This window comes from Benincasa hispida, chromosome 6 (genome assembly GCF_009727055.1).
Source record: "Benincasa hispida cultivar B227 chromosome 6, ASM972705v1, whole genome shotgun sequence".
NCBI lineage: Eukaryota > Viridiplantae > Streptophyta > Magnoliopsida > Cucurbitales > Cucurbitaceae > Benincasa > Benincasa hispida.
In genome coordinates this window covers 30838904-30977641 of record NC_052354.1, presented here as the reverse complement: position 1 = coordinate 30977641, position 138738 = coordinate 30838904, and the positions used below count along the sequence as shown (strand labels likewise).

The 138738-nt window shown below is 33.9% G+C and overlaps 3 protein-coding genes across 8 annotated transcripts; 1 reads left to right on the top strand and 2 right to left on the bottom strand.

Annotated features, from left to right (window-relative positions):
* The first annotated feature begins 38805 nt into the window (after positions 1–38805).
* LOC120080564 (putative lysine-specific demethylase JMJ16) lies at positions 38806–50990 on the top strand. 6 transcript variants are annotated; one of them, XM_039035262.1, is made up of 14 exons: positions 38916–39513; positions 39941–40068; positions 40500–40557; positions 40663–40973; positions 41082–41153; positions 41554–41631; positions 41751–42278; positions 42847–43074; positions 44107–44268; positions 44518–44886; positions 45253–46600; positions 46715–46818; positions 49729–49926; positions 50310–50990. In XM_039035262.1, the coding sequence occupies exons 4-14, from the start codon at positions 40665–40667 to the stop codon at positions 50622–50624; spliced, it is 3711 nt and encodes a 1236-aa protein (XP_038891190.1). In that variant the 5' UTR covers positions 38916–39513; positions 39941–40068; positions 40500–40557; positions 40663–40664; the 3' UTR covers positions 50625–50990. The 6 variants fall into 6 exon arrangements, 5 of the variants coding, with proteins under 5 accessions (XP_038891192.1, XP_038891190.1, XP_038891193.1 ...); XM_039035263.1 differs by lacking the exon at positions 38916–39513 and adding an exon at positions 39520–39853; XM_039035264.1 differs by lacking the exons at positions 38916–39513; positions 39941–40068 and adding an exon at positions 38806–38897.
* A 3592-nt stretch (positions 50991–54582) lies between these two features.
* LOC120079201 (zinc finger BED domain-containing protein RICESLEEPER 2-like) lies at positions 54583–55566 on the bottom strand. The gene has a single exon (XM_039033366.1). The coding sequence runs from the start codon at positions 55564–55566 to the stop codon at positions 54583–54585; it is 984 nt and encodes a 327-aa protein (XP_038889294.1).
* A 21499-nt stretch (positions 55567–77065) lies between these two features.
* On the bottom strand, positions 77066–82980 carry LOC120080181 (isopentenyl-diphosphate Delta-isomerase I-like). The gene is made up of 6 exons (XM_039034754.1): positions 82680–82980; positions 81460–81515; positions 80905–80996; positions 79311–79413; positions 79099–79236; positions 77066–77564 (listed from the first exon to the last, which is right to left on the bottom strand). The coding sequence occupies exons 1-6, from the start codon at positions 82895–82897 to the stop codon at positions 77311–77313; spliced, it is 861 nt and encodes a 286-aa protein (XP_038890682.1). The 5' UTR covers positions 82898–82980; the 3' UTR covers positions 77066–77310.
* Between the last annotated feature and the right edge of the window lie 55758 nt (positions 82981–138738).

Sequence of the window (138738 nt, the reverse complement as noted above, 5' to 3'; positions counted from 1 at the left end):
ATTCTCTTAAGTTACTGTTTCTAGTTTTGAATAATGCCCCTCCACCGCCCCCCCCCCCTCTCCTCTTCCTCCTGGTTGAAAGGGATATGGTTAATTAGTTGGACTATAAACCAATTGTTCAAACAGAGGATTAGCATGAGCTTAAGGAGCAAGATGTATTTTTATAGGGGTAAAATGGTAATTTTTGACCTTGCTATAAATACGAACAACCTGTGAAGGATCAACTTACAGATTATGGTTAAAACGGACAAAAGTATATCTACAGTGAGAAGAGTGCAATATCGAGCTATAGTGGTGTATCTCGACAACGATACTGATTGATTCGGTCTAAAGAGTTTAGCCAATTAATTTCAAATCATTAGAGTTCAGATTTGTAGGTCCATAAGGTCTCTATACTAGCTCATAAAATTATCTTGTTAGTGAGTTGAGTAGTTTTGTGAAACATTCAAGATTGAAATTAGGTTTTTGAATTTGAAGTGTTTAAATTCAATTTAGGGTTTGATTAATTGTATTTTGATACAATTAAAATGTTTAATTTGGTTGAAATTGAACGTAATTGGAGAGATTAAAATATTGTTTTACATGAATAGGATTCATGTATAAATTAGGTGTTTGATTAATTTTATATTTGATATTAAATTATTTATTTTTATTTAATTAAAATTATTTAATTATTTATTTAAATAAAATAATTATTTTCCAATTTCAATTTAAAATTAGTTTTTTAATTTTGAATTAATAATTAATTTTTGGTGAAAATTAGATTAAATAGAAAATGAAAATTGGAAAATTATAGTTAGTGGATTAATCCAAACATTTGTTGGATTAATCCATAGATCAACACCAATCCCACTAACCTCGTGCTGATTAAAGTGTCAATCAGCATTGCAAATCAGTGTTGTTGTTAGAGTTAAACAACATGCAGCAAAAGTATCAAGAATCCATAAGCATTCTAATTCACTAATTTGGTAAAAACTAAAGCATGTTGTTCATAAAAATGGGTTTTTCAGAACATACCTTTGAAGAATTCTTCAAGAAAATCGTCTATTCAGCTACTGTCTTCACTTAATATCAACGTGAACCACCTAAAAAACTTTCCCTACTATGCTCTTGGAACTTTAGACAGAGTTGTGGGACTCAAGAACAGCTTGTAGATGTGGAGAAACAAGGAAAGCTCACAGCAGCAAGTTGAAAAAGACAACTTCTTCTTCACCATGATTTTTCTCTTAAAATTTTGTATTCTTCTCCTTCTCCAACAACTCCAATATTCTTCATATATCAAGATGAAGATGCAAAGAGATGGAGTGCATGGCTTGCAGCTCATGCTTGGAGAATTAAGGTAGAGAAAATCATGGTTTGTATGTGAGCATAAAGATGATGATAATGGAAAAAACTCTTTTTCCATTATTGGCAACCATGCAAATGAATTTTCATTTTATTTTTTAAAATACAAAAAAAATGACTTTTAAATTATTTAATTTAAAAATGGATTTTTTTAAATTATTTAAAAAATCAATTAATTAATTTAATATCAAATATTAAATTAATTTTTGCACAATAATCATCTTTATATATTAAATCATATTTAAATATTTATTCTCTTGTTCCATTTTATTTGAACGTTTCAAATTAATTTTCTCAAGCTACCCTAAAGTGTACCCATTTACGAGCTAGTAGGGGGACCTCGCGGACCTACAGATCATGGGCTCTAACGATCCGAGATTAATCGGCTAAACTCATTAGATATATGTAACCTCATTTGTTAACAAATGCGTGATTCCACTAAAGCCCATAGCTGAACTTCCCTCACTGTAGATATATTATGTCCACTCGATATAACCATGATTAGTAAGTTAACCCTTCACAGGTTGCTCGTAATAACGGTGGGTCGAATCCTCTGTTTTTACTCCAGAAATTACCTCTTGTTCCTTAAGTTCCACTGATCTTCTAATAAACAATTGATTTGTGATACCTATCTGCTAACCCTAAATCGGGTAGGAGTGAATTCCATCTTGCAAGACTATGTCTCCAGCTATCTATTCGGTCTTATCCCCAAAATGGGAGGCTTATTGAGCAATGCTGTTCAACTACTCTCACCTATGCAAATTAAAGGATAATCCTGAATAAACAGAAGTTCCTAGTTAGCTTAGGATTAAGATCGAATTATCATAGGCCATCGAATTTAAATAGTCAGTTTTAACAGTAAATAGTCGTTATAAAGAAAAGTGACTATTCCGTGGTCCGATCTTATGCAAACATCTTTTGCATAGGATGCCCCCATTCACATGTCTGCACATTAATGATTATGGGATCACATCATTTGTATTAGTATACAAAGTGGGTCGCATCCAATAGTGTCACTAGTAGGGGTGTTCAAAAAACCCAGTAACCCAACTAACCTGGACTACTCGACCCAAATCGCAAGGGTTGGGTTGGGTTAGATTTTATTTTGGGTTGGGTTGGGTTAAAAATGTTAAAAAAATATTAAATTCGGTTGGGTCTCGGGTTACCTCATTTCAGGCTCGGGTCAACCCTACCCGACCCGAATATATATATATATATATAAAGTTAAAAAAACAGTCAAATTAAAAAAAAAGAACCGGTGACACAACCCGGCCTAACCCAGAAATTTTGGGTTGGATTGGGTTGGGTTGACTCTCCAAAAAAGAACTAATAGGGTTCATTATTAGCCAACCCGAATTTTTGGGTTGGTCCACAAAAATCTTCTAACCCGGCCCAACCTGGACTATGTACACCTCTAGTCACTAGGACGAGGTATCCCATCTCATCCATATACTTATAGATCATTTTGGCTATATACTAAAACTTGATCCACTTTTATGTCTCCACATAAAGTTAAAGTATTCATACTTATTGAATGAACAACTCAATAATACTTTTATTGATGAATAGAATATGTTTCCAGTATTTGAACTGCGAGTTTTAGGGCATTTTCGACGAATAAAATTATGTATTATATAGGATATAATATATAATTTCAATTTAATTATATTATATTAATAATTAATATAGTTACATTTGAATTTGAAATTGAAATTGAAATTCAAATTAAATAACTCTTAGGAGTTATTTTCTCAAAATTGGAGGTTATTTTCTTCTTTCTCATAGATCTAATAATCAGTTAGAGGGAAGTGGAGGATTAGGTTGTTCAACATGATTTTGATAGAAGATAGAGATCTTCATCTTTCTTTTCTTCTTCTTTGTAGTTTTTCTCTCTATCCAAAAGGCTCTCTCACCTTACCAAAAAGGCAAGCCCACACAACTCCGCCTTTGATTATCTCCTTGAGGATAACAAGGAAGATTTGTTCATGGTGGTGTCCAAAGGAGTAAAAGGTTTATAATGTGTTCGTTGTTTTTGTTCGGATTCGAGAGGTGCAAATTCACGTTCGTGATCAAACTAGATAAGAAACTTGAAGATTGGGTCTTCAAGGGTATGTATTACTTTATCCCTTTTTATTCTTTGTATTATATAGATTTATCTTGTAGCTTCCATACTCTAGTTTATTATATGTTCCGTAAAATGAAATTGAGACTCAATCGCATTCTCATGCTTCTGCTGTGGGTATTTGAAACCCTTCAACTATCCCTTGTAATATTGGTAGTTTAGAGGTTAAACATGCATTATGTGATTTAGACATTTTAATTAACCTTATGTTAGAGTATATTAATATGCAGCGGAAGAAAAATAGAATTAATAAGCATTTTAATCATACTTAATTTGAGTTTAAAACACATTTCAAAGTAACTTTTACAGAAGAAGATTTGTTGAACACAATACCTTTGAAGTATCCTCTTCAAGTCCAGTTGAGTTCCACGTGAAAGAGCTTCAGCCTTCAAGTAGACAACAACCAATATCTTCTCTACTATTCTCTTGCAAGGATTGTGTGGTGGAAACACTAAATTGAGCTGGAAGTATATAAGATATGAAGAGGGTTTGGTGATTTTTGTAGAGCTTCTTTTGAAGTTCTTAGTAAGCATGAATCATAATTCAGCTGAGCACTCCAATTTATAGAGCTTTCACCATGCATCATGGCTTGCATGAAGGGCAGCTCTTACTTCATGGAGAAAATGGAGACGTGAATAAGGAAGTTTAGTACATAGTGGAGATTTCCAACATTTTGGAAATCTCCACTTTGAAAAAATGGTTTTCAAAAAAGATTTTCCAAAAAATGATTTCTAAAACCATTTTAATTTAAACTTATTTAATTAGTTTTATAAAAATTAATTCAATTAGTTAATTTTTAAATAAAACTAATTAATTAAACCTTTTAATTAAATTTATTAATTTAATATCTAATATTAAATTAATAAAAACAATTCCATCAAAATGAAATTAATTTAATACAATTAATATTTAAATCATATTTAAACATTAATCGTTTCTCTAATTTCGTTTAGTTTCGATAAGCCTAAACATTTTAATTGTATCGAATGTAATACATAGAAACCCTAAATGAATTTGAACATTTCAAATTCTAAACCCTAATTTCAAATCTTATCAAGATTACTCAATTTACTAGTCCAAATTACGAGCTAGTAGATGGACCTTATGGATCTACAAATCATGAGCTTCAACGACTTGTAATTAATCGGTTAAAATTTTTAAACCAAATTAATCACTATTCGTTAACTATCAAGAAATTCCACTATAACTCGATAGTTGTACTCTCCTCACTGTAGATGTATTTCTGTCCATTTTACCATAGTCGGTAAGTCAATTCTTCACAAGTCGTTCATATTTAAAGTTGGGTCAAAGATTACCATTTTATCCCTGTAAATACATCTTGCTCCTTAAGCTCCCATCGATCTGTTAGGATTGATGCCCTAAAGTCTCCCCTAGGTAGTTTGGACAAAGTCGAGAATCAGTTTTTAGGTCAGTTTGAAATGTTCAAATTGACAAGAGGGAGTTCGATTATATATGATATAATTGAACTGGTTAATTATATATAATATAATTAGCTAAATGTATGAGATACATTATTTTGGAGGAAATTAGATATAAATATGATTTATATCAAGTGGAGAAGAAATTACTATAGTAGATATGTGATATCAAACTATAGGGTAAGAATACAATATGATTATATTCATTTATTATTAAATTGGTTAATTATGAGATAATTGGCCGAAATATTCTCCTCAATCGTGCGTTAGTGGGAGAAGCCGTATTCGATTATTATAACCGAAGAATGAAATGAAAATTTGTTTCATTTGGCAAAAAGTTTGAAAAAATCGCAATCGGTGTGAAAACGTCTTGATCGCTTAGCCGAGAGCCTATACGATAGAGCTTCATCGCTTAAACGATCGCACACCCGCGTCTAAATAATCGCACACCTTTCTCTACACGATCGCTTAGCTTTCCTAAACGATCGCCTAGCGTGCCGCGTTTTCTAAACGATCGTTTACCTATTACTAGACGATTGCTTAGTAAAATCTACACGATCATGTAGCTTTATCTAAACGATAAGCATCCCCGCTATACGATATCATTCTCTCTCACTTACTTATCGTCTATACGACCAGCCCGTTCCTCCGACTTCTACCAAATTCACCAAAGACCACACTTTGGATTCTCACTCCGAGAATACCAAGGGATCCAAGCGGTGGTGTTGTCCCCGCTTCTGCTTGTTCTTGCTTGTTCGTGTTGCTGCCGTTCGTGTAGACAATCGTGCTATCATAGCCAACTGTTTTGTTGGGCGATTGATAACTTGTAGAAATACAAGTTATTACAGCTCAAATAACTAAAACAATGAGAGAATGCGATGGTGAAATAGGCAATGTTATGGAATTGTGATCGCAAGTGTTCATCACATAAAAGCAGTTAATTTACCTATTTTGTGCAGGAACAATGCGATGATGCATATGAAATTGCGATCCAAGGGCACAATGCGTCAGCGTGGTTGAAGATTGCGATCGTAAATCATGCGATCATGAGAAGTTTCTAAAAGAGGCGACCGCATAAATACCTCGCATCAAGGCGACAACATAATAAATCATGATGGGACGGAAAGCTGATAACGGTTAATTCCGAATTTACTTGACAAGCCATTAAAAACCACACTATAGCAAGTACACTCAACTTTCGGTGACCATTAAACGACGCATTAGAGTAGGGGAATTAATGTCGCCCATCATTGCAACCATTAGCAAGAAAGGCTGTTTCACCTTGAAATCTATAAATACCGAAGGCCACGAGTGTAAAAGGAGTCTTTTGTTAGTTCGCCAGTTAGTCCATTCTCGTGTACACTTATACATAGAGGATAGAGAGAGCAAGGAGGCTAGAAAGCCGAGAGATCATTCCTGGACAGATCGAGAGACTGTTGGAAAGCAATACAAAGGAGAGAGGGCCAACACTTGCGAGAGAAAAAATCCACATTGAGAACAAAGTTAAAATGATAAAAGAGCAGTGTAAAAGGCCACGGAAAGCAAGACATTGCTTACCGGGCTTGTTATCTCTCACATCCATTTGTTATTTTGTATTCAGTACTTTATTTACAGAAAATGGAAATCTCATTTCAATCTATGTTCAATCTCTCCATACCACACATGAGTAGCTAAATTTCTGAATGGGTTGAGAAGTACTTAGCTAGCATGATTTAAGATTTACATTTTATACGATCATCTTGTCTTATGTATGCATCATTCACCCTTTGAACATACTTGAGAGAGTAGTCTAAAGATAGAATCTAGGCTTGAGAGAGTCGGATTAGAATCGCATAAGCAAGAAATAGAAACTTAGACATAAGTTCTATTGCTATTTATACATCGCATGTGCCCTAAAAATAGGAATTATTGTATGTGGTCACCTTGTTTTATGTGTGCATCATTCATCATTGCATAAGTAATAGTAGAGGCTTAGAAATAAGTCCTATTGACTGTTTCGCATACACTTCGCATGGTCCTAGAAATAGGAATTATGGCATTCTGCATTGAGAAATGAAGTGTTGTTATTTGTGTTGCATGATCGCATAACTTGTGCACAATCTTAGGAAATGTTAGCTAAACCCCTTCTCAACCCCTTCATCGCATACTTATTGTAGCTCTACACTTTCATCATTCTGCGTTCAATTCCGTCGAATAGGGAAAATCTTACTCAAACACTACCCATTTCATTTATTTACCACCGCAATAGAATTGAAGAGTTTGTCGCATATTTACTTAGTAGTCCCTGTGTTCGACCCTAGATTTACCAGGAAACCTAAGAAGACTTATACTTGGGCCTTGTTAGGAAAACACAGTTCGTAGAAGTTCTTCCGCTGCTTTGAGTTCGAGATTGAAGAGTGTTTTCAACTGGTATGTGAACTCAATCCCTTTGTAATTTATTTATCAAAACATGTCGTTAATTAGTGTAAATTTCATAATTGTTTGATACAATGTGTGTGTTTTATTTCAGTCACAATTAAATCAAAAAGATCCGAACGCGCTCATAGATGCTTTTCATTGCATAGCTGTGTCCCTTGCTATTTATTCGGTCTTATAAATGGGAGGCTTATTGAGTAGTGCTTTTGAACTATTCTCACCTACGAAGATCAAAGGATAATCCCGAATTAACAAGAGTTCATAGTTAGCTAAGGATTAAGATCGAGTTACCATAGTAATTAAGTTTGAGATAGTCAATTTTAACAGTAAACGGTTGTTAGAAAGAAAAATGACTATTTCGAGGTCCGGTCTTATGCAAACTCATTGCATAGGATGCCTCCACTCACATGTCTCTATATGAATTAGTTTTGGATCATATCATTTGTATCAGTATACAAAATGAGCCACATCCAATAGTGTCACTAGGATGAGGTACCCAATCCCATCCGTATACATAGACCATTTTGGCTACATACTAAAACTTGATCCATTTATGTCACCACATAAAGTTAAAGTATTCATGTTAAAGCCATGGATCCGTTTATTGGATTTTCATAGAAGGATGCAATATCAATAAAAAAAAAACTCAACAACATTTACGAACTGCGAGTTTAGGTCATTCCCAATACATTATGCCTTTGTCAGTATACAAGAAACTTGGGCTTGGAGAAGTGCAGTGGAACATCATATCGCTGTAGTTGGTTGATCGGTCCCTCACATACCATCGTAGTATTGTTGAGGACGAATTGGTCAAGATCGACAAGTTTATATTTCCTGCAGACTTTATGGTGCTCGACATGGAGGAGAATGTTGAAATACCAATCATCTTAGGGAGACAATTCCTAGCTACCAATAAAGCCCTTATTGACGTGCAGGACGATGAGTTGACTTTAGAGTCAATGACGAGTAGGTAATGTTCAATATTTATAAGTCTCTAGAACCCCATGATGAGGTAGTTTAGTGTTATAGGATACAGAATATTGATGAGTATGATGCATGTGATGATATATATATATATATATCTCCATTGAACCTTCTAATTGAAGGAAATCGAACAAGAGGATTTCCATGAGCAGCAGAAAGATCATTCCAAATTACAATCGTATATGAATTTTACAACTACAATTATAAATAGAAATATATGGTTATGCAAAAATACATAAACTACAGCATGCTATACAAATGATCAAGGACAAGAGCAACACACTTTAGTCGACTCATCACAAAGCTCCTTGATCACGAACACTCGATCAAAGCAACATAGCAACACATAAACGCTCGTCCAACACGACCGCTACACTGCACGATCACCTCACACTCAAACTCAGTGATCGCCTAGGTCACAAACACCTCGAACAACATGAACGACCTCCACAGAACCTCGATAGTGTCGAGTTGAGTAAAACACCACCAAGAAGACTACCCTTGTATTCTCAGTGTGAGAATCCAGAGGGTGGGCTCTGTGTTGACTTGGTTTGAGGTAGAAGACCAAAGGAAACACAATCATGTAAACGATTGAGCAAGTGGGAGATAGAAGAACCTATCATATAGGTCGATGCTCAATTGTTTAGGAAAAACTAAGCGATCGTCTAGCAAAAGCTATGTGATTGTTTAGCTCATCGCTTAGCTGAGTGTCTACCGCTTAATAACACTCCACGATCATTTACCTTACTCCAAGTTGTCGCTTAGTAAATCCAATTTACTTGACAACTTCCCGTGAGTATTTTTTCCGAAATTGAAAATCTCAAATTAACAAGTTACTAAAATTAGGAAAACATTTTTCCTTTTATCTCACGGTTACCATGAAACAACCAATAACCTTCCACTCAATTGGTTATTAGAGAAAAAGAGATAATTATCCAATAATTAATATTACTATGAATATAAATGATAACTAACTTATCATACTATATTTATAACCTATAGTTTTAATATTTCATCTCATGGAACATACAAACTATAGTTCTTTTTCTATTTCATGGAACTTAATGTAAATCTCATTTATATTAATCCTCCACTTGATGTATCTCATACACCATTCCGATTATATCATATATAATCGAATTACCTCTTGTCAATTTGAACATTTAAATCAACACCAAGAAATGATCCTCAACTTGAATCCATTGAGCTAGCAAGGGGACTTTATGGACCTGTAGCTCGAAGCTCAAACGGTATGTGGATAACTGACTAAACTCTTTAGTCACGGGATCCACCAACCGTTAACTGCCAGGCACTCCACTAAAGATCGACAGCTGAACTCTCCTTACCATAGATATATTATGTGTCCATCTTAACCAATCAGCAGTGCGACAACCCTTCACAGATCGCTCGTAAGTACAACTCGGCCAATAACCGTTATGCCCCTGTAGTTACATCTAACTCCTTAAATACCACTAATCCCTATAATGAACATAAGTCAAAGTCCTACTATGACTGAGTCCACTCTTTCAAATAGAAGTTGTGGCCACTATGTTCAAGCCTTGGAATCAGCCTTTAAGGGAACAATCTCTCTACTTACCCCTATTTCGTGGAAGGAGTGAATTTCATCTTGTGTATTGAGTTCTCAGCTCCCAAATCAAACAAGTCCCCAAAAAAGGTAGGCATGTTGAGTTGGCAATCGGCCACTCTCACCCATACTAATCAAAGAACCACCCTCAAAAGCAGGAATTCCTAAAACACTCAGGATTGAGATCGTGTCACCTATGGTCGTTTAGGTGAGATGTAAGTCTCTAGTATCAATGGCATTATATACATAGTCTAGTCATCTTGTAGTCATCTCGTGGTCCGGTCTTAGTATCATGGCGTTATAGACAGAGCATAAGACACCCTCGCTCGCTTGTCTCCACATGAATGGTTAGGATCTACCATTTATAGTAGTTTATAACACTTGCAAACCTCTATAAAGTGGGTCGTATCTATAGTGTTACCAAGATCAGGTATCCTACCTTAATCCTTATACTACAGACCTATTTAGGTTATCACTTAAGTCATGATCCACTTGTATATCACATATACATGCTTAAGTTTACATAAGATAACCATGGAGCTTTGTTTATTGGATATGAGTAAATGTCAAAATGAAATAACAAAACTAAAGGATCTCATACCGAGAGTTCCATGAGTGTGTTCAAATCGCTCCGATATCACAGTGACCGAAATATAAATGATATACATTCAACACATACAGTTATGAACATAAGTCACATTATCGGCATGCTCAGAACAAGATAAAATCGTAAGGGATAGAATTTCATACCAGTTGAAGACTATCTTCAAACTCCGGAATTCCAACGTAGCAGATCTCTCCAACAGATCTACCAACGCCTAGTGGGAACGTCGACTGCAACAGCACGATCAACATGAACACGAATGCTGCAGCGGGGACGACACCACCACTAATGTGCCCTGGGTATTCTCAGAGTGAAAACCCAAAGGGTAGGCTTTGGTGAATTTGGTAAAGGACGGAGGATAACAAGTCGTGTAGACGATAAGCAAGTGGGAGAGAAAACAGTGCTATCGTATAGCAGAAGTGCTTATCGCATAGGGGAGCTACACGATCGTGTATGAAAAACTGAACAATCGTTTAGGAAAAACGTATACGATCGTTTAGATAAATCGTGAGGTAGACGATCGTTTAGACGGAGAAGCAACTATCTTATAGGCTCTCGGGCGATCGTTTCACAAATTCTTTTTGGGCGGTCAAAGCAATATTGAATGCGCATTCAAAATGAAAAACTCTTTTCATTTTTAACTCGTCGGTTACCATAACCAACGCTGCCCACTACCCACGTCCGAACGTGGAAAAATGGATTAATTATCATATAATTAATCAATCAATTAATTAATAAATATAATCATATTATATTTATATCCTATAGTTTGATATCATATATCTACTATAGTATTTTCTCCTCTACTTGATATAAATATCTAATTTCCTCTAAAATAATGATCTCATACATTTAGCCAATTATATCATATATAATTAACCAATCCAATTATATCATATATAATTGAACTTCCTCTTGTCAATTTGAACATATCAAATTATCCAAACACTGGTTCTCGACTTTATCCAAACTACCCAGGGGGCCTAATAGACCTGTGGCTCGAAGCTCCAACGGTACGTGAATAGCTGACTAAACTCTTTAGCCACGAGATCCACCATCTGTTAACTATCAGTGATTCCACTAAAGACCAACAACTGAATTCTTCTTACCACAGATATATTTATGTGTCTATTGGATATAACCAATCATGAATACGATGACCCTTCACAGATGCTCGTAAGTACAACTGGACCAATTTACTGTTTTGTCCCTATAGTTACATCTCACTTCTTAAGTACCACTGATTCCTCTAATGAACAATACAACATAGTCCAACTATGTGTGAACACCTCTCGGGCCAAGAGAAGGTATGTGGCGCCACATCGTTTAAGCCCCGAAATTAGCCCTTAAGGGAGCTATCTATCTACTTACCCTACCTCGGGGAAGAAGTGAATTTCATCTTGTGTAGCTGAGTTTCCAGCTTCCAAATCAAAAGAATCCCCAAAATGGTAGATTTGAATCGACGACCTGGTCACTTGCACTCATACAAATCAAAGGACCACCCTCAATGGTAGGAGTTCCCAACTCACTCAGGATTGAGGTCATGTTGCCTATGGTCATCCTAGTGAAGTGAAGTTTCTGTCATGAACGGTGTTATATAACGAGACGTTAACACTTAGTGGTCAGGTCTTATACAAACTCTTTGTATAGGATGCCCCTGCTCACATGTCCCCAGCACGAATGATCAGGATCAAACCATCTATGACAAGTCACAACATTTGTGACCATTCCACAAAGCGGGTCGCGTCTGTAGTGTTACTAGGATAAGGTTTCCTTCTTTTATCCATATACTACAGACCATTTTGGTTATCACTCAAGACATGATTCACTTGTATGTCACTACATACATGCTTGAGTCACATACAAATAACCAGGGATTTTATGTTTATTGGTTTGTGGTAAAGCAAATAAAACATTTTCCGAGCAAAAAACAAGATGTGAAGTAAATATCATATATTAACAACACAAGATGTGAAGTAAATATCATATATTAACAACACAAGATGTGAAGTAAATATCATATATTAACAACACAAGATGTGAAGTAAATATCATAGTTTCTGTTGATAGAAATTATGTCTTTGAACCTGGTTTTATTTCTGTAAAAATAATCCTAAAGATGTCTTTTATGGAAATTTTGAATGATATGAGTGTTGGCAATGTTAATATTGTTAACTATTTATGTAAGTGCCAGTATGGTCGAGAATTGTTGATTGGGTGGTTCGAAGCATGGAATAGTGAAACCACCTTGGGATCCTGCTTGACATGTGAGCCCCGTCTAGCTAATAAACATTAAACTTAGTGTTTCTTAGGAGGCAACCCAAGCTTTTCATTTTTTTTTTTTTTATTAGATAGTAGCCACTATGACAAGTTCTTACTTGTGTGCCTTGAGTGTTTCATTTTAGAGGTGATCGCTCTACACAAAATTCTTGTTCGCAGGCCTAATACATGTGGTCCACCACATTGTCTAGGCAAGTACCATTCACTCCTTCTGTGCTTTAGTTCTTTTTATTATATTGAGGACAATGCTAGATTCAAAGTTTAGGGTGGGGGAATTACTGCCCTTCTGTGTCTTTGTGTGGTTTGATCCTACTATGCATCTTAATTTGAAATATATGAATTATGCATGTTAATGAAGTTGAGAGGTTGAGTGGCTGAAATGAAATTTTTTTTATTTGAGTATGAAATATAATTTGATGTATGCTTTAATGTGAGAAATTCTTTAAGTGTGTTGATACCTATGATTGTCTATGAGTCTTTTTGAATTGCATGTTAGATGATCTGTTATGGAAATAGGGTAGCATAGTCTTGAGTTAAGCTATATTTAAGTCCCTTTTTGATTCCCTTGAATTTTTTAACACGTAGCCATGTTTGTTTAAGTTTCAAACATGAATTTACTTGAATTAATCAGGTCGTCACCTCGAAAGCCCTAGAATAAGTTAGAAAATTATATTTATTATGTAGTTTTGCTATTAGATTGAGTGGAAAAGAAAAGTATGTTGAAAAGAAAGAAAAAAAACAAAAGAAAACTATTTTTGAAAAAGGTTACTCCTCCTTCATTTTTATGCTAGGCTAGCTTAGGAAGTGAATAAGCTTAGGTACTTCGATTGAGATACTGCTCATAGCTGGATGTCATTTGTGAAGCCATGTGGACAAGCCATAACGAAGGTAATGTGTCATGAGAAGTTTTTATTTAGTCTAAAAAAAGAGAAAAAAATAAATGTCAACCTAGTGGACTTTAATGATAAAGAAATTCTAATAAGTTTCACTGAACCAGAGTATGAGAAAACTAAAAAGGTTCATTTAAAATCATGAGAAATTATTAGGACTTGAATAAAAATTCTTTCATGCACATACATGAGGAATGATTAGATTTTGCCTTAAAATTTCTTTAACAACATATGTATTGTAATTGTTTCTACTTATGATTCTAACATGTATTTTGGAATGAGGAGGTTTGAGTCATATGCATGCTTGTTTTGAGTTTCTCTATAGTCTTGTTTTTCTTTGCTCGAGACTAACAAATTTCTAAGTTTAGGGTGCTGAAAATCACTTGAAAAATGCTTTCTTAGGTTTAGATTTTTTTTAGTTTTATTGCATAAATGAGTTCTTTGATGTTTATTTATTTATTTTGTAGGAAATGAGAAATTAAAGTGGAACGAGTCAAATGTGATCTAAAAATACCAAAATACCCCTTAGGAAGGTTAAACTTTGACCTAGGACAAAAGAATAGGTCAAAAGAGGGTTAAAAAGTGTGAATGGTGTTGTGCCCAACGTAAAGAACTTGAGGTTGCATAGTAGAGTAGCATCGTGGCACTCCAAAGTCTGACAAGCGCAATTTTTAAAGAACATCACGGTGTTGTGGCATTTCCAACCCTATTTAAGTTCTTTTTGCCGTCTTTTGAAAGGAATCCGACTTGGGATCACTTAGAGTTTTTCCACAAAGGCTGAGAGGCTACCATTCAAAGAGATTATCAGAGCTTGATCATGGAGTTTATTAAAGTGGGATAAAGAAGAAGACATTGATGCATTATCGGCAATGGCTTAATTGACGACCAATTCTTTATTCCCTTTAATCTATTTCTTTATATCTCTATATAACACGTTAAGGGCTTGTATAATGGAATTTGAATCCGGGCGGAAGGGTAAGACACTTTCTTTGATTACTTGAACGAATTAAAAATTCAAAAATAAATAGAAGGTTAAGCACCATACTTGTCGATTCAAAATTGTACCAAAATCTTCTCCTCAAATTGATAGTTTTCTCCTCGAAATCATCCTTTCCACGAGATCTTCCTTGCTATGGTTCTGGCAAGGATCTCGTTTGTGAGAACCACTCTTGAAAGATAAGAGGGAATAAGGAAGAAGAATTTTAGAGCACTTCTCCAAAATTAGGAGAATTTTCTTGCGAGAGAATTCTCTACGAAATGATTATAGAGATTATGTTGTAAAGAGAAGAAGTGTAGAAGTGAGTTCCACGAGGGCTCCGTTGGGCCCTACTTATAGATCTTTACTAGATCACTCCTAATCTTATTAGGAGAATCCCTTTGCAAATATTTTAAATTAAATATTCAATAATATCTAAAAAATATCTTCTCATTTAATATCTCATATTAAAGGGTTTTAAATATTTAAATCATATTTAAATATTTATCTTCTCCATATTCACTTTAATTTGAATCTCATTCAAATTGATTAATTAATTATTTGAATCATATTCAAATAAATTAATTCTCCCAATATCTATTTAATTCGAATCTTATTCAAATTAAATAATTTATTTATTTAGGGGATCTCATCAAATAAATAATTAATTATTTGAATCATATTCAACTAAATTAAATTCTCCATATTTTAAGTTATAATTTGAATCTCATCCAAATAAACTTTATAATAAAATATGTATTTAATTGTATCCAATACAATTTATATTTCTCCTCATAAATTTGAATATTTCAAAATTTTCTTTCAACATATTTGATCCTCGTTGGTCTGTGGTAAGCTAGTAAGGGGACCTTATGGACCTACATATTATAAGCTCCAATGATCCACGATTGATTAATTAAGCTCTTTAATTAAATTAACATTCATTCATTAACTACAGGGCAAACTACTAGACTGATTAGATGGATTTTATTGTTGCAAGAATTTGACTTCACAATAAAGGATCAAAAAGGTTGTGAGAATGTGGTAACCGATCATCTATCCAGGATTGAGCATGAAAGTGGCCACCAATTGACTCCAATGGTTGAAGAATTTCCTGATGAGCGCCTGTACAAGGTAAAGGGGAGTATTCCTTGGTTCGCTGATTATGTGAACTATTTGGCAGGTGGAGTGATGTCCTCTGACTTGAACTATGAACAAAAGAAAAGGTTCCTCCACCAGGTCAAGTTTTTTTCTTTCGGACGACCCCTTTCTTTTTAAGATCTGTTCTGACAATGTTATTAGACGATATGTGCCATTAGAGGAGTATGCTAAAATTTTATTTGAATGCCATTCATCTCCATATGGTGGCCATTTTGGACTCGCACGAACTGCAGCAAAGGTGCTAGTGTACTGGTAATGTTTCGAGGAAAAGTGAGTTTTCCCTTACCCCAGTTTTAGAAGTAGAATTATATGATGTATGAGGTATTTATTTTATGGGTCCTTTCCCAACCTCTGAGGGGTATTCTTATATTCTGCTTGTGGTGGATTATGTCTCAAAGTGGGTAGAGGTGATTACTACTAGGACAATGATGCTCGTGTTGTTCTTAATTTTTTGCATAAAAATATTTTCACACGATTTGGTACCCCACGAGCATTGAATGATGAGGGATCTAACATTTGCAATAAGTTGCTTGACAGGATACTTTCTAAATATGAGGTTAAGCATAAGGTGAAAGACCTCTTAAACAAAAGAACCATTAAACGGAAGCAGATCGTTCCAAACCCATTGTGAAAGAACATAGCATTTACAAATAAACAACAACAGTTATGCACCATCGAGTAAATTACAGCATGTTTTTAAGTTAAATACAAAGAGAATCGAGTGACATACCTTTAAAGAACTCTTCTTCGAGTATTTCCTCGATCAACACCAGTTACGTGTCCTAGTAAACTCGATTAAATGCACGAACGCAACGAACAACCAGTGAAATCACGAACAGTCAAATCCTTGAACACAATCGAGCAAGACTTGATCCTCGACCCTCGAACAACAACTTGACACTTCCAAGAGGTTACCTTGGTATTCTCGGTGTGGAAATCCAGGAGGTGTGGGCTCTGTGTGGATTTGGTAGAGGAATGAGGCACTAAATGATCGAGTAAAATGATTGAGTAAGTGGGAGAATGTGAAACTTCTATTGTATAGAGTTGGATACTCGATCATATAGCAAACGAGGAGCTATCGTCTAGTAACGAAGAGTTTGATTGTTTACTCTCTCAAAGGCTATCGTATAGCTTTTCTTTTTCACCTGATCGTTATGTCTTGCCTTTTTTAAAAATGAAAACCATTTTCATTTTTATTCTTTAGTTATTAAAACTGATAATAACTCCTCACTCGGTTAAAGAAGAAATTGACCACCAACAATTATCTTATAATTATTTTATTATAAATAAATATGATAACTAATTTATCATATTATATTTATAACCTATAGTTTTAATATCACATCATATGTAATATTTAAACCATAGTTCCTTTTCTCCTTTATTGCATTTAATATAAATCATATTTATATCAATTCCTCTAATTAATGTATCTAATACATCAAATCAATTATATCACATATAATTGAATCAATTTAATTATATCATATAAATCAAATTTCCTCTTGTTAATTTGAACACTTCAAACTAACCCAAAAACTGATTCTCAACTTGAATCCATTGAGCTACCAAGGGGACCTTATGGACATGTAGCTTAAAGCTCCAATGGTACATGAATAACCTACTAAGCTCTTTAATCACGATATCTCTTGTTAACTAATCGGGAATTCCACTAAAGTCCGACAGCTGCACTCTTTCGCACTATAGATATATTTCTATGTCCATTGGATATAACCAATCAACAATACGATGACCCTTCACAATCGTAGTAAGTACTATTGGGCCAATTACGTTTTGCCCTTGTAGTTACATTCTAATCTTTCTTAAGTACCACTGATTCCTCTAATGAACAATACATCATTGTCCCACTATGAGTGAACTCTTCTCGGGCCATGAGAAGGTGTGGTGCCACATTGTTCAAGTCCCGGAATCAGCCCTTAAGGGAGCAATTTATCTACTTACCCCTGCTTCGGGAAAAGAGTGAATTCCGTCTTGTGTAACTGAGTTCCCAGCTCCCCAATCAGTTGAATCCCCAAAGTGGTAGGTTTGAGTCGGTAATCTGGCCACTCGCACCATGTAAATCAAAGGACCGCCCTTATAGGCAGGAGTTCACAACTCACTCAGGATTAAGGTCATGTTACCTATGGTCATCCTACTGAAATGAAAGTCTCTGTCATGAACGGCATTATATAACAAGACTAAACATTTCGTGGTCTGGTCTTATACAAACTCTTTATATAGAATACCCCCGCTCGCATGTCTCCACATGAATGACCAGGATTAGATCATTTGTAGCACTTTACAACACTTGTAACATCTACAAAGCAAGTCATATCCGTAGTGTCACCAGGGTAAGGTTTCCCTCTTTTATCCATATACTACAGACCATTTAGGTCATCACTTAAAGCACGATCTATTTGTATGTCTCCACATACATGCTTAAGTTACAACGATAACCAGGAATCTTAGTTTATTGGTTTGTGGTTAATGCAACTAAAATATCTCATATTTCATAGACAGTAGTGAATAAAAAATCTCATATTATTATATCATTAATGTTTGTTCATACACATATTTACAAACTACATGACCCTACGAGATTTAGGGCATCAGCCCCAATAATCTCCCACTTGTCCCAAGGCTAGTGGGGTGTACAAGATAAGTACAAGTATAAAACAATAAACTAGGGCATAAAGGCCCAGTACAACAATACTCCCACTTGCCCTAATCCAGCCACGGACAGTCCCGTAGATTCATGCTTTGTAGGTGACCCTCAAACACTGTAGCCGTGAGAGCCTTCGTAAACGAATCAGCAACGTTTTGCTACGAAGCTATCTTTGTGACTATCACGTCCCCTTGATGCACAATTTCGCGGATGAGATGGTATTTCTACTCTATATGCTTGTCGCGCTTGTGACTTCTATGCTCCCTGGAATTCTCCACAGTATCACTATTATCACAATAAAGGGTGATGGGCCTAGACATGTCTGGAACAAGTTTTAGATCAGTCAGGAACTTCTTGAGCCAAACGACCTCCTTAGCAGCTTCAGAAGCTTCTCGACCTCTATGGTGGAGTCAGCGATGCACCCTTACTTAGTGTTTCGCCAAAGTATAGCTCCTTTGTTAAGAGTAAACACTGATCTTGAAGTGGATTTTCGAGAATCCTTATCAGTCTGAAATTCAGAGTCTGTGTATCCTGTAAGGATCAAATCCTTAGATCTATACACAAGCATGTAATCTCTCGTTCTCCGAAGATATTTGAGGATGTTCTTGACAGCAGTCCAGTGAGCATGTCCTGTATTAGACTGACATCTACTGACTATCCCCATAGCGTAGCAGATGTCCAGTCTAGTACATAACATTACGTACATCAAACTGCCAACGACAGATGTATAGGGGACCTGTCTCATTTCCTCAACCTCTTGAAGTGTCTTAGGACACTGCTTCTTAGACAATGTAACTCCATGCCGAAAAGGTAAAAGGCCCCTTTTGGAGTTCTACATCGAGTACTTGATCAACATCTTGTCAATGTACGATACCTGAAACAGTGCTAGCACTTTGTTCTTTCGATCCCAAAAAATCTGAATCCCAAGAACAAACTAAGCCTCTCCCAAATCTTTCATTTGGAATTAGGTCGCTAGCTAGTTCTTAACTGAAGTCAGTAAACCTACATCATTCCTAATGAGTAGGATATCATCTACATATAACACTAGGAAAACTACTGAATTGTTGATGATTTTCTTGTAGACAAAGGGTTCATCAATGTTTTGGTCAAAGTCATAAGATTTGATCGCAGTATCAAACCTTATGTTCCAAGATTGAGATGCCTGTTTCAGTCCATAAATGGACCGATTCAGTTTGCAAAATTTTTGCTCTTGGCTTTGGGCTATGAACCCCTCGGGTTGCACAATATAAATGGTCTCCTCAAGATTACCTTTCAAAAAGGCAATCTTGACATCCATTTGTCATATCTCATAGTCATAATATGAGGCAATGGGCAGGAGGATGTGGATAGACTTAAGCATGACAATAGGCGAGAAAGTCTCCTCACAGTCAACTCCCTCCACCTGGGTATAACCCTTTGCGACAAGTCTAGCCTTGAAGGTTTGCACCTTCCCATCAGCACTCTATTTGATCCACCCTAATCAGATCGAAGTGTTTTAATCCTTTTATCTAATGCATTTTCAAATTCAGCCTTGAACTCTTTGAACTTTTCAAAGGATTCTGACTTATGTTGCATTAAATAAACATACCCATACCTCGAATAATCATCAGTAAAAGTGATGAAATACTCGTAGCCTCCCCTGGCTCATACATTCATCGAACCGCAAAGGTCTGAATGTACTAACTCTAGAGGCTATTTGGCTCGATAACCTTTTCCAATAAAAGGTCTTTTGGTCATCTTGCCTTCAAGGCATGACTGGCACACAGGTAAAGAATTTTCCTCTAACTCGTTTAGAAGTCCATTCTTCACCAACCTCTAAATCCTATTGAGATTGATGTGTCCTAATCGAAGGTGCCAAAGTTGAGCATTTTTTTTAGGAGAAACTTTGAGTCATTTATTTTGAGTTACAACAGTTTTAAACATCTTTATGTTATGGAGGGAATTTGTTGCTAACGACCTTAGCACATACAAATTGTTTTCTAGTTTAGCTGAACATATCTCAACATCAACTTTCAGAATAAACACTTTATTCACTGAAAAAGTTGAGAGTATATTTACATTCAAGCAAACACTTTACAAAAATTAAGTTTCTCTTTAACTCGGGAACAACATACACATCATTTAAAATGATAAATCTATTCTGTAAAGTCAACTGAAGGCTTCCCACTGCCACAACTGAGACGACGTGTCCGGCTAGAGAGGGGTTTAGTAGATAAATCGCTCCCTTAAGGGCTGATTTTGGGGCTTGAACAATGTGGCGCCACAACCTCTCCTGGCCCGAGAGGGGTGTAGTCATAATTGGACTATGATCTATTGTTCATTAGAAGGATCAGTGGTATTTAAGAAGTTAGATGTAACTACAGGGGGAAAACGGTAATTTGGCCTAGTTATACTTACGAGCAATTTGTGAAGGGTCATCGTATTGTTGATTGGTTATATCCAATGGACATAGAAATATATCTATAGTGCGAAGAGTGCAGCTGTCTGTCTTTAATGGGCCGTCCGACAGTTAACGGATGGTAGGTAATGTAATTAAAGAGTTTAATTAATTATTCATGTACCTTTAAAGTTTCAAGCTACAGGTCCATAAGGTCCCCTTGATAGCTCAAAATGATTTAGTTTAGAATCGATTTTTGGATTAATTTGTATTTTAATGTAAATGCATACCTAATTGTATGTTACTGTAAATTATGTTTTCAATAATTAATGAAATTTGGACGATCCGCTTCCGCTCAAGGATCTCTTCAATACAAGTTCCTTCAGATGAGTGACTCATGATGTATGCCATGCTTTGAATAGAAATTGGAGAACATAGTCCTATCTTAAGTGTCTTTGTTCTGAATCCCTCTTTGTATCCTCTGTTATCTTGAGCATGAACCACTTTAGTTTAGAACCTCTAACTGAACAAAGCATTAATTTAAGTCAAGTTGGTTGTCACCTCGAAAGGCCCACTGGTTAGAGAGTGTCTTGCATGATGGTTTGTAATGTTAGACTAAGAGGAAAGAAAAGAATATTATTGTTGCCTTTGAGAAAAAAATAGAGTGTGCACTCATGCGCTTGAAAGAAATATCTTTTTATTCTTTTAAACTTGTAATGTGTATGCATGGATGTGGGTAAAAAGAGCTGTCTTTTCTATGATCAGTTAGGACACTTGGGAATTGACTAGGTATGGTTCCCTACAGTAGATGTGTGAAAGCTAGTGCCCCTAGGTAAAATGATGCAAGTTGAGATCCTGTTAAAATAAATAATGCAGTCATCTTAGTGGACGTATTACTTCCTTGAGTGTGGTGATGCTTGATGATTGGTGCTTGAGCTAGATTAGGGGGAAAACTGATGAAGCTTAATTAAATCTTAAGTCAGTCGTTGAGTTTTGAATTAAAGGAGGAGTCATACACACAGGGGATAAAAAAATTTGGCTTTAGAAACTCTCAATGATTACGATGTGTGTGAATTTTTCTACGAAAGAGTGTTGTATATGATAAGAAGCTGATGAAACCAGAATAAGAGAATGCATGCTTAGAACTTTTTCATTATAGAATTCATTATTTCTCCTACTTTGTGTTTCGTTATTGTTTCGTCATGATGACTGATTATTTATTGATTATTGTTGTTGAAATCATGCGTGGCTAAACTCTGTTCTAGGGTGTTTATGGATTTTAGGGATGTTACTTTGAGTATTTGAATTTACAATTGATTGATTTTGCATAGATTTCTAAATTGTTTGTGCTTAATGCTTTTAATTAACTGATCACTAATTGAATGAACTTAAGTTAATTAGATGTCTCGAGAGAGAATTTAATTCGTTGGACCCAATAATTTAGATTGTTATTCGAAATTGCATGAGAATGAATTTAGATTAATAAGGGGTGCAATTGAAGGGTCTTAATGCTATAGTTAATCAAGCGATAGGAGAGATTTGGGTCGATGGTTAGTTATTAGGATGGTTTGAGCTCGAGAGAGGATTTCCTGATTTTGGAACTTCTGACCTCAGTCTATCAATTTCAATCATTTGCATGTCATAACTCATTGTACTTTCTAAATGAAACAACACTCTGCATTAGTTTCGCTCTGAATTGTATTTGCGTGTGATTGAATTTTTGTTCCTTGTAATCATTGATAAAAATCATCTTTCGGTTGCCTGAATAAAATTGATGATGAACTGTGATAGCTAAGCTTAGGAATAATTGCTCACGTCGGTCCTGAGGACGATACCCTATTTTTGGATTTATTACTTCGATACGTACGCTTGCGTTCACGCATCAGAAACCACCAGTTGGGATTCCTTACTGTTCTCTGGCAAGAAAAAATGAATTGTGAGATCCCTTTGTTTTGGGAGAGGGAAGAGAATTTAGAGAGAAACTTTGAGAGACATTTTGAGAGTATGCTTGATCTTCTTCTCTGTAGCTATTTTACAAAATACATACCCAACTCTCAACTCCTCTTCACTGAGTGCTCTACGTGATGATGATGAATGAATGAGAAAGATCTTACACCTCCCATATTTTTAATGTCTAATAACTCCCACTAGGAGTTATTTTAATTTAACTTATATATATATATATATATATAAAATTAATCTATAATTAAATATCATATATTTAATTTTATTTTAATCATATTTAAATGTCATCATCTCACATAACCTATAGTTTTAATACGGATTTTATTCATATTAATTTTAACCTATAGTATTTATATTAATCACATTCATATAATTAACATCTTAATCTTGTTCAAATGTATCATTCTCATATATTATATAATATTAATTATAAATCACATTCATAATGAATTATAATGTATCAATATATATTATATTAATTCTCTTATACAGTATTAATTATAAATCATATTCATATTTATAATCAATATACATTATACTTTATATTAATCACATTAATATAAATTTTCATTAAATCATTTGAACAATTCAAATTATTCTGAAACTATTTATTCCTTGTTTTATCCTTACTGAACTAACAAGAGGACCTAATGGACCTACAGATTAGAAGCTCTAGTGATACGGGATTAATTAATTAAACTCTTTAACTAATTAATCAACATTCCTTAAATACCGGTGACTACACTAAAGACCGATAATTGCACTCTTTACATAGTAGATATATTTTTGTGTCCGTGGATATAAACATCAGCATGAGTTGACCCATCACGAGCTCGTAACTATAATTGGATCAAAATTACCGTTTTACCCCTATAGTTACATTTAACTCCTTAAGTATCACTGATCCCTCTAATGAACAATTAGTTATAGTCCAACTATAAACTAGACCCGTCTCTGACTAGTGAGTGGGTGAGGTATCTCATCGTTCAAGACTCGAAATCAACTCTTAAGGGAACAATTCATCTACTTACCCTATGATCGGGAAGGAATGAATTTCATCTTGTGTAGTTGGTATTCCCAGTTCCCCACTCAGACAAATCCCCAAAATAGTAGGCATATTGAGTCAACAAATTAGGCCAATCTCACCCATACAAATCAAATGATTGCCCTAATATGCAGAAGTTCACAACTCACTCAGAATTGAGGTCAAATTACATATGATCATCCTAGTGAAATGTAAGTCTTTTCAAGAAACAACGTTATAAAGAAAGACTAGTAATTTCGCCGTCTAGTCTTATACAAACTTTTTGTATAGGATACACCCACTCACATGTCTCCACGATTAAGATCAAATCGTTTGTAACACTTTACAACTATTGTAACAATTACAAAGTGGGTCATATCTGCAGTGTTACCAGTATAAGGCACCTACTTTATCCATATATTATAGATCATTTAGGTTATTACTTAAACATGATCCACTTGTATGTCAGCCACATACATGTTTAAGTTACATTAAATAACCTCAAATCTTTTTTATTAGATTGAGTTCCACAATCCTAAATGTCAAACAAAATAACTCCTTATTTATTAAATAAATGAAACCATCAATTATACATTACAAACCATAAGATTTAGGGCATAATCCCCAACAGTATTGTTGCTGCTTCTTGTAAAAAAAAATGAATGTCTTCAAAGCCCTTCTCATGTTAAAATGGATGTTATAAGTCATGGTTTGGATATGACAATCACTCAAAATTTTTGGCACGCACTTATTGAATCAGACTCTCTTCTTGTAGTTAGGGCTCTTAATAGTTCTTCTTCTTATAGAAATGGAATTGGGGTCTTGTGTGATAATATTCAAGCTTCACTTCAACTACACTCTTCCTTTTCCATTCTTTGGCTTCTTTTGCATTAGCCTTGGATACCCCTTTGTTGTGGTCTGATTCCTTTCCTTCTTGGCATCTATCTATTGCTTAGAAAGAATTATGCTCCTCTGTATCTTTTTCTTCTTATTAATGAAGTTTCATATCATTTTTAAAAATAATAATAATAACAAGAATAATTTTTTTTTTTTTTTTTAAATATCTCCCCCAAATTTTTTTTATTGGTTTTAATAGATTACGTTAAAAGGGAAGAGTTTCATTATTTTCACATTCAAAACCACTTTCCCTAAATTTTAAATGTCAAATGATTTTTTTTCTCTTTTTTAGTTTTCTTTTGAAAATAAGGATGACATTTGTAAGTTTTAATTTACTCGAGGATTTTTTTATATATTAAATGGCAGTATCCTTTCATTGAATGTAGATTACATTTTTAATGAAAATATTTTATGATTAGTATATATTTTTGGGAAAGTTGCAAATAGAGCAATGTTGCACAAAATATTAATAGACATAGTATAATGTAAAAGAATTTGTAGACGTAGCAAAATTTATATCTAGTTCTTGGAGTCTAATAGTGATAGAATCTATCACTGATAGATTTTGTATTTGCAATTCTTTAAATATGTTGATATACGCTTAATTATTAAATCTAAAAATGCTAGTCGTTACTCTTTTTTTTTATGTAAAATTGTAAGTTGCCAATATTAGTACATCATAAAATGAACAAATAGACCAATAATAATATAACTTAAAACCCAATATTTTTTTTTTATAAATTGGTGGAACAAATGCAATGCTTTTATTTATGTTTACACAATTACAAATTATTATAACTCAGATTTAAATACTCTGCACACTAAAGACAGACTATTATAATTCACAGTACTTTTATAACCTAAACTATAATAACCAATCAATACCCTAAATAGCCTCTAAATTATTATAACTAGTAGGACCTAAAACTCTACTTTTGAGATGTACATCACTTTCATATACATCATTTATATGTAAATCAATTTCATATACATTAAAGAGGCCTTTTAGGGCAATAATGAACTTCGATTAATGGTATTAACATGCACTCCATCCTTAGAGGTTGGGGTTCAATCCCCCACCCCATAATTATTGTATTAAAAAAGGGGTGTTTTGAGGCACATAGAAATCAAAAGCCTAGGAATTAAATACCTGGGAACTTATTTGAGGAGGTTTCGAAACCAGGGAGTCATAAATGCTTGTGTGTTTGGGGTGTAAACATGGGTTTGAGTAATATGTTTTTTCTTATTTTTTAATGGTTGTTTTGTGAATTGTATAAAATCTGGTTATCATGTACCAATTTTTACAATAATTTTGAATGAAAATTTTAATCTATTCATTTTAAAATTAAATTATATTATTCTTTTCTTTTATATTCTAAATTAATTCGTTTGATCTATTAATTTTCATAACATAATGTAAGAATAACAATGATTTCGCTATTTTTGTTATAAAAAAATTAGTTTTTAGTAACAAAATAACAAAGTTCTGAAACTAAGTTTTATAATAAACTCATAATAGGTTCAAATTGGCTTTAAGTTTCTAATTCATCTTTGTTTAAATAGCAAATGTATCTTTTAATAACGAAGTTATAAAGTTTGAAACTTAATATAGTAATGTATTTATAACATGTTAGTTTTGCTTTAGATCCCCAAATCATCTTTTTTTTTTTTTAATCATGAAATGAATTTTACCTTTGAGGTTTGCATTTAATAGAATTTTTAATCTATCTGTCAATTTCTACTCTTTTTTTTTGTGAGAAATAAAGAAGAATGAGAAGAGAATGAGAAAATTAAATGGAAAATAGGGAGGAAGGAGTATAGAAAAAAATAATTGTCAATGGTCGTCAATGGGTGACCAAAGATGGTTGGTGGGCAGCGGTTGGTGACCCTAGGGACTAACAATAGACAGCAGACAATAAAGAACATCTGACCATCTATGACTAACATATTCGACAACTTGCTTTCGTGAGGAAGAACCTTGAACAAGGGAGAAGAGGAGAAAAGAAAGAAAAATCCAAGGGAATAGGGAGGAAGAAGGGGAAATGGAGGGGAAAAAAGTTGACAATGCCAACTGCCAACTATCACAGGTAGCATGCATCAGTTGAAGATGGTCATAATGGTCGATCGATGATGGTCATGACGGTTGATTGGTGATAGACATGATGATCATGACAGTCATCATGGTCCCGATGTTCAGGACGGTCATAGGACGATCCCCATGGTTAGTCTATCAGCTATCGCCCACGGTCACAACAATCTTTCACCAACAATCACGACAGTTGGTCACCACGATCAGTCACCAAGCGTCAATGTGATTGGTCATTGATGGTTGCAACAGTTGGTTGTTGACTGCCACTATGATGGTCGTTGATGGTCAATCGCTGATGATTGATCATGGAAGTCGATTGACAGTTGTTGTTGATGGTCATCGATAACCATTAATAAGAGGTATAAGATGAAGACATTTTTTTCTCAAACTCATGACATTCATTAAAAAAAAAAATACATTTCAGGCTCATTGGTTTTATTTCTTAATCATAGGACTTTTATTCCAATGACCCAAACATGGGTTTGGCCCTTAATTCCAAACTCATGGGCCAAATACCCCTTTAAGGATTAAGAAATTAAACTCATGAGTGGAATATGTTTTTTTAGTGAATTTTATGGATTTTAGAAAAAAACTTCTCTCATCCCATACCTTTTATCGATGGTCATCATTGGTAATAATTGTCGGCAATCGACCGTCACAACTGAACGTCTTGACTAACCGCTACTCACCTACCATCATTGGTCACCCATTGGCGGCCACCAACAATTATTATTTTTTTCTTTACTCGTTCATCCCTATTTTCCGTTCAATCTCTCATTCCCTTCTCATACTTCCTCATTTTCTCACCAAAAAAAAAAAGTAGAAACGAACGAATGGACTAAGAATGCTTTTGGATGCAAACCTCAAAAGTAAAATGCACTTCATGACTACAAGAAAAAAGAAATAATTTAGGGATTTAAAGCAAAACTAACATATTATAAATGTGTTAGTATACTAAATTTCAAATTTACTACTTTGTTATTAAAAAATGAATTTGTTATTTAAAATTTGAAGCCAAATTGAACTTGTCATAAAGCTTTTCTACTTTTGTTGTAAAATTTTGTTATTTTGTCACTAACAACTAATTTTTTAATAAAAGTAACTAAATCATATTACCGAAAATTAATAGATCAAATGAATTAATTTAGGAGTGCAAAAGAAAAGGCTAATATAAATTTCATTTTAAAATGGATAAATTAAAGTTTCATTCAAAATTATTATAAAAGATGATCCATGATACATTAGAGGTTATACATTTCACGAAATAAACACTAAAAAAATAGGGAAAAAAACTAGATTTCTCAAACTCATGCATGCACCCCAAATACAGACATTTGTGACTCACAGGTTTTAGAACCCCCTCAAATAAGCCCTAAGCATTTAATTCCTAGACATAAGATTCTAAACTTGTGGTCCAAATGCCTCTTAAGGGATTTAATCATGTGGATACATTGTGATAATATGACTTGATTTAATTAATAGCACCGAAAATGTGTTATCTTGGTCCACTTAATTTGAGGTTGTTACTTGATTTTATGTGTTTATTTAATGATTTTATAGGTATCGGGTATCAAAGAGGTAGAATCAAGTGTTAAGGTCAAAATGGTGGTAAAACGGGCCAAAACGGAGCTCAAATTTAACAACCGGGCAAAATGAGGCACATTACGAAAATGCCCCTAAGGGCACAGTGTCGCGTAGCATAGTAGCGCTATGCACGATACCTAAAGGGAGAGAAAATACTTAAGCATGAAGTGCAGTGTTTCACTATGTTGCCTTGGTATGTCATAATGCTCTAGAGAATGACAGACGAAGGATGCACGTGCAGCATCACGACATTGTTAGGCGCCGCAACTTTGCGCTTTGATAAATGGTTAAAACTTCCTCTAGTGCTTAAGTTGTGTTTGCATATTTTGGTGTCGAGTTTCACTTGTAGATGATCGACTAAACGTCCAAACGTCGATTTTGTGGTTGTGGGCATTTTTTTTTTTTTTTATAGATTTTATGAGATTTTGATGTATGTTCTTGGAATTTGCTGCTTTTTCTTGATTTCCTTTTATTGTTTGAATATTTAGGATGAACATATTAGTTGATTGAATTGATAACTTAATCATGAATACTCGTATGATCGTCCATGCTATGCATGTTGTATGTATCCATAATTGTATCTATAACATGCTTAATTTGAGTAGCAATAGGTTTTAATTATAGTTATGATTTGTGGTGTACTACCTGTAGGGATCAAATCTCTTGCATCTTGAAAATCGATTTTTGAATAAACAAAAACAGTGTTCTAAAAAAGAACATATGAAGGATAAACATATAAACAACATGCTTTGGAGAAGTAAAACTAAGAGAGAACCATCCTTACCTTTGAAGATTTCCGAGCTCTACGAAAAACCTCTCGATCTTGACACGAACTTCTTCTCAATCAAACTTGAACACAACCACAAGAATAACCTTATTATTCTCAAGGATTCCAATAGAAGGATAGGTAGTATCCAACTAATTGGAAGAAGAAGAGGTAGAGAGTTTTCTTTAAGAGAGTAAAGAGAGGATTTGATTTTTGGTGGCTAGGGTAAATTCACCAAATGAAATTCTTAACCTGAAAGGACCATAAGGAAGAATTTATATGGAGAAGAGTTAATCTCTTATCCAAGTTCTTTCCCAATCTTCCCTTGTGTTCAGTTAATTAAATAACATTTATTTAATTAATTAGCACATTAATTAAATAATCATCTATACATTAAATCCAATTTAACATATATATTTAATCAACATAAATAAACATCGTATGTTTATGTGCATCACCTCTCCATAAATTTAATTAATTAATTCTTTATGAATCTAATTCACTTGAATTAAATATTTTAATCTCATTCAAATATTTCTCTCCAACTTAATTTAAATTATAGATTACATCCATAATCAATTAAATATTAATAATATTAATATACAATTTCCTTAAATTGATTTGAACAATTCAAATAACTCATCTTTAATATCCTTTAGTGAGATAACAAGGAGACTTGGTGGACCTGTAGATTAGAAGCTCTAATGATATGAGTTTAGTTGGCTAAACTTATTAACCAAATTAATCAATATTCGTTAACTGTGGGTACACTCCACTAAAGACATACATCTACACACTTCTTACTGCAGATATATTTATGTGTCCATATATATAGACTAATAACAGTAAGTTAATCCTTCATGAGTGTCCATAACACCAATTGGATCAAATTATTGTTTTATCCTTGGGTCACCTCTGTATCCTTAAGTACTAGTGCTTCTCTAATGAACAACCTGTTCATGGTCCATATAATAAATAGAAATTCCTTCCAAGCCAATGAGCGTAGGGCCCTTTGTTTAAGTCCCGGATACACCACTTAAGGAAACACTCATCTACTTACCCTGAATAAAGTTGGGAATGAGTGAATTCCATCTTGTATTATTATGTTATGAGCTACTCACTCGGTCTTGTCCCCAAAATGGTAGGCTTATTGAGTAAAAAATACTGGCCACCTCACCCATACAAAACGAAGGACAATCCCTCGTGAGCTGGAGTTCATAATACACTCAGGATTAAGACTAAGTTGCCTAGGTCATCCAATTGAAATAGGAACCAAACTAGTTAATGGCGTTACATCTAGTGGTTACTATTTCGCAGTCCGGTCTTATGCAAACTCATTGCATAAAATACCCCACTCGCGTGTCACCTACACAAACGTGTTGGATCATTGCATTTTGTATTAAATACAAAGTGCGTCGTATCTAGTGTCACCAATATAAGGTACCCAACCTTATCCCATACTATAGACTCTTTAGGCTGTTTTTTGAACATTGATCCCTATATGTCTCCACATATAGTTCAAGACTCATAAAGTAGCCTTGGGTATTAGTTTACTGGATTTAGAGTTATTAAGACAAAATAAAATACATAATAATCAATAACATTTATTGAATTAACATTGATAACTTTGTATTGATGATAGTCAATTGATAACATTTACTATCTCCGAGTTTTAAGGCATAAAATCCAACAAACTCTCACTTGAACTAAAACTCTAATCAGTAGGTTGTACATAATATTAGAATTCAAAATAATAGGAATATGGTAAATAAATACAATAAACTAGGGCATCTATATACCCATTACACATTTCCCACTTGCCCTATAATATACAATGTACATGTCTTGTAGACTTAGATTCTCTAGATGATCCTTGAACATTTTAGCCGAGAGAGCCTTTGTAAATGGATCAACAATGTTATGCTTCGAGGTGATCTTTGTGACGATCACATCTCTTGACTGTGAGGTTCTTTAGAGTTGGCTAATATCCACTATTGTCATAATATAAGGTGATGGGCAAGTCCATATTTGGAACCACTTCCAAATCGCTTAGGAACTTCCTAAGCCAAACTGTTTTCTTTGCTGCTTCACAAGCAGCTACATATTCAGCCTCCATAGTGGAATTTGTAATGCATCATTGCTTGATACTCTACCATACTACAACTCCCTCGTCTAGGGTAAAACACTGATCCTATCGTGGATTTCCTAGAATCCTTTGGAAATCAGAGTCGTGTATCCCATAAGGATCAAATTCTTAGCTCCATACACTAGCTTGTAGTCTCTCGTTCTTCTAAGATACTTGAGGACGTTCTTAACCGCAGTCCAGTTGTCTAACCCTAGATTGGACTGGTACCTATTGACTATTCCCACTACATAAAAAATGTCTGACCTAGTGCAGAGCATAACAGACATTAAGCTGCCTACAGTTGAGGCATAGATAATATGTCACATATCCTCAACTTCTTGAGGTGTCTTAGGACACTATTCCTTAGACAAGTGAACCTCGTGCCTGAAAGGTAATAAATCCTTCTTAGAGTTCTACATCGAATATCGAGTCAACATTTTGTTGATATAAGTTGCTTGAGATAGAGGCAACGTTCTATTCTTGCAATCTCTAATGATTTGGATCTCAAGTACATATTGCTCCTTTCCCAAATCTTTCATTTGGAATTGTGATGCTAGCTATTCCTTAATGTTAGTAAAGTACCCCACATCATTCCTAATGAGTAGGATATCGTCCACATAAAGTACTAAGAAAGCTACTTTATCGTTGATGATTTTCTTGTAGATACAAGGTTTATCAACATTTTGATCAAAACCAAAAGATTTGATCTCTAATCTAATTTTTCAAGATCTAGATGCATGTTTCAACCCATAAATGGATCGATTCAGCTTGCAAACTCTTTGCTCTAGACCTTGGGCTATGAACACCTTAGGTCGATGTTCTCTTCAAGATTGCCATTCAGAAAAGTAGTCTTGACATCCATTTGCCATATCTCATAGTCATAATATGTGGCTCTAGACAAGAGAATTCTTATAGACTTAAGCATAGCAACGAGGGAAAAAGCTTCCACATAGTCAACCCCTTTCCTCTGGTTATAACCATTTGCTACAAGTCTAGCTTTGAAAGGTTGTACCTTTCCAGCTACATCTCTCTTTCTTTTGTAGATTCATTTACACCGTATGGGTTTGACCCCTTCACGTGGATCTACAAGCTCACATATTGAATTGGAGTACATAGGCTCCATTTCAAGGTCTATGGCTTTGACCCATTGGTCCTTGTTTACATCATTCATTTCCTGTTTATAGGACAATGGATCCTCAACTCATCATCTGGTATGACAACCTAAGTTTTAGTTAGGTTGTATCACAACCCCCTCACTGCGTCAAGCCACTCTTAATGATTGAGAAGGACAAGACTTACTTGAAGTGTTGGCTTCTTCATTAACTCTTGATGAAGGAGCAGCTGCATCAACAACCCTTGTTGATTCTTCAGTAGCTTCATTTAATACTATTTTGCTACATGGTTTATGATTTCTCATGTGGTCTTCCTCCAAAAACGTAGCGTTTGTCGATATAAACACCTTATTTTCTTGAAGGTCATAGAACAGACCACCTCTCATTTCCTTAATGTAACCAACAAATTGACATAACCTTAAACGAGGTTTCAACATCTTAGGATTTGTCATTAACATAGTGCAGGACAATCCTAGATTCTGAAGTAATGTAAACTTGATTTACGCCTTCTCCATAACTCGAAAGGTGTTTTAGAAACACTTTTCGAGGGAACACTATTCAAGATGTGAACTGCAGTCTCTACTGCATACCCCAAAACGAGTTAGACAATTGAGCATAGCTCATCATTAAACAAACCATATCTAATAAGGTTCTATTTCTCCTTTCTGATATACTGTTCTACTAAGGTGTACCAGATGCTAAAAATTGGGATTAAATTCAATGTTCTATCATATAGTCTTGGAATTTTAAACCCATGCACTCTTCACCTTGATCAGATCGAAATGTTTTAATCGTTTTTTCTAAAAGGTTTTCAACTTCAGCCTTATACTCTTTGAACTTTTCAAAGGCTTCAGACTTATGTTCCATTAGGTATAAGTAATCGTACCTCGATTAATCATCTATGAAAGAAATGAAGTATTCGTACCCTTCTCCAGCCTTTACATTCATTCGACCACAAATATTTGAATGTATGAGCTATAATGGCTCTTTGACTCTATATCCTTTTCCATTAAAAGGTCTTTCAATCATTTTTTTTTCAAGACAGGATTCACACGGAGGTAATGATTCGTCTTCTAACTTGCTTAGAAGCCCATTCTTTACCAATCTCTCGATACTAGCGAGATTTATGTGATTTAATCTCAAATGCTAAAGATACATATCATTGTTACTTGGAGAAATTCTTTGCCTTTTTGTTTGAGTATTCGCAGTTTTAAACATCTCATGATTTAAAAGTGCTTTTGATTCAGTTGGTCTCAACACATATAAGTTGTCTTCTAGTTTAGTTGAACAAATAGTCACAATTTTTCGTAATGAACATTTCATTAGATGAAAAAGAAACAGAGTACGATTGTTCAATTAAGCAGGAAATAGAAATAAGGTTCCTCCTCATTTTAGAAACAATGTAAAAGTTTTCTAAAAATAAAAATCTATTTCCAAAAAACAACTTGCAGCCCCTATTGCACGAGCAGAAATGTCGTTTCACATTTCAACCTTGAGCATCATCTCACCTTCCTCGAGTTGTTGGAAGGAACTAATTCCCTGTAAAGAAGAACAAACGTGAATAGTGGCTCTTGAATCAAGTATTTAGGCATTATGATCATTTTCCACTAAGTGGGTTTCCAGAACTAGTAAATCATATTTATCTTCCTTTTATGTCTTCTTCTCGGTGAGGTATTTGAGGCAATTGCGTTTCCGGTGACCATCCACGTTGCAGTGGAAGGGCTTGCCTTCGTCGGCCACCTTGGTCTTACCTTTACCTTTCACAATAGCGGAAGCCTTCCTTTTTCTTCTTTTCTTTTTCTGGATCTTCTTAGAACCAGAGAATGAAGGAACAAACTTAGTTCCCGATGATGAACCCTTATGAAACTTCTTGGAATGGACAACATTTGCCTCTCCTTTTATCAATGACTCACCTTTCATAAAGGATTGATAAGTTTGTAACTTATTAAGAATGGTAGTTATGGTGTACTATATTTTGTTCATAATCGCATTGCTGCGGAATTAAAGGAAACTCTTCAAAAGAGATTCCAAAATAAAAGACATCTGACTCTGCTCATCGATGACCGCATCGTTCATTTCAACGACATTAAACTGGACCATCAGGTTGAGAACATGTTCTCTCATTGATCATCCTTCCTTCATACATGGATTATAAATGTAGTTGAGGGTCCCGTGTTGGATCTGAATGGACGGTTGTCCAAACATCTTGGGGGGACTCCATGATCTAACGTGCAGACATCATAGCCTCATGCTTTTTGGTAAAAACGTCAGATGGGCTTGCCAAGACGTAGACTCGGGGCTTTATCATTGGCCTTCATCCAATGGTTATAAGATCCTTCAACGCTTGAGATGCATACCGAGTAGGGATTGGAGGACATTCCTCCATCAAGATGAACCACAGATCATCAGTAACCAGAATCGTATTCAGGTTAGATTTCCATGTCACGTAGTTTTTACTTGTTATTTTTTCATTTTTAAGCAAGGAAATGATTGTACAAGACATGCTAAAACGAATCACAAATAATTGACTGTATTAGTTATATTTGTCTTAACCCATTACTTAATTATCCAATCAATTTATGAATTCTAATTCACTTAAATTAAATATTTGAATATCATTTAAATCTTTCTCTCCAACTTAATTTAAATTATAGATCACATCCATAATCAATTAAATATTAATCACATTAATATATAATTTCCTCAAATTGATTAGTTTAAACCATTCCTCTTTAATATCCTTTAGTGAGCTAACAAGAGGATTTGGTGGATCTGCAGATCATAAGCTCCAATGATATGAGATTAATTGGCTAAACTCATTAACCCAATTAATCAATATTCATTAACTATGGGTACACTCCACTAAAGACCTACAACTGCACTCTTCTCGCTGTAAATATATATTTTTTGTCCACGGATATAGACTAATAACAGCAAGTTAGTCCTTCACGAGTATCCATAACACCAACTAGGTCAAATTACTATTTTACCCTTGGGATACTTATGTATCCTTAAGTACCAATGCTCCTCCAATGAACAACCTGTTTATGGTCTAACCAATAAAGAGAAACTCCTCTAGGGCCAATAAGAGGATAAGGCCCTTTGTTCAAGTCCCGGAAATACCACTTAAGAGAACACTCATCTACTTACCCTAAAGTTGGGAAGGAGTGAATTTCATCTTGTATTATTATGTTCCCAGCTCCTCACTCGGTCTTGTCCCCAAAATGATAGGTTTATTGAGTCTGCAAATTGGCCACTCTCACCCATACAAATCAAAGGACAATCCCTCGTGAACAAGAGTTCATAATACACTAAGGATTAAAACTAAGTTACCTAGGTCATTCAATTGAAATAGGAATCAAACTAGTTAATGACGTTACATCTCGTGGTTACTATTTCGCGGTCCGTTCTTATGCAAATTCATTGCATAGAATACCCCCACTCTTGTGTACGGTTGGCAAAAACACCCCCGGGTTGGGTCCCCGTGGATTCTCGCCCCAATCGGGGTGAGGAATCCTCGGTTTGATCGGGGATGGGGGTCAAATCGAGAATAAAAAACCAGAGCTTCATACAATGATCCAACCGTTCAAAATGAGACCCTATATGTCTTGAACAGACTAACCAAATTTCAACATAATCTAACTGTTCAAATTTCGACAATCGACAATTTTCTGGAAGTTATTGCTGAAAAAGCGAATTGCTTTCTCCCCGATTTTCTGTCTCTTTTCATTTTTTTTAAATTAAAAAATCTCAATTCTTTCATTTAAAAAAAATAAAAAAGATAAATAAAATATATTATCATAATATCTCCAAAATCTCGAAAATTTTTATTAAATTAATAAATCAACTAACTTTTCAAATTATCTTAATTTAGGTTTCAGAAACCAAAATTAAATGACATAGAATCCATCAATTTGATATAAATTAAATCCTTCCAAATATTTAAATCAATTTAAAATCACATAAAATTAATTATCTCCTTAATTGTTTTCAGTTGGCTCCAAAATCCAAAATCAAAAGGGTGGCAATATTCAATATTTTCAAGATAATTAATTTGAATATCTAATCAATTAAATTCAATTTAACCAATAAAAGTTTTTCAATTATTTCAATTTAATCCCAATTTCCAAAGAGGAAATTAAAACTCAATAATTTTAGATAATTAACTTAAATTTTCCTAAAATTCGGGATGTTAAACTTGTACTTTTGAAATTTTTTTACTATAAAGTGAAAATATTTTAATATTTTCTATATTAAAAAAGATCGATCAAAATTTAAGGATGAAAAAAAAGTGGAAAAAAAAGAAGAAATTTTGGGATAAAAGGGGAAAAAAAAAATTAAGCTTTTAACCCTAAAAAAAATAACGGTGTTTCCAAAAGAAAAGTTCCAATTCCTTCCACGTTACGACACCAGGTCCATTCCACGTCTACGGTTTTGGGGGCCCCACATACTGACCTTTTCCTTCTCCTCTTCTTTCTCGGTCTCCCTTGCCTTATTATAATTTAAAAAATCAAATAATATATATATATTGTTTTTTTCCTTTGACCAAATAAAAAAATAAATAAAAAAACGGTCTCTATACTTTTATAGTAATTTATTAGTTAAAAAAAGTAATAATAAAGTAATAATTTAGTTCATTTATTACCGATCAATATGAATATAGTTCAATCGACATAAAATTTATATTATCAATAATGAAATTATTGAATTTTAATGTAATAATTCAGGTTTTATACTTTAAATTTGTGACAATTTAATTCATATTATAAAAAAATTATCAAAATTATATGTTAATTTTTATCATTCAATGATTTAGACTTTGTAACTTATAATAAACATATTAGGTCTCTAATTATTATTATTATTATTTTAAAATGAGATTCCTTATTACTTGTAGATTTACCTTAAAAAAATCATATTAAATCTTTATATTAGTTTTTACCACAGAGACTAAATAGTTATACATTTTAAAGTATTTGGACAAAATGTTATAAAATTGAAACTTTAAGAATTAAATATTCACGAACAAAAGTTTAGAAACTAAGATATCGTTTGATCACTGTTTGATCTTTAGCTTTTAAAATTAAGTCTATATACATTATTACTATCCCATAAATTTTTATATTTTGTAATCCACTTTCAACTAAGGATCCATTTGGATTAACTTACGAAAAAATGTTTTTCTAAAAACTAATTCTTATTTAAATACTTTTAATTAAAACTAATTAAAATATACTTGAGAACTATTTCGAATAGTTGACAAACATTCAAACTTTTTCAACACTGACTTATTTTCTAAATCAAACACTTAAAAATATATTCCAAACATACAATGAGTTTTAAAGAAAACTAATTCAACCTTTCACATAAAAGTTAGTCCGTATGCTTACCATTTAGTTTTTTTATTTTCAAAATTAAGCATAGAAATACTCATTCCACCACTAAATTCTTGATTTGTTATCTATGTTTTTAAAAACTAAACCAAAGTTTGAAAACTTAATTAAGTAGTTTCTAAAAATTTATTTTGTTTTCAGAATTTGACTAAAAATCTATCTATTGTACTTAAAAAAATATATATATGTAGATCATGATAAGAATTTGGGAGGACGTCAACTTAATTTTAAAAGACAAAAAACAAAAATGAAGGTCCCGTTTGGTAACCATTTTGTTTTTTAAAATAATATCTATGGACATTACTTCTACTTCCAAACTTCTTCCTCAGTTGTCTACTTTTTACCAATAATTTAAAAAACCAAACCAAAATTTGATTCCCAATTTCTTTCACCTCCAAACTATCTTTTTAGCCTCCAATTTTTTAAAAACAGGTATGTTTGGTATTTTTAATAGACAATTCTTAAAACATTCAAAGATTTTTTTAAATTATTGTTTTAAATAATTATATCATTTTAAATTAGAACAATAACTAAAAACTATTTCTTTTCCCTGAAATTAAAATTTTAAAATGTCATATTCTATTTAAAATAACAAAAAATAATTTAAAAATCTTTTAAACCTCTTTTTAAAAAATCGAGAACTAAAAATTTACATCACAAAAATTTAGAGACTAATTGTATTTATATTTAAAATTTTAAAGTCGAAAAAAAAGTACATTTGACTAAGTACACGTATTTTGAAAAGAGCAATATTTAGATACATCTCAAGATGTACTAATCTCTATGCATCCCATTTTCACGACATATATAAAAAATATATTAAAATATTTCAAAGCAAATTTTGTTATGTGGTGCATTGTGATTGGACAATTTTGTGAGATATACTTGTTTGAAATTATTTTCACTTTTTTTTAAAAAAAGTTAATTTAATTTAATTTTATTAATTTTTATTTTTTTATATACAAAATTGAAATAAATGGAGCATTTGGAAATTGGAATAAATGAAAGGGGGATCTTTCTTAAGTTTTTAACTATCCACATCCAAACCAAACGCGGCCTTAAAAATCCCCCTTCCCCATCTCCCAACCAAACATCCCCAGGTACATTATTTCACTTTCTTCAATTAAATGTCTAATTAAAAAAAGAAAAAAACAAAAAAAAAAAAGATGAACAAACAAACCAAAACACAAAAATTAATCCATTTAATCAAAGTTACATTCTCATTATATTTTTCATTTTTAATAATAATTAATCAAATCCCATTCCCGAATCCCCTTTTTCTATCGTAGATTCATCCCTTAATCCTTAGTCTTAAAAAAAAAAAAACACGTTTTTCTTTCTTTTCTTTTGTTAGCGTTATTATTTTAATTAAACCCAGAAGAAAAACCATGGAAAAAGGGCATTTAATCTGTTAGGTATATATGGATTACCCCTTTTTGAGCTAGGGTTTTTATTTTTTTCCCTACAAGTTTGAGAAATATCTGTGAATTTTTTCTTTTTTCTTTTTTTTTTTCCCTATTCTGGTTGGTTGTTTCAATGAAATCTAATTCCATTCTTCTACTTCCATAATTTTTTTCTTCCAGATTTACCCTTTTTCCACTGGTTTGAAATGGTTGCAAAGAAAATTCTCTAATTCCTTTTTGTTTTTTTGAATTATTATTCTCCGAAATTTTGATGGATTCTTGGATTCGATTGTTTAGGGCATACCCTTGAAAGGTTAGTCTTGTTTGTCTTATGTGGATTTTCTTTGTTCTATTTGGGTAATTTCTGTTATGGTCGTTTATGTTGGATTATAAGTTCTTAGGGTTAGATCGGATCATTTGAGTTCTAACCCTTTCATGAGTTTTGATTTTGATTTTATTTGCCCTAATTTAGGTTTTTCTTAGGTCTGATCGAGTGTTTTCATTTGTTTATTTTATTTTAAATTAAAAAAATAAATAATGGGTCATGTTAAATTGTTCTGGCTGCTGGGTTGCATTATCATTTTTTCAGAATCGGAGAATAGTGATGAATGTTAAAAGTGTTGTTGTTGCTTCGGCAAATCCCAGAGAGCTCTGTCAGTAATAATATTTTAACCAAAATTCTCAGTTTTTTGTTTGTTTATTTATTTATTTATTTAATTTGTTTCTCGTGTTGGCAATAGGGCTTTTTGATGGGTTGGTAAAAGTGTGCCACGATCATGCTCGTTTTTACCAATTTTCCAGCTTCATTTGGCAACCCAAAATTAAGAAAAGTTTATTGTATGGCATTTGGAGTTAATTTATCTGGATGGTATTTCCCATATTCATGTCACAGTTGTAAACTGGGGCTATCATATTTTATGTATAAATCAGTCCATTACTTGAGAAAGTATATGATGTACTTCCGTGTTTTTTTGCCTTTCTTGTTTGTTTCTGACCAGTTATGCAATTTTATATATCTTGTAAGATGGTTTTTTTTTTTATCTCAAGAGTGTAGATTAATTTTAAAGTTCCAAATACTTATTTTTTGTTCATGGCTCTGATTGTTTTGAGTTCAAAGCAAACATACTTATTTTGCTACCATCTTACTAATTTTGCAAGTTACTACTTCTTGAATTAATATAGTTGATAATATATCTCATGTTGCCACTGGCGATCTGGTGTGAGTGGGGAGAGCCGGGTCGTTATTGTTTTTCCCCTTTTGTCATGGAATTTACTTTGCAATGTTTGCTTGTCTTGCAGATGTGGTGGTACTGGATACGGTTTTTCTTACATATGACATAGTTGCTCTAATTTCAAGGTAAGCTCTTTGTAGCTAAAATGTTGCAATTGAGGTTGTTTTGGTCCATGAATTCCTCGTATGGTGAACACTTTGAAGACTGCTGTTAATTTTTTCCACACACAGTGATGGGGACAGAGCTTTTAAGGGTCTGCGTTGAAGAAGATAGTGATGACTTTCCATCGGTTCCACCAGGTTTTGAGTCATATATATCCTTTACTCTAGGGAAGGTGCACAATCATGAAAAACAAGGCAGTAATGTCCCTGTTAGTTTGCCAACTGTCTCTGAATCACAACCAGTTAAAGTGGGAAGTGAGGTAGAAGTTGCTAATGTTGCAAAAGTTACAAGGTCCCTCCGGCGTAAACCATGTGTGAACTATAGACAATATGATTACTGCTCTGATGACGAGATCAATAGTACTAAGTGTCTAGATCAGGTTGGTTTTTGGTTGTTCTCTTTCATCATTATTGTGATTTTCTGTATTATGATTTATTTTCCAAGATGATGATTTCTTTGTTAAGCCTTTCTGTGGGTTCCATTGCAGAATTTTTCTTCAAGGCCTTCTCTTTCGAAGGGAGTCATTCGTGGGTGTCCACAATGTAATAATTGCCAAAAGGTTATCACTCAAATCAACCTCCATTTACAACTATTTAATTTACTATATATATGATTATATGACTTTTTTACTTGTATACTAAATTCTCAATTCAATGTTTTTGTTTAACACTGAAAAGAAATGTTCTTTTTTCAATATGTAGAATATTTTACTTAACTTGCATTCAAGAACTTCAAGTTAATTGTGTCAGAATTCTGAAAGTTCTTAATTTAGCCTGAAACATATATTCATCAACAGTATTTTGAGTTCACAGAATAGAGGGAAGGAGGCTAGTAGTTGAACATTAAGGATGGATATGGTTTGATTCTTCAAATTGAACTGATCCGCTAGACATTTTTGCTGTCTTTCTATCAATACTCTTTCTTGAGAATGTCTGATTGAGTAGAATGATGTTGAACAGGTTGTTGCCAGATGGCGTCCTGAAGAATCCTGCCGGCCGAACCTCGAGGATGCACCTGTGTTTTACCCAACCGAAGAGGTGTTTATCAATGCTTCTGGATTCCTGTATCATCACATTTTTTCCCTCTACTTCTGTAAAGTGATATTGAAATTATTGTTGTGAATTGTCTGATATCCAAATCTGTCACAACTGTGCAGGAATTTGGAGATACTTTGACATATATAGCGAGCATAAGAGCAAAAGCAGAACCATATGGGATTTGTCGTATTGTCCCACCATCTTCTTGGAAACCTCCATGTCCCCTGAAGCAGAAACATATTTGGGAGGGTTCTAAATTTGCAACTCGTGTCCAAAGGATTGATAAGCTTCAAAATCGAGATTCAATAAGAAAGAACCCTAGGGTTTGCAGTCAGATGAGAAGGAAAAGGAGGAGGGTTAATAATAGAAAGGGGGCTGATGTTACCACATTAAATGGAAAAAATGGGGATGCTGGCTTTGTTGAGGCCGAAAGATTTGGATTTGATCCTGGTCCAGATTTTACCTTAGCATTGTTTAAAGAATATGCAGATGACTTTAAGACTCAGTATTTTAGTAAACCACTAAACGATACTGCAAAGGAACGTAGCCCATCCATGCTGCAAGAGAACGAACATTTGAAACTGTCTTTGGAAGCTATTGAGGGTGAGTATTGGCGGATGGTAGAGAAGCCAACTGAAGAGATTGAGGTTTGTATTTGAGTGTCAACATTGGAATTCTTTGGTTGTGTCTTTCATGCTCTGTACGATTTGCTTTTGCAGATTTCTTTGTTGACTAAATTACAACTTACAAGTTTAGTCCTCGGATTGAACTTTAAAAGGTGTCTAATAGGTCCCCCGACGTTCAATTTTATGTCCTATAGATCTCTAAAATTTAAATGTGTCTAATAAGTCTCTGAACTTTCAATTTATAAGGTCCCTTACTATTTGATTTTTCTTTCTTAAATTAATTGATCTATTAGATTTACCATTGGAACTTTACGTTTAATAGGATCCTAAACTTTCGGTTTTTTGTTTAGTAGGTCTTTAAAATTTAAAAAATGTTGAATGATATATCAAGGACCTATTAGTCACAAGGGACTTAATTGTCATAAAATTGAAAGTTTATATACTCTAAATAAATTGAGGGACCATATAGACACATGCCTGAAAGTTCAAGGACCTCTTAGATACTCTTGAAGTTTAGAGAGAAATTGTAATTTCTCTGTTCTGCCCTTATTCAATGATCTGAAGTTTCTGGTTTTTTCCCTTTTGCCAGGTTCTCTATGGGGCTGATTTGGAAACTGGAGAGTTTGGCAGCGGTTTTCCAAAGATTTGCTGTCAAGAGGGCTCTACATTAGATGAAGAGAAGTATGTAAAATCTGGCTGGAACCTGAATAACTTTCCGAAGCTTCCTGGATCGGTCCTTAGCTATGAGAGCAGTAATATATCTGGAGTCTTGGTACCATGGCTATACATCGGGATGTGTTTTTCGTCTTTTTGCTGGGTGAGACTACTTATGTGTTCAATATAATGTTATTTTCCACTTACTTTCCTTCTTCATGTGTGGTTGTGCATGGACTTTTTCATTTTTATTGATGACTAGACCTTGTCACCTGTTGGCAAGACCATCATGTGCACCCGTGGACTTTAGAGTTCATTCCAGTGTATATATTCTGATCTTGTTTCATCTTTAGGAAATGACAAAGTATGCTCAAGAATGCAAACGCCACTGGAACAAAAGGAAAAAAAAAATGTCAAGGGAGGACATTGTTCTTATTGAGGACTCAAAGTTATATTAATTTGACATTAGCTTAGGTAGTTTCATTAAGCTTAAGGACCACTTTACATCATGAATCAGGATTGGAATTGAGGTCAAGCCAACGGAGCTCATTAATTATAAAAGGTTTACCTTCACTGAATAGAGAGGGAGTTTGTATTTCTTAAATTAAAAAAGTTGCCTTCTCAATTGGTAATATATATAATTTCAATTCCAAGCTGTCTAACTCACCATTCAAAGTGTCCTACCATTTCCATTTTTAATTGAAAGTAGAACTTTTGATGAACAACATTTTGAAGTAGCGATAGAACTGTAGTTGAAGCTGGTGAACAATTTTAAATATCGGCAGTTATTACATATTAGCTGGAAAGAGGTGTTAGTTGTCTGCTGTCGTTTGATAAATCCTCCTCCAAAAGTATATTGATGTAACATGGCTGGAAATTTGGCATCATAATTTCTAGATTCCAAAGAAAACAATAAAGTTTTGCACAAGCTCTAACATGAGATTTGAGGCTCAATAATGAATATTATAATTTTTTTGTTTTTTGTTAGTCTTCTCCATCTTGTTGGCTCTTTTTCTGTTTCTTAATTTATCAGAGTGAAACGTTCATGTGAAAGCTGGTTTTCTTTTTGAAAAATTAACATTAAATTTATTTGATTACTCCACAAAAATCCCTGGCATGAAGCTGTCAATTTATTTCTTTTTGATACCTGCTTGAATTGATTGCTTACGTTTTGATTTTTTGCTTCGATTTGCAGCACGTTGAAGATCACCACCTCTACTCTCTGAACTACATGCACTGGGGGGATCCCAAAGTCTGGTATGGTGTTCCAGGAAATGGTGCCGGGAAATTAGAAGAGGCTATGAGAAAGCATTTGCCTAACCTCTTTCAAGAACAACCCGATTTACTCCATAAACTGGTAAGTTCCTTTGCTAATTGAAAGTGGTTTTCCTCCTATCATTTTAAATACTAAGGGACAGGATCTAGTAATGTCTTCGGTTTATATGGAATTTTTCCCCCCAAGCAGAAAGCAGAGTTTGCAAGTTATATCACTTTTATATTGGTGTGTAGTAGTGTGTATAAAAAATGCCAATAACATTTGCAAAAATATGATTTTAATAATTATATTTTGGTAAAAATGTTGGCCTAAACTCCTATCCTTGAGCAGGTCACACAACTTTCTCCGTCCATATTGAAAATTGAGGGTGTACCTGTATATAGGTGTATTCAGAATCCTGGAGAGTTTGTTTTGACCTTCCCTCGTGCATACCATTCAGGATTCAATAGTGGTTTCAATTGTGCAGAGGCAGTTAATGTAGCTCCAGTTGATTGGTTGCCCCATGGTCAAATTGCTGTAGAATTATATCGGGAACAGGGACGAAGAACTACTATTTCCCATGATAAGCTATTGCTTGGTGCTGCTCGAGAAGCTGTGAGAGCACACTGGGAACTTAATTTACTGAAAAAAAATACTTTGGATAACTTAAGATGGAATAATGTTTGCGGAAAAGATGGAATCTTAGCAAGAGCATTCAAGGTAAATCCTTGCTCTTTCCCTATCACTCATATTTGCTGGTAAGTTTATATGTGAAAAGTGGAAAGAAGGGTTCTTATTTATTGTGGAAGTTGATGTTGAAATTCAGATATCGAGAAAATACTAGGCCAAGTAATTTCCACGGCTAAGAGGTTTTTCATTTCCATGTATGATAACTGTACCTGACTGATATGTTCTGAACTCGTGAATTTAAAGAATTGTAGTTCTATAGCATATTGACTAAGAATCCTCCCTTCCAAATTGTGTAATGGACATAAACGAATGGAGTATGAGTTGTAGAGTTTTCTTTTCCAACAATGTTATGAGATGCATATTCATAGTATCACTAAAAATTGTTTTGTTTGGCAGGCTCGTGTTGAGATGGAGAGTGCAAGGAGGAACCTTCCTTGCAGTTCTTCCCAGACGATGAAGATGGAGAGCAATTTTGATGCCTCTAATGAGAGAGAATGCAGTTCATGCCTCTTTGACTTGCATCTGTCTGCAGTCGGGTGCCGTTGTTCACCAGATAAATATGTGTGCTTGAATCATGCCAAGCAGTTGTGTTCTTGTGCTTGGGAAGAGAGAATTTTTCTCTTTCGCTATGACATCAGTGAATTGAACATACTTCTTGAAGCATTGGAGGGAAAATTAAGTGCAGTATACAGGTGGGCTAGACAGGATCTTGGCCTGGCGCTCAGTACATCCAGGGAGTTGAGTTCTCAATCATCAACCAAGTCCCATGGGAATCCTCAATGGAAAGAATTCTTAAGGCAATCTTCATTATTACCATCTCTAACTGCTTTTGACAGCCCTTCTCATAATGCCAAAAAGTTATGTGAAGTTACTGGTTCTTTTTCAGAAGTTAAGAAGGTACTTTCCACAGTTAACGAATCTGGAAAGGAAATTGAGCAGAAAAATCATAAAATTGAGGTGAAAAAAGAAAATCATGACCTCATGGCAACCAATTCTAGACATGCAGATTCACAGTCCTGTAAGGAAGATACAAAGGCTCTGAATTTGGTAGAAGTGAAAAATACAACGGATAAAATGTGTCCTGAAAATGTCATACTTTTAAGTGATGATGAAGGTGATGAGCATAACAAGACGATTTCGAATGGTTTAGCTGAAAGTTCATCAGTAAAGCCGCCGGGAAATTTAGATCGGTTCACTGAGATTGATTCTAAGGCTAGCCTGTGCAACTACAATGAAAATACCATTTTGCACACTCCTGCGACTGATGCAACGACCATGGGAGAAAAGGAGGTCAACTTGTTGATTGAAAAAAGATTGAATAATTGCCAATCGAGCATTGTACCTTTAAATAGTAAACAGACTCAAAACATTAACTTGTCAGTTAGAAATGCAGCTGATGCCATTCGGAACAATACCTGCTTAGATGCAGGATTAGGTCATAGCAATAGAGTATTTCCAGCGTCAACAGAAGCTGAATCTCAAAAACCACAGTCATGTGGCTCTGGAAAACTGAATGAGGGTAAGCATGGAAATGTGGGAACAAGTGCTACCTCTTGTGTGTTAGACCCTAGTAGAACTGCAAACTTATCTTGCAACCAAGCTAATATGGATAGATTCAAGAGGCAAAAGGGTCCTCGAATGGCAAAGGTAGTTCGGAGGATTAACTGCAATGTTGAGCTTTTAGAATATGGAATCGTGCTCTCAGGAAAGTCTTGGTCAAACAGTCAGGCCATTTTTCCAAAAGGTATTAAAATCTCCGTTTTACAGTTTTAATTAGTTATTGAAAGACAGATTGCGACCACAATTTTTTAACCATGACCTGCTTCCACTAGTTTCATATTTGAGTTGTATTTTGCAGGATTTAAGAGCAGGGTCAAGTTTATAAGTGTTTTAGATCCGTCAACTTCGTGTTACTATGTTTCTGAAATTCTTGATGCTGGACGGGATGGGCCTCTTTTCATGGTAAATTTTGTAACTTCGATCTATTGCTGGTTAAACTGTTACCTTTATTTCATATTTATAATTTTTTAGGAAGTAATTGGCAAGCATTCATTCATTTTGGAATTAACAATCTTGAATGGCTTCTATCGAAGTAAGGGCCATAAGACTCTTTGTAATTATTGATATGTCTCTTTTTGCATTAATTTGAAGGCCTTACCTTCCTATAACTTCTATACCGCAGGCTATTTGCCAACCATTTTACGTGAAAAAATCAGGGGAAAAAAACCTTGTTGATGTCAATTATAAAAAATGAACATATTATTGCTCTATTTACAGTAACTTCTAGATTGCTCCCTTCATTGCCTCTACATCCTCTTCCTTCTCATTGATTCCTACTTTTTCCCTTCTTCCTCCTCCTGTCAAAGTGCTAAAATGTAGAAATGAAAATAATGGTCTCCAATAGGGTTCAAACCCCATTTGAAAAATGGAAAGATATCGTTAAATAACTCTTGGGACTTCTGTAGAACACCTTATATTAGTTTGGCTCTTAATGCAATAGCGAAAATTTTCTGATTGCTCCCAAATCTTGAAATTCTTTTGGAAGTGACATTAAAAGGGAATGCAAAGAGTATCCTAAAAGAGAGTATGCTTCGTCGAGAGAAATGGAGAATACACAAGTCCAAGTCCTCAACTCTGGGAGAGTCGTCTAATCCATGGTACTAGCAGGGAAGTCTTTATGGTTGGATCTCTTTCAACATAGAAATTGATTTTCCTTGTCATCATGTCTTATAAGAGCTCTTTGGATCTAGAAAAAACTTTTCGAATCTACTAGGCATTCTTCAAATTAACTCTGTATTGAAGATGGATGTCTCCTTGGCATAATTGTTCAGTCTATTGATGATTTATTTGTCCAACCACCAATTCTTTTGCATGCTTCAAAGGAAAACTCTAGTTTTGTTAATGCATTTAATGATCGATGCTTGCATGCTCTAGCCTCAGTTTCTGTAGCCAGACCTTTGTCTGTTCTAATGCTTCTCCTATTGTCGAAGAGGCTACAAAGCACAAATAATTCAAAATGTGCTGGGAATAAGTATTAGATATGTCCGATATGGATACACTCATATAATACGTGATTTTCATTATCTATTTTTTTCCGGATAGTTTGCCCCCTTCTAGATATGAGTAGGGTATGGTATGGATACGTCCAAGTGTGTGTTCGATACGTGATTTGAAGTATCTGAATTTATTTTTTAACTTTTGGATACCTGTGTCCCTTTTTAGATATGTGAACAAGGCATGGTGCAATAATTAAAAAAAAATTTTTTTTTTTAGAAAATTTAAGCCCAGCTGCAGCTGCCATTTATACCACTAACCCATTTTATTTAAAGGCCCACTGTTAAGACCTGGCAGCCCAAAGCAAAACTAAAAGAAATAAAAAAAACTGCTAAAATTTAAAGGAAAAAACCTTAAATACCTAATTAATAATCAGATCTTCTCTCTTACTGAGCTGAGCTCTCTGGTCTTGATTTTGCTATTCACGCCCCCCAATCCATCTTCTATTTCTTCACTGCCTTACCATTCCATGCCCAAACACCACCGACCAACCATCACTCTTAAAAGACAAAAATATATATTAAAAAAAATAGCATATCCATATCATATGTTTTTAAAAATTGGCGTATCGTCGTATCCTATCGTATTTATATTGCATTCATATCTTTGGTTTCCCTGTTGTGTCCATGGCCATGGCTTAGATTTTATTGAATGATGTGTCACCACATCCGTATTTGGTAGTATTTTGTATCCATGTTTCTTAGGTTGTATCCATTGGAGTTCACAGTCTCTTCAGTGCCAAAGCTGCTGCTGTTGGTTTCTATCACTAGAAGAGACTTGCAGACTTTTGTTGATGGGTAATCGGACACGGAGATGGCACGAAGATGGCACTTCTTTGGTCCCAAAACTCGGTCAGAAGAGTTATGTTGCCATCCTGGAATTACCATGGCTGGTGACTCCACAGTTACTAGAAAAACAGATTTTTTGTGGCTAAGAATAAGGACTACATATATTTTGCTAAAGAGATGATGACCAGAAACTTTCCTTAAAAAAAAAAAGAGACAGTAGAGTATAGTCATTATGTACTGAATGCACACCTTAAATAATAATTTTCCAGTTCTGCTTCCGTAGAAGAAAATTCTGAAGGATTAACTACTTTCTGAATCCTCGTTGTCAAGCGTACGAAGGATAACTACTTAGGTTGAGGGTCTGACATCCGAACAAATCTGTTCCCAGATGGTGCCAATTTCTCTGTTATAAATACTTCTTCCAAGTCTTAGGCCCCGTTCTTGCAGAGCTCCATAACTCTTTGATTATCTCTTGTTTTAGATTGAGATAGGTTGAATACCCTAGAAAAAGTTTACAAAGAAGTCTTGAATCTAACCAATGATCTCCTGAAAATCTGATTTTGTGCTCGTTTCCAAGCTTGAATGATTTAGGCTATGGCTAAGGCCAGCCACCTCCATTTCCGTTGAAGTCATTGTAAGACACACATGGTCATCTATGCTGTATATACTAATTACTCTTATCTTCCAAAGTGCGTCTTTGTCGTGGATAAATCACAAACCACTTTAAGAGTATTGTTTTCTATCTTTTATTGAATCTATTTCTGGATATTAAGAAGGGGCAATTGTATATGAGCAGTTATCTTCTGAATAGGTATTTTACTTGGCAATGGACCAATGGTAGTAGAGGCAATGTAGTTACTGTGAGTTTCGTTCGTTTAACTGCAGTCAAGTTCCACTCTCAGGTGTCATGTATTGCATCTTTCTAATTGTTGCTTATATCTTGAGTTTGAATTTACGATTTTGGTTGATTGGAGATCCTATTGTACTTATGGAGATCCTATTGTACTTAGATTCTTTGATCTCTCTACAGGTTGTTTTGGAGCATTGTCCAAGTGAGGTATTCGTTCATGTTTCTGCTACCAGATGTTGGGAGTTGGTTAGAGAACGAGTCAATCAGGAAATCACGAAGCAACATAAGTTGGGTAGAACAAACCTTCCTCCTCTACAGCCTCCTGGGAGCTTAGATGGGTTAGAAATGTTCGGATTTACTACACCGGCAATTGTGCAGGTAAACCATTACTTAAACATGCCCTTTATTTTATTGGTTGCAAACTCTATATTATAATGATAGAAAATTTACCTAAGATCTATGGCCGATCCAAATGTATGTTATTTGAACTTCAAAGGTAAGAGTGTGGGTTGGAATACATTTCTTGAAGTTTTACAAGTATTTGAAGAATTGAAAATAATAAATCACTTTGGGGATCTCTCTGGCTATGGTGGTTGCTATCTGAAAATTTGCGGGGAAGGTAGTATAGGTACCTCCTAAACGACCCACATTGTTGTCGAGCAGTGGGCTTGTTTCGAAAGGATAACACTTTATCTGTCTATTGATGGTTTAATAGGCTTAATAGGCTTCTCATATAGGTGTCTTGCTTTCTACTTATGCAGGCCATTGAGGCAATGGATCGAAATCGAGTATGTGGTGAGTATTGGGACTCTCGTCCCTATTCTCGGCCTCAAGTACATAGTCCCCAACTGTCTCAATCAACAGAAATTAGTCGTAACATGCAAACAAACGGAAGGAACCACGGGGTTGATCCTAGGCCAGCTGGAGTTGATATAGTACTTAGGGGATTGTTGAAGAAGGCAAACCTAGAAGAACTAAACTCACTCTACACTCTTTTAAATGATAATAGGCCAACAGTTGATCAAGGCATGTTAGCTCGACTTCTTGACGAAGAGATTCAAAGTCATCGAAGATGATTCATTGCTCAGTGTTTTGATTTGACTCAACTTAGGGCGGCATTAATCGACTTCTGTAAATACAGAGTTGTTGGTATCAGTATCAGGCCCCTTTTTTTTTGTACATGTTTCTTTTAGCCTGGTGATTCTAACTTTTGGAGGAAAAGGAGGGGAAGTGGGCATTCCTCCAAATTAAAATTTTATTAGGTTCTTACAGTGGGAAAATTTATTGGGGGTGGATACAGATGTTAATGTGACTTAGTGTTCACTGTCTGTTTTGGATTAGAGTGTAAGGTAATACCAAATACACATACATTCTCTCAAACTTACTCTTGGAATTATTTAAAGGTTTAGTGTAGAAAAGAGAATCTTTTGTTTCAAATTCAATAAAACTTCAATTTGTTTTACATCCTTTGGTTATATATCTAATTTGGACTCTTGGTAGATTGAAAACTATAGATTTCATTGAATGTAGATGAAATTATAAGCTTGGCCAATTTTTCTCCGCCAATGAGTCTTTTTTCTTTTTATTTGGTTGGAATTCTCATGGTTATGATTTGACCTAATAAACAATTAGGATACTAAATTTAAGGGGTTGTTTGGGATGTTGAGTTAAGTTCTGAAGTATGAAGTTATAATATATGTGGTGTTAATATGTCTGTAAACTTAGAAAGTCTTTGTTTGAGGTGTAGAATTGAGTTATTAAGTTAGGGGTATTATGGGTTTTTTATTTTTTTATTTTATTATTATTTTTTTTTGTGGGTAAAAAGATAGTTTATTTGTGGTTATTTTGCTTACTTGCCCTTTTGTTTAACTTTTCAATTGTACACATTTTTCTAAATTTTTAACACTAATTTAAGATGTAATTTAAAACCTTCATATATATTTGATAAATTTTTATATGTAACCATTATACTTGAGGTTAACAAAATATTCGGTTTCATACAAACAACGAACTTAAATATACTTTCACATTAGTGGGAAGTATGATTGTCATACAAAAAGTAGGACATCAAGAGGTCTAGAACTTTTTATGGTATCTTATGTTAAATAGTATGTTATGGTTTATTATGCATGTATGTTGGTGTTTGGAATGTGATCAAAATCCCACGGCAGGTAAAGTGAATGATCATGAGTACATAAGGAAAGATAATTATCATCAATCTTATGAGACATTTTGGGTGAAATCAAAAGTAAAGTCATCATAGTATAAACTATTATATAAGACAACTACAAAATACTATGAACTAATAATTTCTATTTTGTATGTAAAAACACTTTCATTGACCAAGTTTTTTTTAGTATATGATTGACAGAGTTGGTTGTTAGAGTTGGTCATTGGAAATGATAGATGGAGTGGTTAGAATTGGTGACTAGAGGTGATAATCGAAGTTGGCCATTGGAGGTGGTAGTTATGTGGAATTGGACGTCAAAAGTGGTCGTTGGAGATGATTGTCAAAGGTGGTTTGTCGGAGGTAGTTGCCAAAGGTGGTATTTATCGGAGGTAATTGTCGGAGTTTGACTGTCGGAGATGATTGTCAAAGGATGTTGTCGAAGTGAAGTGACATTAGTCTCCACTGTGGTTGTTGTCGGAGTTGGGTGTTGGAGGTGGTCATCGGAGTTGGGCATTGGAGACGGCCACTGAAGGTGACCATCATAGCATGTTGTTGGTGATGATTGTTGTCAGAGTTGGTCAAGGGTAGTAGCCGGTGGGTGGAGTTGTTGAAAATATTGGAGGGAGAGAAATAAGAAAAGATGGAGTTCCTAAATAAATGTGCATACTTCATTACATCATTGAAATTGGTGGAGTTATGAAGTTGGTGGGTGAAACATTGAATCGAGTTATAATGTCCTAAAGACTCCAAAGAGTGAACTGACATTTATTTATATTATATTGTAGAAAGAATTGATATAATTTTCTTTTTTGGTATTAAAATAGACCATTTTAATAACAATAATTACTTATACATAAGGAGATAAATGATTGTTAGCGTGGACTAAGAAAGGAAGTTTTTATAGTTTAATATTTGAAAAAATGGTTCTTGAGCATTTTCAATCGTTCAAATCGTCAAAGGAGGAAGTTATAACATTGTTGTATTGTATCCTCTTGCATGGTCAAATAATATCGTGACACGCAACTGATTGGAAGATAATAAAAAATAAGAACAAAAAATGAATAGTGAGTTAAAAAGAAAAATGTGATTGCGGTAGGGGTGGAATCGGTACGGTTTGGAGGCCAAACCGATCCGAACTGATATTATTTATGCATGGAACCGAACCGCGGTTCGATTCGGTTCGGTTCGGTTTCATGAATTGGTTTCTTTTTTTTTTTTTTACCTATTTTTAAACTTTTTTTTTTGTTTCTTCTTCCTTTTATTTTCCTTCTTCTTCTTCCACTCTCTCTTGCCTTTTATTTCCATTCTTCATTTTTTTGAAAATTTGTATATTCTTTTTTTTTTTTTTATTTTTACAAATTTTTCACATAATTTAAATTGCCTTTTATTTTCCTTGTTCATTTTTTTGAAATTTGTATATTTCTTTTTTTTTTATACTCTAAACATAATTTAAATATCAATCCAGTAATCCACAATAAGAACATGTCCAAAGTACACAATACACAAATTTCTTAAATATCAATCCACAATAACTCATAAAAACATATCAATCCAAATGACTACAATAAAAAGTTAAAAACTAAAAAGTTCTCCAAAGTACACAATACACAAATTTCTTAAATATCAATCCACAATAACTCATAAAAACATATCAATCCAAATGACTACAATAAAAAGTTAAAATAAAAAAGTTCTCCAAATACACAATACACAAATTTCTTAATATCAATCCACAATAACTCATAAAAACATATCAATCCAAACGACTACAATAAAAAGTTAAAAACTAAAAAGTTCTCTAAAGTACACAATACACAAATTTCAAACAAACTACCTTTAAAGTTTAAGTCACATAAAAGCAAAAGCTAAACACTAGTTTTTGAATTCCAAAAGTCCAATCAATACAAACAAATTTGTTCGCTTGTCAATTTATGATTCTCCTCTCTTGTTTTTATCCATTTGCCACTCCGTTCAATCCCGTTATGACTAAGAAACAAATCATAAACTTGTTAGTAGTTACTAAATAAATATATGAATAAATATGTTGAAAGATATATATATATATATATATATATATATAATATATATATTATATATTATATATATATATGTTTAGAATATACGAACCTTCCTCTTCATCTTCAATTTCCTCCAAGTATTGTCGTAAACCAATGCTAATTTATTCAAAAAAGTAACCAGTTTTGTGCACATACAAGTGTCTCAACAGTGGTTGGAGATAATGAGGTACGAAAAGGATCAATTACTCTCCCACTAGTGCTGAATGCGGACTCAGAAAGCAACTATGGATACCGGAACTGCTAAAAGATCTCGTGCAATTTTGCTAAGAATCTTATATCTAGAAGAATCTCCTTCCACCAATCTAAGATATCAAAGTTATCCTCATGTTTAACACGAGGCTCCAGTAAGTAAATATCAACTTCTGAATCCACACTTTTGGCAAATCATCTTCATCCAAATCTTCAAAATCAAAACGGAAAATCTCTGAAGTACTTGCACTTGTAGTTCTAAATGGAGAACTTTTAATGGTACATGAAGATTGACCCTTATTAGCAACTGATAGTGAAAAATTGTATTCATTGAACAATGCTCTCAAAACATCCTCTACCTTACTTCCAACGGCTTTTGCCACATCAACATCAAATAATTGATTTAGGCAATGCAAAAGAAATTTCATCTTATAACGAGGGTCCAAAACAAAGGCAACATATAAGAATAAATTTGTTATATCTTTTTTTCCCCAATACTTATCAAACTTTTCTTGCATTTTCGTTGCCATTTCTTGCAAAAGCACATCATTAGGACCAGTTGCACTTGAATATTTTTTTATACAATTCTAAACAAAACTATTCACATGGAAGACTGTATTGGAAGTAACATACAAAGACCTTTACTTCATAGAACACTAACAAGAAATTGGTAAATATTCTCGCAATTTCCCAATCCCTGGTGGTTGGTTTTTCCTCCTTATTCATGTAGACTGTCTCGTAGTCTTCTAACCTCTCAAATGCCTTTTCAAATTTTACAGCAGCCTCAAGCATTAAATAAGTAGAATTCCAACTAGTTGGAACATCAAGACACAACATACTTTTACTATCTATGTTCTCCTTTTTGATACACTTCTTAAATGTGGTAAGTCTAGCAGGAGAAGATCTAACAAACCTCACAGCATCTCGAATTCGAACCAATGAATCATTAATATCTTGTAAGCCATCGCATACAATTAAGTTCAATATATGTGCACAACATCGAACATGCAAGAACTCACCATCTAACACCAACCCATGCTTAAAACGCTTCTTCAAATAAGCAATGGCAGTATCATTTGACGAAGCATTATCAACTGTCAATGTCATAACCTTTTTAATACCCCACTGTTTTAGACATTTCTCAACCTCTTTTCCTATCGTCTCCCCTCTATGATTATCAATTTGGGTGAAATTAAGAATTCTCTTATGTAATTTCCAATCTTTATCAATAAAGTGTGCAGTCAAAACCAAATAGTTCATATTTTGGATTGATGACCATGTATCGGTTGTGAGTGACACTCTATATCCTTCTTTCACAAAAATGTCCTTCAACATCTCTTTCGTGCTATCATAAATTCCCAAAATATCCTTAGAAATTGTTTTTCGAGAAGGAAGAACAAAATTAGGTTCTACTAATGTCAAAGTCCCATTCACAAACCTCTTAAACCCTTGGTACTCCACGAATTTAAATGGAAACTCATCTATAATAATCATCTCAGCAAGTAGTCTCCGAGCACTCAATAGTAAACATCTTATGACTAAGGGATGAATGTGATTGTGAATTATCTCCAATACCCTCATTGTTCTTAAAAACCAACTTACTTTGTGTTACATCTAACTTAGACTTCTTAATTTGATAAGGATTTTTTTTTTTACAGTTTAAATATGCATTCTCATAGTTGAATTTCTATTTCTTCTAGGATGACATGCATACACCATACCACAATAGTTACATTTAGCATACGAATCATCATCACTATATTTAGAACATTTAGTAAAGTGATCCCATACCATAGATGAATTTTTCCTCTTTTGTCCATTTGCATGCTTTGAAACTGTTTCCTCACTTTCGTCTTTTCGTGGTGGTGGTAGTAGTGATGGCATCACAACAACATCATTGGAATCATTGCTCTTACTCAAGCTCATTGTGATGAACCGATGGTACCTATAAAGGGAAAAATAGAGAGAAAACTTATTACCATAAAAGAAAATCATTTACTTAAACTAAAAATTCAAACACAACAACAACAACCAACAACAACAACATCAATGTAACTTGTAACACGATGATTAAAATGATATACAATGATGCATGCAAGATCTAAATCCATGCGATACTACTTCTAGATATGCATTAATGATGACTGTTCTTGTAGTACGTTGTGCGTTGTCACAAGTTTCCTTACATTGGAACCAAGTATAATTCCACCGCAAGTTTCTCGGTGTGATCCGAGGTCGAACACCGAACACAGGGACTGTTTGAGGTTATTGGGTTATATTTGTGATACATGCGACTAGGATTTTTTTTTTCAATTTATAAAAGAGATTTGTGTACAAGTAATTAAACATGTGATAAAGTAAGGTAAAGCGGTAAAGATGCGGTAATAAAATAAATTGCAATAAAGTAAACCTAAGCTAAGATGATACAAGATATAAGTTTCATGATACAAGATATCGAGGTCAAGGCTGGCTGTGAAGATTATACAAAGATCGTGTAATGCGGTGGCAAGTCTTATGTGCGAAGCAGAAATAGAAAAAATAGTTAATATAAACAGCGTAAGTTCCTTAATCGCGTTAAAGCTATAAGTGCGGTTCCACTTTCCCTTAGCGTACACCTCTCGGTGATCGGCCGCGTTTCCACATCTCTGTGGTGAAACAGGGACGAACCTGTCTCTTATACACATCTAGATGTGTATAAGAGACAGGTTCCACTTTCCCTTAGCGTACACCTCTCGGTGATCGGCCGCGTTTCCACATCTCTGTGGTGAAACAGGGATGAACGTAATGAACGCAAGGTTTCTTCCATTACTGGAAGTACTTCTTGCATTAGTTAACACATTCTTCTAACCTTCTCTCGATAAATCAGAATGGCATCTTCACTTCTGCTCTCACAGGTGAAGATGCCGTCTAGTATGCTTTAGCCAAACACATTTATCTCTTTAGCACATATTAAGTTACTCGTTTAATCCATATTAATTGCCAAGGGATAAAGAAAACTTCATGGAGGAAACGATTAATGGAGGAATGGAAGTAGACAGAGAAGTGGAAATGAAATTGATCAAGACATTAAATAATACTATTTAGCGTATGATACATGATTCGTGAATGAAAAGATTAAGAAGGTGAGTACAGTTGATGAATAGAGTTAGAAAAAAATACAAATAAACGCCAATGTCTTGGCGCCGATCTGGATGGAGATTTGGTTGCCGATGTGGATGGATCGTGCGAAAAGATGAGCTTCCCTCTCAGGCTTGCTCAACCGGTAGTAGGAACCTAAGCACAGAGCTTCACGACAGGGATCTGGCAGAATAGCACTGAGACTCACCTCTCGGCCTTGTCTCTTTTCTTCCCGGATTTCTTCCGATCAGTACTCAGCTCAGCCTTTCTCCCAATAATCTAGCATCAATTCGCCCTAGTATCAAGTATATCTTTTCTTTGAATTCTATGGGGGTATTTATAGGTAAAAAACTTTGACTCTTGGCTTGTGGACCCCACTTATTATTATGGAAATTCCGAAGATGGAGGAATAAATATTCCTTCTGTTATGCAATCAGACCGTCAAATATGCACAACGGTTAGTTGTACACGTGTTGCAATCCTTCGCGTTTGCGTTGCTCAGCTGCATCTTTCGATCGGATGTTCGCATGCAGAGTTGATTTTATTACCACATGCAGTTGAAACTCAGCTCGGGATCGACTGTCGTATTGCGCTGTTATTGCGTTGATTGTCTCTTCATTGTGGTTTGATGGGCGTAATGTGACATAAATGCGTTATTCAGTTTCTCGTTGAGCCTTGATCGCAAGCGGTGACTTGGTTTCCTGGAAAACAGAATGAAAATATCCTCTTCTACCATCTTGATGATGTTAGTGAGTGTAATTATGATAATTCATAATTATTGTATTTCTTAGCTAATTTTCATGCAATCGACGCATATTCCTTCTCTTTTGGCCGCAATATCTAGATAAGGCAGCATAAATAACTTGTATTTCTACAAGTTATCAATCAACAACATCAAATCTCTCCTCTTTCCAATTGATTTTTAATTAGCTATTAAAGTTTATGTCTTTTTGTGCTAAAACCTATTAAATCCTCGATCTAAGATAAAGATTTACACAATTTCAGTAGGCCTGCCCTATGTTCAGTAGGCTTGAATGCTCGATCAGATCTAACGTCCTCACTTTTTTATACCCTCAACAGATAAAGAGTTACACCATTTCAATAGTTACTTAACAATTTTTTTTATTTACCTAAAATCTGAATCGGATGAGGACTGAAGGCGAAGACGGAAGTGATAAAGAACGGCTGCAGGCGACAATCTCGAACGAGCACGAACGGAAGTGATAAAGATCGGCTGGGATGGCTATGAATGGCGAAAGCAAACGAGCACGTAATTTTCCTTTCCTCTGGTTCACTGCCAGTCTTGAACGAGCACAAACGAAGAACGGTTACAAGCTTGCCTCGTCGAGCTGGCTGTGTATGGCGAAAGCGGCGATAAAGAAGAAGAAGTCGTGCGGCAGCAACGACAACAAACAAACCCTAGAAGGAAGAAATCGAAAGCAGTGAGCAGTTGAATAGAACACGATTTGGAATGGCGATCCGGTCTTTTAGTTTTAGTTTGAAGGAATAAATGAATAATGGAATATTTTATCTTAAAATATTAATGTTATACATACATACATACATACATACATACATACATACATATATATATATATAACGGTTTGGTTCAGTTTAGAAATCGGTTTTCAAGCTTGGAACCGAACTAAATCGTTTAAATTCGGTTTTAACAGCCCAACGAACCGCATCGGACTGATTTTTTTGGTTTTGCTTATAAATCGATTCGGTTCGGTTCAGTTTTGCAATTCGGTTCAGTTTAAGCGGTTTTGCTGTCCACCTCTAGCTCATGAGTTACTTTTTTTCCTTACCTATTTTTTTCTAATTTAATTTAGGAAGTTTGTTGGCCAACTTCTAAATACCACTTGTGGTGATCGCCTCNCTGATTTTTTTGGTTTTGCTTATAAATCGATTCGGTTCGGTTCAGTTTTGCAATTCGGTTCAGTTTAAGCGGTTTTGCTGTCCACCTCTAGATTGCGGTAGTGCTTCATGGGCAAATGCATCCAGAAGAAGAGCGTACTATGGTGCTTAATCTGTCCATGTGGATGCATCATGCGACAGGCCTTCGTCACCTTCATCCTTAGGTCGAGTCAACCCTCAGGGTGATTGTTATAAGGATTGGGTTTGGGATGAATTAGACTCCTGAGCCCAACTAAGTCCAACCTTTGTTTGGAGCAAGAATTTAGGAAGTCTTAGCTTCGTACATTTTTTTTTCATGAATTTGAACAGTAAACACTATTCTAACTCATGAGTTACTTTTTTTCCTTACCTATTTTTTTCTAATTTAATTTAGGAAGTTTGTTGGCCAACTTCTAAATACCACTTGTGGTGATCGCCTCCGACCTACTCCAACTTCCACTTCCGCGAATGCCGCCGGCCAACCTCCGACTGCCACTTTCGACGACTCCACTGGAAAACTTCTGACCACCAATTTCTCATGGCCACCACCAACCAACCTTCGGTCTCCACCGACTGATCTTGAAAAACATTAATAAAAACTCTTTTATAGTATATAGTAAACCGAACAAATTTGTATATAAAAATACTTTTAAGAGAGAGTTGCCAAATATATTTGTATTTTTATTTTAAGGAGTGTTTATCAAAGGTATTTTTAAAAATAAATTTTTAAAAAACCTTTATTGTAATTCGTTAATCAAATTTAAATAAAATTTATATATTTCTAACTCTCCAATTCTGTTTAATTCGTTAATCAAATGTTAATTATATCGAATATAATTATCCAAACTCTAAACCAAAATTTGAACATTTCAAATTCTCTCAACATACTATTCTAAAGTTTAATCCTTTTATGAGCTAGTAGAGGAACCTAATAAATCTACAGGTCATGAGCTTTAACGATTTGTGGTTAATTGGCTAAACTTTTTAAACCTAATTAATCAATATTCGTTAACTACTGAGACATACCACTATAGCTCAGTAGTTGCACTCTCCTCATTATAGATATATTTATGTCCATTTATTTAACCATAATTAGTAAGTCGATCATTCACAGGTCGTTTGTATTTACAACTAGGTCAAAATTATCATTTTACCCCTATAGTACATCTTGCTCCTTAAGTCTCCATTGATCTAATAATGAACAATTGGTTTATGGTCCTACCAATAAACCGAGTCCCTCTCAGCCATAGAGAGGGTGGGACCCCTTTGTTCAAGACCAGAAATCAGTACTTAAGGGAATGACATATCTGCTAACCCTAAAATGGGTAAGAGTGAATTCCATCTTGTAGGACTATGTCTCCAGCTATCTATCCGGTCTTACGCCTAAAATGGGAGGCTTATTGAGCGACGATGTTGAGCCACTCTCACCCATGGAGATTAAAGGATAATCCCGAATGAACATGAGTTCATAATTAGCTCAGGATTGAGATCAAGTTATCTTAGGTCATCAAATTGAAATAGTCAGTTTTAACAATAAATGATCGTTATAAAGAAAAGTGACTATTTTGTGGTCCTGTCTTATGCAAAACTTCTTTTGCATAGGATGCCCCCACTCGCATGTCTCCACATGAACAACTTTGGGATCACATTGTTTGTATTAATATACAAAGTGGGTTGCATCCATAGTATCCCCAGGATAAGATACTTAACCCTATCCATATACTTATAGACCGTTTTGGCTATATACTAAAACTTGATCCATTTTTATGTCTCTACATAAAGTTTAAGTATTCATGTTATAACCAAAGATTAGGTTATTGGATTTAGGAATTTATAAATGCAATTTACAAATTCAATAACATCTTTATTGAAAGAAATCTCAATAACATCTTTATTGTAGAATTTAAAAGATGACAAACTGCGAGTTTTAGGATATTTTCCAACAAGAGAACCATGTCCACCAGTTGACTGTCATCCAGAGTCTCCCTAAAGTCAATTAACAGTCTTCTTGCCCTAGTTGCCCCTCCCATCTTTTCAAAATCTCATAGGACTTCATTCAAGTCTCCATTAATCAATCAATTAGAGCAAGCCTCCAAGTGAAGACTTCTCAATAAATTCCACATTATGTACTTCTAATTGGATTCAAGATAGCCATAAACACCTGTAAAATGGCAGCCAATTTTCAAAAATTAACTTGGGAGTCAATATGATGATTAGAAAATTATTTGAAACAAATATCGGCCGAATCCTTAAAAAAAAAAAAAAAAAAAAAGACAAAGACCACCCTTACTACTAAAACTAATCATCAAAAGGTAATCGTAGAACTTGCAACTGTATTTGATTCTGTTGTACACCTCAACATGACATTTAGTCTTAGATACATATACTAACTCAGGATTTCTAGTATGGAAAAAATTAAAAAAAGGAAGGAATGCTCTTGGGTTACCTAGACCTCAAACACTTCAACAAAGAATCCTAATTGCTCTAGGCAGGGCTGTCTAGCAGCCTCTGCCAGTCAAAGTTGTAAAATATAATAATTTCATTTGGATGTACCATATAAAATTTCTTTCCTTTATGTCTCCTTTCCTCTTCCCTCATCTGGTTCTTTCTTTTTAAACTCTAAGGATTTTCCCCACTAATAGGGTTGATTTATAACCACTATGATTTTTTTTACTATGTTTTTAACTTCATGCCTGGATGAATTTACTTAGATATGGCAATAGAAATAGAGGAATATTGGGGTTGATGCCCTAAATCTCGTAGGGTCCTATAGTTTGTAAATACCTATATGAACAAACGCTTGTGATGTAATAATATGAGATATTTTCTTCATTGTTGTCTATGAAATATGAAATATTTTATTTGCATTTACCACAAATCAGTAAACTAAGATCCCTGGTTGTCGTTGTAACTTAAGCATGTATGTGGAGACATACAAGTGGATCATGTCTTAAGTAATAACCTAAATGGTCTATAGTATATGGATATAGGAGGGAAACCTTATCCTAGTGACACTACAGATACAATCTACTTTGTAGTTAGTTACAAGTATTATAATGTGCTACAGATGGTTTGATCCTGATCATTCATGTGAAGATATGCGAGCGGGAGTGTCCTATACAAAGGAGTTTCTATAAGATTGGACCACGAAGTGTTTAGTCTCGTTATATAACACCATTCATGACAAATACATTCATTTCATTAGGATGACCATAGGTAACATGACCTTAATCTTGAGTGAGTTGGGAACTCCTTCCTATAAGGGCAGTCCTTTGATTTGCATGGGTGTGAGTGGCCAGATTGCCGACTCAAACCTACCACTTTGGGGATTCATCTGATTGAGGAGTTGGGAACTCAGCTATACAAGATGGAATTCACCCCTTCCCTGAACAGGGATAAGTAGATAGATTGCTCCATTAAGAACTGATTCCGGGGCTTGAATGATGTGGTGCCACACACCTTCTCATTGCCCGAGAGGTGTCCACTCATAGTAAGACAATGATGTATTATTCACTAGAGGAATCAGTGGTACTTAAGGAGTTAGATGTAGACAAGGGCAAAATGACAAATTGGCCCAGCTGTACTTACGAGTGATCTGTGAAAGGTTATCGTATTGTTGATTGGTTTTATCTGATGGACACAGAAATATATCTGTAGTGAGAAGAGTGTAGCTGTCGGTCTTTAGTGGAGTGCCCGACAGTTAACAGATAGTGGATCTCGTGGTTAAAGAGTTTAGTAAGCTATTCACGTACCGTTGGAGCTTCAAGCTACAGGTCTATAAGGTCTCATTGGTGCTCAATGGATTCAAGTTGAGAATAAGTTTTTGGTCAGTTTAAAGTTTTCAAATTGAAAAGAGGGAGTTTGATTATATATGATATAATTAAACTGATTCAATTATATGTGATATAGTTGACATAATGTATGAGATACATTGATTGGAGGAATTTGATATAAATATGATTTATAATGAATAAAGGAGAAAAGTACTATGGTTTAAATGTTACATATGATGTGATATTAAACTATAAGTTATAAATATAATATGATAAGTTAGTTATTATATTTATTTATAATTCAAACAATTATATGATAATGGCGGGTGGCTTTCCTTTAACCGTACATGTGGGAGTTATTTTCAGTTTTGAATAACTGAAGGATAAAATGAATTTTTTTTTTTCATTTTTTAAGGAATCGCTTTATTAAGTGCACAACTAATCGTTTAGCTAACTAGAGACTATAAGATAGCCTTCTAAACGAGAGCCTAAACGATCGTGTACTAGCGTCTTTGACTAAATGATCGCATGCCTAGCGAGTTTTTCTAAACGATCGTGTAAACAATAAAGCCTGTTCTTCTAAGTGATCGTGTACCTACTGAGTTTTACTAAACCCTCAAGCACACAAAGTCTATATGATAAACAATTCACTCTCCCACTTGCTTGGTCGTTTGGTTTTTATTGTTGCCTTCCTTCAACCCTCTACCGAATTTAACAGAGCCCACACCTCCTGGATTCTCACTCTGAGAATAGCAAGGTTGCCGAGTGGTGGTGTCTAAGAGGGTGTTTGTTTGTGTTTTAAGCAATAGCGAGAGCGAGATCGGGTAGGCGTTCTCAGCGAGAGAGAGAGGTTATTGTTTTAGTCTTCATGAGAGCGAGAGTTCAGTAGAAGAATAGTTCTTCAAAGGCATGTCTCTCGTTCCTTTTTGTATTTAATTTGCAAAGCATGATGTAATTTGTCAGAAAATGCATAACTAGTCTATATGTTTGTGAGTGCCTTTAATTCTGTCACAATGGATTTGGATCGATCGTGCTTCTGCTCATGGGTTCTCTTTGATAAGAGGATCCTTCAATTGGTATTAGCGTGGGACTCTAGGATCGAAAATGAGGGGTTACACTTACGCAGAATTGTTAAAGGTTAACAGTTATGGACTGAAAAATGATAACTGTTAGAGTCAGTTACAAGAGTTGTTTAAGAATGTCTCATTCTAGTGAAGGGGCACCTGATCACCCCACCGGTGATTTTTGTCCTACCTTGTTGGGGCATCATTACGAAATAGATGTCTTTTCAATTAGGGTACATAGAAACTATTTTGCTAAAACTGAAATTGGTGTTAAAAGTGGTAATGCATAGACTTATTAAGTTTGTTCATGTTTTTCAGCAACATTAAAATGGCTACAACCACATTAGCTCTTTTAAGTGACGACAAATTGATTGGTGAGAATTACGCTAGTTGGAAAAACACGATAAATACAATTTTGATCATCGATGACCTAATGTTCGTCTTTACGGAGGAGTGTCCTCCTATTTCAACTAACAATGCCACTCAAAAGGTTCGGGAGGATTATGAGAGAAGGACACGGACGAATGAGAAGGCCCGAGCTTACATCTTGGCCAGTCTAAACGATGTTTTAGCCAAGAAACATGAGCCTATGGTCTGAACGCGTGAGATCATGGAGTCCTTGCGAGGAATGTTCAGACAACCGTCTGGACAGCTCAAGCATGAAGCTCTAAAATGCATCTTCAACTCTAAAATGGAAGAGGGTACATCTGTTCAAGAACACGTTCTGAATATGATGGTCCACTTCAATGTGGCAGAGATGAATGTGTCAAGCATTGATGAGGGCAGTCAGGTTAGCATAATTATTCACTTGTTGCCAGATAGCTTCCTGCACTTTGTTAGCAATGCTGTGCTGAACAAAGTAGACTATACTCTTACAACTCTCCTCAACGAGTTGCAGCCATTCCAATCTTTGTTAAAAAGTAAGGAGAAGAAGAGAGGTGAGGTAAATATTGCTTCATCTTCAAAGAAGTTCCATCGGGGTTCGACCTCAGGAACAAAGTCTGCACCTTTTACTTTTAACACTTCCAAGTGGAAGAAGAAGAATGGTGGTAAGAGGAAGGGGAAGGCACCTATTAACCCACAACCTGTCGCTCAGGGGGAAAGGCGACCAACGCCATTTGACAAAAGAAAGTGTTTCCATTGCAATCAGGATGGGCGTTGGAAGCGGAACTGTCCTTGTTGGCTGAAAGAGAAGAAGAAGGCTAAGACCAAGGCAAAACAAGGTAAATATGATTTACTAGTTTTGAAAACTTGTTTAGTGGAGAATGATAATTTTGCCTGTATTATTGACTCTGGGGCCAATAATCATGTTTGTTCTTCTTTTCAAGGAATTAGATCCTGGCGGCAGCTTGAGGCTGATGAGATGATGATACGAGTAGGCACCGGGCACGTCGTCTCAGCTGGGGCAGTGGGAGGACTCCAGTTGACTTTACAAAAGAAATTTATCATTTTGAATGATGTGTATGTTTTTCCTGAGTTAAAGTGGAACTTAATTTCTGTAAAGTGTCCGATTGAATGTAAATATACTCTACACTTTTCAGTGAATAAAGTGTTTATTATGAAAGATGGTATTGAGATTTATTCAGCGAAACTGAAAAATAATTTGTATGTGCTAAGGCCGTTAACAACAAATTCCCTCCATAATATAGAGATGTTTAAAACTGTTGCAACTCAAAATAAACGACTTAAGGTTTCCCTCAAGGAAAATGCCCAACTTTGGCATCTTCGATTAGAGCACATCAATCTTAATAGAATTGAGAGGTTGGTGGAGAATGGATTTCTAAGCGAGTTAGAGAAAAATTCTTTACCTGTGTGCTAGTCATGCCTTGAAGGCAAGATGACTAAAAGACCTTTTATTAGAAAAGGTTATCGAGCCACAGAACCTCTAGAGCTAGTGCATTTAGATCTTTGTGGTCTAATGAATATGCGAGCCAGAGGAGGCTATGAGTATTTCATCACTTTCACTGATGATTACTCTCGGTATGGGTATGTTTATTTGATGCAATGGAAGTCTGAATCCTTTGAAAAGTTCAGAGAGTTCAAGGCTGAAGTTGAAAATGCATTGGATAGATGGATTAAAACACTTTGATCAGATCGGGGTGGAGAATTTTTGGATTCTGAGTTCCAGAACTATATGATAGAACATGGAATTGTTTCCCAACTCTCAGCACTTGGTACCGCAACAAAATGGTGTATCAGAGAGAAGAAACAGAACCTTGTTGGATATGGTTCGGTCAATGATGTGTTACGCTTCCTTACCGAACTCGTTTTGGGGTTTTGCAGTGGAGACTGCAACTTATATCCTCAACTGTGTTCCTTCCAAGAGTGTTGCCATAACACCTTTGGAGTTGTAGAACGGGCGTAAAGCTAGTTTGTGTCACTTCCACATATGAGGTTGCCCAACACATGGGCTTGAGGCCAATCCAAAGAAACTGAAACCATGTTCGAGGTTGTGCCTATTTGTAGGCTACCCCAAAGGTACACGAGGGGGTTATTTTTATGATCCTGAGGAAAACAAAGTGTTTTTGTTGACGAACACTATCTTCCTGGAGGAGGATCATATGAAGGATCACAGTCTACGTAGTAAGATCGTGTTGCGTGAACTTTTCAATGAAACTACTGAAGCTTCAATAAGAGTTGTTGAAGGGCCTGCTCGTCAACAAGAGTTGTTGATGGAAGTTCATCTGGTAGGTCAGAACCACCTCAAGAATTGATGGTACCTCGACGTAGTGGGAGGGTTGTAAACCCACCTATTCGCTATATAGGTTTCATCGAAATTCTGGCTACGGTAGCCGATGGCGAGGTTGAGGATCCGTTGTCTTATCAGAAGGCAATAGATGATGTTGATCGGGATGAATGGGTCAAAGCCATGGATCTTGAGATGGAGTTTATATACTTCAAATTAGTATGGGATCTTGTAGATCAACCTGATGGGATAAAACTTATAGATTGCAAATGAATCTATAAGAGAAAACAGGGTGCCGATGGAAGGTGCAAATCTTCAAAGGTCGACTTGTGGCAAAGGGTTATACCGAGGTGGAGGGAGTTGACTATGAGGAGACTTTCTCACTTGTTGCCATGTTGAAGTCGATCCACATCCTCCTATCAATTGCCTCAATGAGATATGGCAAATGGATGTCAAGACTGCCTTTCTGAATGGTAATCTTGAGGAGACCAATTATATGGTACAGTCCGAGGGATTCATAGCCCAAGGTCAAGAGCAAAAGGTTTACAAACTGAATCGGTCTATTTATGGGTTAAAACAGGTGTCTCGATCCTGGAACATTAGATTTGATACTGCGATCAAATCTTACGGCTTTGACTGAAACGTTGATGAGCCTTGTGTCTACAAGAAAATCATCAATAGTTCAGTAGTTTTCCTATTGTTGTATGTAGACGATATTCTACTCATTGGGAATGATGTAGGTTACTGAAATTAGTTAAGAACTGGCTAGCGACCCGATTCCAAATGAAAGATTTGGGAGAGGCTCAGTTTGTTCTTAGTATTCAGATCTTTCGAGATCGAAAGAACAAAGTGCTAACGCTGTCTCAGGCATCGTATATTTACACGATGTTGCTTAAGTTCTCGATGTAGAACTCCAAAAGGGGCCTATTGCCTTTTCGGCATGGAGTTACATTGTCTAAGGAAATGTGTCCTAAAACACCTCAAGAGGTTGAGGAGATGAGATGGGTCCCCTATGCATCTGCCGTTGGTAGTTTAGTGTATGCGATGTTGTGTACTAGACCGAACATCTGCTACGTTGTGGGGATAGTCAGTAGATATCAGTCTAATCCAGGATAGGGTCACTGGATTGCAGTCAAGAACATCTTCAAGTATCTTCGGAGAACGAGGGACTGCATGCCCGTGTATAGATCTAAGGATTTGATCCTTATTGGATACACAGACTCTGACTTTCAAACTGATAAGAGTTCTCGGAAATCCACTTCAGGCTTAGTGTTCACTCTTAATGGAGGAGCTGTAGTATAAGAAAGCACTAAGCAGGGGTGCATTGACGACTCCATGATAGAAGCCAAGTATGTAGCGACTTGTGAAGCTACTAAGGAGGTTGTTTGGCTCAGGAAGTTCCTGACTGATCTGGAAGTTGTTTCAGATATGTCTAGGCCCATCACCCTTTATTGTGATAATAGTGGTGCTGTGGTGAACTCCAGGGAGCCTAGGAGTCACAAGCATGACCAACATATAGAGCAGAAGTATCATCTCATCCGCGAGATAGTGCATCGAGGGAACGTGATAGTCATGAAGATCGCTTCAGAGCATAACGTTGCTGACCTGTTTATGAAGGCTCTAATGACTATAGTTTTTAGGGTCACCTTCAGAGTATGGGTCTACGAGACTGCCCATGGCTGGATTAGGGCAAGTGAGAGATTTTTGTACTAGGCCTTAGTGCCCTAGTTTATTGTTTTGTACTTGTTATCTTGTACACCCACTCGCTTTAGGACAAGTGGGAGATTATTGGGGTTGATGCCCAGTTGATGCCCTAAATCTCGTAGTATCATGTAGTTTATAAACACCTGTATGAACAAACGCCTTGTGATGTAATAATATGAGATATTTTCTTCACTGTTGTCTATGAAATATAAGATATTTTATTTGCATTTACCACAAGCCAATAAACTAAGATCCTTGGTTGTCGTTGTAACTTAAGCATGTATGTGGAGACATAAAGTGGATCATGCCTTAAGTGATAACCTAAATATTCTGTAGTATATGGATATAGGAGGGAAACCTTATCCTGGTGACACTACGGATACGATCCACTTTGTAGATAGTTACAAGTGTTGTGATGTGCTACAGATGGTCTGATCCTGATCATTCATGTGGATATGCGAGCGGGGGTGTCCTATACAAAGAAGTTTGTATAAGATTGGACCACAAAGTATTTAGTCTCGTTATATTGTTGGGATTGGTGTCCTAATTCTCCTAGAGTCTCGTTGTTTGTAATTATACACATTGTTTTATGAATAAAATAACGATTATTTCATTTTGGCATTTACTCATATCCAATAAACAAAGCTCCATGGTTATCTTATGTAAACTTAAGCATGTATATGTGATATACAAGTGGATCATGCCTTAAGTGATAACCTAAATAGGTCTGTAGTATAAGGATTAAGGTGAGATATCTGATCCTGATGAAAATACAGATACGACCTATTTTGTCGAGGTTTACAAGTATTGTAAACTATTATAGATGGTAGATCCTGACCATTCATGTGGAGAAATGCGAGCGATGGTTTCCTATACAAAGAGTTTGTATAAGATCGGACTACGAGATGACTAGACTCTGTATATAATACCGTTGATACTAGAGACTTACATCTCACCTAAACGACCATAAGTGACACGACCTCAATCCTGAGTGTTTTGGGAACTCCTGCCTTTAAGGGCGGTCCTTTGATTAGTATGGGTGAGAGTGGCCAGATTTCCAACTCAACATGCCTACCTTTTTGGGGACTTGTCTGATTTGGGAGTCGGAACTTAATACACAAGATGAAATTCACTCCTTTCCTGAAGCAGGGATAAGTATAGAGATTACTTCCTTAAGGGCTGATTCTGGGGCTTGAATATGGTGGCCACAGCTTCTCTTTGGAAGAGAGAACTTAGCCATAATAGAACTATGACTTATATTCATTAGAGAGATCAGTGGTACTTAAGGAGTTAGATGTAACTATAGGGGCATGACGGTTATTAGCTGAGCTGTACTTACGAGCGATTTGTGAAGGGTTGTCGCACTGTTGATTGGTTAAGATGGACACATAATATATCTGTGGTAAGGAGAGTTCAGCTGTTGGTCTTTAGTGAGTTCCTAGCAGTTAACGGATGGTGGATCCCATGACTAAAGAGTTTAGTCAATTATTCACATACCATTGGAGCTTCAAGCTACAGATCCATAAGGTCCCCTTGGTAGCTCAATGAATTCAGTTGAGGATCAGTTATTGGTGTTGGTTTGAAATGTTCAAATGGACAAGAGGTAATTTGATTATATATGATATGAGCGGTATGATGTATGAGATACATCTAATGGAGGATTAATGTAAATGAGATTTATATTAAGTACCATGGAAAAGAAAAAGAGCTATGGTTTGTATGTTCCATTAGATGAAATATTAAAATTATAGGTTATATATATAGTATGATAAATTGGTTATCATTTATATTTATAATAATATTAATTATTAGATAATTACCTCTTTTTCTCTAATAACCAATTGAGTGGGAGGTTATTGGTGGTTTCATGGTAACCGTGAGATAAAAGGAAAAATGTTTTCCTAATTTTAGTAAGAAAAGAAAAAGAAAAGATATGAGATTTCCAATCTCAGAAAAACTCTCACGAAAGTTGTTAAGTAAATTGGATTTACTAAGTGACAACTTGGATTATCACACCGAGAATACCAAGGTAGCCTTCTTGGTGGTGTCATACTCAACTCGACACTATCGAAGTTCTGTGGAGGCCGTTCGTATTGTTCGGGCTGTTCGTGACCTAGGCGATCGCTTAGTTTGAGTTCATGGTGTTCGTGCAGTGTAGCAGTCATGTTGGTAGAATGTTCGTAGTTGCTGTATTGCTGTGATTGAGCATTCATGATCAAGAAGCTTTGTGATGAGTATACAAAAGTGTGTAGCTTTTATCCTTGATCTTATGTTTACATGCTGTAAGTTCTGTAATTAATGCATAACCGTATGTTTCTGTTTTTTTTTTTTTTTATTGTAATTGTAAAGTTCATATACTGATTATAATTTAGAATGACCTTTCTACTGCTCATGGGAATCCTCGGTGTTTGATTTTCGTATATATACACCGTTCATGACAGACTTCATTCCACAAGGATGACCATAGGTAACATGACTAATCCAAAGTGAGTTGGGAACTCCTGCCTATGACGACAGTCCTTTGATTTGCATGGGTGCGAATGGCCAGATTGCTGACTCAAACCTACCACTTGAGGATTCATCTGTTTGGGGAGCTGGGAACTCAGCTCACAAGATAAGATTTCCACTCCTTCCCCGAAGTAGGGGTAAGTAGATAGATTACTCCTTAAAAGCTGAAATTTCGAGCTTGAACAATATGGTGCCATACACCTTCTTATTGCCCGAGAGGTGGTACTCATAGTAAGCACTATGATGTATTGTTCATTAAGAGAAATCAATTGGTTATTAGGAGAGATGTAAACTCAAGGACAAAATGGCAAATGACCCGCTGTACTTACGACGCGATCTGTTGAGGTTACTTTTGTTGATTGGTTCTATCCGATGGGAACAACAAAATATATTGTAGTGAGAAGAGTGCAACTGTCGGTGGTTTAATGGAGTACGACCGACAGTTAACAGAGTGTTGGGGATCTCGTGATTAAAGGTTTAGTCAACTTTTCACATACCGTTGGAGCTTCAAGTTACAGGTTTATTAAGTCCCTTGGTAGTTAATGGATTAAGTTGAAAATCAATTTTTTTGGGTTGGTTTGAAGTGTTTCAAATTGGACAAGAGGGAATTGATATAAATATAGTGGATATAATTTAAATTGGTTCATTGTATGTGATATAGTTGACATAATGTATGAGATACATTGATTTGGAGGTAATTTGATATAAATATGACTTATATTGAATAAAGGAGAAAAGAAATCTATGGTTTAAGATATTACATATGATGTGTATATTTAACTATTAGATTATAAATATAATATGATAAGTTAGTTATTATATTTATTTATAATTAAAACAATTATATGATAATTGTGGGTGGTTTCTCCTTTAACCGTACATGTGGGAAGTTATTTTTAGTTTTGAATAACTGAAGGATAAAATGAAAAATGTTTTTATTTTTTAAGGAATCACTTCATTAAGTGCACAACTAATCGTTTAGCTAACTAGAGACTATACGATAGCCTTCCAAGCGAGAGCCTAAACGATCGTATACTAGCACCTTTGACTAAACGATCGTATAAAGTTTTACTAAATGATCGTGTGTCTAGCGAGTTTCTCTAAACGATCAAGCCTATTTTTCTAGACGATCGTGTACCTGCTGAGTTTTACTAAACGATCAAGCACACAAAGTCTATACGATAGACAATTCACTCTCTCACTTGCTTGGTCTTTTGGTTTTGATCGTTGCCTTCCTCTAATCCTCTACCAAATCCAACAGAGTCCACACCTCCTAGATTCTCACTCTGAGAATACCAAGGATTTCGAGTGGTGGTGTCTAAGAGGGTGTTTGTTCGTGGAGAAGATTGTTCATGTTCTAAGCAACAACAAGAGCAAGATCAGGTAGGCGTTCTCAGTGAGAGCGAGAGGTTGTTGTTCCAGTCTTCATGAGAGCGAGAGTTCAGTAGAAGAAGAGTTCTTCAAAGGTATGTCTCTCGTTCCTTTTTGTATTTAATTTTCAAAGCATGTTGTAATTTGTCAGAAAATGCATAACTAGTCTGTATGTTTGTGAATGTCTTTAATTATGTCACAATGGATTTGGATCAATCGTGCTTCCGCTCATGAGTTCTCTTTTATAAGAGATCTTTCAAGGAATTCATCATAGTCTCTCTTTTCGAGAGAGGATTATCTCGTAAAAGAATTTCCTTCTTCCGGAAATGACGAGTTGGTTGCTTTAGCTTTAATGGTTTGGTCTTGAGACTGAACCTCCACACTCTTCATAGTGCCTTTTCCAACTGAATTAGAGATGGAATTAGCTATAATACTTCAACCTTTCCTTCCTTCTCTTGGGCATATTTCTCATTTTTCCTATCTTCTTTGTCAGAGGAAACACCCAATTAGGAAGAGTAGATTGTTTTGGTGAATTATTTACTGTAGGTTCATTAGATGAATGTTGAGGCTTCCTTGACAATCTTGATGACCCAAGAAATCTCAGTCAAGGTCCAAACTGAAAGCCACCAGTACCATCCCCCTGGACTTTCTTAAAGGAGAAGAACAATCCTTGGCCACATGACCAATGCACCCACGTGAGTAACACAATTCTAGTAGTCTTTCATATTTGATGGCCACCCATCTAGTCTCCCCATCTATACACTTGGTTACATTCAACATCCACAAAATCTTCAATCATATTACCTATTCTTCTTGCTATTTCTCTGTTTTAAAACCACAAAACACATCAATCAGTCTTATCCAGATGACTGCCTTCCTCGTGCGCAATTCTGATGGTTTCAAATCAACGAGAGGGTCTTCTATTCTCAGTAAGGGTTGTTTGGGGCGCTAAGTTGGTTATTATGGTCAGTAGTAACTGTAGTCGGTAAATTATTAATAGTCAATGGGTTATAATAGTTAGTATTTGGGATGCAAACTATATTTTTTTGGGATATAATAATTTTTTTTGGAGTATAAACTATTTTTGTTTAGATAGGAAAGAGTAAAAGTATAGCAAAGAAGAAAAGAGAGGATGAGTGTAAAATAATATATACTGTAACAAACAGTAAGTACTGTCGTAAAGAGGATTTTGAAATAGTATTTACGATACTTAATTATAAGCTAAATAGTTGTACACACTACTATTATATTTGGTGCTCCAGACATAGAGTGGGCTATAATAATCCACACCACCAACTTTTAGTTAGTGTCCCAAACGGTCCTAGGTGTCTATCAAAAAGTCGTGGGCCACTACCCCGTCTACAGAATTTGCAGAAAAGATTTCTTCCAAGATTTTTGACTTCAACACTGTTGTCTAATCTCCACACATTAAAGAACATATTTTGTACTGCATTTGCTGAGATTATCCAGAACCATCCATTCTTCCTCAATAGACAAGCTCACCTTCTCCATCTCGGTAGAAATATCATTCTAGCCATCAATACTATCCGAAGAAGGTTTGTTCTTTTCCATTAGGGTCGTTTTGTTGGAGAGATTTCTACATGGGAATTGATATAGACATCCAAATCTCATGTTTGTTTCATAGTTTTCAACCATTTATCTGGGAATAAGTTACTCCGAAGCATCCTCATTTCCCACGGACGAGGATTTCTATTCCCCTCCAAAACGGTTGGTTTTCTGTTTTCCCTTTCCATTTGTTTTCCATTTTATATATAATTTCACTTAGAATTTAATTAATTAATTAGTATTAATTTAACAAGATTATTATAAATATTTATTTTAATAAATCAATAATAATCTATCAAAATATTTACTTAAATTATTTTTACAATAAAATTTTATTAAATGAATGCAATTATTTTTTTTTTACATAAATGATTGATTAATTAGCTAACAATATCTTAAATATATTTAATTGATGAACAAAGATTAGTTAAATTTAGTTAATAAAAAAATTTATTTTTAAATAATAATAATTGATTACTTTGTTGTTTATTTAATAATCAAGTAATTATTTATTGATATTAATTTTAATATATAATCATTATTGATTATTTTTAATCAGCTAATCATTCATTGTGATTAATTTATATTACTTTATTCGTTATTAACATAAGTTCGTGCACAAAAATTGGGCCTCTGGGCAGCCCCGTCGGGCCCGATAGCCATTTGGGACATTAAATGAACTCCGTTCGAAAAATCGTGCACGACTTTTTTTCATCATTCTTAACCCCTGGGTTCATTTTCGTATTTTCACCCGTCGGAAAGTTCGCGCACAAAAATTGGGCCCGGGACAACCTGATAGCCATTTGAGGCCCCAAATGAGCTCCGTTCGCAAAACTGTATGGCGCACGGCTTTTTTTTCATCGCTCTTAACCCATATTTATAGAACTTTTTTAGTATCTTTATTAATATATCAAACTTTTATCTAATTTTTTCACTTTTTTATTAAAATATATTTTCTTATATCATTTAATTAAAATCAGAATTACTAATGTTGAACTTAATTAATTATAAAAAGGATTAAGTATTAGATTATAATTAATATTGCTCTTCAAATATATTAGTTAGTTAATTTTAATTATAAATTACTCAATTTTTAAATCTTTATAATTAAAATTATTATTGATTTTTAAGTAATTAATTTTTATCAATAGATTGAAGGTCATTCATTATTTAGTTAATTAGTCTATTAACATTATACAATTTTTTTCATGCTTGATTTCTTAATTTAAACACAAACAAAATTCTTGTTCATAAAATTATGATAGCCTTTCTCATGTACAACCAAACACACTTATCCTTGATTTCCAGACATCCTATTTCCAGGTATCCCATTACCAGACATAACCTTAAATCGAACAGCCGTTAAATATTTCTTTTATTGTTTTTTTAATCAAAACGTTAATGTTTTCTTCAAATTAATCTTTTTATATAAACTATACATAAATAAAATAATTATTTTTTTTTATTTTCAAGTACATTATTTCTAAGAAACTAATCCAAAAAACAAGTACATTATTTCAAAGAAACTAATCCAAAAAACCAACATTCTTATATAACAAAAATAATATACTTATATATTTTAAACTATATTCTATTCTTTAAATTTATATATATAATATATTATAATATATATATATATACATTTTAAAAATAAATTTATTACCATTAGAAAAAGGTTTTCAAAAATAGAAAAACAAGGAAAACTATTTACACAAAATAATAAAATTCTAATCTTCTTTGACAGAGACTTGATAGAGGTTGATAGAAATCTACCAGCGTGTATCAATGTTTATGCTATTTTTGTAAATAGTTTGACATTTTTTCTATATGTGAAATTTTTTTTAAAAAAAATAATAATTGTATTAAACAAACTAACAATATCAAAAAAAAATATATATATATATATATATATCAATCCGACATAAGGTTATGAATACCACATAACCTATAGTAGAATTTTTTTACATAAATACATACATAAAAGTGGGAAAAATTAAATAAATTATAATTTGAATAAGGCAGATGGATGTATATGGCAAAGTACGTAAACTTTTTATACTCCTCGTATATGAATGGGCTATCAATCTCATTGATTGTTAAGTGTCTGTTAATATAATAACATATGGTAGAATTTTAAAAGCATACACATTATATTTTTGGTGCTCTCTTTCGATTATATGTATAGATTGATATATGTGTATACATTATGTTGTCAAATAGAGAATTTTAGTTGGCTGTTCTATCATTTCACATTTAACCATGCTTATGTTTCAATGACATTCTTTTGTAAATATATGTATAAAGATTCGCCAGCAGAGGTGAAAATTCACAGTCGAAATTCGTCGTCGGTGATGAAGCTGATCGGAATTGTATCCTCACAAGTGTAACGCACGCAAAAGGACTCATAAAATCTAAATTCTTGCTAGAGAAAGACGATGAAGTTCTCCTTTGAGAAAGGAAAAGACATGGGTTCGATGAATTTTAGGGTTCCATTTTTCTTATATTTGAAATTTGATTAGAAACAATAGTCCACTTGGACAATTTTTTAGTCCCAATCAGCAGCCACATGGGCAATTTTTCAATCAAGTCACACTTCCGTTTGTATTTAACGAAATGTTTATGTTAGTGTTGACGGAACTTTTAAACCTGACTAAAATGGTCTATTTTAAAAATTTAGGGACCAAACACGTCTAATAGTAAAAATTCAATGACAAAAAAGATAAAGGTCTGTTTGGTTTGCAATTCAAATTTTGTTGTCTTTAGTTTCACTGAATTATTCAAATTCTATTTCTGAAAATTATTTTTGGATTCTGTGATCCAAATAGTATAAATTCTAAAAACAATATTTTTATGTTTTCAATATCCGAAATTTCAATTTTAAAATTTTTAGTGCAAAATTATCTAAAACAATGATATACAACACTATTTTCAATTAGTCCCTTGTTTTCAAATTTATATTTTCAAATTCTTTACCAAATATGCCCTAATTTTTCCTAAAATTATTCTCCCCTCCCTTGAAAGATGTAGCCATGATTCAAAATATCAAAAGGATTGGATCATTTCACATTTTGACTATTTTTTTTAGCTATTTGTTACCACTTTAAAAACAAAAAACAAAATAAAGCCTATAACAATTTTTTTTTTTTATATTTTATTCAATAATTATCTATTTTAGCCCCAATATGGATTATTGTGTTCGTAATTTATAACTTGAGTATGCACGACACTTAAAACACACTTAAACTAGTTGGTATCAAAGAATATTTATTATCATCAGAATATCAATAAATTAAAACTAACCATACACAGTAACTATCAAAATGTTTCTCCCAACATCCAACATTCTTCCTTTGTGAAAAGCAAACAAAAAAATTTATTTTCCAAACTCAAGAAAGTAGCTCGCAAAAGTAAAGTTCATATAAACAAATCTTGTGCCACCTGATGTTCTTCATTGACAAATGTTGATCAAATTAATTTCTAATAATTCAAACATTTTTGGTAAAAGAAAATGTTACATAAATAGTCTACCTGTGTTGATATCCCAATTATTACACTAATCTCTGTTTCTAAATCATAATCACACAAAATGACCACCAAAATATGAATATAGATTCAGAAACTATAAGTTGGCAACCTGGTTTCAGGTAAGCTTGTGAATGGTTTTCATGTCAATAATTTCATTGAGAGTTCCCTTCTCAAGATGGTCCCACCACTTGAATAAGAAGTTGTTCACAACTAGTTTGAACCATGGTGAAAGCTTCAGTCCATCCTCTCCAGCATCTGCTTTCCTCACCAATTCTTTCAATTGTTCCTGGTTCACATATTTGATATCTGCCACTTCGTCGGGGTTTGGATTCACATGGACGTTCTGAACTATGAACAGGAGGTAATCAACTGCAAGCAAGTAGATATACGACTACAGTTGAATTATCAAGAAAACAAAAAGGTTAAGCTTGTATGTTTAATTGTATAAACATGTTCTTGACCATCCTAACATCTGGGGCTAAGAAATTAACAGAAAATCCAAAGGGTGAACTATCAATATTATTTGGAAGCAAATGATATTTTGTAGGAGTTTGGACCCCCGTTTTTCAATACCATATTCTTCACTAAACTACACTTAAGCTTAAACTAGATTGAGTATATTTAGTTGTTTATACATGTTTTTTTGAACACATTGATCTTTTATACATATTCTTAGAGATATAAACTCAATTCAACAGTCTAATCAGGGTAGGGATCAAACTACAAAACTTCAACAAGAGACTTCTAGAATCAAGCGGACATGTTACCTAAAGAAGCTCTATATTTAATACATAGCACGGATACGGTGACATGTTTATTAAAATATACATCTAATTTTAAATGTATATCTTTTTTAGATGAAAATTCAAAGTCAATAAAGTGAAATGCATTTATATATTTAAAAAAAAATGAGTTTGATGCATTTCACTCAAAATTTATTCAAAGTCAAGTGTTCGATATGTCTAACAAATGTTAGACTTATATTAACTTTGTACAAATCCAACAAGTGTTGGAGTGTTGGGTTTTTTTTTTTTTTTTTTTTTTTAATTTTTTATTTAATTTAATTTTAATTTTTATATTTGTGAGTGTCGGGGTCAGCTTACGCACACCTCGACTGATCTCACAGGATAACCCGCCTGACCCTACAACATTAGGTGCCAAGGAAATTCATAGGAAATTAATTCCTAGGTAGGTGGCCATCATGGACTGAACCCTTGACCTTTTATGTCGGAGTGTAGTAAGGCCACCAATTACTCAGACTTATAAGAGAAGGGGAAAGAAGGGTTTTTCCCACAATGTGGGCCGTTAATGGGCCGAGGGTTGGGGGTCCAAAACGGGAGTTGTGTGATTGTGGTTGGTTGAACATCAGGCGGGGCCCTATTTTGAGTAGTGTGTTTGAAGAAGGAAGGGGTCTTGGGTAACAGGTTTAGAAGCTGAAGGAGGAGAGTACGGATATCTCTCAAATATCTGAGTTCTTGTTTGTTTTCCTTTGTCTTTTCTGCTGTGATATTGTAGCTGGTTATTATCATATTTTGGCTTGTAAACACTTGGGGAACTATATTTTCCCACACAAGTTCAATAGAACAGTGTTATTCCTCTCTTTTTGTGTGTTAATTTTTCTGTTTGCAGGTGAAACCTTACAAGTGCACAAGTGTTTGACACATGCCGGACAAAGACACACTAGCCAAATGAAAGTGTTCGTGTTTCTTAGCATGTTACACATCCTATTTCAGCAATTTCAGTTACATTTCTAAGAAACAATAAGTAACAATATTATGGTAGCGTATCCTTTTCACAAAAAAGAAAAGAAAAACAATTTTATGGTATCCTAATCTACGGCAACAAGGAGAGTAAATTCAGAGTAGAACAGGTGAATTTAAAACGACAGAGTTGGAATATTTACGCTCATGCTCTCCCCATCTTCCATCTGATGGGGCCTTATAGAGAATGCGTCCAATGGAAATGAATTGATCAACCGGTACATCTTCAGCAACAATACCAAGTTCATCCAAAAGTTTTCTCTGTGCAGCATTCCTTACTCCTAGAGTTCATCAAGAAAAGTGTTTGTGATAGAGCTTAAATGACTTTGAAATGATACCTTTATCACAAGCATACCAAGTGCATCCTCCTCAATCAGCTCTGATTCTCTGTACAATGGATGGCTGCAGCAGGTGTTCGTCCAAACAAGAGGAAATGTTACCTTCGTAGCAGAACGTTGCTAATAGCCAAAAAAAAAAAAAAGGCAGGTTGTTACAGTATATATTATATGCATGCTAGTGTAAAGCTATTAGATCTAGGGATTTATTATCCCTCTGACCTTTACAATTTTATACTCGTTTGGTTCATGGATGCTCATATACATATATATCTACATGACTTCAACATAAGAAATACAAGAAATAGGATATTGATACACTATGAGGATGGTGAGAAAAGATATATTTTACATCCCAGAGGGGCTACAATTGGAGATACCATTGTTTCTGGTACAGAAGTTCCTATAAAAATGGGAAATGCCCTACCTTTGAGTGCGGTTTGAACTATTGATTTACGTAATTGGAAGTAACCAATTAGGTTTACGACGAAACCTAGAAATCGATCACTGATCCAATTTGAGTACCTCCACAGGATAGACCTCAATAGAAAACTAAAGAGTAACGGCAGCCGACAAGAAAAAGTATAATAGAAATTTCATTATACTCTTATGACATAGGTAGTTTTTTAAAAAGTCTTAGCAATACTTCAATTTATTTAAACCCATATTTTATTGTGCCATGTGAATCGCTAGAAACATGTGAAGTGTATGGCTAACCCAATAACGAAAGTTTCGTAAGGGAACTGGAGCAGGCTACCATGAGACAAACAAAAGATCTTCTTTCTAAAGAAATGTGAATAACCCAATGACTATACATGATTCCATAAATGAATCAATTACATACCAGTTCCAAGAAATTAGAGGTTATGGTAAAACTTCGTTTAAAACGATGTGGTAGGCCAAATGTTCGGGAGTTCCTCTATTCAATCCTTTTCCAAAAGCGAGAGAAACCCCATCCCTCTCTTTCCTTTTTTCGCCCACTACTTTGAAATCCGATGGGGTTTTTCGTAGCAGTCCAAGGGGTTGGTTTACCCGATTATTGAAATTGCTCAAGATACCCTTTTTTAGTTTAGCTTCTAGAATCTATTTCTTAGTTCAAGATCCCTCTTACTAACTGGAATCAAAGAATCAGGGTTCATAACTACTCCTCTTACTACAGGACGCTTACCTAGCCAACATTTAGATCCGGCTCTACCCAAACTTTTCTGGATCATATGTTACCACAACATCATTTTGGATTCTTATCAAGGCTGTTTGGAATTTCTTTCAAGAGAGGCTATGGTTTAAAATTTACGCCATCACTTTGCCTTTTGTAAATGCCAAACACCCTAACTAGATCGTCATCATAAAGAGAGACAAGTTTCATTTGCTGTTTGCTTCAATAAGCCACACATGTCAACTAGAAGCAAAAGAAGTCCATCGCTGCCCCTTTTTTTATGGTTTCATACATATTCGATTTGATTTTACTTTTTCCTTCTTAGGGGAAGAACTAAGATGAAGATGGTCCTTAGTATGAGATTAATGGTTGGTTATTGTCTAAGCAAAACCGAACCGAAGATGCATCCCCATGCTCAAAGTACTCAGATTAAGACCCAAATCATTGTAACTACATACCTGAAGAAGCAACTCAAATTTATTGTTAAATAAGAAGACACTGAAAGCCCTATGGAGCGCTTTGTTTGACTCAATATTATCCATCAGGTGACCTGCAAATTTGAAGACCGAAAAAATGATCAGAATACAAGGGTGAACAACAAGAAGATACACAAAGAGAAGCAGATGATCCTCATTGTCTCATTAATATTTTAAGTTGGAATAGACAAATACATAGCTTAATTAAGCGAAGAGAGGAGAAGTGAAGTGGAGATACAAGAGGTACAGTTCATTTGAATCCAAGTCAATTTGAAAAAGAAAGTAACATAATTCTATGTTTCAAATACAAACAACATCAGTGACGTAGCACTTCATTGAAATTCCAGCAAAGATAAAGTTCGATCAAATATATGATGGTTCAAAAGATGATCCCCTTTATTTACTTTTAATTTTTTGTGTGTGTGTGTGTGTGGTGGGGGGATTTCAAAAGTAGTATAAAGTAAATAGGACATTGATTAAATTTAAAGTCGCGATTAATGTACAAAAACAGTTTTGAGAGGAAGATTTGTTACTTACAATTATATTTAGAATCATGACCAACAATATTATCACTTTCATCCACCAAAATGCACCTGCAAGATTTCATTTTAACGAGAATTCATCAGTTTCTGGCATGGTTAAGCCATTGAACAATGAAAGCATAATGTGAGAAGTCTATATAGTAAAAAGAAATACAACAAGAAAAGAGGCAGATCAAATTGGACTTGGGCATCAATGTTGAAATGAGAATCATCAGGCAGAAAGAACAAGTTCATATACAAATGATAAGTTTATTAGTCCAAGATGAATAGTTATGTAGAAAGAAGCGTAAAAACCATGTTAAGGGTAATTTAGGCAGTTTGTATAAGGCAGAGGAGCAGGCTAATCAGTAAGCATGTGTGTGTATATATATATTTTTGATAAATAGTCAGTAAGAATATAAAGGACTCTAAGTCAATGTGGGGTATCTAGATATTGGTGGATATGAAAGAACTATTCAATTAGGCCGCCACATTTAACTACTGAATATGGATTCAAAGATCTGTATGCCTCTTAATACCCAATGGATTATTGGATAATAATTTGAAGTACTTTTATAGTTTCTCTCTCGTATATCCAATAGTTCAAAACTACCAGCCAAACCGCCAATAATTTCTCATAGATATGACCATCAAGGTTCACTAGATGGTGCCTTTGAATTTTTGGCCATGTGACTAACAAATGGCCATCTACTTCATATATAGCTCATGCGCCATTAATTCAAACTAAACATCCAGGAAGATTGTATTCGCTAACAAACACAAAGCACCCTTCATTTAATTGCATAGGGATTTCATCAAACCCCTCTAGCTTGATTAATACCAAATATTTAATCCAATAGCTAGAAATTTCTTATTCCTGATCTGCCAGATGTTTTGAAATTCACAACCATTCATGTGCAATGCACTTCATCATTCGAAAAACTCTTAAAGTAGAAAAAGCTCTGCACGGCAGGAAAACAGAATCCTTCAACAGCATAACATATAAATATGGCAACACTAACCAATGTTCTAAAAATCCTCCACTATTCAATTATACAAAACAGTCGAACAACTCTCTCCAGAAGCCAAACAACAACAACAACAAAAAGACAAAATATCAGCACCCATGGTAGAAACAGAAACCAAAATTAAGACTAAACAAAAGAAACCCAAATCAGAAAATGATAAACTGGAACTGGGAAATGGGGAAGGGAAGGGAATTGACAAGAAACGCACTCGTCGTCGAACATAAGGCGTCTCTGGACGGCATCCATGGCTGCGTCGGGAGCAGAACCCATAGCGGTCTTGGTGGAGAAGAAGCACCGAGAGACCCTAGAGAAGCGAGGGCGAGGGGGGAAAACAGAAGAAGAGAAACGGCATTTGGAAGAGAAGGAAATGGAAGGGGAGAGGGAAAGGGAGAGAGTGGCTTTAAGGAGGTTAGAGCTTAGAGACATTGGGAAATTGGGGAGTCCACCATTGAAGGATCAAATGAGCTACAATTCGCCTTTTGAAGGAGATCGGTGGCGATGGGAACAACTTCAACACTGTTATAGATGGAAACTTTAATAGGGTTATTTTGGACAATTTCGCCTGAAAACTACCATGCGTCTGTTCAATACTCTTGTTTCATACATAATTTTTAGTACCACGCTAGAATAGAAATTCTATCCTTTGCTTATCAAGAGAATAGTAATTTTTTTTCCCCAACAAGAACGTAGCGCAAGATACATTAGTAAACCTATTGTACTAAAAATATGGTACTAAATAGTTCTTCATTATATTCTCGAGGTCGAAAGATATCCTTTTTCACATCTAGTGATCAAATTACTATTGGAATGTTCAATGGGTGTACTTTGTCCATGTAAAACTTTTTAAAAATCTTTTCTATATATGTCGATTGATAAATAAAAATTTCATTGGCTAAATGCTCGATTTGTAAGCCAAGACAAAATTTGTTTTGCCAAGATTTTTCATCTCAAATTCTTTTTTGAGATATTCTATTACCTTTGAAAGCTCTTCAGGAGTACCAATTGTATTTAAATCATCCATTTAAATAGCTATAATGAAAAACCTTTACTATGATTTCTTAATAAAGACATATGGACAAATTGAATCATTTTGCGTACAAGTACCCTTTTGTAATCCACGAGTTTTACACCTTCAGGTGTATGGACTACAAGTCTAAAAACTTCACGTTTTGAAAGTGAGTTTAATTTTGTTTGGATGACTTCTTTCCACTTGAGCGAATCCTTTATATGACGACATTCTTCGACATATCTAGGTTCAGAATCCTCATTTTCATGAATGATATCATAGGTAACATTATAAGCAAAAATGTTATCTCTAACTACATCAGTTATATTCCATCTCTTTCCTATCATGACATAATTTATCGAGATCGCATTGTTATCTTCATATACTTGAGTCTCTTTAATATTGTTTTTATCATTAGTCATGTCCAAGGCTTCTCCTTGAATGTTCCCATTTTCAATTGAGTCACTTCAACTAGTGATTACTTTTCTTTTTCGAGGATCCTTTGAACCTATTGGTCTACCATGCTTCTGACTCATTAGTTGTAACAACTTGCTGAGTTGGGATTTCAATTCTAGATGGAGCATTTACAGTTGGAATATATGACTTGGTCACTTTCATAGTATTTGTAAATGCATCTGGCATTGGTTTGCTATGCTTTGTAAATGAATTATCTTTCGAACTTTCAGTTTGCATTGATCTGTACGAGGATCTAAATGAGACAATAACGATGCATTCCAAACAATTTCATTTTTCAATTTCTTAATTCCTCCTCCTAATATTGGAAACATTGTCTCATTAAAATGACAATCGGTAAATCATACAATAAATACATCACTTGTCAGAGGTTCAAGATACCTAATAATTGATGGGGAATTAAATCCAACATATATTTCTAAACTCCTTTGAGGTCCCATTTTAGTACGTTATGGTGGGGCAACGGGCACATATTTGCCTAACCAATATTTCATAATTGGGAAATGTTTGGCTTCTGGGGAGTACTTATGATTAGATGTTGGTCTTATGCGTATAAGTGACATTGCATGCAAAACAGCATGACCATATAGATATTGGAAGTTTTGCTCTCAATAAGTAGCGATCTAGCAATTAATTGGAAACGTTTGGTAAATGGTTCTACTAAATCATTTTGTATATGAACACAAGCTATAGGATGTTTAATATGTTGAGGTTAATGCCCTAAATCTTGTTGGTTTTGTAGTTTGTAATTGTAATGTACAAACAATTTATTTAAGAAAATTAGTAGTATTTTATTTGACATTTAGTAGTATTAACCCACAAAACCAATAAACTAAGATCCAAGGTTGTCTTCTGTAACTTAAACATGTATGTGGAGACATACAGATGGATCATGTTTAAGAGACAACCTAAACGGTCTATAGTAGATGGATAAGGTTGAGTACCTTATCCTGGCGACACTATGAATACGACCCCCTTTATAGATGTTACAATTGTTGTAAAGTTCTAGAAATGACCTGATCCTGATCATTCATGTAGAGACATGTAAGCAGGGGTGTTCTATACAAAGAGTTTGTATAAGACCGGACCATGAAATGACTAGTCTCACTATATAACACCATTGATAGAAGAGACTTACATAAGATAACCATAGGTGACTTGACATGAATCCTGAGTGAGTTGTAAACTCCTGCCTATAAAGGTGTCCCTTTGATTTACATGGGTGAGAGTGGTCAGTGTCGCCAACTTAATATGCCTACCATTTTGAAGATTGCGGCAGTTGACGATTGGTGAGATGACGATGTGTGTTGGAACTGGGCACGTCGTCTCAGCGAAGGCAGCGGAAGGACTCCAACTTACTTTACAGAGTTCATATATTTTGTTAGAAAATGTTATGTAGTTCCTAATTTGAAAAGGAACTTAATTTCTGTAAAGTGTTTAATTGAACAATCTTATAATATAAATTTTTATGTAAATAAAGTGTTCATTTACAAAAATGGTGTTGAGATTTGTTCTGATAGGCTGGAAAATAACCTTTACATGATAAGACCATTAGCAACAATAACCCTCATTAATACTAAACTGTTTAAAACTGTAGTAACTTAAAACAAAAAAAGACAGAAAATTTCTCATAAAGAAAATGTCCATCTTTGGCACCTAAGACTAGGTCACATAAACCTCAATAGGATTGAGAGATTGGTTAAGAATGGACTTCTACATGAGCTAGAAGGAAATTCTCTACCTGTATATGAATCATGCCTTGAAGGCAAAATGACTAAGAGATCTTTTACTAGAAAAGGTCACTGAGCCAAAGAGCCCTTGGAACTTGTATATTTAGACCTTTGTGGTCTTATGAATGTTAAAGCAAGAAGAGATTTTGAATATTTCATCACTTTTACTGATGATTATTCAAGGTATGAATACGTTTATTTAATGCAACATAAGTATGAAGATTTTAAAAAGTTTAAAGAGAACAAGGCTGAAGTTGAAAATGCATTAAGTAAAACAATAAAAACATTTCGATCTGATTGAGGTGGATAGTATATGGATTTGAAATTCCAAGACTATTTGATAGAACATGGAATTGTATCCTTACTCTCAGCGCCAAGTACACCTCAGCAGAATGGTGTATCAGAAAGGAGAAATCGACCCTTGTTGGACATGGTCTATGATGAGTGACGCTTTCTTACCTAACTCATTTTGGGGTTATGCAGTACATACTGCAACCTATATTTTGAACTGTGTTCCATCCAAAAGTGTTACTGGAACAACTTTGGAGTTCTGGAATGGTCGTAAAGGTAATTTATGTCATTTCAGGATCTGGGGTTGCCCAACATATGTGCTTGAGACTAGTCCTAAGAAATTGGAACCTCGTTCAAAATTGTGTATATTTGTAGGTTACCCCAAAGAAACGAGATGTAGTTACTTCTACAATCCTAAAGATAATAAAGTGTTTGTATCAACAAGCGTTACATTTTTAAAAGAGAACCACATTAAGAAGCATAAACCATGTAGTAGGATAGTGTTAACTAAACTTTCCACCGAAACTATTGAACCTTCAATAAGAGTTGTTGAAGAGCCAAGTACATTGACAAGAGTTGTTGATGTTGGTTCATCTAGTAGTTCGCATCCACCTCAACTGTTGAGGGAGCATCGACGTAGTGGGAGGGTTGCAAACCCGCCTATACATTATATAGATTTAACAGGAATCTTAGTTATCATATCTAATGGCGATGTTGAGGATCCATTGTCCTATAAGAAGGAAACAGAGGATGTTGACAAAGATTAATGGATCAAAGCTATGGATCTTGAAATGGAGTCTATGTACTTCAATTCGGTTTGGGATCTTGTAGATCAACCTGACGGGGTAAATCTATAGGTTGAAAATGGATCTACAAGAGAAAACGGGGTGTTAATGGGAAGGTGAAAACCTTCAAGGTTAGGCTTATGGTAAAAGGATATACCCAAGTTGAGGGAGTCGACTATGAGGAGACTTTCTCACCTGTTGCCATGTTGAAGTCTATCCGGATACTCCTATCCATTGCCTCATATTATGACTATGAGATTTGGTAAATGGACGTAAAGACTTCCTTTCTGAATGATAATCTTGAAAAGATTATCTATATGTAGCAACTTGAGGGATTCATAACCCAAGGTCAAGAGCAAAAGGTTTGCAAAGCTTAATCGGTCCATTTATAGATTGAAACAGGCTTCTTGATCTTGGAATATAAGATTTGATACTGCGATCAAATTTTATGGCTTTGATCAAAATGTTGATGATTCTTGTGTATACAAGAAAATCATCAATGGTTCATTAGCTTTCCTTATGCTGTCTGTAGATGATATCCTACTCATTGGGAATGATGTGGGTTTACTGAATAAAATTAATCATTGAGCGGCAACCCAATTCCAAATGAAAGATTTGAGAGAGACGTATTTTATTATGAGCATTCAGATCTTTAGATATCAAAAGAACAAAACGTTGACATTATCTTAATCATCATACATTAACAAGATGTCTGTCAAGTATTTGATGCAAAACTTTAAGAGAGGCTTGCTACCTTTCAAGCATGGAGTTACTTTATCTAAGGAACAAAGTTCTAAGACACCATAAGAATTTAAGGAAATGAGATGGATCTCCTATGCATCAGCTTTTGGTAGCTTGATGTATATGATTTTATGTACCAGACCTGACATCTACTATTTAGTGGAGATAATCAGTAAATATCAGTGAAATCTAGGATTAGGTCACTGACTGCCGTTAAAACTATCCTCAAGTATCTTTAGAGAATGAGGGACTATATGTTCGTGTATAGATCTAGGGGTTTGATAAAAGTCAAGGGGAAACAAATGTTGCCTTCTAAAAAGAAGTTTGGTCCTTCAAAGGATAAATGTTCCAAGTGAAGAAAAATGGAAAAGGGAAGAAAAAGACTCCAGCTAAAAAGAGCAAGACAAAAGCTGCAAAAAGAAAATGATTCCACTATAACGTTGATGGGCATTAAAAACAAAATTGCCCATAATATCTTGTGGAAAAGAAAGCTGAGAAGGTAAACCAAAATAAATCTGATTTACTTGTCATAGAAACATGCTTAGTGGAAAGTTCTCATTTGACCTGGATACTAGATTCAGACACCGCTAATCATATTTACACTTTCTTCCAAGAAACTAGTTCCTGGAGACAGCTAACAGAAAATGAGATGACTTTCAAGGTAGGAACATGTGAAGTCATTTCGGCTGAAGCAGTGGGAGATCTTAAGTTATTTTTGGAGAAGCATACATTTTGTTAGAAAATGTGTATTATGTACCTAAGATGAAAAGGAACTTAATCTCTGTCTCCGATTTATTAGAGCGTATGTACAAAGTTACCATTGATATAAATGAAGTGTTCATTAGTTCAAGAGGTATTAAAAAAAATGTTCTATTAAACTTGAAAATAACTTGTATATGTTAAAACCAACTGAGACAAAAGCTATTTTAAATATGGAGATGTTTAAAACAACTGATACTCAACATAAGAAACAAAAAATTTCTCATAACGCCTATCTTTAGCACTTAAGACTTGGACACATAAATCTCAATAGAATTGAGAAATTAGTAAAAGAATGAACATCTAAATCAGTTAAAAGACAATTTCTTACCTCCATGTGAATCATGTCTTGAGGGAAAAATGACTAAAAGATATTTTTCAGAAAAATATCTTAGAGCCAAAGAGCCTCTAGAACTTATACATTCAGATCTTTGTGGTCCAATGAATATTAAAACTCGAGGAGGATCTGAGTATTTCATCAGTTTTATTGATGATTATCCAAGATATGGCTATGCTTACCTAATGCATCATAAGTTCGAAACTCTTGAAAAGTTCAAAGAGTATAAGACAGGGGTTGAGAACTTATTAGGTACAAAGATTAAAACACTTCGATCAGATCAAAGTGATGAGTATATATATTTAAAATTCAAGAACTACCTAGTAGAACATGGAATTTAATCCCAATTTACTGCATATGGTACACCATAACTAAATGGTATAGCATAAAGGAGAAATAGAACCTTGTTAGACATAGTTCGTTCAATGATGAGTTATGCCCAATTACCTCAATTCTTTAGGGGATATGCAATACAGACTACCGTGTATATTTTGAATATGGTTCCCTCAAAAAGTGTTTCAGAAACACCATATGAGTTGTGGAAAGAACGTAAAGGTAGTTTATGTTACTTCAGAATCTGGGAATGTCCAACACATGTGTTGGTGCAAAACCCTAAGAAATTGGAACGACGTTCAAAAGTATACCTATTTATAGGATACCCCAAAGAAACAAAAAAGTGGTCTGTTTTATGATCCTTAAAAAGACAAAGTACTTGTATCGACAAATGCTACATTGTTAGAAGAAGACCACATAAGAAATCATCAACCTCGTAGTAAACTGGTACTAAATGAGATGTCCAGAGAAAGATAAATCAACAAAAGATGTTGATCAAGCTGGTCCTTCAATAAAAGTTGTTGACAAAATTGATCCATCACATCCGTTTCGTGAATTGAGAATGCCTCGACGTAGTAGAAGGATTGTTCAATAGCCTGACTGATATATGGGTTTAATAGAAACTCAAGTCGTCATACCTGATGATGGCTTAGAGGAACCATTGACCTTTAAACAAGCAATGGAAGATATAGATAAAGACCAACAGATAAAAGCCATGGACATTGAAATGTAGTCAATGTACTTCAATTATGTCTGAGAACTTGTAAATTAACCAGATGGGATAAAGGAACCCTTGTGAAGGGATCATTGAACGGAAGCAGATCAATCCAAGTCTCATTTTACAGAATTGATAATTTTACAGTAAATCAAACAAATTATGCATTTGAATCAAAACAATACAACATGCTAATAAGTAAAATATAGAAGAAATAAATTGGGTTTAACAAAACCCTTACCTTTGATGACACAAAAAATCTTCACGTATCCTTCTCCTCCGTGCAAATCACGAACTGTGAAATGGCCAATTGGGCACGACCACAAGCATAACCTCGGTATTCTTTAGTGAGAATCCAGAAGGTGTGGGCTCTGGTGATTTTGGTGAAGGAAGGGATTGATTGAGAGTAGAGAGGAAGAGAAAAGAAAAAAAAAATCTTCTAAGAACATAAAACTTTTCTATGTAAAAACTTGTTACCTACTCACGTAAAGTGAAGAGAAAAGGGGTGGGGGAGGGGAAGTCACAACTTCCTCCCTTAATTAATTTTAAATTAATAAATTTAATTTAATATATATTAATATGATAACCAATTTATCATATAATATATGTTAAACTATATGTTATATCAAATATAACATATAACCTTAATTTTATATTGTATCATATATAATATAGCATATAGTTTCTTTTCTCTCACCAATGACATTTAATATAAATCACATTTACATTAAACTTAACAATATGAATCCTGAATCATATTCAAATATTTATTTCCTCTCATAAATAATATAATGTATCAAATACATTATAGAAATTATATCAAATATAATAAAAAATAAATTAATCATATTTTATATAATTAATTTACTCTATTAATTTGAACAATTCAAATTAATAATAAAAAAAAACTGATTCTCATTAAATCCTGTTGAACTACCGAGCAGACCTTATGGACTTGTAGCTTGAAGCTCCAACAGTACATGAATAATTAATTAAACTCTTTAATTAAATTATTCACCATCCGTTAACTGTCGGACACTCCACTAAAGACTGACAGCTGCACTCTTCGCACTACAGATATATTTCTATGTCCATTGGATATAACCAATCAACAGTATGATAACCCTTCACAAAATACTCGTAAGTACAGTTGGACCAAAATGACCATTTTGTCACTGTAGTTACATCTAACTCCTTAAGTATCACTGGTCCTTCTAATGAACAATAAATCATAGTTCAACTATGATCAAACCCCTCTCAGGCTAGAAGAGGGTGTAACGCCACATTGTTCAAGCCTAGAATCAAACCCTCTCAGGCTAGAAAGAAGCAATTTATTTACTTACTTCGACATTGGGGAAGGAGAGAATTCTTTCTTATGTAGCTGTGTTCCCAGCTCCTCAATCAGATGAATCCCCAAATGGTAGCTTATTGAGTTGGCGATCTAGCCACTCTCCCCAAAATGGTAGGTCACAACTCACTCAGGATTTAGGTCATATTACCTATGGTCATCCTGGTGAAATGTAAGTCTATATTATGAATGGCGTTATATAATGAGACTAAACATTTCATGGTTTGGTCTTATACAAACTCCTTTGTATAGAATATTCCCGTTCACATGTCTCCCCATGAATGATCATGATCAGATCATTTGTAGCACTTTACAATAATTGTAATACCTACAAAGCGGGTCGTACTCGTAGTGTCACCAGGATAAGGTATCTAACCTTATCCATCTACTACAGACCATTTAGGTTATCACTTAAACATGATCCACCCGTATGTCTCTACATACATGTTTAAGCTACAAGATAACCCTGGATATTAGTTTATTGGTCTGTGGTTAATACAACTAATTTTGAAATAAAACATCACATATTTTATTACATAAATAAAATGCATGTACATTACAATTACAAACTATAGGACCCTATAGATTTAAGGCATCAACCCCAATAATCTCCCACTTGACCTAAAACTAGTGGGGTGTATAATGTAAAAGTTAAACTATAATACAAAGTACACAAACCAATAAACTAGGACATAAACCACCCAGTATAAATCTCCCACTTGCTCTAATCTAAACGTGGCTTGTCCCATAGACCTATACTCTATAGGTAGCCCTCAAACACCTTACCTGTGAGGGCCTTTGTAAATGGATTAGCAACATTGTGCTCTGAAGCTATCTGTGTGATGATCACGTCTCCTTAATGCACAATCTCTCGAATGAGATGATACTTCCACTCTATGTGTTTGTCATGCTTGTGACTCCTAGACTTTCAGGAATTAGCCACAGCACCGCTATTATCACAATAAAGTGTGATGGGCTTTGACATGTCTGGAACGACTTCCGGACCAGTCAAGAATTTCCTGAGCCAATCAGCTTCCTTAGCAGCTTCACATGTCGCTACATACTCGGCCTCCATGGTGGTGTCAGCAATGCACCCTTGCTTGGTGCTCCTCCAGACTACTGCCCCTTCGTTATGAGTGAATACTGATCCTGATGTGGATTTCTTATAATCCTTATTAGTCTGAAAATCAAAATCCGTGTATCCAATAAGGATCAGATCCTTAGAACTATACACAAGTATGTAGTCCCCCGTTCTCCGTAGATACTTGAGGACATTCTTAACGATGGTCCAATGATCATATCTTGGATTAGACTGATATCTACTGACTATCCCCACCGCATAGCAGATATAAGGTCTCGTACATAACATCGCATACATCAGACTACCAACAACTAATGCATAGGGATTCGTCTCATTTTCTCAACCTTTTGAGGTGTCGTAGGATACTGCTTCTTAGACAATATCACTCTATGCCTGAAAGGTGTTGGGTTTTATGTTCTAAAACTCGTAGTTTGTAGAGTTAAACATTTTCTATTATTAATAAAGATGTTGTTGAACATTTCTTCAATAAAGTTGTTATTGAATTTGTAAATTGCACCTGTAAAAACTAAATTAAATAAACTAAGTTCCATGGCTATTATATGAATACTTGAACTTTATGTGGAGATATAAAAGTGGATCCGGTTCGAGTAAATAGTCAAAATGATCTATAGTATACAAATAAGGTTGGGTGCGTCATTCTGGTAACACTATTGGATGCGGCTGACTTTGTAGTTGTTACAATTTGTTGTAAGGTGCTATAAACAAAGTGATCCTAATTCGTTTATGTATTGACATGAGGAGTGGGGGCGTCCTATGCAATGAGTTTTCTTAAGATCGGACCAAGAAATAAGTCACTCTTACTTTATAACGTTGTTTACTGTTTAAGACTGACTATTTCACTTAGATAACCTAGGTAACTCGATCTTAATCCTGAGCTAACTATGAACTCCTGTTTATTAGGGTTATCCTTAGATTTCATAGGTGAGGGTTGGCTCAATAGCGCCAATTCAATAACCTTCCATTTCAGAGGTAAGACTGGGTAGAGAGCTGGGGACATAGGGTGCAAGACGAAATTTACGCCTACCCAATTGAGGGATAGGAGAAATGTTGTTCTCTTAATTGCTAAATTTGGATCTTGAACAAGGGGCCCCACCCTCTCATTGGCTTGAGAGGAGTCTGGTTCAGTGATTGGATCATAAACCAATTGTTCATTAGAGAATTAGTGAATCTTAAGAAGCAAGACGTAATTTTGTGGGTAAAACAACATTTGACCCAACCGTTGTTGTAAAGTGCTACAAATGATCTGATCTTGATCATTCTTGTATTAGATATGTAAGCGGGGATATTCTATACAAAGAAGTTTGTATAAGACCAGACCACAAACTGTTTAGTCTCATTATATAACACCGATCATAATAGAGACTTACATTTCACCAAGATGACCATAGGTAATATGACCTGAATTCTGGGTGAGTTGTGAACTCCTGCCTATGAGGGCGGTCCTTTGATTTGTATGGATGAGAATGGTCAGATCGCCGACTCAACAAGTCTACCATTTTGGAAATTCGTCTTATTGGGGAGCTGGGAACACAGCTACACAAGATGGAATTTATTCCTTCCCCGTGGCAGGAGTAAGTAGATAAATTGCTCCCTTAAGGGCTGATCTGGGTCTTGAACAATGTGGCGCCACACCCTCTACTGGCCCGAGAAGGGTTTAGTCATAGTAGGACTATGATCTATTATTCATTAGAGGGGATCAGTGGTACTTAAGAAATTAGATGTAACTATAGGGGAAATGGTATTTTGACCCAGTTGTACTTACGAGTAATTTGTGAAGGGTCATCGTACTGTTGATTGGTTATATCCAATGGACACAGAAATATATCTATAGTGCGAAGAGTGTATCTGTCGGTCTTTACTGGAGTGCCCGACCGTTAACGGATGTGGATAATGTAATTAAAGAGTTTAATTAATTATTCATATACCGTTGGAGCTTCAAGCAACAAGTTCATAAGTTCCCTTAGTAGCTCAAAGGATTTAGTTGAGAATCAGTTTTTGGGTCAATTTGAATTGTTCAAATTAATAGGAGGATTTAATTATATATGATATAATTAAATTTTTTCAATTATATGTGATATAATTGTCATAATATATTTGATACATTATAGCTTAATGGGAGGAAATAAATATTTGAGTGAGATTCAAATATATTTTCTATGATATTGCATTCATAGTTTGTTAAATTTAATATAAATATGATTTATATTAAATGACATATAATAGATAAAGAAACTATAGTTTATATGTATGTGATACAATATTAAAACTATAAATTATATGTTATATTTGATATAACATATAATTTAATATATATATATATATATATAATATGATAAGTTAGTTATATATTTATATTTATATTATTATTATTTTGATAATAAGGAAGGGAGTTACAACTTCCTTCCCCATCTTTTCTCTCTACCCACATTAGTGGGAATGGTTATTCTATTTGGCAAAATAGAATAAAAAGAAAATTGTTTTCTACTTGTTTAGAACGTTGAAGTTGTTATTGGATTTTGAGAAAAGATAAAAGTGTTTTGTATCTTTGAATGTTCTTGAAAAAGTTCTCAATCTTCTTCTTCCTCCACATTAATCTTCCCCTCTTAACCAAAATGGTTAGAGCCCACCACTCTTGGGTTCTCACCCTGAGAATACCAAGGTAATTTTGTGGTAGTGTCTGGGTTTTGTTTGAGGTTATCTTGAAGAAGGTCTTCAAGATGTTTGTATTTTTGTTCGAAGGAGAATCGTGAAGAAAAGGTTCTACAAAGGTGATATTTCTTCAAACCTTTTCTTGTAAAGCATGCTGTAATTTAGTTTTAAATGCATATCTAGTTGTTTGTTACTGTAAACTTTGTATTCAATAATTTATATTATTTGATCGATCCGCTTCCGTTTAAGATTCTCTCATAAGAGTTCCTTCAATATATCCACAGTGAGGAGAGTGCAACTATCGACCTATAGTGGTGTGACATGGTAGTTAACGAATATTGATCAATTCGATCTAAAGAGTTTTAGTCAATTAATCTCAATTCGTCAGAGCTCATGATCTGTAGGTTTATAAAGTCCTTCTACTACCTCGTAAAATATGAACACCTTGAATTAGTAAATTGAATGAATTTGGAATGATACCAATTTGAAGTGTTCAAATTGAATTTAGGGTTCTGAATTTGAATAGTTCAAATTCTAATTATATAACGTTTAATTTATTGAAATTTGGAGAGTTTATAATATCTAAATATTGATTTAAATATTAATTACATGAATAGGATTCATGTTTAAAATTAGGTGTGTGATTAATTTAATATTTGATATTAAATTATTATTTAATTAATTAAAATCAAATTAATTTTCAAATTTAATTCAATCTGAGAAATTGAATTTTTAAATTTTGATTTAAATTAATTTTGAATTAATTGAAATTGAAATTCAAATTGTATTTGAAATTTGGAAATTTTCACTTAATGAAAAAATCCAATGTTTCACCAACTAGTAGGTGGAACTCTACAATTCACACATCTATCCCAATTTAATCTTCAAGTATGAGGTGTCTTTGACTCAATTCACTAATGCCTGCATGTAGTTGAAGATTAAAAACACTTCAATTTGTGAGGATTGAAGAACTAGAGGAAATTGTTTTTGCTGCATTATGTAATAATTAGGCCGTTGTTTGCTTGATAATGCCAAAACTAAAATCATATTAGTCCGTGTTTGATTATTTGTATATGTAATGTATGTTATAATTAAATAAATCTTGTATGTGCATAAAATATGCCATGTAGATTTAAAATCCTACCATAGGAAGCATGTTACATGCATTGAAAGTATATTATAAAGTGTTATAATATATAGTATGCATGTATGGGGTTTCAAATATTTTAATATAAATGTTATATTAAATGTTGAATGGCTTTGATGTATGTTATGGATGCTTAGCATGTCTAAATTCTTGTAAGTTGTTATAAAATTGGGTTAGACATTTAAAATCCATAACAAAGATAAGTTGCATGCTCACGTAGGTTAATCACTTATTTTAATAGTTAAAATAGGTCGTTATTTTGTAAAAATAGGGTTACAAACTCAATCGATATATAATCTTGGCTAAGGCTGAGGGTATTTAAGTTGACGGTCTACGAATCACCTTCTAGCTAGGGATTATGGCTAAATAATTTAGCATTGTTAACCAACTTTATGAGCAATACGCGAGCGATGTGAGACTTTAAAACTGGTTTATCACCTAGATATCGTAGGTTAAATCCAAATATAAACATTATACTTGGATAAACACGTAGACTTAGGTTGTTTAATTAGCCGAAAAATTCCTAAGTAAATATATACCCAAAACAAATGTTAGGACACTTTAGTGAGAGTTTAATAGCATATATGATATGTTATTAGAACACTTCAGTAGGAATTTAAGAATGCTTTAGTGAGAGATTAATAACATATGCGATATGTTATTTTTAGCTCTCACGTCCCTAAGAGTTCACAATCGAGATTCATGTGACGCTTCGTATCACCCTGGGAGTGACCTCCATTTGGAAAGTGTTTTCATAAGTTGAGATCAAGGTGAATAAGGGAAGTTATTCACAGTAAAATCAAAAGTGATATTTTGATTTTGATTCTCACATCCTAAGAGTTTCACACCGTGAGGTTCATGCGACGCTTCGTGTCACCCTGAGAGTGACCTCAATTCGGAAAGTTTTTGCATGAGTCAAGATCAAGGTGAATGAAGGGAAGTTATTCAATGTAAAATCAAATAATATGATATATTGACTTCAATTCTCATGTCTCTAGAAAGTTCACACCGTGAAATTCATATGACGCTTTGTGTCACCCTGGGAGTGACCTCCATTTGGCAAGTGTTTGTATGGGTCAACATCAAGGTGAATGGGGGAAGTAGTTCATAGTAAGTGGGTGAAGGATATGTATCAACATGTCCTACAGTCTCTTTCGTTTGTTTGGATCGTGAGATTTTTATGTTGCATCTGTTTGTCGCCTTTAAGTCGACCTTACTGAGTTTAACGATGGCTATCTCCTCTGAGGGTTGTAACATAGGATTCGGAACAACTCAAACTCTAGAAATGGATTGGATTTCTTAGGTCATTTTTCAACCTTGACTTTCCAATTCGGTAGTATCATTGGGGCCGACCTCTGAGGTCTGAAAATGGAAGGTTACACTTACAGAATTACTAAAGTGTTAGTAAGTTCTGGCAAAAAATGATAGCTAAATGACTATAGAAATATGAGTTATTATGGAGATAGTATTTAGTCAAGAATGTATTGCTTTAGTGAAGGAGTATTTGACTGCCCCTTGGTAACACTTATTTCGACTCACTATAGTATCGTTGCAAATAAACAATAATTATGGGTACATTATTACTTTTTGCTAAAACTTGATTTGGATTTAGTTGCAATTTACTAATATGAATATGTTTAAAATTTCAGCATGTCGAACTCTTCTAAAATACTCGCTTCCGCTTTAATTAACGGAATAACAATTCAACATGTAAATTGCCTAGGTCATTACTTTAAATAGTCAGTCTTAAATAGTAAAAAAGTCATAAAGTAAGAATGACTTATTTCTTGGTCCGGTCTTATACAAACTCTTTGCATAGGACGTCCCCATTTGCATGTCTCCACGTAAACGAATCTGGATCACATCGTCGGTAGCACTTTACAACAATTGTAACATCTACAAAGTGGACTGCATTCGATAGTGTCCCAGAATAAGGTACCCAGCTATCGTATACTATGATCATTTTGGCTATCTACTTGAACTTGATTCACCTTATGTCTTCACATAAAGTTCAAGTACTCATGTATAGCTATGGATCTTAGTTTATTAGATTTAGGTTCTTTCTAAAGTGAATGAGCAATTCATACATTCAATAACAACTTTATTGAATAAAACGTCACAACATCTATATTGATTAACAAAATAAGTTTATTTTTTACAAACCATGAGTTTTAGGACATAAAACCAACAATTATAATTTAAAGTTTAATGAGAGACATAAATATTTGAATATGATTCAACTATTATTATATGAATGAGATTCATATAAAATTATAGGTTAAAATTAATAATAAAATGATTCATATGAAAACTATAGTTACATGAGAGAACGTTAGGTTTATTATATATGAATATAATATAAACTATAGGTTAATTATATAAAGATATAATATTAGGTTTATTTAATCATATTATTTTAATATAATTAAAGGTGGAAGTTTTTTACATGATATATGGGAATTATGAAATAACTTCCCTAATCTCTCTCTGATAGGTCTTTAAGAGATTATATATTTCTACGTTAATTCCTCAAATTTTATTATTTGTTTGCTTTTAATGTTCATATTGTATGTAAAACAGTCCCAGGAGCGATTAGGAGTCATTTTCAAGAAAATTGGGCTAAAAAGGATTAGAATAACTAAGAAGTCAACAAAGTTCAGGAGAATTAGAGTAATTACAAAATGTCATTAGACCCAACGTCACGACCCTTTCAGAAGCGTCGAGTAATGCTTGAAGACAGAAAGCACCAATTTGTTGCAAAACAGGGCAATGTTGCACCACTCCCAATAGTGTCGCAACATTTCAAAGTTTCATGGAACTGTCCGTGTGTGCACGTGCGCTTGGTGCAATCGAGCGTCAACGTAACATCAAGACCCTATCCCAACGCTTCTTGGCTTTTTTATGATTTAGTGTTACAACGCTAGCCTCAACACCACGATGCTACACCTGCGACTATAAAACATTATCTTTCGTTTTAGGCAGAGAATAGGCAAAATTCTTCATGGAGTCTGGAGTTTCTTTCTTTACCAGTTCAACTCCTTGATAACTTTGTCTCCAATTAGTTAGATTTTTATTTTCTTTCTTTGATTGTAAACACTGTAATGGATTGCTTCATAGATTTGTCTATGAATTTGTGAAGTGATTTCTTCAATCTTGTTTCCAGTTTTCAAGATTTCTTGCAATCTTTTTTAGTTTTCTGATTTTCTTTATAGATTGCACTATGAAATTATGGATTCTTGAATTAGTTTTAAGTTCTAAAAGCATGTTTAGGAATTTTTGTCTTTTAAGCATGTTAAGCCAAGATTCTTAGTTTTGCTACAATCTTGATTGGATATGTTGCTAGGATGTATTCATGTATAAGAATGTCTAACTAGGGTCTACTAAGTGACAATGGTTAATTTTGTATTTGATGGCTATTCCTAAAATACATAAATTGCTAGATTCAAGGATAAATTCGGCTAATTGAATATGTTATCTTGACAATTAATCGACACAATTGAATTCTCGAACTTAATGTATATGTTTTCAATTCTATATGGTCGCTATCAAACCCAATAGAACTAAAGGCGTATAGGTTGATCAGAGTTAGGCATTTCCAACTTTAACCAATAGTTAGAACGCTTTCTTGATTAGATTTTGCTAGCTATCTGTCTTTGTAGAGGTTAGCCTAGTCGAGTCAAGTGAGTAGTTGTGTACATAATTCGTTTGCATGACTAGTTTGTAGAAGTCGATAATAGAGATTGCATTAAATGTCTAACTTGAACTAGAAATAAGATTGAACAAAATTTGTTTGCAATTATCTTTTATCCTTTGATTTTCAAGTATGTTTCTTGCTTTATCCAAACCTCGTTTTTATTGCTTTCATAGTTGAACTTAACTTAAGAAAAGATTAAACAAGCCTTCCTTGTGGATCGACCCCATGCTTGCCTACTTGTTAGTATAAGATGTAGGTTTCGATGATTTATAAATATTTTTGTTTCAGTAAGAGTCGAATTAACGACATCGATTCAAGAATGAACATTCTTATATGCAAGATTACAGAGGAGTTTAGGGTGACAAGAAAATATCATCCTTTCTTCAATTCTTCTTCTCTATGTGAAAGAATCTCTCCAAAAAATAATTCTCTTCTCCCTTACCAAAATTAACAAGGCAAGCTCATAACTTTGTTTTGGTTCTCACCTTGAGAATAGCCAAGGAAGGCTTGGTAGTGATGTCCAAGAGAAACAATGATGTTGTTCTGTTCATGAGGACGAGTTCATGATCTTTTGGAGGGGAAAACGTGAATACTGTTTATCTTCAAGGGTAAGTGTTTACTTTCCCTTTTCCTCTTTGTAATTAATTATTAGACAACATGCTTAGATAGAATATTGTTTATCCTTCTTCTATATTGTTTTCTCTGGTTTTATGTTTTATTCCAAAAAGAAATCACTAACACACGGCGATCGTACACTTTTACATTGGGATTCCATCCCTTCAATTGGTATCAAAGCCAAATTGTATCTTTTATTATTATTATTATTTTTTTGGAAATGAAAATCAGAGATGGAGGGTATTGCACTACATTGTGAATGTTGGTTTGAAAATTGGATGTTTTCAAAATTTGGCACTTTAGATTATCGTTTTAAATTGTTTAAAGTTGTAAGGACCCGTTATTTTGGGCATTTTAATTCTTGCTATTGAGTCTATAAGTCTATGCCGATCGTGATGCAAGTGTTGTTGAGAAGATCAATATATTTTGGAGCAAGAAGGGACTGGTTTTGAAGCAGAACTTGCATTTTGTGCTAGAGTGTAATGGGAGAGCGTTGCAACACTGCCCTTTATGCTATAACACAAAAGGACCAGCATTGCAACCCTCTAACCAAGCATTGCTATGTTGGAACATTTTCTAGACCACGTCGCAACGTTCCAATCAAGCATAAAAATGCTAGAGCAATTTTCAGGTCAACATTGCTACGTTCCAACCAAACGTTGCAACGTTCCGAGACGGTCGAGCGAGCGCGCCCAGTGGTTTGGAGATTGTGGGTTTGAGATAGTTTTGGTACATATGCAACTTTTTACCTCTATTTTCGAATTTTATGTAATTTATTTGCTTTTAATTAATTAAATGAAATTTTTAGGAATGCCAATTTTTGGCCCAATTTTGTTGTTTAATTAATTTTATATGTGATGTATGATTAATTTTATATGTTGCATAATGTATGTCATATAGTTTAAAAGCCCACCATAGAATAAACATTTATCATGCATCATATTGAATATAATTGTTATATTATATGATTGCATGTCTCATTAACATGTCCATGCATCATACTATAGTATAAAAGTTATATTATATGGTTGAATGATGGATGTGTTTTATTTTCATTAGTTTATAATATAAATGCTATATTATATATAATGAAAATGAATTTGCATTGAGCATGGCATTACTTAAAAAATATAATTTTTATATTTAATTAATGTCATTTGATGCATATTTGCAGGTTTAATTATTTCATTAATTTATAAGTGTTATAAGCCTGATGATTAGAATTAAAATCTATAATCAAGAGTTTCATGCAAACATAGGTTTCAAATAATTTTAAACGGTTTAAAATTAATTCACCTAGACCTATGTTATAATATTTCTAATATGATTAGAAATATGTTAATCTTTTATTTTTTTAATATAATTAAATTGAAAATAATAAAAGACTAAATTTATAAAATAATTGTGTATAAAGGACCTTTGTCTAAGGAAGTTTCTATCTAAGGCGGGGTATTTAAGCTATAGAAAAGGAACACCCCTACCTGAGAGCCAACCTGGAAGGTGAATTAGACAAGTATTTTATAAGCATGCAATAAATGATTAGGTTTATTAAAGTGTTTAATGAACAAAATCATATATTGTTAAACTATCCAATATAAGAGTTATATTGGGCCAATTTAACAATACACTTAGATAAATTGTTAGTTGGATTTACTTAAGTAATAAAATCTAATTTTAATACTGAGTGAAAGAAAAAAGATGTACATGAATGTCGTTTTTTCCACTCACATTCTCCCTTGAAGTTTACATAGTGAGACTCATGCTTGGCCTCGAGGCGTCTTGGGAGCATTCCACTTCAGATGGTGTTTGCATGGATCAATATCAAGGTGAATGGAGAAAATATTTATAGTAAATGAAAGAAGGATGTGTGTCAACATGTCCTACGATCTCTTTCATTGGTTTGCATCGTGAGATCTATTTCCATGGTCTCGAGGCACTTGGGAGCACCCCCCCTTCGGATGGTTTGTGCATCAGGGTGAGCTCCAGAAATGAATAGGGTCGCTTTATTTTTTTGCCCCGATAGGTTTTTCTCTTCAGTTGGCTCATTGGGGTGGATCTCTAGATCTAAAATGGGGGTCACACTTATAGGAAATTAATAAGCAAATTAGTGATTTCTTGACTAAATCAATGGTGACTAATTATTATAAGAATAAGAATTATTTTGGTGTAATAATTGGTAAAGAGTGTCTCAGTTCAATGAAGGGTGATAATCACCCTTTTGTGACTTTTATCCTAAATCACTGAAGCATCATTGCAAAATTAGCAGTAAAAGGGTTAAAATTTGGATATTTGTAATAATAGTAGAATAAGAGAACAAATCTAAAAATATATTACATCTTTAAAATATTTGCAAATATGTATGAGTTGACTAGTCAATCTTTGAATTTTTTTAATTTCCAATTTCGCCTTCTCTTGTCTTGTCTTGTTGCACACCTTCTTGTTTTTAGTCTTTTTATTTTCTTTCTTCTATTTTTGCTTCTTTCTTCCCTTTTTTCATTTTTCATTTTCTTTTCTTTATCTAGTTTTTGCTTCTTCCTTTTTTTTTATTTCTTTTTTATTTTATTTTCTTTCTCCTACTTTTGCTTCTTCTTTTTCTTTTTCTTTTCTTTATCCAATTTTTGCCTTTTTTCTTTATTTTTTATTTTCTTTCATTTCCTTCTTTTTTTCATTTTTTTTTAGTTTTCTTTTCTTTCTCCGATTTTTGCTTTTTTTTTTTTATTTTCTTTTCTTTCTCCGATTTTTTCTTCTTCCCTGTTATTTTTTATTATTTTATTTTATTTTCTTTCTCCTATTTTCTACTTCTTCCTTTTCCTTTTCTTTTTTTATTTTTTCTTTCACTTCTCCGGTTTTTGCTTCCTTTCTTTTATATTTAATTCTCTTTTATTTCTTCAGTTTTTTCTTCTTCTCTTTCTCTTATTTTTATAATTTTTCTTTCCTTTATTTGATTTTTTCTTCTTCTCCTTTTTTTTTTCCACAAGAATTATGAGGCTGAATTTCGTACCCCAATACTTGAAAGTACTCAATTCATAAGTGACTTAACAACAAGAAGTCAATCATTAAGTTTGATTATTATAACAAATAATAAATATAAATAGCAAATGAAAGTCTATTAGTGATACCCACTAATATTTTCTATCATTGATAGCTTAATCTTTGATAGCTTAATCTTTGATTATATTTTCATAGTTAGTAGCCATTTATAGAAATTCATCATTGATAGCCAACTTAGTGAAAATTAATAAAGTTGAATCTCAAACTAAAATGTAAGTGGAATGCCTAGAAGTTATAACTAATAGCATGTTTATCAAAGATAGAAGCTATCATCGAAAAGAAAAAGGACTTAAAAATGTTTGGGAAGGACAAGAAACAGGCAAAAAGGTGTTCAGTGGCTATGATTAATAGAAGCTACTACTGATAGCATGTTACCAATGATAGAAACTAATAATAATAGCATGTTATCGATAATAGAGAACTATCACTGATAGCATGATATCAGTGAGATCATTGATAGTATCTTATCAGTGATGTTATTAGTGAAAGAGTTATCACTGATAACCATGATATGAGTGATATTAGTGATATCGGTGATAGAACTTAGGTGATATCTATATATCGAGTTTCTTTCAAAGGTGATAACCAGTTATAGAAGTCTATCATTGATAGCCTTAAGTGTTAATATTTCAAGGTTGATTTTAATTGATGAAAGTCTATCAGTGATAGCGACTGGTAGCTACTATCAGTGATAGCCATGATAAAAAATATTACTAGAGATAGCTATTGTGATAATCAAAGTTGTTGGTTTTCTTTCATAGTTAATCACTATTTATAAATCTATCATTGATAGCCACTGACAGCCTTAAGTATTAATATTTCAAGTTTGATTCCAATTGATGAAAGTGTATCAATGATAGCAAATTAAAAGTTAATATTTCAAGATTGTATTAATTTTTCTCAAATTAAAAGCTATCGCTGATAGCAACTATCAGCGATAGCAATTGATAGAAGCTATCAGAGATAGTAGCTGATAGCAGATAACAGTGGCTATCACCGATAGTTGCTATCAGTGATATCTTTTAATTTGATAAAACTGGGAAGAAGCAAGTAAAATGGTGGCTAGGCATGAGTTCTTTAGTCTTTTACTTTTTTTTTTTTTTTATATGCAATTATTTTATCATTGTACGACATATTCTATTATTTTGGGCTTGAATTCTATTTATGCAACTAGGCCTTAAAATTTTGCTAAACTTGATTGTATTATAATAGTTTTGCTAAAATCTAATATAGATCAATTTGTTTTATTTCAGCAATATGTCAAGTAAACTTCTTCCAATGTTAGCCTCTATTAAGTTTACCAAAGATAATTTTACAACTTAGAAAGAATTACTTGAAACTATTTTCGTGGTTGACGACCTAATTTTCATCTTGACTGAGGCATGTCCTCTAGTCACAACCTTGATGCAATACGAAATGTTTGTGATGCATATGAAATATGGACAAAGGCCAATGATAAGGCCTGGATTTACACTTTGGTGAGCATATCTGATATCTTAGCTAGAAGATATGAGAGCATGGTCACTGCACTTCAGATCATGCAATCATTGCGATAATTATTTGGGCGAGAGTCCTCATAGTTCAAGCATAATAGGTTTATTTTTACAAAACCACAATTTCAACAACCTAAATGAACTCCAATTCTTATTGAATGTCAAAGGACTAATAGGGGAGGCAAATATTGCCAACTCTAGTGAAGTTTATCAAAGTAGTTCGACCTTTGAGATGAAATTTGGAGTTTATGGTTAGGGCTTGAAGCTAATTCCTATGTTCTCTATAAAAAGGAAGAAATCCAATGACAATAAATTTTATTTTCTTGTCTTGGAAATGTGTTTAGTGGAGAATGATGATTCTTCCTGGATAATTGATTTAGGGGTCACCAACCACGTTTGTTCTTTCTCTTAAGGAATTAGTTCCTGGAGGTAGTTGGAAGCTGGAGAGATGACTCTTTGAGTTTATACTAGAGAGGTCATTTCAGCTGTTGCCATAGGTAGACTCAAGTTATTGAACAAGAAACAATATATGTTATTAGATGATATGTTGTTTCTAATATTAAGAGGAATTTAATTTTGGTTTCTTGTTTGATTGAATAAAAGTACTCTCTTTCATTTGTTGAAAATAAAATTTTTATTTTTAGAATGGAATGAAGATTGGCGTTGCTTCAATAAAAAGTAACTTTTTGTATGTACTAAGGCTGCTAGTTACAAAGACTAACCTAAATACTGAAATGTCCAGTACGACAACAACTACTAAAAGACAAAAAGAATCCTCCTAAAGAAAACGCCCACCTTTGGTATCTAAGATTGGATTACAATAATCTCAATAGGATTGAGAAATTGGTTAAAATTTGACTTCTAAATGGTTTAGAAGAAAACTCTTAACCTATATATGAGTCATGCCTTGAAGGAAAAATGATAAAACAACCTTTTACTAGAAAAGGTTAAAGAACCAAAGAGTCTTTGGGGCTTATGAAAGAGTTACGAACAAAATAGCAGAAGTAATTTGGATAAAAAAATACTTTAATTGCACTAATTTCATGGGTTAGGCATGCTAGTTCATAAAAAAAAAATATGGGATTTAAGAACAACTTTTGTAGCTCAAAATTCTCCCTATTCACTTGATGATTTCAATTAAGAACACGTCGTTGACCACCAAAAGAGTATTCTTGCTATTCTTCTACTTTAGAATGGAATGTGGGATCTAAATATGTGATACATTTTGAAGAATTTTGGAGTTTGGATGTTCTTGGTTGAAAGAAATTTGAGAGGTAATTTTAGCATTAATTTACCATCACAATTAACCTCAAATCTCATCTTTTTTTCTTCTATTCATAGAAGAAGCTATTAGAGAATTTTGTCAATTTGTTTTGGGAAAATTATGTGGCAAATTGTGGGTTTAAAGAGTGTTTAAGCAAAGAGGTAGTTGAAACTCCAATCAAATCCACTAACTATTAAAAGAAATTCTTAAATTCAATTTTTTAATTTGAATTTCCAAAACCCACTTAGGATTTTAAATTTATTTTAAAATTAAAGTTAAATTAAATAATTAATTTTAAATAAAACAATTTTTAATTTTTAATTAAACCTTTTAATTAAATAATATTTAATTAAGCATTTTAATTAAATAATAATTAATTAAGCATTTTAATTGATTTTAAATATTTAATTAAACGTTTTAATTAAATAATAATTAATTAGACATTTTAATTAATTAAAAAAATTAACTAAACATTTTAATTAATTTAAATTAATTTAATATCAAATATTAAATTAATATTTTTCACACTTAATCCCAATTTCTCTAAAAAACAATATTTAAATTGAATTTAAATATTTTCAATGCTCGTTTAATTCATAATTAAATGACTTTTGGTTTAATTCATAATTAAATGACTTTTGGTTTAATTCATAATTAAATGACTTTTGGTTTAAGTATATCATATATAACTAACCTAATTCCTTTAATTGAATTTGAACGTTTCAAATTCGCTCATCACACTGCTCTAAGGATTAACTCAATATGATCTAGGAGGAAGACTTAATGGACCTATAGATCATGCGCTCCAACAGTTTGAGTTTAACTGGATAAACTCTTAAACCTAGTTAACCAACAATCGTCAAATACCAGGACACTCTACTAAAGCCTAGTAGTTGTACTCTCCTTATTATAGATATATTTTTGTCCACTTGATATAACCCTAATCAGTAAGTCAATCTATCACAGGTTGTTCGTAATTACAGCTGGGTCAAAATTACCGTTTTATCTTTATAATTACTTTTTGTTCCTTAAGTTCCGTTGATCCTCTAATGAATAACTGGTCTGTGATCTAACCATGAAACCAAGTTCTTCTCAAGCCAGCGAGAGGGTGTGGCCCTTTGTTCAAGACCCGAAGTTAGCACATAGGGAACACCCATTTTACTATCCCTAAAAGCAGGTAGGAATGAATTCCATATTGCACCCTATGTTCCCAACTATCTACCTGGTCTTACCCCTGAAATGGGGAGCTTATTGAGTGTCGAACTTAGGCCACTTTCACCCATGTAGATTTAAGGATAATCTCGAATAGATAGGAGTTCATAGCTAGCTCAAGATTTAGATTGAGTTACCAAGGTCATTGTATTAAAATAGTCAGTCTTAATAGTAAACGACGTTATAAAGTAAAAGTGACTATTTTGAGGTTTGGTCTTATGCAAACTTAGTACATAAGACACCCCCACTTAGATGTCTCCACATGAACGATTCAAAATCACATCGTTTGTATCAAAATACATAGTGGGATATCCAATAGTGTTTCCATGATAAGGTAGCCTTATCCCTATACTATAGACCATTTTTGGCTATTTACTCAAACTTGATCTATTTTTATGTCTTTACATAAACAGCTAGGGGTTCTTAGTTTATTGGATTTAAGATTACAAATCACTAAATCAATAACAACTTTATTGAATATAGAAAATGTTATATTGTTTACAAACCATGAGTTTTAGGACATAAAACCCAACATACTCCCACTTGGACTAAAACTTTAGTAAGATCATATATATATACACATTGAGTTTAAGAGAGAAAAACATATAAATACAATAAACTAGGATATATACCCATGTCTTCTCCTACTTTTTCTAGATTGTACAACTCTTAATCCTAGACTTACTAGGTGACCCTCAAACACTTTAGCCGTGAGGGCCTTTGTAAAAGGATCAACAATGTTGTCTTTGAAGGCTATTTGATTCACAATAACATCTCCTTGTTGGACAATCTCTTGGATGAGATGATATTTTCGCTCAATGTGCTTCCTGCACTTATGGCTTCTAGGTTCTTTGGAATTTGCAACTGCTCCACTATTATCACAATAAATGATGATTGAAAGATGCATATTCAAAACCACTTCCAAATCTATGAAGAACTTTTTAAGCCATACAACTTCCTTTGCTGCCTCACACGCAACTACGTACTCAGCCTCCATGATAGAGTCAGCAATACAAATTTGTTTAATGCTTCTCCATACTACTGTTCCTCCATTCATAATGAACACTGATTCTGATGTGGATTTCCTCGAATCCTTATCAGTTTGAAAATCAGAGTCAGTGTATCTTGTAAGGATTAGATCCTTAGTACCATACACGAGCATATAATCCCTAGTTCTCCTTAGATACTTGAGGATATTTTAAACGACAATCCAATGATCATATCTTGGATTAGAATGATACCTATTGACAATTCCTATAGCATAACATATGCCAGGTTGTGTACATAACATGACATACATAAGACTATCCACTACTGAAGCGTATGGAATTCGTCTCATATCCTCAACTTCTTGAGGTGTTGTAGGACATTGTTCCTTTGATAGATGAATCCCATGTCTGAACGGTAACATACCTCTTTTGGAATTTTGCATCTTATATTTCAACAACATTTTGTCAATATATGATGCTTGAGAAAAGGCTAACGTTCTTTTCTTGCGTTGTGAACAATTTGGATTTTGAGAACATATTCAGTCAGGCATCCTACATCATTCCCAATAAGTAAGATGTCATCTACATACAACACTAGGAAGGCTACAGTAGTGTTGACAATTTTCTTCTAGACACAAGCTTCATCAACATTTTGTTCAAACCCAAAAGATTTCATCTCAGTATCAAACCTTATATTCCAAGATCGAGAAGCTTGTTTTAACCCATAAATGGATTGTTTAATCTTATCAAACTTTTCCTCTTGACCCTGTTCTATAAACCTCTTTGGTTGAGACATATAGATACACTTTTCGAGATTGCCATTCAGAAAGGCTGTTTTGACATCCATTTATCTAATCATAAAATGTGGCAATCAATAAGAGTATTCAAATTGATTTTAGCATGGCAAAAGGAGAGAAGGTTTCTTCATAGTCCACCCCTCTTTCTGAGTACCCTTTACCACTAGTCGAGCTTTAAAAGTCTGTATTTTACCAGCTTGGTCTCTTTTCCTCTCATAAATTCATTTACAACCAATAGGTTTTACATCATTTAGTCTATCTACAAGTTTCCATACTAAATTGTAGTACATAGACTCCATTTCAAGGTCTAAGGCTTTAATCTATTGGTCTCGGTTTACATCATTCATTGCTTGTTTATAGGTCAATGGATCCTTAACGCCATCATCAAGTATAACGACTTGAGTTTCCATTAAACCCAAGTAATAGTCAGGCTGATGAACAACTTGTTGGGGTTGGTGCCCTAAATCTAGTAGAGTCCTATAATTTGTATTGTAATGTACAAACATCTTATTTATTTAATAAAATATATGATGTTTTATTTCATTTTTAGTTGCATTAACCACAAACCAATAAACTAAGATCCAAGGTTATCTTGTAGCTTAAACATGTATGTAGAGACGTAGGGGTGGATCATGTTTAAGTGATAACTTAAATGGTCTGTAGTAGATGGATAAGGGTGAATGCCTTATCTAGGTGACACTACGAGTATGACCCACTTTGTAGATTTTACAATTGTTGTAAAGTGCTACAACTGATCTGATCCTGATCATTTATGTGGAGACATGTGAGCGAGGATATTTTATACAAAGGAGTTTGTATAAGACTGAACCACGAAATGTCTAGTCTCATTTTATAACGTCGTTGATAATAGAGACTTACGTTTCACCAGAATGACCATAGGTAACATGACCTGAATCCTAAAAGAGTTGTGAACTCTTGCATATGGTCCTTTGATTTGTATGAGTGAAAGTGGCCAGATCGTTGACTTAACAAGCCTACCATTTTAGGGATTCGTCTGATTGAGGAGTTGGGAACACAGCTATACAAGAAGGAGTTCAATCCTTCCCCAACATTGAGGTAAGTAGATAAATTGCTGCTTTAAGGGCTAATTCTGGGACTTGAACAATGTGGCGCCACACCCTTTCCTGGCCCGAGAGAGGTTTCGTCATAGTTGGACTATGATTTATTGTTCATTAGAGGGATTATGGTACTTAAGGAGTTAGATATAACTACAGGGGCAAAACAGTAATTTTTTACCCAACTCTGCATATGAGCAATTTGTGAAGTGTCATCGTACTATTGACTGGCTATATCCAATGGACACAGAAATATATCTATAGTGTAAAGAGTGCAACTGTCGGTCTTTAGTGGAGTGCCCGACAATTAACGGATAGTGAATAATTTAATTAAAGAGTTTAATTAATTATTCACGTACTGTTTGAGCTTCAAGCTATAGATTCATGAGATTCCCTTGGTAGCTCAACGAGAATAAATGAGAACAAGTTTTTAGATTAATTTGATTTGTTCAAATTAATTGAGGGAATTAATTATATTTTATATAATTAATTTAATTCTAACTATATATATGATATAATTACTATAATATATTTGATACATTATAATATAAAGTTTTATTTGAGAGGAAATAAATATTTGAATATGATTAAAATAATAATTATATGAATTTGATTCACATATTTAAATTAAATATAAATGGGATTATATTAAACGCCTTACACACACACACGCACTCACGCACACGTACATGCACACACGGACACACACACACACGCATGCACTCACGCACACACACGCATCCACGCACGCGCACACATACACACGTGCACATGTATACGCACACACGCACACACACATGTACACGCACACGCACATGAACACACACACAAACATGCACGCAAGCACATGCACACACATACACACACACATAATGTTTTAAATTAATTATTTTTAATTTTTAATTTTTTAAAATTTAATGCGAGGGAAATATGAAGGAAATAACTTCTCTGCCCTATTCTCTCTCAACATATACGTGTTGGTGGGCAGTTATGTGGGGTTGATTGTTTCTCTTTTTCTCTTTGTGTGAAATTATACAGAGATAGATAACTCTCTAGATCTCCTTCCTCTCCTTGCTCTTCAATTCCCTTAACCAAAATAGCCAGAGCTCTCTCATCCTAGATTCTCACCTAGAGAATATCGAGGTAGCTGTTGTCATGCTGTTCATCGGTTCAAGGGATTCCATTGAAGAACTGTTCTTCAAAGGTAAGGGTTCTGAACCCTAATTTATTTTTTTGAACTTCGTTTTGAGCATGCTATAAATTTCTAAATTAAATGCACAATTTTTTTGTTCATCTCTGTAAAAATTCTGTGTTTTGTGAAATTGAGAAATTGGGACGATCCTTTGTTCCGCTCAAGGATCTTTCTTAAGGTTCCTTCACAACCCTTCCACTATGTCGAGGCATTCTTAATTCTTGAGATGGATGTGACTGACCATAAGTGATAGTTCTTTCTTGGTCTGATCTTACACAAACTCATTGCATAGGATACCTCTACTTCTTATGTCAATACATGAACGAATCAAGATCACTTCGTTTGTAGCACCTTACAACAAATTATAACAACTATAGAGTAGGCCGCATCCGATAGTGTTACAAGAATAAGGTACCTAACCTTATTCGTATACTATAGACCGTTTTTGCTATTTACTCCAACTTGATCCATCTTTATGTCTCTACATAAAGTTCAAGTATTCCTATAATAGCCATAGACCTTTGTTTATTGAATTTAGTCTTTACAAGTGTAACTTACAAATTCAATAACAACTTTATTGAAGAAATATTGAATAACATCTTTATTGATAATAAAATATGTTTAACTTTACAAACTGCGAGTGTTAGGACATACAACCTAACAAACTCCCACTTGGACTTGGATCTATGGTTAGTTCTAAGTATCTCATAGTCCTAGTCTCACTAAGTGACCCTCGAAGACTTTAACCGAAAGGGCCTTCGTAAATAGATTAGCCAAGTTGTCTTGTGAGGATATCTGCGTGACGATCACGTCTCCTCTATGTACAATCTCCCTGATGAGATGGTACTTGCACTTGACATGTTTTCCTTGTTTATGGCTTCTAGGTTTCTTTTAAGTTTGCAACCGCTCCACTGTTATCACAATATAGGGTGACCAGCAGGTGTATATTTGGAACCACTTCCAAATCAGTCAGGAACTTTTTGAGCTATACTGCTTCTTTTGCTGCTTCACTTGCAGCTACATACTCAGATTCCATTGTGGAGTTAGCAATACAACTTTGCTTGATACTTCTCCACATTATTGCTCCTCCATTCAGAGTGAATATTGACCCCGAAGTTGATTTCCTTGAATCAATATCGGTTTGGAAGTCAAAATCAGTGTATCCAGTAAGGATAAGATCCTTAGTATCATACACAAGCATATAATTCCTCATTTTTCGAAGATATTTGAGGATGTTTTTAACGACAATCCAATGATCATATCCTAGATTGGACTAAAATCTGCTAATAATTTCAACTGCATAGCATATGTTGGGACGAGTATACAACATGGCATACATTAAACTCCCTACTGCTGATGCATATGGAATTCGTTTCATAACCTAACCTCCTGAGGCGCAAGACTTTTTTCCTTAGACAGATGAATTCCATGTTTGAGAGGTAACATTCCTTTCATGGAATTTTGCATTTTATATCTAGACAACATCTTGTCTATATAAGATGCCTGAGATAATGCTAAAGTTTTGTTCTTGCGGTTCCGAACTATTTGGATCCCAAGAACATACTGTGCTTCTCCCAAATATTTCATTTGGAATTGCATAGCAAGCCATCTCTTGATGTCAGCCAGAAATTCTACTTCATTTCATATGAGTAGAATATCATCAACATACAACACCAAAAAAGCGATAGTTTTGTTAACAATTTTCTTGTAAACATAAGGTTCGTCAACATTTTGTTCAAAACCATAAGATTTTATCACAGTGTCAAATCTCATATTCAGGATCGAGATGCTTGTTTTAATCCATAAATGAATCTATTAAGCTTGCAAACTTTTTGCTCTTGACCCTGCTCTATAAACCCTTATGGTTAAGACATATGGATACTCTCCTCAAGATAGCCATTTAGGAAAGCTGTCTTGACATCCATTTGCCAGATTTCATAATCATAAAATGCAGCTATGAATAATAGCATTCTAATTGACTTTATCATGGAAACCGAAGAGAAGGTTTCTTCATAGTCTACCCCCTCTCTTTGGGTAAACCCTTTTGCCACAACTAGCTTTGTAAGTCTGTAACTTTCCAGCTTGATCTTGTTTTCTTTTATAGATCCATTTGCAACCGATGGGTTTTACTCATTCTGGTTGATTTACAAGATCCTAGACTGAATTGAAGTACGTTGAATCTATTTCAAGGTCTGTGGCTTTAATCCATTGGTCTTTATCCACATCTTCCATCGCTAGTTTTAAAGTTAATGGATCCTTTACACCATCATCTGGTATGATGACTTGAGTTTCAGTTAAACCCATGTATCGGTAAGGTTATTGCATAATCCTCCCACTACATCGAGGCACTCTCAACTCTTGAAAAGGATGTGAAGTACCAGTTTCATTAACAACTCTTTTTTATGGATCTTCTTGATCAACAACTCTTGTTGATGCATTTGTCGTTTCTCTGGTCATTTCATCAATTACTAGCCTACTGCGAGGTTGATGATGTTTGATGTGGTCTTCCTCTAGGAAAGTCTCATTTTTCGATACAAATACTTTATCTTCCTGAGGATTATAAAAGAAACAACCTTTTATCTCTTTAGGGTAACCTATAAATAGCTATACCTTTAAATGACATTCCAACTTCTTAGGATTTTGCACCAACACATGTATTGGGCATCCTTAGATCCTAAAGTGATGTAAACTACCTTTACGTCCTCTATATAGCTCGTAAAGTTTTTTAGAAACACTTTTCAAGGGAACCATGTTCAATATATACACTGCAGTCTCAATTGCATGTCCCCAAAAAGAACTTGGTAACTGAGCATAACTCATCATAGAACGAACCATGTCTAACAAGGTTATGTTTCTCCTTTTTGCCACACCATTTTGTTGAGGTGTGCCAGGTGCTGTGTGTTGTGATTGGATTCCTTATTCTATCAAATAATCTTGGAATTTAAGTCAAAATACTCACCACCCCGATCTAATCGAAGTGTTTTAAACTTTTTACCTAATTGGTTCTCAACCTCAGCCTTAGATTCCTTGAACTTTTCAATTGTTTCAGACTTATGATGCATTAGGTAAATATGCCCATACCTTGAATAGTCATCAACAAAGTTGATGAAATATTCATACACTCCTTTAGCTTTAACATTCATCGGACCACAAAGGTTTGAATGTACCAGCTCTAAGGTTTCTTTGGCTCTGAGACCTTTTCTAGAAAAAGATCTTTTAGTCATTTTACCCTCAAGACAAGATTCACATGGAGCTAATGAACTGTCTTCTAGCTGATTTAGATGACCGTTCTTCACCAATGTCTAAATCTTGTTGAGATTTATGCGACCAAGTCTCAAGTGCCAAAGATAGGCATTTTGGAGAAACTTTCTTTTTCTTATTTTGAGGCTCAGCTGTTTTAACATATCTATGTTCAAAACAGCTTTTACCTCAGTCGGTTTTAACATGTACAAGTTATTTTCTAGTTTTGCGGAATAAATTTTGATATCTTTTGAAGTAATGAACGCTTCATTATTTTTAAAAGAAACTTTGTAATTTTGTTCCAGTAAACATGAGACAGATATTAAATTCCCTTTCATAGAAGAAATGTAATAAACATTTTTAAGTAAAATATATCTATCTCCTATAAATAACTTTATATTTCCCACTGCTTTAGTTGAAACAACATTTTCGGTCCCTACCTTAAAGGTTGCTTCGTCTTTTGTAAGTTGTCTACAGGAACTTGTTTCCTGAGAGAAAATACAGATATGATTAGCGACACCTGAAACTTGTTTCGAATCATCATTTGCTAGTAAGTTGTATGTTGAATTGTTATTACCGTTAACTGAAGCGGAAGTGAGTATTTTAGAAGAATTCGACATGCTTAAATTTTAAACATGTTCTTATTAGAAAATTGCAACTAAATCCAAATCAAGTTTTAGCAAAAAGTAATAATGTACCCATAATCATTATTTATTTGCAACGATACTATAATGGTCAGAATAAGTACTACCGAGGGGAACCCTCCATTTTCAGTTATTGTTTTTGTCAGAAATTACAAACACTTAGTAACTCTGTAAGTGTAACCCTCCATTTTCAGACTTCAGAGGTCGGCCCCAACGATGCTACCAAATTGGAGAGTCAAGGTTGGGAATAGACCTAAGAAATCCTATCCATTTCTAGAGTTTCAGTTGTTTCGAATCCTATGTTACAACCCTCCGAGAGGATAGCCATCGTTAAACGACTAGCAAGGGCTGCCTAAAGCTAACCAACAGGCACAACATAGGAATCTCACGGTCCAAACTAACTGAAGAGACGACAGAACACGTTGACACATATCCTTTACCCACTTACTATGAACAACTTACCCCATTCACCTTCATCTTGACCCATACAAACACTTTTCGAATGGAGGTCACTCCCAAGGTGACATGAAGTGTTGTACAAATCTCTTGATGTGAACTTTCTGGAGATGTGAAAGTTGAAATCAATATATCACATATTTGATTTTTCATTGAACAACTTTCCTTTATTCACCTTGATATTGACTCATGCAAACACTTTCCGAATGGAGGCCACTCCCAGGGTGACACGAAGTGTCGCATGAACCTCACGGTGTGAACTTTTTAGGGACGTGAGAATTAAAATCAAAACATCACATTTGATTTTTCTGTGAACAAATTCCCCTATTCACCTAAATCTGAATTCATGCAAACACTTTCTGGATGAAGGTCACTCCCAAGGTGACATGAAACGAAGCATGAATCTTGATGTGAACTCTTAGGGACACGAGAGCTAAAAACAACATATTGTATATGTCATTAATCTCCCACTGAAGCGTTCTAACAATATATCAGATACGTTATTGAGCTCCCACTGAAGTGTTCTACTAATTGTTTGGGTATATTTATGCTCAGGTTTATTTCAGCTAATTAAACAACCCTAAGTTTATGTAGTTTATTCAAGTATAATGCTTATAAATGGATTTTAACCTACGATGTCTAGGTGATAAACCTTTTTAATACCTTATACCACTCACGTACGCTTATAAAACTAGTTAACAATGCTCAATTATTCAGCCATAATCCCCAAGTAAGACGTATTTCGTAGACCGTCAACTTAAAAACCTCCAGCCTTAGATAGGATTATATACCGATTGAGTTTGTAACTATAATTTATAAGATAACGACCTATTTTAACTATTAAAACAAGTGTTTAACCAATGTGAGCATGCAACTTATCTTTGTTATGAATTTTAATATCTAATTCAATTTTATAACAACTTATAAAAATAGACATGCTTTGCATTCATAACATTCAACAAAGGCATTCAACATTTAATATAATACTTATATTAAACAAAAGAAACCCTAAACACGCATACTATATATTATAACTATTGATAACATATATATGATGCATCTAACATGCTTCATATGGTGGGATTTTAAATCTACATGGCACACAATATGCACATACATGTATTAATTTAAATATAACATACATCACATGCATAAATATTTAAACAACATTGATATGGTTCAACTTTGGCATCCTAAGTAAGCAATAATAACTAAATTATTAAAAAATATAGGTTTAAAATAGCTTTAATTTTGATCTGGACCGCACGAACTGACCCGAACAAGACTCGAACCACCCGAACCGGACCTCCAAAGCTTTAAAAGTTGCTAAACCAGACCAAACCAGGTTGAATCAGACCAGAAGAAGCCAGACCAGTCGAACCAGCCACCTCTCGCGCGAACTGGCTCTAACACACGCATTGCTGGGCTGGGATGAGCAGCGTCGCGACGCTCATCCCAAGTTGCAATCCTGTTCATCAAAATGCCCGTGGAGTTGCAACGCTTGATGAACAGCATTGCGACGCTTGCAGGCAGAAGCTTCAATTCCAGATTTGCTGCTCGACCTTGCTTGCTTTAAACTTCAAATTACAATCTATTTTGACTCTATTGACTCCAAATAAATTAAAGATTCTAGAGCACACATATAAACTCATTAATCAAGAGCTAATTACAAATTTTACTTGGGAATCAAAAAGAAATCTAATACCAAAATTGATTAAAATACCATATCAGTCTTCAAACATGCAATCATAGAAATTCATCCACCAAATTCAAATTAATGTTAATTGAGTACTTAAATCATGCTTTGATACCAATTGATAGGATAAAGAAGCAAGCAACATAAGCAATCAAAATCAATAAGCACTCTAATTACATTTAATTTGAGTTCTAAAAGCATGCAAAAACATATTTTACATAATAAGGTTTCAAACAACATATACCTTTGAAGAATTCCTCCAATCCAAACTACTCTTCACGTAATTTCAGCTTCAAATCTGTAGTGAACCACTAAGAGATCTTCTCTACTATTCTCAACCTTGAATTTTTGTGGTAGAACTAAAAAAATGGAGTGAATTTATGAAGGAATTAAGGTGGGTTTCAGGTGAAGAAGAGCTTTTGTGCAGAAACTGACTTTTAGCAACTCCAATTGATAAACCTGAGAAAATTGTAGTGGTTTTAATCTTCTTCTACATGCAGGCACTAAAGGAGAATCAAATTGACACCTCAATTGGATTAATTTAATGGGATAGGTAGAAGTATGGAGGTTAATCCACCTCCTAATTCAAAATTGTGGAAAACTTCACTATCCTTTTAATGTCCAATTTTCTATTTTTATTTAATTCAAAATTAAATAAACTTAAATATTCAATTTCTAAAATTGATTTTCAATTTTGAAAATTAATTTGATTTAATTCATTAAATAATAATTTAATATCAAATATTAAATTAATCACACACCTAATTTTAAACATGAATCCTATTCATGTGATTAATATTTAAATCAATAATTAAATATTATAAACTCTTCAATTTCATTTAATTTTGATAAATTAAACGTTAATTAATTATATCGAATATAATAATACAAACACTAATTTGAATTTGAACTATTCAAATTCAAACCCTAAAGTCAATTTGAACATTTTAAATTGAAATTCAATTTGAACACTTCAAATTGAAATCATTCCAAATTCACTCAATTTACTAATTCAAGGTGTTCATGTTTTACGAGCTAGTACAGAGACATTATGGACCTACAGATCATAAGCTCCAACGATTTGAGATTTATTGGCTAAAACTCTTTAGGCCGAATTAATCAATATTCGTTAGCTATCAAGTCACACCACTATAGCTCGATAGTTGTACTCTCCTCACTATAGATATATTTGTGTCCATTTGATTTAACTATGATCAGTAAGTCGGCCATTCACAGGTTGTTCGTAATAACGACTGGGTCAATATGTTGTTTTACCCCCAAAATTACCTCTTGCTCCTTAAATTCCACTGATACTCTAATGAGCAATTTCTTTTAATCCAATCACTAAAAAAAATCCCTCTCGAGCCACTGAAAGGGTGGGGCCCATTGTTCAAGACCTAGATTCAGCACTTAAGAGAACATCCATCCTCTTATCTCTAAATTAGATAGGCGTGAATTTTGTCATGCACCCTATGTCCCCAACTATCTATCTGGTCTTACCCCTGAAATGGGAGGCTTATTGAGCCGACGCTGTTAAGCCAACCCTCACCTATGAAAATCTAAGGATAATCTCGAATAAACAGGAGTTCATAGTTAGCTCAGGATTAAGATTGAGTTACCTAGGTCATCTAAGTGAAATAGTCAGTCTAAAACAGTAAACAACGTTATAAGAGTGACTTATTTCTTTGTCTGATCTTACACAAACTCATTGCATAGGACGCCCCTACTCCTCATGTCAATACATGAACGAATCTGGATCACTTCGTTTATTGCACCTTACAACAAATTGTAACAACTACAGAGTGGGTTGCATCCAATTGTGTTATCAGAATAAGGCACCCAACTTTATTCGTATACTATAGACCGTTTTGGTTATTTACTCGAACCTGATCTATCTTTATGTCTCTACATAAAGTTCAAGTATTCATATAATAGCCATGGATCTTTGTTTATTGGATTTAGTCTTTACACGTGCAATTTACAAATACAATAACAACTTTATTGAAGAAATAGTGCATAACACTTTTATTGATAATGGAATATGTTTAACTTTACAAACTGCGAGTTTTAGAACATACAACCCAACAATATACGTGTTGTTGGGTAGTTATGTGGGGTTGGTTGTTTCTCTTCTTCTCTTCGTGTGAAAATATGCAAAACGTGTTGGTGGGCAGTTATGTGGGATTGGTTGTTTCTCTTGTTCTCTTTGTGTGAAAATATACAGAGATAGAAACCTCTCTGGATCTCCTTCTTCTTCTCATTTCTCTTTTGTATTTCCCTCAACTAAAATAGCCAGAGCCTAGTCCTTCTGGATTCTCACCCAGAGAATACTGAGGTAGCCGTCGTTGTGGTGTTCATCAGTTCGAGAGATTCCATTGAAGAACTGTTCTTTAAAGGTAAGGGTTTTGAACACTAACTTATTTTTCTAAATTTCATTTTGAGCATGTTGTAAATGTTTAAATTAAATGCATAATTTTTCTGTTAATCTCTGTGAAACCTATGTTCTGTGAAATTGGGAAATTGGGACGATCCTTTGTTCCACTCAAGGATCTTTCATGGGGTTCCTTCATAACCCTCCCACTATGTCGAGGCATTCTCAAATCTTGAGATTGATGTGACTGACCATAAGTGTTAGTCCTTTCAATAACTTTTATAGATGGACCGGCCTTATCGACAACTTTTGTTGATTTATCTGTAACTTCTTTAGAAATTTCACTCAATACTAGTTTACTACGAGATTGATGATCTCTCATATGGTCTTCCTCTAAAAATTTAGCATTTTTCGATACAAACAGTTTGTTTCCTTGATGATCGTAAAACATATCACCTTTCATTTCTTTGGGATATCCTATGAACAAACACAATTTTGAACGATCTTCTAGTTTTTTAGGGTTTTGCACTAAACCATATGTAGGGCATCTTCATATCCTAAAATGACGTAAACTATCTTCACGCCCTCTTTACAACTCATAAGGTTTTTTTAGAAACACTTTTACAAGGAACACTATTCAAAATATAAGTCCCTTTATTGCATATTCCCAAAATGAATCAGACAACTAAGCATAACTCATCATTGATCGAACCATGTCTAACAGGGTTCTGTTTCTTCTTTCTGATACACCATTTTGTTGCAGTGTACCAGGTATTGGTAATTAGAAATGGGTTCCATGTTCTATCAAATAGTCTTGGAATCTCAGATCCATATATTTTCCACCTCGATCTGATCGAAGTATCTTAATTGTTTTACCTAATAGGTTCTCAACCTCAGCTTTATATTCTTTAAAATTTCCAGGGATTCAAACTTATGATGCATTAGGTAAAGATAGTCATACCTAAAATAATCATCTATAAAACTGATGAAATATTTATATCCTCTCCATATTTTGACATTCATTGGTCCACAGACGTAATGCACGAGTTCTAAGGGTTCTTTGGCCCTAAGTCCTTCTCCAGTAAAAGATCTCTTGGTCATTTTACCCTCAAGATAAGACTCATAAAGAGGTAGAGAGAGTTGTCTTCTAACTGATTTAGGAGTCCACTCTTAACCAATCTCCCAATCCTATTGAGATTTATGTGGCCAAGTCTTAAGTGCCAAAGATAAGTATTAGAATAAAATTTTCGCCTTTTATCTGTATTTTAGCTATTTTAAACATCCCTGTATTTAAAATAGCTTTTTCTTTGGCCGGTTTTAGCATATATAAGTTGTCTTTAAGTCCTGTAGAACAAATTTGAATACCTCTTTTACTAATGAACGCTTCATTGATATCAAAAGATACTTTATACATTTGTTCTAGTAACACAGGATAGATACAAAATTTCTTTTCATTTCAGGAACAAAAAGGACATTTTCAAGTAAAATATATCTATCTCCAAAAAAATAACTTTAGGTATCTATTGCTATAGCTAAGACTACCTCTCCTGTTCCAACCCTGAGAATTATCTTGTCGTCCGCAAGCTTCTTCTAGGAACTATTTTTTTGAAAAAAGGAACAACAATTGTTAGTGGCCCTTGAATCTAGTATCTACGTGGAGTTATCAATCTTCATTAAACATGTTTCAATAACTAGTAAATCATATTTACTTTGTTTTGCTTTTTCAATCTTTTTCTCTACAAGGTACTTTGGGCAATTATGTTTCCAATGCCCATCTTCGTTCCAGTGGAAACATTTTTCTTTATCCGTAACTTTTTTTCTTTCCCTTGTTTGTTATAGGAGCCTTAACTTTCCCTTTACCATTCTTCTTCATCTGAATACTTTTATTCTTTGAAGTGGAAGGTCCAGTCTTAGTTCCTGAGGAAGATTCTCTTTTGAACTTCTTTGAGGTTACAATGTTTGCTTCCCCTTCTTTTTCCTTCTTTTTCATAAGAGATTGATATGATTGGAGCTCGTTTAAGATAGTAGTCAGATTGTACTCAATTTTGGTCATCGTAGCATTTGTTTGAAATTGTAGGAAACTCTTTGGAAGAGATTCCATGATGAAACTAACCTGACATTTTTCATCTATGACAACACCATTTACTTCTACCACATTAAAGTGGACCATGATATCCAGAACATGTTCTCTAACAGAGGTTCATTCTTTCATATAGGTATTGTAAATGTATTTAATGACATCATGCCTAAGCGATGATGATAGTTGTCCAAACATCGCATGTAACAAGTCCATGATCTCTTTAGCGGTGACCAAGCCTTCATGCTTCTTAGCTAAAACATCAGATATGATTGCTAAGATATAGGCGCTGGCCTTATCATTGGCCCTTGTCCATCTATCATATGCATCCCGAGCATTTCAATTTATAGACGAGCTAGGATTAGGAGAACATTCCATCGTTAAAATAAACCTTAAATCATCAATTACTAGTATGGTGTTTAAATTCGATTTCCAGGTTGCATAGCTGTCACCATTCAATTTTTTCGGAGGCTAACAATTGCATAAGAGAGTTAGACATGCTAAAAAAAATAAACAAGTTCTATTAGTTAAGTTTTTTTAACCTATTTAATCGAATCAGTTTTTAGCAAAAATAATAATGAACCCAACATTATTTGTTTGCAATTATATTTCAATGAGTTAGAATAACCGTTATCGAGAGGCAGTCAATTACTCCTTTATTGAACCAAGACAACTTGACCAAACACTAATACTAGAATAACTCTTATTCCTATAGTATTTAGTTACTACTTCTTTGGTCAAGAATTCACTAACATTTAGTAAGTCCTATAAGTGTAACCCTCCATTTTTCAGTTCTCAGAGATCGGAATCAACAAGCTCCCGTATTGGAAAGACAATGCTAAAAATGGACCTAAGAGACCCTATCCAATTCTAGAGTTTGCGGTGTTTCGACTCCCATGATACAACCCTCCAAATGGATTATTGCTCCAGGGTAGATTAGCAGGCGTATCATAGAAAGCTCATAGTGTAATCTTATGGAGGAGACTGTAGGATATGTTGACACATTTCCTTCTTCCACTTACTATGAACAACTTCCCCCTATTTACCTTGCTATTGACTCATGCAAACATTTTTCGAATGGAGTAGTGACCTAAAATTGATATGAAGCTGAGCATGAATCTCACGGTGTAAACTCTTATGAACGTGAAAGCTATAAATACATTATTTTTCTCCCACTAAAGTGCTCTAGATGGTTGGGTATTCTTTTACTTAAATATATACTCTGGCTAATAAAATATAATCTAAGTCTAGGTGATACGTCCAAGTATAACTTTTATATTGGAATTTTAACCTATGATGTCTAAGTGATAAACTTTTTATTCCCTCAGATCACTCACGCATGCTCATAAAATCGGGTTAACGAAATTTAAATAATGGCTAGATCTCAAGGTAGCATATGTTCCGTAAACCGTCAACTTAAGCATCTTCAGCCTTAGACAAGATCTTTGCCAGATGAATTTGTAACCAATGGTTTTATAAGTTAACAATTCTATTTTAACAATTAAAATAAGAAAAAAATCGTTAATCCTAAATGAGCATGTTTTTTTATTTTTGTTATAGATTTTAAATGTCTAATCCATTTTATAACACTTATAAAAAATGACAAAACCTATAACATTCATCTAACATGCATTATATAACATTTATAAAACATGAACCAATATAACAATTTATACTTTTAATAATCATGAAATCTTATAAATGCATACTATATATATATTATAACATTTTTAATATATTTTAAATGCATGTTTCATGTTTATCCTATGATGGGGTTTTAAATCTATATGACATACTCTATGCACAAACATGGTTAATTTAATTAAAACATACATTCATAATGTATAAATAATTAAAATAACTAAAATTGGACCAATTTTGACATCCTAAGCAAGCAAATAATTAAATTATTATAGTAATAATTTTAAAAAACCCCGAACCACTCCTAGGACTTCCAAAACAGCTCGAACCGACTTGAAATTGCTTGAATCAGGCTTAAAACTGCTTGAACCGGGCTTAAATTTGATTAAATTGGGCTTAAGTTTGCTTGAACCAGGCCTAAACTGCTTGAACCAAGCATAAAACAGGTTAAATTAGGCTTAAAACCACAAAAATTGCTAGACCACACATAGCAGCCAGACCGATTCGGTCTGGACCTCTTCTTTTTCACGCGTGAACTGATAGCTAGCAACCCATATCTTTTCCCTCTATTTTCACAGCTTGTATCACCTCCAATATTTCTTCGATCTAAATTTGCTCTAATACCAATTGAAAGAGTTACGAATGAAATAACAGAAACAATTTGGATAAAAAGACACTTTAATTGCACTAATTTCATGAATTAAGCATGCTAGTTCATAAAAAAATATGGGTTTTAAGAACAACAATCTTTGTAGCTCAAAATTCTCCCTATTATCTTGATGATTTTGTTCACGAATGTGGACCATCACACAGTCTTCTCCACTATTCTACGGCCTTAAAACGGATTGTGGAATTCAAATATGTGATACATTTGGAAGAATTTTGGAGTTTGGGTGTTCTTGGTTGAAAGAAATTTAAGAGGAAATTTTAGCATTAATTCACCATGAAAATTAACCTCAAATCTCATCTTCTTTTCTTCTATTTATAGAAGGAGCTATCAATGATAGGATCAACAACAAATTGACAACAAATTTGTCGATTTTTTTTGTGAAAATTATGTGGCAAAGTGTTGGTTTAAAGAGTATTTAAGCAAGGAGGTTAGTCAAAACTCCAACCAAATCCACTGACTATTAAAAAGAATTTCTTAAATTCAATTTTTTAATTTGAATTTCGAAAACCCACTTTGGATTTAAAATTAAAATTAATTTAAATAATTAATTTTAAATAAAACAGTTTTAAATATTTAATTAAAATTTTTAATTAAATAATATTAAATTAAATATTTTAATTAAACATTTTAACTAATTTGAAATATTTAATTAAACCTTTTAATTAAATAATAATTAATTAAACATTTTAATTAATTAAAAAATTAATTAAAAATTTTAATTAATTTAAAGTAATTTAATATCAAATAATAAATAAATATTTCTACACTTAATCCCAACTTCTCTAAAAAGCAATATTTAAATCAAATTAAATATTTCCAATGCTTCTTTATTGTTTAATTCATAATTAATGAATTTTTGTTTAAGTATATCATATATAACTAACCCTAATTCCTTCAATTGAATTTGAACGTTTCAAATTCCCTTATCACACTGCTCCAAGAATTAACCCGATATAAGCTAGCAGGGGACCTAATGAACCTATAGATCATGAGCTCTAGCGGTCTGAGTTTAATCGGCTAAACTCTTTAACCTAGTTAACAAACAATCATTAATTACCAGGACACTCCATTGAAGCCTAGTAGTTGCACTCTCCTCACTACAAATATATTTCTATCCACTTGATAATTTATACAGAATGGTAAAGGGGTAATCAGTAAGTCGATCCGTCACAGGTTGTTTGTAATTACAACTAGGGTCAAAATTGCCATTTTACCCCGGTAATTACTTTTTTTTTTTTAAATTTTCACTGATCCTCTAATTAACAATTGGTCTATGATCAAACCACCAAACCGAGTTCTTTTCAGACCAGTGAGAGGGCGGAGCTCCTTGTTCAAGACTCAGAGTCAGCACTTAAGCGAACAATCTTTTTACTATCCCTAGAAATAGATAGGAGTGAATTCCATCTTGGGCCTCATGTTTCCAACTATCTACCCAGTCTTACCCTAAAATAAGGGGTTTATTGAGCACTAAACTTAGGCCATTCTCACCCATGCAGATTTATGGATAATCCCGAATGGACAGGAGTTTACAGTTAGCTCAAGATTTAGATTGAGTTACCTAGGTCATCGTATTAAAATAGTCAGTCTTAATAGTAAACGATGTTATAAAGTAAAAGTCATTATTTCGAGGTCCGGTCTTATACAAACTCATTGCATAGGATACACCCATTTACACGTCTCCACATGAACGATTCAAGATCACATCGTTTTTATCAAATATACAATGGGTTGTATCTAAAGTATTTCCAGGATAAGGTACCCAACCTTATCTTTATACCATAGATCGTTTTTGACTATTTACTCGAACTTGATCTATTTTTATGTCTCTACATAAAGTCCAAGTATTTATGATATAGCCAAGGGTCCTTAGTTTATTGGATTTAAGATTACAAATCACTAAATCAATACAACTTTATTGAATATAGAAAATGTTTTATTATTTACAAACCACGAGTTTTAGGATATAAAACCCAACAGCTTATACATTCAGATCTTTGTGGTCTGATGAATATAAAAGCAAGAGAAAAGTGTGAATATTCATCTATTTCATAGGTGATTATTCAAGGTATGAGTATCTTTACCTAATGCAACATAAGTATGAAGCTATTGAAAAGTTTAAGGAGTATAAGATTGAAGTTGAAAACTTGTTAGGTAAAAAGATAAAAATACTTCGATCTGATCGTGACAGAGAGTATATGGACATAAAGTTCCAGGACTATATGATAGAATATGGAATAAAGTCCCAACTCTCAGCTTCTGATACACCTCAACAAAATGGTGTATTAGAAATAGAACTCTGTTGGACATGGTTCGGTCTATGATGAGCTATGCTCAGCTTCTTGACTCATTTTGGGGATATGCTAGTGGAGACTATAGTTTATATTTTGAACAACGTTCCATCAAAGAGTGTTTCTGAAACACCTTTTGAGCTTTGAGAGGTCGTAAAGGTAGTTTATGCCACTTCAGAATTTGGGGATGTCCGATACATGTGTTAATTTCCTCTCCAAAGCTCAAAAGGTGTTTTAGAAACACTCACATGTGTTAATGACAAATTCAAAGAAGTTAGAACCTCGTTCAAGAGTATGCCTATTTGTGGGCTACCTAAGGAAACGAGAGGTGAGTACTTATTCGATCTAAAAGAGAACAAAGTACTTGTATTGACAAATGCTACCTTTTTGGAAGAAGACCATATGAGGGACAACAAACAATGAAACAAAACAATATTACATGAAAATTTCAATGAAACTACTAAGACTTCAACAAGAGTTGTTGAAGAGGCTAGTAAATAAACAAGAGTTGTTGATGTCAGTTCATCTAGTCAAGCACATCTATCTCAAAAGTGAGATTACCTCGACATAGTGGGAAGGTTATGAAACCAACTGTTCACTACATGGGTTTAACATAAGTCCAAGACATCATATCTGATGCTGGAGATGAAGATCCATTGTCTTAAAGCAAGCAATAAAAAATGTTGACAAAGATGAATAAATTAAAGCCATGAATTTAGAAATGGAGTCTATGTACTTCAATTATATCTAGGAACAGATCAACCTGATGGGGTAAAACCTATAGGTTGCAAATAGATATATAAGAGAAAAATGGGCATAGATGGAAAGGTATAGACCTTTAAGGCTAGACTTGTGGCAAAGGGTTATACCCAGGTTGAGGGAGTAGACTATGAATAAACATTCTTACCTATTGTGATACTAAAGTTTATTCTAATTCTCTTGTCAATTTCCACATATTATGAATATGAAATATGGCAAATGGACGTCAAGACTACCTTTGTGAATGGAAATATTGAAAAGACCAATTACATGAATCAACCAGAGGGATTCCTTGAACAAGGTCAAGAGCAAAAGATTTTTAAGCTTAATCGATCCATATATGGAATGAAACAAGCATCTTGATCTTAGAATATAAGATTTGATACTACGATCAAGTCTCATGGTTTTGACCAGAATGTTGATGAAACTTGTGTTTATACGAAAATCATCATCAGTTCAATAACTTTCTTAGTATTGTATATAGATGATATCTTACTTATTGGATTTGATGTAGATTTACTGACATATGTAAAGAAATGACTAGCTACCCAGTTCTAAATGAAAGATTTAGTGAGGAGCAGTTTGTTCTAGAGATCCAGATCATTATGGATCATAAGAACAAAACATTGGTCTTATCTCAGACATCATATATCAACAGGATGCTTGTCAGATATTCGATGTAGAATTTATTTGTTGGGTTGTATGTCCTAAAACTCACAGTTTTTAATGTTAAACATTTTTTTTATTATCAATAAAGATGTTATTGACGTTTATTCAATAAAAATATTGTTGAATATGTAACTTGCACTTGTAAAGACTAAATCCAATAAACTAAAGGTATATGGCTATTATAGGAATACTTGAACTTTATGTGATGACATAAAGATGAATCAAGTTTGAGTAAATAGCTAAAACGGTCTACAGTATATGAATAAGGTTGGGTACCTTATTCTGGTAACACTATCGGATGCAACCCACTTTGTAGTTGTTACAATTTGTTGTAAAGTGCTACAAACGAAGTGATCCTGATTCGTTCATATAATGACATGAGGAGTAGGGGCGTTTTATACAATGAGTTTCATAAGATCGGACTAAGAAATAAGTCACTCTTACTTTATAACGTCGTTTACTGTTTAAGACTGGCTATTTCAAATCAATGACCTAAGTAACTCGACCTTAATCCTGAGCTAACTATAAACTCCTGTTTATTCGGGATTATCCTTAGATTTGCATAGGTGAGGGTCGGCTCAACATCGTTGGCTCAATAAGCTTCCCATTTCAGGGGTAAGACCGCGTAGATGGTTGGGGACATAGGGCACAAGACGAAATTCATACCTACCCGATTTAGGGATAGAAGAAAGATTTTTCTCTTAAGTACTGAATCCAGGTCTTGAACAAGGGGCATCACCCTCTCATTAGCCCGAGAGGGACTCAGCTTAGTGATTGGATCACAAACCAATTGTTCATTAGAGGATAAGTGGAACTTAAGGAACAAGATATAATTTCGGGGGTAAAACAACATTTGATCCAACCGTTATTACGAACAACCTGTGAAGGGTCAACTTATTGGTTATGGTTAAATCAAGTAGACAAAATATATCTACAGTGAGAAGAGTGCAACTACTGAGCTATAGTGGTGTGTCTCGATAGTTAACGAATATTGATTAATTTGGTTTAAAGAGTTTAGTGAATTAATCTCAAATCGTTGGAGCTCATGATCTGTAGGTCTATAAGGTTCATCTACTAGCTTGTAAATCTTGGATTAGTATTAAGTGAATTTGAAGCGTTCAAATTCAATTTGGGAATTAAATTTGAAGTGTTCAAATTTTAAATTAAAATTAATTGTTCCATTTTAAATTAGGATTTGGATAATTATATTTGATATAATTAACATTTAATTTATTGAAATTAAACATAATTGGAGAGTTTAATAATATTTAAATAATAATCTAAATATTAATTACATGAATAGGATTCATGTATGAATTAGGTGTTTGATTAATTTAATATTTGATATTAAATTATTATTTAATTAATTAAATTTTTTTAATTAATTAAAATCAAATTAATTTTCAATTTTCAAATTCAACTTTAGAAATTGAATTTGGTATTTGATTAATTTTTTTAAAATTAAATCAATTAGAAAATTGAAAATCAATTTTGGTAGTGGAAATTTCCAAAGAATTTTGAATGCTTGGTGGATTAATTCACAATTAGACACCTAGACCACTTCTTAATGCTCTTTGATGTGTCAAGGAGCTGAATCTCCTCGTGCTTGAATGTATCTGTTACATAAAAGCTTCAATTTTGGGGATGAAGGATGATGGATGTTGAACATCAAAAGATTTTGCAGAAAATTGGTTTCTGGTTTTTCCCTCTCTTCAAACCCTCTCCTCCCTCTCCTAATTATGCTCAATTCTGAGTTCTCACCACTCAAATCCAAGTTGATGAATAGTAGAGAAGATACTCGTGGTGGTCTACTATTGATTTGAAAGTCCAATTCGTGGAAAGGAGCAAGGATCAAAAGGTTTTCTTCAAAGGTATAAGTTCTTGAAACCCTGTTCTATGAATTTCTTTTCTTGCATACTTTTAGAACTCAAATTAAATGTAATCAGAGTATTTATTGATTCTGATTGCCTGCATTGTATGCTTATACTTTCCATTAGTTTGTACCAGAGCATGATTTAAGCACTCAATTAACGTTAATTTGAGTTTGGTGGGTGAATTTCTGGATGCATGTTTGGTTGACTGATATAGTTGAAATTCAACTTTGGCACTAGATTCTCTTTGATTATGAAGTTTAATTTGTAATTGGTTCTTGTTGATGAACTTATATGTGTGCTTTAGAGTCTGTAAATTTATTAGAGTCAATAGAGTTGAAATTAAGCTATAATTGAAGATTGAAGCAAGCAAGGTCAGCAGTAGAAAATTGGATTCGAAACCATTGCCAAGCAGTGTTGCAACGCTGCTCTTGATGAAACCTATGGCGCTGTAATGCTGCTTATCCAAGCCCAGAAAGGTGCACGTTCGTGAGCCGGTTCGCAAATCAATTCGACCAGTTTTGTTGGTTTCTGATCTAGTTCAGCCTATTTTGGTATGGTACAACCTCATTTGGAGCCTTGGAGAGCTGGTTCAGGCGGTTTGGATCCGGTTTGAGTCAAGATTAGATCACTGGACAACAATAAAAAAATCCTCGAGTATCTATGGGGAACCAAGAACTATATACTTGTGTATGGAGATAAGGATTTGATCCTTATAAGATACACGAACTATGATTTTGAGACTTATAAGGATTATAGGAAATGCACATCTAGATCAATGTTCACTCTTAATGAAGTAGTATGGCAAATTAATAAGGATGCATTGCAGACTTAACAATGGAAGCTGAATATATAGTTGCTTGTGAAGCCGCTAAAGGAGTTATTTGGCTAAGGAAGTTCCTTATTTAGAAGTTGTTTAAAACATGACTTTGCGCATCACACTTTATTGGGAAAACAGTGGTGTTGGGCCAAATTCAAAAGAACCTAAGAGTCATAAAAGAGGTAACAAAGGAAATATCATCTTATCCGGGAGATTGTGCAACGAGGTGAGGTGATGGTCACGAAGATATTTTCAGAGTACAACATTGTTGATCTATTTATGAAGGCTCTCACAGCTAAAGTGTTAGAGGGTCATCTAGAAAGTCGAGGTTTAGGGATATGTGACACCTTGTCTAGGGAAAGTGGGAGATAATCCTGAGTATAGTATATGCCTTAGTTTATTTTATTGTATACTTTATTTGTATTGTACGCTCCACTAGCTTTAGGATAACTGGGAGTTTATTGGGATTAGTATCCTAAATCTCTTTATTCTTATAGTTTGTATAAATAGATCGTTATTAGTAAAATAAACGTTATTTTGTTTGTGCATTAACTCAGTCTAATAAACTAAGATCCAATGTTATTTTATGTAACTTAAATATATATGTGGTTGACATACAGGTGGATCATGTTTATGAAATAGCCTAAATGGTTTGTAGTAAACGGATAATGTTAGATGCCTTATCCTAGTGACATTGCGAATACGACCCACTTTGTAATTTTTACAATTGTTGTATAGTGTTATAAATGATTTGATCCTAATCGTTCATGTGGAGAAATGTGAGTGGCGGTATCCTATACAAAGAGTTTGAATAAGACTGGATCGCGAAATGATTAGTTTTCCTTATAACACCATTACTTGAAAAGAATTGCATTTCACTAGGATGACCATAGGTAACTTGACCTTAATCTTGAGTGAGTTGTAAACTCCTGCCTATGAGCGCAATCCTTTGATCTGGTGAGAGTGGCCAAATTCGCTGACTCAATATGCCTACCATTTTGGGGATTTTCCGAGTGGAGAGCTAGGAACATGCTATACGAGATGTAATTCACTTCTTCCCAATCATAGGGAAAGTTGATGAATTGCTCAAAGGGTTGATTCCAAGTCTTGAACAATGAGAGGAGAGCCTTCACCCTTTCACCGGCCAGAAAGAGGACTAGTTTATAGTTGGACTAAAACTAATTATTCATTAGACGAATCATGGGTACTTAAGGAGTTAGATGCAACTATAGGGGTAAAAAGGTAATTTGGCCCAATTGTAATTACGAGCAATTTGCGAAGGGTCAACTTACTGTTGATTGGTTATATCTATGGACACAGAAATATATCTTACAGTACAAATAGTGAAAGGAATTGATTTTTCGCAGTGGAAACGAGCGATCGCTTATGTTTTTTAAATCGTTTTACAGAATTTAATTCAACATAGGATTAACAAAAAATTACAGGATAAACCATTCCCTTAAGCATGCTTCTACTAAGAATTTAGAGAGGAAAAGGTAGATCAATACGTACCCTTGAAGTCACACTTCTTCTCGCTTTCTCTCCACAACAAAATCACGAACTAGTCGTTTCTTCTCTCAAACTTGAACACCAAATGCAGCAACACAAAAGCAACACAGTGAAGACACCACCACAAGGAGTCTTCCTTGTTTTTCTCAAGGAAAGAACCAAAGGAGAGTTTGTGGGCTTTCTATTGATTTCGATGAAGGGAAACTTTTATTGATTGAGATAGCAACATAGATAGGAGAAGAGGAAGATTAAGATGAAGGAGAGAAAAAATGTCTGTGAACCCTTTCACGTGAAAACCAACAATTGGTTATCCTCCACCACCAACCTCTTCTGCAAAAAATTTGAGATATATGAGAGAGAGAGAAATAACTCCTAAAGGAGCTATTGATTTTTTAATTCAAAATTCAAAAATCATTTTTTTAATTTAATTATATCAACTAATTAATATAATTAAATTATATATCATGTCCCATATAATATATAACATATAGTTAATTATATCACATATAATATAACCTATAGTTTATTATTCTCTCATATAACTATAATATTAATATGAATCATATCCATATTAATTTTAGCCAGTTGTTTTTACATGAATCATATTCATATAGTTAATATTTGAATCATATTCAAATATTTATTTCTCTCATAAAACTATATAGATTTAATATGAATCATATTCACATTAATTTTAACATATACTTTTTATATGAATCTCATTCATATAATAAATACTTGAATCATATTCAATACTTATCTCTCTCTTTAAATCATATAATGTATCAACATACATTATACTTTATGATGTACCAACATATATTATATGAATTGTATCTCATACAATTAATTCTCTTTAATTAATTTGAACAATTCAAATTAAACCAAAATTAATTTGATTCTCATTAGTCTTTATTGAGCTAACAAGGAAACCTTATGAGCCTATAGATAGAAGCTTCCATGATACGAGATTAATTGATTAAACTCTTTAATCAAATTAATCAACATTCATTAACAGTCGGTCATTCCATTAAAGACAAATTGCACTGAAGATATATTTTTGTGTGCATTGAATAACCAATAACAGTGCATTGGCCCTTCACAAATTGTTCATAAGTACAACTAGGTCAAAATTACCATTTTACCACTGTAGTTACACCTAATTTCTTAAGTACCACTAATCCCTCTAATGAACAATTAGTCATACTCTCACTATAACTAAACCCCTCTCTAGCTAGTGAGAGGGTAAGGACCCTCATTGTTCAAGACTTGAAATTAGCCCTTAAGGGAGCAATTCATCTACTTACCCTAACAAAGGGAATGAGTGAATTCCATCTTGTATAGTTGAGTTCCCAGCTCCCCACTCAGACGAATCCCCAAAATGGTAGGCATATTGAGTCGGCAAACCTTGTCGCTCTCACCCATGTAAATCAAAAGACGGCCTTCATAGGCAGGAGTTCTCAACTCACTCGGGATTAAGGTCAAGTCACATATGGTTATCCTAGTGAAATGTAAGTCTCTTCTAGTAATGTTGTTAGAAAGAGAGACTAATCATTTCGTGGTCCGGTCTTATACAAACTCTTTGTATGGAATACCCCTTCTCACATGTCTCCATATGAATGATTGGGATTAGATCATTTGTAATACTTTACAACAATTGTTACAATTACAAAGCGGGTCGTATCCATAGTGTCACCAAGATAAGGTATCTAACCTTATCCATGTACTACAGAGTTCAGGTTATTATTTAAACATGATTCATTTGTATGTCTTTACATACATGTTTAAGTTACATAAAATAACCTAGGATCTTAGTTTATTGCATTGAGTTGGTGCATATAAAATAAAAATTATTTTATTAATAAAAATTTGTTTATACAAGTTTAGAAACTACGAGAATATAAGAGAGATTTAGGACACCAATCCCAATAAAAGAGTGCAACTGTCGGTTTTTAGTGGAGTGACTGATAGTTAATGAAAGTTGATTAATTTAATTTAAGAATTTAATTAATTAATCTCATATCATTGGAGCTTCAAATCTGTACGTCCATAAGATCCCCTTGATAGTTCAATAAGGATTAAATGAGAATCAATTAATTTTGGATTAATTTGTATTGTTCATATTAATTAAAGGAAATTAATTGTATCAGATGCAATTAATATAATATATATGGATACAATATAATATAATGTTTATTGAGAGAGATAACTATTTGAATATGATTCAATATTAATTATATGAATGAGATTCATATTAAAACTATAGGTTAAAATTAATATGAATATGATTCATATTATAACTCTAGGTTATATGAAAGAATATAAAGTTAGGTTATATGAGAGAATATAAAGTTAGGTTATATTATATGAGATATAATATAAGGTTTATTTCAATTATACTATTTTAATATAATTAAAGGTAGAAAATAACTCCCCCCATCTCTCTCATATGCAGGATTACAAAGGAATTGAAGGAGATAAGAATGTTGGGAATGTCATAAACTCGTAGTTCGTAAATATTGTTAACATATTCTACTTATCAATAAAAGTATTATGGAGTATTTTTCAAGAAATTGTTATTGATATTGCATTATGTTATAAAAATCCAATAATCGAATCCTTGTCTATAATATGAATACTTTAACTTTATGTGGCGACATAAAAGAGGATCAAGTTTTAGTATATAACCAAAATGGTCTATAAGTATATGGATGTGATTGGGTATCTCATTCTAGTAACACTATTGGATGAGGCCCATTTTGTATACTGATACAAATGATGTGATCCCAAAATCATTCATGTGGAGACATGTGAGTGGAGGCATCCTATGCAATGAGTTTTCATAAGACCGGACCTCAAAATAGTCCTTTTTCTTTATAATGACCGTTTACTGTTAAAACTGACTATTTCAAATTCAATGACCTAGAGTAACTTGATCTTAATCTCGAGCTAACTATGAACTCCTGTTTATTCGGGATTATCTTTTGATCTGCATGGGTGAGAATAGTCCAACAACACTGCTCAATAAGCCTCCCATTTTAGGGTTAAGATCGGATAGATAGTTGGGGACATAGTTCTGTAAGATAGAATTCACTCCTACCTGACTTAGGATTAGCAGATAGATTGTTCTCTTAAGCACTAATTCTTAGTCTTGAACAATGGGGCTTCACCCTCTTATGATCGAGTGGGTCATCATTTATAAGTTGTATTACAAACCAGTTGTTCAAATGGAGGATCAGTGGGAGCTTAAGGAGTAAGATGTATTTACAGGGGTAAAACTAACTGTACAAACAACATGTGAAGGATCAACTTACTAATTATGATTAAGATGGACTGAAATATATTTATAGTGAGCGAAATGCAACTACTAGGCACTAGTGGAATGACCCAGTAGTTAATGAATGTTGGTTAATTGGGTTAAAGAGTTTAGCCGGTTAATCTCGGATCGTTGGAGCTCATTATCTGTAGGTCCATGAGGTCCCTATACTAGCTCATGTCGGACTAAACCTTAGAAAAGTGTGACAAATCAATTTGAAGTGTTCAAATTCAGTTTTTGGAGTAAAGTGTTAAATATATTCAATATATTTAACCTAAAGTTTAATTGTGAATTAAATATAAAGAGATAAAGAACAGGAGTTTTTAAATAAGATTTAAATATCATTTGTATTCAATGGGATTAGTATTGGATTTAATATTAAATTAAATTAATTAAAATTTTTAATTAATTATTTAATATTAATTTATTTTTAAAATTAGCTATTAGAATTAATTTTGAAAAAAAATTGGTCAAAATTGCATCTAAAGTCAAAATTGTTGACTAAGTCAAATATGCAATAAGAAGTCAAAATGTTGATTTTAGACTTTGAGAGTCAACATGTCAAATTATTGATTTTGATTTTTTAAGTCAAAATTTTGACCTTTGTCCAAGTTAGTGGAAAGTTCGAACAATTTTGAGTGGGAAATTCCAACTATTGTATTGTTAAGTGTTGTCTTCAATTTGAAGACACTTGCCCCACTTAATCCCACTTTGAGTTAATGGTTTATTGAGTGTCAAATTCTCATCAAACTCAAAATTTCATGTCATGCATGAAATGGCCTATAAATAAAAGAGTTCTATGATATATTTTTCTTCTTGGCAAAGTGGAAATTTATGAGACTTTTGAGAAAAAATCATAAGCCTAATTCTCTTTCAAACCTTAACCTATTCCTCTCTAAATTAGTCACTCACCGGATCCCACCATCCCGTTCTAAGGCCGGAGTATAGTCGGGAAGGCTCTTGTAGTGGTCTACGAACCGTTCGTGAGGAGGTTGGAGCGTATTTGGAGAAATTTGAAGCTACAAAGGTTGTATTTCTCCTATCTTTTTGCTCTATTTTCTATTGCATGCTTATTCTTTACAAATTAACTTAATTAGAGCACTTGAGAATAACCAAGGAAGCTTAGTGGTAGTGTCCAAGAGAAATAGTGGCGTTGTTGTGTTCATGAGAATGAGTTCATGATCGTTTGGAGAGGGGAACATGAAGACTATTTATCTTCAAGGGTATATATTTACTTTCCTTTTTCCTCTTTATACTTAATTATTAGACAACATATTTGGATAAAATATTGTTTATCCTCCTTCTGTCTTGTTTTATCTAGTTTTATGTTTTGTTCCAAAAAGAAACATTGGCACAAGGCGATCATATGCTTCCACACTGGGACTCGATCCCTTAAGATTTGTTGGATGATCTTTCCTTGTACCGAAGGCTCATTGGATGACTTCTTTATATTACCATTTCACGTCTTGACATTGTCTATGTAGTTAATAAACTCAATCAATATGTTTCAAAGCCGTGAAAACACATTTAGCAGTTATTCACCATCTACTTCGGTACTTGATATCAGCCTCTGGCCAAGGAATTTTGTTACCAGCAACTAAGTCTTTCCAACTTCGTGCCTTTGCTGATTCTGATTGGATAACTTGCCTTGATACAAGGAAGTCCACAACAAGTTTTTGTAATTTCCTTGGAGATGCCTTAGTATCATGAAAATCAAAGAAACGACGTGTTTTATCATGATCATCTGCAAAGGCTAAATATCAAGCTTTAGCATTGACCACTTTGGAACTCATATGGCTTTCATATTTGTTTGAAGAGTTGAAGATTCCACTTCAAAACCCAGCTTTATTGTTTTGAGATGACCAAGTTGCCTTATATATTTCTACAAATCCCATATTTCACGAGCGAACGAAACACATAGAACTTGATTGCCACTTTGTTAGAGATCATGTTTCTAATAGTTTTCTCAAGTTCTTGTCTATTCGATCTCATCTTCGACTTGCTGATGGATTTACAAAGGCTTTACCTGTTGCTCGATTGTTTACTTTATTGTCCAAGTTGAGAGTTTTAGATATTCATAGTCCAACTTGAGCGGGAGTATTAAGATTATTGTTATCTTGATTAACAAAATTGTTAAGATTTGTTAGGATTTTATATTTTGGTGTATTTTATTATTAAATGTTTCTTACTTGTATAAATACAATACTCATACTCAACAAATAGATCAGTATCTCATATCCCCATTTCTTGTTTATTAATGATACTTCAAATAAATTATTACAATATATATTAACTTTACAACATGCTCATCAAAAAACGATTGACAACATGCTTAGATAAAAGTAGTATAACCATTTAGATCAATTCTATGAAAGACACAAATAGCAACTTTAGGTAAAATTAAAAAAAAAAAAAAAAAAAAACTCATAGAAAATGAACAACACAACATATTATTCACATACATGAGCAAAGAAACATAAATCATAAAGAAAGATAAATCTAACCATGGAATTATGGTAAACAAATTATAATTTTGTAAGTACAATATATCAATAAGAAGAACATGTAAATATGCATAAAAGAATATGTTGTCAACGTTTAAACTATACACAGTATATATATGAGGTATTGGATACACGTAAACTGTATATATGAAATGCAACTCAAAACATAAACATAAAAACAAAAACAAAAAAAAATTAGCCTACCTTTTGCAAATGAAAATGGTAGAGACTCGTACTAATAACGTGTAATGAAATAAGAACAATATGAACAATACAGGAACAATGAAAGCAAAATTGCAAGAGCGAAAAGTAGAAGAAAGTAGAGAGTAAGTATTGAACTTAATGGTGATCTTTCTTACAAAGATTCCATACACCACTATTTATAGGATATGGAAGGGTGCATATTACAATACAAAATTTAATGAAGGGTTTATGTACAACATTAAATTTAATGAGAGGTTTATGATATTTGGTAACCTATATAGATTATGGATATCTACATTATTTTTTATGCTTTGTAATTATTTTTTATATTTATGATCGAGAATTTATTAGTGTGGACACAAGAAGTTATTGTATTTAGAAATTTGTTAACAATATAAATGTCAAAATTAAATAGTGTACTTTGAAAAATAGCAAAAGATTTTAGATATTATAAAAATAGCAAAATATAATATAATATTAAAAACAATAAATTTGGATTTAATAAATGTCTAAAATACTCAAGATCATAAAAAAGTACATACTATGTTACCTACAAATATACAGTAATTAATATAAAATTAATACTCAAATAGCAACCATAAAATCTATGGGATACCAAAGACTAGATTTAAAACGGATTCTAAAAGTTATATAATTTACAAAAGCTAAAAAAAAAATACTATATCATTTTCGCTCACATCAAAATGTTAAATTGCAAAATTATGCTTCACA

What these genes read in the sequence shown, in the direction of transcription:
- LOC120080564 (XM_039035264.1), top strand. Translation starts at nt 40,665, where the DNA reads ATGGGGACAGAGCTTTTAAGGGTCTGCGTTGAAGAAGATAGTGATGAC. An exon ending in TGTTTTACCCAACCGAAGAG is followed by an intron (nt 41,632 to 41,750) that starts GTGTTTATCAAT and finishes ACAACTGTGCAG; the next exon opens with GAATTTGGAGATACTTTGAC. An exon ending in TCTTAGCAAGAGCATTCAAG is followed by an intron (nt 44,887 to 45,252) that starts GTAAATCCTTGC and finishes TTTGTTTGGCAG; the next exon opens with GCTCGTGTTGAGATGGAGAG.
- LOC120079201 (XM_039033366.1), bottom strand. Translation starts at nt 55,566, where the DNA reads ATGAGGGTATTGGAGATAATTCACAATCACATTCATCCCTTAGTCATA.
- LOC120080181 (XM_039034754.1), bottom strand. Translation starts at nt 82,897, where the DNA reads ATGTCTCTAAGCTCTAACCTCCTTAAAGCCACTCTCTCCCTTTCCCTC. An exon ending in CGCCTTATGTTCGACGACGA is followed by an intron (nt 81,516 to 82,679) that starts GTGCGTTTCTTG and finishes GAAATCTTGCAG; the next exon opens with GTGCATTTTGGTGGATGAAA. An exon ending in AATTTGAGTTGCTTCTTCAG is followed by an intron (nt 79,414 to 80,904) that starts GTATGTAGTTAC and finishes TTTGGCTATTAG; the next exon opens with CAACGTTCTGCTACGAAGGT.